A 144,179-nucleotide genomic window follows, 5' to 3' on the forward strand; every position below is an offset into this window, starting at 1 on the left:
GGCGTCCCCAGTGAACATGGTTATCGCACAACAAGCAACTTAATAAGAGATAAAGTGCATAATTACATATTCAATACCACAATAGTTTTTAAGCTATTTGTCCCATGAGCTATATATTGCAAAGGTGAATGATGGAATTTTAAAGGTAGCACTCAAGCAATTTACTTTGGAATGGCGGAAAATACCATGTAGTAGGTAGGTATGGTGGACACAAATGGCATAGTGGTTGGCTCAAGTATTTTGGATGCATGAGAAGTATTCCCTCTCGATACAAGGTTTAGGCTAGCAAGGCTTTTTTGAAACAAACACAAGGATGAACTGGTGCAGCAAAACTCACATAAAAGACATATTGTAAACATTATAAGACTCTACACCGTCTTCCTTGTTGTTCAAACTCAATACTAGAAATTATCTAGACCTTAGAGAAACCAAATATGCAAACCAAATTTTAGCATGCTCTATGTATTTCTTCATTAATGGGTGCAAAGCATATGATGCAAGAGCTTAATCATGAGCACAACAATTGCCAAGTATCACATTACCCAAGACATTTATAGCAATTACCACATGTATCATTTTCCAATTCCAACCATATAACAATTTAACGAAGGAGAAACTTCGCCATGAATACTATGAGTAGAAACCAAGGACATACTTGTCCATATGCTACAGCGGAGCGTGTCTCTCTCCCATAAAGTGAATGCTAGGATCCATTTTATTCAAACAAAACAAAAACAAAAACAAACCGACGCTCCAAGAAAAAGCACATAAGATGTGATGGAATAAAAATATAGTTTCAGGGGAGGAACCTGATAATGTTGTCGATGAAGAAGGGGATGCCTTGGGCATCCCCAAGCTTAGACGCTTGAGTCTTCTTGATATATGCAGGGGTGAACCACCGGGGCATCCCCAAGCTTAGAGCTTTCACTCTCCTTGATCATGTTGCATCATACTCCTCTCTTGATCCTTGAAAACTTCCTCCACACCAAACTCGAAACAACTCATTAGAGGGTTAGTGCACAATATAAATTGACATATTCAGAGGTGACACAATCATTCTTAACACTTCTGGACATTGCATAATGCTACTGGACATTAGTGGATCAAAGAAATTCATCCAACATAGCAAAAGAGGCAATGCGAAATAAAAGGCAGAATCTGTCAAAACAGAACAGTTCGTATTGACGAATTTTAAAATGGCACCAGACTTGCTCAAATGAAAATTCTCAAATTGAATGAAAGTTGCGTACATATCTGAGGATCACTCACGTAAATTGGCTTAATTTTCTGAGCTACCTACAGGGAGGTAGACCCAGATTCGTGACAGCAAAGAAATCTGGAACTGTGCAGTAATCCAAATCTAGTACTTACTTTTCTATCAACGGCTTAACTTGGCACAACAAAACACAAAACTAAGATAAGGAGAGGTTGCTACAGTAGTAAACAACTTCCAAGACATAAAATAAAAATAAAGTACTGTAGGTAAAAACATGGGTTGTCTCCCATAAGCGCTTTTCTTTAACGCCTTTCAGCTAGGCGCAGAAAGTGTGTATCAAGTATTATCAAGAGACGAAGTGTCAACATCATAATTTGTTCTCATAATAGAATCAAAAGGTACCTTCATTCTCTTTCTAGGGAAGTGTTCCATACCTTTCTTGAGAGGAAATTGATATTTTATATTACCTTCCTTCATATCAATGATAGCACCAACAGTTCGAAGAAAAGGTCTTCCCAATATAACGGGACAAGATGCATTGCATTCAATATCCAAGACAACAAAATCAACGGGGACAAGGTTATTGTTAACGGTAATGTGAACATTATCAACCTTACCCAAAGGTTTCTTTGTAGAATGATCAGCAAGATTAACATCCAAATAACAATTTTTCAGCGGTGGCAAGTCAAGCATATTATAAATTTTCTTAGGCATAACAAAAACACTTGCACCAAGATCACATAAAGCATTACAATCAAAATCTTTAACCTTCATCTTAATGATGGGCTCCCAACCATCCTCTAGCTTTTTAGGAATAGAGGCTTCGCGCTCTAATTTCTCTTCTCTAGCTTTTATGAGAGCATTTGTAATATGATGTGTAAAAGCCAAATTTATAGCACTAGCATTAGGACTTTTAGCAAGTTTTTGCAAGAACTTTATAACTTCAGAGATGTGGCAATCATCAAAATTCAAACCATTATAATCTAAAGAAATAGGATCATCATCCCCAATGTTGGAAAAAATTTCAGCAGCTTTATCACAGGCAGTTTCAGTAGTTTTAGCAGTTTCAGGCAGTTTTTCGCGCTTTGCATTAGAAGTGGAAACATTGCTAACACCAATTCTTTTATTAGTATTAGTAGGGGGTGCAGCAACATGTGTAGCATTAGCATTACTAGTGGTGGTAATAGTCCAAACTTTAGCTACATTCTTCTCTTTAGCTAGTTTTTCATTTTCTTCTCTATCCCACCTAGCACGCAGTTCAGCCATTAATCTTATATTCTCATTAATTCTAACTTGAATGGCATTTGCTGTAGTAGCAAGTGGAGCAATAGGTGTGCATAAGAAATCATTATTATTTGTGGTTGTGAAGTCACACAACTTAGTATTTTCAGCGGTGGCCATTTTAGCAACAGTAAATAAAGCAAACCAGATAAAGTAAATGCAAGTAAACTAATTTTTTTGTGTTTTTGATATAGCAAACAAGATAGCAAGTAAAGTAAAACTAGCAACTAATTTTTTTGTATTTTGATTTAGTGCAGCAAACAAAGTAGTAAATAAAACTAAGCAAGATAAAAACAAAGTAAAGAGATTGAGAAGTGGAGACTCCCCTTGCAGCGTGTCTTGATCTCCCCGGCAACGGCGCCAGAAAATATGCTTGATGGCGTGTAACTCACACGTTCGTTGGGAACCCCAAGAGGAAGGTATGATGCGCACAGCAGCAAGTTTTCCTCGTAAAGAAACCAAGGTTTATCGAACCAGGAGGAGCCAAGAAGCACGTTGAAGGTTGATGGCGGCGGGATGTAGTGCGGCGCAACACCAGGGATTCCGGCGCCAACGTGGAACCTGCACAACACAACCAAAGTACTTTGCCCCAACGAAACAGTGAGGTTGTCAATCTCACCGGCTTGCTGTAACAAAGGATTAACCGTATTGTGTGGAAGATGATTGTTTGCAGAAAACAGTAAAAACAAGATTGCGAGATTGTATTTCAAGAAAGAGAATTGGACCGGGGTCCACAGTTCACTAGAGGTGTCTCTCCCATAAGACAAGCAGCATGTTGGGTGAACAAATTACAGTTGGGCAATTGACAAATAAAGAGAGCATGACCATGCACATACATATCATGATGAGTATAGTGAGATTTAATTGGGCATTACGACAAAGTACATAGACCGCCATCCAACTGCATCTATGCCTAAAAAGTCCACCTTCGTGTTATCATCCGAACCCCTTCCAAAGATTAAGTTGCAAAGCAACAGACAATTGCATTAAGTATGGTGCGTAATGTAATCAACAACTACATCCTTAGACATAGCATCAATGTTTTATCCCTAGTGGCAACAAAGCACAACACAACCTTAGAACTTTCACATCGTCCCAGTGTCAATGCAGCATGAACCCACTATCGAGCATAAGTACTCCCTCTTGGAGTTACAAGCATCTACTTGGCCAGAGCATCTACTAATAACGGAGAGCATGCAAGATCATAAACAACACATAGATATAACTTTGATAATCAACATAACAAGTATTCTCTATTCATCGGATCCCAACAAACGCAACATATAGAATTACAGATAGATGATCTTGATCATGTTAGGCAGTTCACAAGATCCGACAATGAAGCACAATGGGGAGAAGACAACCATCTAGCTACTGCTATGGACCCATAGTCCAGGGGTAGACTACTCACACATCACACCGGAGGCGACCATGGCGGTGTAGAGTCCTCCGGGAGATGATTCCCCTCTCCGGCAGGGTGCCAGAGGCGATCTCCTGGATCCCCCGAGATGGGATCGGCGGCGGCGGCGTCTCTGGAAGGGTTTCCGTATCGTGGCTCTCGTGCATCGGGGGTTTCGTCACGGAGGCTATTTGTAGGCGGAAGGGCAGGTCAAGAGGCGGCACGGGGGCCCCACACCATAGGGCCGCGCGGCCAAGGGGGGGGCCGCGCCGCCCTAGGGTGTGGCCCCCTCGTCGCCCCTCTTCGTCTCTCCTTCGGACTTCTGGAAGCTTCGTGGAAAAATAGGCCCCTGGGCTTTGATTTCGTCCAATTCCGAGAATATTTCCTTACTAGGATTTCTGAAACCAAAAACAGCAGAAAACATCAACTGGCACTTCGGCATCTTGTTAATATGTTAGTTCCAGAAAATGCACGAATATGACATAAAGTGTGCATAAAACATGTAGATAACATCAATAATGTGGCATGGAACATAAGAAATTATCGATACGTCGGAGACGTATCAGCCTGCGCAAGAAGAGGATCTATCTCCACAAATGAAAGGTCTGCTGAAATGGTACAAGGGTTACATAGAAAATAAAAACGCCAAAGATTATATTTATGCGGAAGTTGGATATGAGCATCACTTCAAACATTACTCTGTACAAATTCATCTGAGTGAATTGTTCCAGCTTTTCAATCTGCGCGAGCTCGACAAATCTATCATCAGTTGCTACGTTCTGTAAGTGATTTATTTCTACCCCATCTCGTTCATATTGCCTGCACTATATATATATATATATATATATATATATATATATATATATATATATATATATATATATATATGTCCTAACTATATTGTTGTGTCCGCTATTATACATGCGTAATGAAGATTAAGGAATGCAGAGTAAGGAACATCCATGATGTTGGGTTCATTGACCCACACATCGTTAATGGATATACGTTACAGCATCACCCCGCCGACGTGGAGGAAGACCTGTGGCGGTTTCTTGATAAGCAGGAACTCAAAAGTGATATTCTATTTCCTTACCATTTTGGGTGAGTGTTTATGTGTTGAGCACATTCTCTTTTGTTTACTCCATGCATGGTATGTGGCCGGCTAATCGATGAGTTATGCATGACGATCATGCATGTATCGTGTCCGCAGGTTCCACCGGATTCTGCTAGTAATTAAAGTTGACAAATCAGAATGTCTCGTCCACGACTCTCTGAATATGGATAAGGCGTTTGGGCCGACATGAGACAAATGATTCAAAAGTAATTGTTTTCATTCATTTGCGCTCTATATCGATCGGCCTATTTCGTTCATTTCCTAATTAAGCTTCAAGTAATTAACTAATAACTCTCTTGTTCATTTAATTTTCTTTGCCTCGTAGGGTTTGGAGACGGTTCTCAGATACAAAGGTCGGTGAATTCAAAAAAGAGCTACATTTCATGCGGTCAAAGGCTAAGAATGGTGGCGATATTCAGCCACCGGGAACCAATCTGCGTGGATACTATGTCTGTGAGATGATCCGGAGATACACCTCTGAGCGCGTTCCGAGTGATCTCAATGCTCAGAGGAATAACCTCCGGATGATGCTTAGTCCAGAAGCTCGCTTCCGACCACTTCAAGAGGAACTAGCTGGATGGTTCAGGAGGGAAGTCCTCGATCCTAAAGGAGAACACCATTGCGAGGACGTAGAACTATACATGCATTAAATTATGTATGGAAACTTGTTCAAACTTGTATATGGTTATCCGATGATATTGAATATATATTGTATATTCCTCTTGAATTCTTTTTGGTTCTAATTTCAAATTTGTTTGGAATTGTACATTCATATGCATGTATATATGTAGTACCGTAGAATATGTGAAACTCCTTCAAAATTACAATAAAGCACAAAAGAAATAAAACAATACAAATTAAATAGAAAACAGGTTTAGGGGGGGCCTAAAACCCTAAACCTGCGGCGGCCTTTAGTCGCGGTTGGCCAGAAGAACCGCGACTAAAGGTCCTCCGCCCCGACGGTCGCCTGGCGCCCCCGTGGACGGGCCTTTAGTCGCGGTTCGTAAGCAACCGCGACTAAAGGGGGGGGGGGGGGGGGCTTTAGTCGCGCTTAATTGGTCGCGGTTGCGCAACCGCGACTAATGGCAGTTACGAACCGCGACCAAAGGCCCTTTTTCCACCAGTGTGATGTAGGTATATGAAAAATCCCACACCCATTCTCTCTTGCTTGATTCTTAACTTTGTGCATCTCGTATTCATACATAGTTGTAGAAGAGGGTCATGTCTTTGGGGTACACTACTTTTGGGAAACTTTTTTTTTACGAGAAATCCACCGATCTATTAATAATCGTCAACAGTAGTACAAATAACCCAAAAAGTAAAGGAAATTACAAATTGGTACTCGGACCACCTAGCGACGACTACAAACACTAGCACGAGCCGAAGGCGCGCTGCTGTCCTCGCCCCTCCATCGCCGGAGTCATGCAAAACTTGTCGTAGTAGAGCTTGTTGTAGTAGATTGTGTGATGGTAGTCTATCTGAACCATTGCTACATCGAGCAACGACATCTGTATTTACTTTTGATTCAATTGGAATCGTATGCGACATTTGTATTTACTTTTGATTCAACTAGCATGGTGGCCCTCGCAAATGCGAGGGGATCACATATAGTTGACTTTTAACTCATGGACTTCACATTATGCTATAAAAAATAATACATTATATAGCCACCATCTATATATGTGAAATATATATCACATGCATAGAAGACATCCTTAATCATATTTCATTCATGAATGAAATATTTTTAGTGTATTTTCAAAACACTTCATTAATGAACATTAAAATGGTCTATGCAATCAAAGTTTAGACCATGATCTAGCTAGCTAGATGGTAATTTTAATGTGATATTACATAGGTATTCTATAGGATTTCCTCGAGCAATGATCATACTATGTTTATACCACTCTGATGGAACCAAATTTTCTTTGTTAATATAAGGTAAAGCAAAAGGCATATCTCATCATTAGTATATAGGTCGGACTAATTAAAGAGTACGAGTCTGTCATTGTACTTTTATATTTTATTTCTACCTCTTGTCCCCTTCATTTGTTGAAAAAATATGGGTGGCACTATCATTTTGTCGTGCCATAGATAACTTCTTAGACATGGATAACCAACAATATACAACATTGATCATTACTTTTTTTATTGAACAAATAAGGTGATACCTTTTTTCTTAAATTGATGGATCTTACTTCCTTTGTCATGTCTTAGTAATACATTTTACATACCAATAATAATAACATATTAGTTATTTTGAATGGATCCAATATTATGTTTAACAATTTTCTAAAACTCTTTCAGTGTTAACCCTACTCTTCAATCCATTCATTTTGAGCTCTCATTCGCTTCTATGTGTCATGCGATGTAACACAACTAAGATGTCATTAGTAACATACTTAAGACATTTTAATTGGTCGCCATTTTTTCTACATGATTATATATTCTAATGATGTGAGGCGAGGAGTGTGTTTCTTGCACCACGGTCCGACGACTTAGATTTTCTTCTCTAAAGTCAATGTCTCATATGCATTTTCGAAACATTTGAGGTTAATTTAAAAAATTATAAATTATGATTTTAAGTTTTACATGTATTTGGTTATTTTTATTTTAAGTGTATATACATATGTATAAACAGTCTGATATTAGATCCTCTCATATTTTTTCTAATCAGGCTACCTCCCCATATCGTACCTAATACTCCTATATATGTCGTGGCACACATGAGTGAGTAGCGGCCTACTTTGAAGTTTTCTTTTTTTTGCTCTCATCACCGATCAATTTTAAAGTTGGCTTCACGCATGCATGGATCTTTACTTTTCATAGCCTATCATCTTTAGAGTTAGCTTCTTTTACTTATGTACCTCACATATCGCATAGACATAAATTTTATCAATGTCAAAAAAAAGAACATGCAAAAGAAATCACATCGGTATTGTATGGCTCTAGATTTTTAGTTTAAATCTAGGCTACACGTTCTTCCCTGTTACACGTAAACGTATAGTACTTTGCAATATTTTTCTCCGCATGCAGGCCATTGATTTTCTTTCCTTTGAAATAAAGTTAGCGTGATTGGTTAGGACTCTTTGATCCCTTTCCTTGTATGTACGTGGTTAGTCCATTACGTCCCATATGCACATGTACGTGACAACCAATGTTTCTTTGTACATATTTAAGTGAACAAAAGTCGGTTAATCTCAGCCGCTATAATTAGGCCCCACTAAAATTGGACGAATTAGATAATTTTAGTGATGTGGATTAACCTCGTGTCTATATTTAAAACCTTTGTATTTTGCTTTTAGTATATAATAATAGATAGATAGATTAGAATGGTATGGGTCATGAGGCTATGGTCTTACAGGGTTCAGACCAAGGTCGCCAATGTAGGAGGTGGTTCAGGCATTGGTCAGTGCAGGCCAACATGACCAAGAGAATGCTTGACGGAAACACTTTGGCGAGGCGATGATCAGGACCAAGATTTCATATGCACAAGCGAAAACCCTCTATCACACGTGGATGATATTCATCTCGCTCTACTGTCACTTACACATGTCAATGTGATATCTCTTCGAGCCTTTGCAATTTGCAAACATATTGTAATGTCTGTTCATTGCGAGTTGGATGAACTCCTAAGACATCATTTGTTCTATTAATATGTTGTGGATTCCTAAAGTAAAATTATCTTGCCTACAATAGTGTTTTCTATGCGCACATTACAGAAATATGGAGATAGCATGTAAATTTCACTTGCCAGCCTAATGGTAATTCTAATTGTGTGTTTTCATAGGTTATTCATATATGATTGCCTGTCGCGCGCGGCAAGCCACGCCTTAGTACATCCATAGTTGGCGAAGAATAGCCAGATCCGTACCGGTTCATTATCAAACCAAAATTGCCCTTCACTTCCTCACTCTCGGTGTGAGATACACATAAAGCGGGTGGAGCTTGTAGCTTGTGAGCTGAACGGTGTCCACCTTGTCCTCGTCGCCCTCCTTTAGCCTCCATGCGAACTCCTGCACGAAGCGCGCGATGGCGGTGCACGAGATGGTTGTCGCCTGTAGGGCCCCGGCGCAGGCCCTCCTCCCCGCGCCGAAGGACATAGTTTTGTACATGTCTGCGTCCTCGAAACTCCCCTCCATGAACCTCTCCGGCCTCCATTCCTCGGGCTCCTTCCACTCCTCCTTATTCATGTTGCACCCGTACAGGTTGATAATGATCTGGCACAATTGAGCAATTACTTCAGAAATCCATACGCAGCAGGCAATACTTCATGTTCCATCATGATGTACACACTGTCCATGTAGATCGATGTCATTTCTGTGGACAATTACCTCTGTGTTGGCTGGGATGTCGTAGCCGGCAAGCTTGGTCTTCTCATGGACAAACCTCGGAGGTATCAGTGGGACAGGAGAATGGCGCCGCAGCGTCTCGTGGAACACGGCGTTCAGGTACGCCAGGTGAGGCAGATGATCCTCAGTGACGGTCTCATCACCGCATACATCTTGGATCTCCTGGTAGAGATGATCCTGACGTGTCACGAAAAATAATCTTGTTAACATTGCACCCGCCACCCGACGACTTCAGAATCGATAGAATAGTAAATCGGGGAATAAGTTGCAGAGACTTGCAGAAGCACTTGCCTGTTTTTCCTGGTTCTTGGCAAGCTCATACATAGCCCACTCGGTGGTGACCAAAGTGGTATCTGCAGACTCTATGATTTCCTCCCATGCCATCATCGTCAGTTGCTCGTCTGTCAGCGTGTTCTCTGCCAGCAACATATCTAGATAGCAGATCCTCCCCTGCATATCACAATCTTTTTCGCTAGAGCACATAGGCAAATCACTTCAAGACAATGCTGTTAGTGTGTTTTTTTTCACCTCTCCGCACGCAATTCTTTTCTTCTGTTGATGGATCAATGCCCGCATCACCGCGGTTCGCCTAGATTCCGTTCTCAGAACTCTTGTTTCGAAGCTCGTGTTTGGGATCCAACGGAGGTACGGGAAGAAGTCCCTCCAATCGACATCAATTGCACACATCATCATGTCAACCACTATGGTCTGGTAAATTTCCTCCTTTGATACCTCCCTCCCGAACTCCTTGACATAGACTGAGCTCACATCCTCACCTAAGCTCTGAAATTGCAGTGTGCATTAATTCTCAGTATTGTCGGTCGCCAAGTGCATTCGTTCTGACAGTACAATTTCAGGAATAACGTCACTATGTAAAATAAAATCATGCCATTTCTAGACTAACCTGGATCAGGGACAAGCGGAATAGCTCAGTCTTGAAAACTTCTCTGAAGTTCACAGGAGCACTTGGGTCATCAGTCACCAACTTATGGTAAGTTCTTAGCATGTTCTCAATCATTATATCCCTTGTATTCCGAAATTTTCTCTAGATCATTGTCAATAAGTACATTGTTAGATCTTAGTTTAAACAAATCATAGAGGGAGTAACTATTTTAAATAAGTTTTCGTGAAAAGAAAATTTTAAATGGGTACAAGAGCGTTAAGACTTGCACCTGAGCAGAAGAACCCAACACACCCGCCATGATATGCCGTTTTGCCATTATGTGGAAGTCCCCATAGTCACTTGTAGCAACCATAGTTTTATCACGAGTGAGCACTGACAATGCTTTAGATAGCTTTCGAGTAGATATAGATGAGAACTTTGCAACCATTGCCTGCAAATACAGGATACACGTATACTTTCTGTTACACTTTGGTCAGATGTGAGACACTTGTACCACCTGCAGCAATCATTGTTTAGTTATTGTATCACAGCCAGTGACTATCAAGAAGAAGCAATTTTTTTGTTGATTTCGCTATTATTAGCATCGTTTTCAGTTTTATACGCATTAGAATCCTTGATTCATCTCCAGCCTAAAGAAAAAGAGAAATGAGAGCAACAAAAAGTCATATTCTCAGAGTTACCGGAAGATAAATATTGTATAGTAATAACATAGAAATACATTTTCAAGCAAATTGAAGAACTGAAACCGGGAGTGTTATATTACCTCCTTGGCTACTTCTGCCGAGTTGAGCACAACTACTGAAGAAATTCCAGTCCTTATAGTATATATTGGCCCATAAACATCACACCATTTTGCAAAGGTCTTATGAGGCATCTTTTCTTTCAGTTGATGCAGATTTCCAATAATTGGTAAACCGGGAACAACTACATCACAAATTAATAAAACGCAAGCAGATTTAATTTTTTCCTTCACATAGAGTTGATATTGTTATTTTAAGAGTAGAATCGCTATTTTAAATGTAATGTCGATGCATAATCGCCATATATGGTTTCGATTTAGATTCCACTTAACCAAGAAATTCTTCTCTTGTCTTTCCTTAATTAGTTATTTTGAGCAAGTATCATAGGACGAGGCTATATCGTACCATACAATGATCGAACATGTATTAACCTCATCTTTCCTCTCTCTGTATATATATAGCAAACATGCTTAGATGTCTTTGGAGGATCATCTACAGATGGAACCATCATACACAATAATGCCAGAATGTCAAAAATAGGTGATGAACTGAACACCAGAATAATACGCATCCCAAATAGGTGGGCACATCTTTAGAATTAGTTATGCTACCGATGTATTTCCCAGTTAAATTTTAATTGTAAACTTCAGTGGAAGGAGATTATCTGAACTCAGTTAAATTATTAATTGACAACTTCATTGTTCATGTAATCATGTTTGCTACTCCATGCACATGCATAGCTGCTACCGATCCCGTTTTGCCTAAGATAAGAAGGGGAAACCCGAAACGATGGACAACACACACAACCGGCCCCAACTTTTGGAGCGTTGCGCGAGAGCCGGTGAAACAATCGTCACCTGGGGGGCCGTTGGTGCGGTCCTTGTGTCCCATTGCGGGGCCAGCCTTGGCGGCGAGAATGACGACCACGACCAGCCCGCCGACGGCAGCCACCACGCCCCAGTCGGCCGCGGCGAGCGCCGCCAGCAGTGCCTCCATCGGTAAGGATGTCCGGCCGCGGCCGTGCTGGCTGGTCTGGAAAGAGTGGCGGCTGAAAGAATCAAAATAAACAGTGGCTGAGACACTGCCAGTAGTAGCACCACTCCGTTCTTATTGGTGTTACGGAACGGCGACACTGGCCCGTAGTGGCAAAGCGACAAGCGTGAGGGGCGATGTATACGAGAGCAGAGGTGAGCGACTGGATCCCTATCTGTCTCTCCCCATCGCAAAAACGAAAACTACATTCTCATCGCCCGCTCGTCGTTCTTAGGGACGTGGCCAAAGGAAGAAGAAAACGAGCTGCGGTGGGCGAGTAGTAACAAGACATGTCTGCTAAAATTAAGATCCTAACCGCTGACAAGTATGCATGCACATGTGACGTGATCACCCTTTTGATTTATGCAGACAATGGACGACGTGGGTTTAGCTCAGTGGTTGGGGTCGCAGTGGCGGGGGTCGCAGTGGCGCACCCCAACGATCGGAGTTCGATTCCTGTCAGTAACAAATTTCAGAATTATCACGCCAAGTCCCGCTTCTACTATATCAATAAAGTGTCTAGGACACGGTTTATTTTATTTTATTTATGCAGACAATGCAGCAAGATACCGCTTTCTTTCATCGATATGTTCTATATAAGGTACTCTCCGGTTTTAAATACTAATTTTAGATCAGTTCTCTAAGTTTGACCGGATTTAAAGAAAAAAAAATTGTCAATATTTCTAATCTATATAGTATGGTAATTCGTTATATGGTGAGTCTGATAAAACAAAATTGGTGTTCTAGAGGCTGATACTTTTTCATATAAATTTGATCAAACTTAAACTAGTTCGACTTAGAACAGAAATAAAACTTTAATTATACTCTCTCTGCCGGAGAGGGGAATCATCACCCGGAGGACTCTACATCACCATGATCGCCTCCGGACTGATGTGTGAGTAGTTCATCCTTGGACTATGGGTCCATAGCAGTAGCTAGATGGTTGTCTTCTCCTCAGGTGCTATCATGTTTAGATCTTGTGAGCTGCCTATCATGATCAAGATCATCTATTTGTAATGCTACATGTTGTGTTTGTTGGGATCCGATGAATATGGAATACTATTTCAAGTTGATTATCAATCTATCATATATGTGTAGGGATTCGTTGCATAGAAAACAAAAATTTTCCTACCGCGAGAACGCAATCCAAGCCAAGATGCAATCTAGAAGACGGGAGCAAAGAGGGGATGATCAAGACTAACCCTGGAAGATTTCCAAAGCCTATAAGAGTAGGCTCTTATTGCTGCGGTAGACGATCACTTGCCGCTTGCAAAAGCGCGTAGAAGATCTTGATCACGGTGCCACAATCGGGCAGCACCTCCGTACTCGGTCACACGTTCGGTGTTGATGAAGATGACGTCCTTCTCCCCGTTCCAGTGGGCAGCGGAAGTAGTAGCTCCTCCTTGAATCCGGCAGCACGACGGCGTGGTGGCGGTGGCGGTGGAGATCTCCGGCGGAGCTTCGCTAAGCGTGCGGGAGAAGAGGAGGAGAGAGGGGGCGGCTAGGGTTTGGGAGAGGGGGTGGCCGGCCACCTAGGGGTGCGGCCAAGCTATGGGCTTGTGGTGGTCAGCCCCCTCTCCTATGCCCCTCATTATATAGGTGGAAGCCCCAAGTGTTGGACTACAAGTCTTCGAATAAGACCCGAACCAAAAAACCTTCCATGTGTAGGGAAACCTACCCAAGGTGGGAATCCCACTTGGGGTGGGATTCCCCCCTTCCATGAGGGGGGTTGGCCGGCCACCCTTGGGGAGTCCACCTTGGACTCCTCCCCTTTAGGGTTGGCTGGCCATGCAAGGTGGAGTCCCTCCGGGACTATACTTTCCATGGTGATTTCTTCCGGACTTTTCTAGAACCTTCTAGAACCTACCATAAATGCACCGGATCATTTCCAAACTTGGAATATGACTTCCTATATATGAATCTTATTCTCCGGACCATTCCGGAACTCCTCGTGATGTCCGGGATCTCATCCGGGACTCCGAACAAATATTCGAACTCCATTCCATATTCAAGTTCTACCATTTCAACATCAAACCTTAAGTGTGTCACCCTACGGTTCGCGAACTATGCGGACATGGTTGAGTACTCACTCCGACCAATAACCAATAGCGGGATCTGGAGATCCATAATGGCTCCCACATATTCAACGATGACTTCAGTGATCGAATGAACCATTCACATACGATACCAATTCCCTTTGTCACGCGATATTTTACTTGTCCGAGGTTTGATCATCGGTATCACTCTATACCTTGTTCAACCTCGTCTCCTGACAAGTACTATTTACTCGTACCGTGGTATGTGGTCTTTTATGAACTTATTCATATGCTTGCAAGACATTAGACGACATTCCACCGAGAGGGCCCAGAGTATATCTATCCGTCATCGGGATGGACAAATCCCACTGTTGATCCATATGCCTCAACTCATACTTTCCGGATACTTAATCCCACCTTTATAACCACCCATTTACGCAGTGGCGTTTGGTGTAATCAAAGTACCTTTCCGGTATAAGTGATTTACATGATCTCATGGTCATAAGGACTAGGTAACTATGTATCGAAAGCTTATAGCAAATAACTTAATGACGAGATCTTATGCTATGCTTAATTGGGTGTGTCCATTACATCATTCATACAATGATATAACCTTGTTATTAATAACATCCAATGTTCATGATTATGAAACTAATCATCCATTAATCAACAAGCTAGTTAAGAGACATACTAGGGACTCTTTGTTGTTTACATATCACACATGTATTAATGTTTCGGTTAATACAATTATAGCATGATATATAAACATTTATCATAAACATAAAGATATATAATAACCACTTTTATTATTGCCTCTTGGGCATATCTCCTTCAGTCTCCCACTTGCACTAGAGTCAATAATCTAGTTTACATTTGTAAAGATATAACACCTTGGCCTTCTGGTGTTTTATCATGTTTTGCTCACGGGAGAGGTTTTAGTCAACGGATCTGACATGCTCAGAAACGTATGTATTTTGTAATTCATTTGCGTCTCAACGCATCACTCATTTCCAAATGAGTCGGCATTAAATATGTTTGGTCTTCTGGTGGAACCTTAATTCCGCGGTCTGAAATATGTTACTAATATTGTCACACACAATATAGCTTCAAAGTTCGACTCATTGGAACTACACCAAGTTCTCAAAGAACCTCTTGACTTTAACATCCTTTGTCATTGTCAAAACAATGACATATTCTGCCTTCTTTTGTAGAATCCGTCATAATATTTAGAACTCTTCTAAATCTAGCATAGACAACTTCTAGCTCATCGTGCTACCTTTTAAACAACACTTAGTCTAATTTGAGATTGAAATTTTATTTTCATATGTGACAAAACAAATATCGGTGCAACATCTTACAGCGATTTGTTTGTCATTTCCCATACAAAACTATATATATATATATCCTTAGTTCTTCTAAAGTACTCAAGAATATTCTTACTGTCGTCCAATGATCATCATATGAATCATTCTGGTATATGCTCATAACACTTTATAGCACATGACATCTGATTGTGTACATATTATTCGTAATCTATAATCACTCATGTGTTTTTACTCATTGAGTGTCAGATACACTCAAGTCTTGTTAAAACTTAACATGACAAGAATATTTTCTTAATATTTTTATATTGAACTATTTCAATATCCATTCTATGTACTTTGACTTGAACATATTATGTGTTTCAATCTATCTTCATAGATCTTGATACAAAATTTGTTTCAGTCCATATCACTTTCATTGAAGTTAATTTTTCAATGAAACCTTTTAATCAAGTATGTAATTACATTATTTATAACCAACTATATGTCTTCTACATAAGTATTATAAATATGTCTCAGCGCTCCCACTTAATTTCTTGCAAATGCAAGCCTCTTCATCGTCTCTGATGAAATCAAAAACTCTTTGACTATTTCATCCAGTGAAGATTCAAACTCCGCTATACTTACTTCATCAAATTGAAGTTTGTATACCTATCTAGTATTCCACGGACCAGCAAAACTCTTGGTTGTATCTTGTATACACCTTTTAATACATACTTCTGATAAGTAATGTATTTTGCCATCCTACTAGCATATCTCATAAAAGAAATATGTAGTGATTACTAGAATAATCCACATAGACTATAAGCATTGCTATGGAAGATCTAATCTTATCGTAGTCAACTCTTTGAACTTTGTCGTAAACAATTTTTCGACAAGCCGAGCTTCTTTAAGGATATTCCATCCAAGTCCATCAATTTTATAGATCCATTTACTTTCAATAAGTATTTATCTATCTTGGATTTCATGGCATATAGCCATTTTAATGGAGTCAGGGCCCATCATAACTTCTTTGTTTGTAGTTGGTTTATCATTGTTCAAAATCAATCCTTTGTTCACAAATCATTTATTTGATCACAAAGTAAACCATACCTACAAGGTTCAATATGTACTTCGATCTCCATGGCTAAAACACTTTGTAGTCATGGGAGCCATGTTCGTCATGGTCGCTTCCGGAACCAATTTCCGATGCTGCGCTACTCTGATCATTATGCTCAGGTTCATAAACCTTATCAAGTTCTATTGTCCTCCCACTTAAATACTTCGCTGGAAAACAATTTCTTGGAAATAAGCAAGTAACATTAACAAACACTTTTGTCGTTTACTTCATAGTGGAAAGAATTCCCAATCAATTCTTTGGGATAACCTACAAAGACATTTATCCGATTTTGGTTGTAAACTTTTAGACCAAAATTTAAAGAAAGGACTATCAGGGTTTATACCCATGCCATAACTCGTATGGTGTCATTTCTACGGATCATGATAATGCTCTATTTAGTGTAAAAGCGGTAGTCACTAAAGCATAATCCACAAAAATATAATGGCGTCATAATATTTTATCTCATCATTAATCCAACAAGTTTTGGATACATCTCTCAGATCCTACATCATCATTATGATACTCCAAGAAATGTGAGTTGTAGAACAATTTCATGACTCTCTTAGATGTTTGCTAAAACTCGTAATTCAAATATTTTCACCATGATCCAATCATAGATATTTGACTTTTCTATTACAATGATTTCCACTTTATGCTGAAATTTATTTGAATCCATTCAAATATTTCAAACTTCTTCCTTATTGAATATATCCACATATATACTCAATTCATTGTTGAAAGTTTTCATGAAGTAGAAGAATCTCCCGCACACAACTATGTCTAGTGAACCACATACATCATCATGTATTTTTCCACTAAGTTAGTTGCCCGTTCAACTCTTGGCCTATGAACGGTATTTTAATCATTCTCTTTAGAAAAGATTTGTAAGCGCCAAATGATTCAAAAATCAAATGACTCCAAAAATCCATTTACATGGAGTTCCTTCATGTGTTCCTTTCTAACATGACCTAAATAGCGGTTCCACAAATAAGTGGAATTCAAATCATTTGCCTTATGGCATTTTAGCGTCAATGTTATGTATGTGTGTTTCACCATTAAGATTTGTAATAACTTATCCATCATACATGGAGTAATGTCATAATTTGAACAACTCATTGTTTTCATTTGACCAGAGCAAAATAACAATTATTAAGTTCTTTATTATAAATTCTAAGGGCTAGATAGAATGCTAACGACGAACATAATAACACTTTATTTTGTTCCAGACATGCATTCCTATCATATTCCTTGTCAGTCACTTAGGCCATTGTATTCTTGTATTGCGTTGTTTTGTATGACACTTCATACCAACCAATATAGTACTAATACCCAAGAATTTTATAGTGTGACTTTAACTAGGAATACAACCATAACATGTATATCATTTATATACACCTGAGCTAGACTTTCTAGTCTTTTCTTTTCTTTTTGCCAAAATATCTTTTGCAGTTTCTCTTTTAGTTTTCCTCATTATTCAGAGAAACACTTTAACATTATTAACTTCTAGGTTTGATGGTCAAATACCAATAACCTTGAGGTTCTTACTTTAAGTTTGATCATCATATGACAAGTGTTTCAGATTTCACTATTAGTAACTTTGTAATATGATGAACAATTTCACTCATAATTTTATCCATCATATCATGATGACTTTCCGAGACCATGTCTGTACATGCTAGGCTCGTAAAGTTTTAACCTTGGTATTCGCATGTGCAAATCTGGCTTGCACCCGTTGTAAGCACACGTAGAATCTATCCACCCGATCATCACGTGATGCTTCGAAACGACGAGTCTTAGCAACGGTGCATACTAAGGATGATAACTTCATGGATATGCGAATATTATTAGTGCCCCAATAGTTGGAGGATTGTGACGCCTGGCGTCTTCAACCTTCATACATTCCCATAAAACTTATGAGTTCATGTAATCTCACCAAATTATATTCTATCATCTTGCAATAAGGTCTTAGATATCACATATATCTCATACCTTGATTATTTCTGAAAACTAAATTTTCAGCTCCTTACTTTTCAAACAAATTTGAACTTCAAGTTTCACGGAGACAAGATAACTTTAGGTACTAATTGAAACCATAGCTCTTTGAATCAACAATGTGAGGTTTACTAAAAGTTTGCAATAGGACTTAATCAATACTTGATTCTTTAACAATACGGTACCAATCCGTAAAGTTTCTTGTCAGATTTTAACAGTATTTCTATCTCAATAACAAGACTAGCGCATGGTAGAAAGTGGATGCCAATACTACAAAATTAATACAAAATACTACTCAGACTATGTTTATGATAATTAGTTCATGTTTTAATCTAATTACTGATGAACTCCCACTTAATACAACATCCCTCATAGTTGTTAAGTGGTACACGATCCAAATCCACTACACCAAAACCGATCATCACGTCAGATGATGTAGCTTCAATGGTGAACATCAATCATGTTGATCATATCATCCATATGACTCGTGTTCAACCTTTCGGTTTCCGTTGTCCCGAGGCCATGTCTGTACATGCTAGGCTCGTCAAGCAAACCCAAGTATTCCGCGTGTGCAACATGGCTTACACCCGTTGTATGTAATCGTTGAATCTATCACATCCGATCATCACGAGATGCTTCGAAATGACGAACTGTACAACGGTGCATACGAGGGGAGAACACTTTATTATCTTGATATTAATGTGAGGGATCATCTTATAATGCTACCGTCGCGATCTAAGCAAAATAAGATGCATAAAGGATTAACATCACATGCAATTCATATGTGATATGATATGGCCCTTTAGTCTTTGCGCCTTCGATCTTCATCTCCAAAGCACGGACATGATCTCCATCATCAATGGGCATGATCTCCATCATCGTCGGCGTAGCGTCAAGGTTCATGGCGCCGTCTTCATGGTTGTTCACCTCATGTAGCAACTATTACAACTACTTTGAAATACTACTCAACATGAAATTTAAAGACAACCATAAGGCTCCTGCCGGTTGCCACAATACAATAATGATCATCTCATACATATTCATCATCACATTATGGCCATATCACATCACCAAACCCTGCAAAAACAAGTTAGACGTCTCTAATTTGGTTTGCATATTTTACGTGGTTTAGGGTTTTCGAGAGAGATCTAATCTACCTACGAACATGAACCACAACGGTGATACTAGTGTTGTCAATAGAAGAGTAAATTGAATATTCACTATAGTAGGAGAGACAGACACCCGCAAAGCCTCTTATGCAATACAAGTTGCATGTCGAACGAGGAACAAGTCTCATGAACGCGGTCATGTAAAGTTAGTCCGAGCCGCTTCATCCCACTATGCCACAAAGATGCAAAGTACTCAAACTAAAGATAACAAGAGCATCAACGCCCACAAAACCATTGTGTTCTACTCGTGCAACCATCTATGGATAGACACGGCTCTGATACCACTGTAGGGATTCGTTGCATAGAAAACAAAAATTTTCCTACCGCGAGAACGCAATCCAAGCCAAGATGCAATCTAGAAGACGGGAGCAACGAGGGGATGATCAAGACTAACCCTTGAAGATTTCCAAAGCCTATAAGAGTAGGCTCTTATTGCTGCGGTAGACGATCACTTGCCGCTTGCAAAAGCGCGTAGAAGATCTTGATCACGGTGCCACAATCGGGCAGCACCTCCGTACTCGGTCACACGTTCGGTGTTGATGAAGACGACGTCCTTCTCCCCGTTCCAGCGGGCAGCGGAAGTAGTAGCTCCTCCTTGAATCCGGCAGCACGACGGCGTGGTGGCGGTGGCGGTGGAGATCTCCGGCGGAGCTTCGCTAAGCGTGCGGGAGAAGAGGAGGAGAGAGGGGGCGGCTAGGGTTTGGGAGAGGGGGTGGCCGGCCACCTAGGGGTGCGGCCAAGCTATGGGCTTGTGGTGGTCAGCCCCCTCTCCTATGCCCCTCATTATATAGGTGGAAGCCCCAAGTGTTGGACTACAAGTCTTCGAATAAGACCCGAACCAAAAAACCTTCCATGTGTAGGGAAACCTACCCAAGGTGGGAATCCCACTTGGGGTGGGATTCCCCCCTTCCATGAGGGGGGTTGGCCGGCCACCCTTGGGGAGTCCACCTTGGACTCCTCCCCTTTAGGGTTGGCTGGCCATGCAAGGTGGAGTCCCTCCGGGACTCTACTTTCCATGGTGATTTCTTCCGGACTTTTCTAGAACCTTCTAGAACCTACCATAAATGCACCGGATCATTTCCAAACTTGGAATATGACTTCCTATATATGAATCTTATTCTCCGGACCATTCCGGAACTCCTCGTGATGTCCGGGATCTCATACGGGACTCCGAACAAATATTCGAACTCCATTCCATATTCAAGTTCTACCATTTCAACATCAAACCTTAAGTGTGTCACCCTACGGTTCGCGAACTATGCGGACATGGTTGAGTACTCACTCCGACCAATAACCAATAGCGGGATCTGGAGATCCATAATGGCTCCCACATATTCAACGATGACTTCAGTGATCGAATGAACCATTCACATACGATACCAATTCCCTTTGTCACGCGATATTTTACTTGTCCGAGGTTTGATCATCGGTATCACTCTATACCTTGTTCAACCTCGTCTCCTGACAAGTACTCTTTACTCGTACCGTGGTATGTGGTCTCTTATGAACTTATTCATATGCTTGCAAGACATTAGACGACATTCCACCGAGAGGGCCCAGAGTATATCTATCCGTCATCGGGATGGACAAATCCCACTGTTGATCCATATGCCTCAACTCATACTTTCCGGATACTTAATCCCACCTTTATAACCACCCATTTACGCAGTGGAGTTTGGTGTAATCAAAGTACCTTTCCGGTATAAGTGATTTACATGATCTCATGGTCATAAGGACTAGGTAACTATGTATCGAAAGCTTATAGCAAATAACTTAATGACGAGATCTTATGCTATGCTTAATTGGGTGTGTCCATTACATCATTCATACAATGATATAACCTTGTTATTAATAACATCCAATGTTCATGATTATGAAACTAATCATCCATTAATCAACAAGCTAGTTAAGAGACATACTAGGGACTCTTTGTTGTTTACATATCACACATGTATTAATGTTTCGGTTAATACAATTATAGCATGATATATAAACATTTATCATAAACATAAAGATATATAATAACCACTTTTATTATTGCCTCTTGGGCATATCTCCTTCAATATGTGTTGTTTATGATCTTGCATGCTCTCCGTTGCTAGTAGAGGCTCTGGCCAAGTTGATACTTGTGACTCCAAGAGGGAGTATTTATGCTCGATAGTGGGTTCATGCCTCCATTGAATCAGGACAAGTGATGTAAAGTTCTAAGGTTGTGGATGTGTTGTTGCCACTAGGGATAAAACATCGATGCTTTGTCTAAAGATATTTGTGTTGATTACATTACGCACCATACTTAATGCAATTATCTGTTGTTTGCAACTTAATACTGGAAGGGGTGCGGATGCTAGCCCGAAGGTGGACTTTTAGGCATAGAGGCATGCTGGATAGCGGTCTATGTTATTTCTCGTAATGCCCTAAGTAAATCTCATATTAGTCATCATGATATGTATGTGCATTGTTATGCCCTCTCTATTTGTCATTTGCCCAACTGTAATTTGTTCACCCAACATGCTATTTCTTATTGGAGAGACACCACTAGTGAACTGTGGACCCCGGTCCATTCATTTACATCTGAAATACAATCTACTGCAATCATTATTCTCTACTGTTCTTTGCAAACAAACATCATTCTCCACACCATACGTTTAATCCTTTGTTTACAGCAAGCCGGTGAGATTGACAACCTCACTATTAAGTTGGGGCAAAGTATTTTGATTGTGTTGTGCAGGTTTCACGTTGGCGCCGGAATCCCTGGTGTTGCGCTGCACTACACTCCTCCACCAACAACCTTCACGTGGCCTTCATCTCCTACTGATTCGATAACCTTGGTTTCTTACTGAGGGAAAACTTGCTGTTGTACGCATCACACCTTCCTCTTGGGGTTCCCAACGGACGTGTGCTTCACGCGTTATCAGAGGTTCCGCCCGCTCAGCTTCTTCGGTAACGGCGCCGATGTTGTTGGCGCCGGTGTCTTCAACGTTAGGAGGGGAAGTGAATTCCTCCTCCGCGCGGGGGTTTGAAGGTTCAGGGGCCGCGCGCCCCAAACTTGTGTTGCCTCCCCGAGGGGAGGCTGGAGATTTGCCGGCACCCGAAGGTACAGGGCTTGCGTGAGGAGGAGAGGTCCTGGCAGCGTCCTCGGGAGCTTCCGGCCTCATGCCCGGTGCGCTCCTAGTGAGGCTCAGGGGAGCCCTAAAGGAGAAAAAGAAAAAGAAAGTTAGAAAGAACAATGGAGCAAGGAAAATCTCAAGCAAAAGATAAAAAGTATGAGAAACCGGAAGCTTACCCAGCGGTGACTGGCATCCCGTGCCGGCGCTTCCTGCCATAGGGCTTGTCCCTGCTCTTCTTCTTGAGGCGCTTAGCGGGGGGAGCTTCGCTGGGGCCGGCCTCAGGGGCCGGAGCCTTGTTCTTCCGCCCCGGGAGATCAGGTTGTCCAGGAACTCCTGGCCAACCTCGGCTACCAAGGGAACCGCGCGCTCCACAACCTGGGCGAAGATCTACAAAGAGACAGTTTATAAGGACAAAGAGGTGAACAAAATACCTCAAGAACAACGACCTCATCGTCAGAACCGGAATCGTTTGCCGGATGAGGAGTTGAAAAGTTACCCGAGTTCCTGACGTGCGTTAGGCCCATCTTGTGTTTTCCCTTCACGTAAGGGTCAGGGTCGCAGTCGTCCTGGAAATGCCGGTTGGGGGCATAGGAGGCTGGCTCCTCCCTGCGGATCCGGGAGAAGTTCTGCAACACAAAAGAAACAAGTCAGAATGAAAAATTCACATGTACTCCGGTACAAAGTCTTCCGGAGATCCCGAGATCTTACTCGGGGCGGAGGAGAGTTGCTGCGGCTATAAGGGAGCAGCCCATATTCCCCGCTGGGCTTCAGCGTGTTCTGGCATATCTGCTTGGCCTTAAGGACCAAGTCAGGGGCGCTCAACGAGTGAGTGGTAATCCGGATCGGATCCATCCGGCCTGACATCTGGCAAATCTTATGGGCGCGCCGCTGAAGGGGCAGCACCCGGCGCGAGAGAAAGAGCATGAACAGGTCATCCGCGCAGAGGTTGGTCTCCTCCTTGTTCTTCTCGACGAAAAGGGAGATCCGGTTGGACTCCTTATTGTCCTTAGGATTGTGGAGCCAATTCTTCATGCTGGGAGGCCCGGGAACATATTCCGGAAGATTGATGAAGTCTTGGGGCCACCGTTCCGGACGTAGAAGAAGGACTTCTGCCAGGTCCGGACAGATTCCAGACTGGAGAGTTTATAGAAGGAGCTCCCTGGGCGGGGCGAGAGGATGCAGCCCCCGCACCGGACAAACGGTTTGGGGTGCGGAAGATTCCTATCTTGGATAGAATTCTTCCAGAGGTAATACAAGAAAGAGAAGTTATCTACAGAGGGAGTGATACCGGCGTATCCCTCCATGAAAGCAGTAAAGGAAGAGAGGTAGAAGATGGAGTTGCCCGGAAGATGATGGGGCTGAAGTTCATAAAAATCAAGAAAGCGCCGGAAGAAGTCCGACGCTGGAAGGCCAAATCCGCGCTCAAAATGGGCGGAAAAGACAACATATTCACCCGGCTGAGGCTCAGGCTGTCGCTCCTCGCCAGGAATGCGGCACCAAACCTCTTCCGGAATTCTCCGGGACCGGTAGAGCCAGTCAATCTCTGCCTGAGTCACGTCGGAGCCCATCCAGGCCCCACGCGTATAAGAATCGAGGTTGATGGCGGAAGATTGGGCGACGGCGCCCTGGCTCGAACTGCCAGCTTCCTTTCCTAGGTCACCGGTAGCTTGAACGGAGCTACCGGTAACTTCTTCAGTCTGGGCGAGGTCCTCCTCGAGCCCATCGGAAGCTTGTTCAGCCGGGATCTCCTCCCCGGAAGAAGTAGTGGGGATCTCGCTGAGGTGATTGCTAGCGGAGGATTCCGGAAGAGAATCCTCGGAAGACATACTTCGCTAAGTTCGGAAGCTACCTACGAACTATTTTCCCCAAATCTATCCCTTCGCCAAGATCTATGAGTAAGAGAAAAAGCAAAATAAAAGAAGGAATAAATACACTACCGACCCAAGAACAATGTGGTAAAGAGGGAAAGAGAACAGCGTCCGCGAAACTAACCTGAGGGCGGCGGTGGACGACAGAGTCGACGGTCCGCCGGAGCTCGGCGAGCAGGCGGTTGAGGGCGGTGAACAGAGAGGAAGAAGAAGAAGCCGTGGCGGCGCTCTGAGCGAAGGAAGAAGAGAAGCTTTGGTGAATCTCGACGGGGCAGGCGAACGAGCTCTGCGGGACTCCTTCGGGAAGTTCGTCGGAGAGCGAGGGCTTGGCGGCGAACGACGGCGAGAGGAGCGCAAGCGGCAGAGGGTTCGAACTGCTCATGAAGTGGAGAATGCGAGGAAGGAGATGGCAAGGAACCGTCGCACTCTTTATATACAGAGAGGCTTAATGGGTCGTGCTGCGGCCTGGCCCGTTTCGTTTCGCCCGTGGGCCGCCACGTGGTGCGCGGCTACACGCGTAAAAAACAGAGTGCCACAGGGATCCGGAACGGTGGCAAGGATCCGGAATGGCACATTAAATGAGAGCGCGAGAGTCGAAGGGAAGTGACCCCTGACACTGGCGCGTCAGAAACAGTGCGCATGTCTCTCACAGGCACTGTTTTCGAGATATTCTCACTTCGTCGAGGAAGGTTTAATGGCAAAGCTATCGGAAAAGATCGGTATGATGGGGTGGATTCGGCAGAGACGCCGGAAGATTTTAAACTGGTACGTTAAAGGTGGGAACCTGGCATGGTCCGTCGGATAGAATCCGCCGGACTATACCAGCTTCGGGGACTAATGTTGGGGGGATGACCCCCGGTATGCCATAGGCATGGCAAACTAGCCTTGTTTAGGCTGTTGAGGTACTGGTTTAAAGGTTATTCCGGATAATGAAGTTAAGTTCGTGCTTAAGTGAAACTATACCGGTATCCCAGGAGGGGTATACCGGAATAGGCTAAGAAGGTACCGGAGTACCGGAATAAGCTACACTGTAGCACGTCGGCGGTCCGGTCAAAGATTCTCTCAAGGACTAAAGGACAAGGATGAGTGAAGCACTTTAGCTTTAATCGAAGCTCTGAAGCCAAAGCAGAAGATGACGTAAAAGCTACCGGAGGATGTCACCGTTCCTGTTTAAAGACATACCGGCGTCACCTGCTGCCAAAGAGGCTTTCTAAAGTAGTTTGTCTAGTCAAAGATGCCATTAGGGTTTCTTCCCCTGTAAGCCACCCTCTCTCCTATATAAGGAGAGGGAGCACACCCTAGCGCAAGGGGAGAGACCTGACCTGAGCACTTGTACTGTGCTTCTTCAACCTCTGGCCAAGGCCAAGTTCATCAATAAGATACCGGTACTCCACCCGAAATCCTTCCTTGTGTTACCAAAACCCTCCCCCAAATCCTCTAGTGCACATTCGGCCCCAACTCAAGCCATCCCATGGCATCTGTCTGTTCACCACGACGACACTCAGGGTTTTGCTTTTTGGATGATGTGTGTTGGTGTACCGTCAGGGAGTATGGCCTTGTTCATGGTCCCCCTTCATCGTAGGTATAGCGTGTGTCGCTAGGAAGGTGGCTCCGAGTTGATCTTTGTATTCCCCTTGTAAGGCATTGCGAATAATTTAATAAAGAAGAAAGTTGTGTGCTTCATTTGGATGCAGAGGCTGGGGCTATGCTCCTTAATCGAAAATAAATTGCAAGGGTGGTCTCGGCAGCCTTAGTTGGCAGCGGCACTATTCTTTTTATGGAGCATGATTTAGATAAAGCGCTAAACATGAAGCTAGTTTTATGCAATTTTTAGCAGTTGCTAGACTAAAAATAAATTTTCACAAGAGTGAGTTATTTTGTTTCAGAAAAGCAAAAGAGGTTGAAAATCAGTACACGATTCTTTTCGGCTGTGATGTAGGTACATTGTCTTTTAGATAATTGGGGACCCCAATTCATTTCCATAAACTGAAAAATGGAGAATAGAAACCTGTTGAGAATCGATTTGAGAAGAAGTTAAACAACTGGGTCAGTAAATGTTAACATGTGGCGATCGACTTGTGCTCATTAATTCAGTTTAAACTAGTATACCCATGTTTATGCTTTCTTTCCTCGAGATATCGAAAGGAGTTCGGAAGTGGTTAGATTTTTTTAGTTCAAGTTTCTTTTGGCAAAGTGATGGACATAAAAAATATTGGTTGACCAAGTGGGATAATATTTGTAGACCAAAAGATCAATGGTTTTAGGAGTGGAGGTTTTAGAGTTGAAAACAATAGTTTACTTAGCAAGTGATTATTTAAACTCATGAACGAAAATGGTATGTGGGAAGAGTTGCTGCATAAAACACATTTGCACTCTAAAACACTATCTTAGGTTAATTCACCTTTTTGGAAGTGCTTAATGAATGTAAAGAGGAGTTCTTTGTGAGAGGGTCTTTTGTTGTCACTAATGGACGTAGTACTAGGTTTTGGGAGGATATTTGGTTGGGATACAAGTCTTTTGCTGAAGAGTATCCATCCGACGCTTTATGTTATAGTGCATCATAAAAATGTTACGGTATCGAATGTTTTGGTTCAGCCCCTTTAAATATAGGTATTAGACGAACTTTGAATGGTAATAAGTGGGATAGATGGACTCATCATGCATAGTCTTATATTAGTTTAGCTAACTGATACAACCTCTAGGCCATGTTGTGCAGCTCGTTTGGTCCCCTACATTATATCATTGACAACATAGGTGAAACCTGTTTGGTTGCATGGACTTTTCGTTCTCAGGCTCGACAGATGCAAAAGCAGTATTGTTTGGTTGCCTGGAAGTTATAATCAGTGGCACACACAATCAGATCCGCTCTCCTATTTCTAAAGTGATGAGGTTACCATACCACCTATTTCGAAAGTGGCGAGGTTACCATGCCAGTGGCACACATACTCATCTCAACAACTAATAATTGAACTACATAATTAACACAACTAGTTTACAAACAAGCGCCAGGAGTAACAGTAAGTGTCTCATTATGGCTTCAGTTCCTTGCCATATACTAACACCAGTGAGCAGATCACACAATGCAAGTGATAATAGAAGAAATAGCACACAATGCAGGTGATGAGAGCACACAAATGCAGGTGGTCAAAGGACCTAATAGTAATTTTATTATATTTAAAATTGTTTGTGCTACTGTTAATGATTATCAATAGATGGGTGGACTTTTCACCAAAAAATAAAAAAATAACAACACTTCACTTCGTTGCTCTCGGCGAGACATGCACATGCAGCGGGTGGAGCTTGAAGCTTGTGAGGCTGATGGTCTCCACATTGTTCTCATCGCCCTCCTTCAGCCTCCAGGCAAATTCCTGCACCAAGCGCGCGATGGCGGTACACGAGATGTTGGTCGCCTGCATAGCCCCGGAGCAGACCCTCTTCCCGCCGCCGAACGCCATGGTCTTGAACAAGTCCACGTCACTGAAACTCCCGTCCAGGAACCTCTCCGGCCTCCACTGCTCGGGCTCCTCCCAGTCCTTCTTGTTCATGTTACACCCATACAGGTTGATGAACATCTAGCACCATAAATTAAGCAGCTCTTTTCAGAAATAAATTTTAAGCAGTCAAACTTCATGGTCCAATTCAAGTGTGTTCATCTATCACCATCTCATTAATTGCTTTGGTCAATTACCTGTGTTCCGGCAGGGACTTCGTAGCCACCCAGCTCGGTGGTCTCATGGACAAACCTTGGAGGCACCAGTGGGACGGGAGAATAATACCTCAGCGTCTCGTTGAACACGGCGTTGAGGAAGGGCAACCGACGAAGGTCATCCTCGGTGACCGTCTTGTCACCACACACCTGTTGGATCTCCTGATAGAGTCGATTCTGGCGTGACAAGGATACGTTTTGTTAAGAGTTTTGGTTCCGGCTAGACAACAGTATATATCACCATCGAAGAGTAGTAAACTTGCCTGTATTTCTGGGTTTTTGGAAAGCTCATACATAGCCCACTCTGTCGTCACCAATGTCGTATCTGTAGACTCGATGAGTGCCTCCCAAACGAGCATCGTCAATTGGTCGTCCGTGAGGTCGCCGTTCTCCGATAGCATCAAGTCCAAATAGGATATCTTTGCCTGCATATGACAATTGTATTACTTCAAGATGATCAATGAACACACAGAAGAGCTGATCAAAATAAAACAGATACACCTGATATGCAAATGTACTACCTCGCCATGCTCAATTCTTTTCTTCTGTTGACGGACCAAGGCTAACACCATCGCTGTTCGCCTAGATTCTGCGGTAAAAACTCTTTCTTCGAAGCTCTTGTTTGGAACCCAGCTGAAGTATGGGAAGAAATCCCTCCAATCAACCTCAATTGCGCACATCATCATGTCAACTACCGTTGCCTGGTATATTTCCTCCTTTGATACCTCCCTCCCAAACTCCTCGACGTAAACTGAACTCACATCCTCACCTATGCTCTGTAATTGCAGTGTGCACAATCAGTATGGCAAATACTAAACGAAGCATCTGAAGTTTGATTCAGATCAAGAAAGTGATATATGGATGAGCACACCATATCATGACAGTTTGTAGACTTGCCTCAATCAAGGACAGGCGGAACAACTCGTCCTTGAAAACTTCTCTGAAGTTCAGAGGAGAATGTGGGTCGTCATTCACCAGGGCACGGAGAGTGCTTAACAAATTATTCATCATCGTGTCTCTTGTCTCCCGAAATTTTCTCTATATTTTGTAAGCATTTTATTGTGGTCCATTAGTTAACGGAAAGCCTAAACATATCCAAGAGGTAGCAACTAAACTGTGTAACTTCGGAAGTGTTAAGACTTGTACCTGAGCAGAAACACCCAACATGCCCGCCATAATTAAACGTTTCACCATCTTGTGGAAGTCATTGTAGTCACTCACAGCAACCATCGACTTATCATGACTCAGCACTGAAATTGCTGTAGGTAGCTTTCGAGTGGATATGGATGAGAATTTCGTAACCATTGCCTGTACGTAAATACAGGGTAAGATATATGTTCTTGTAAATTTATAGTCAAGTTTGACATATTTTTTACAATGCTGCTATCATTTCTCTGTTCTGCATCGCAGCCAATACAAACAAGAACTATATGCTTCAATTATCTTTTTTATTTGTGAGAGATATTAATAGAATCCGTGATGAAAAAATATAGGTAAAAATAATAATCATGTTAAAATTCGACTTCTGCTGCGAAAAAAAGAACTACAGTACCTAGATTTGAATTATTAAATTATCATTTCAGCGAAACAATTAATAAGATAAGGTCAACAAAAGCATACTTACTTAACATGAAATAGGTATTATTACAAAAAAAAAAACCCAGAAGACTAAAAGACTTAATTTCCAGAATAATCCAAATGTGCAAAAAATATTTTTCATTACAACATAGAAATATATTATCAAGTTAATTTAACAGAAGTGAGATATAAAATTTCTATATTACCTCCTTGGCTACTTCTCTTGAGTTGAGCACAGCTACAGAGGAAGACCCGGTCTTTATAGTGTATATCGGCCCGTAAGTTTCAGACCAGTTTGAAAAAGTCTTATGGGGCTTCCTTTCTTTCAACTGGTGGAGATTTCCAATAATCGGTAAACCAGGGACAGCTGCATGACAATTAACCAAGTGGTGTCAGAAGAGGTAATGCTATTTTTCTCTCTTTATATATTATTAGGGGACTTAAATAGGCTCAGATTATGGAAAAATAGGCAACTGTGGAACACTAGAATAATCAGGATCACAATTCTCTCTTTATGTATGAGAACTGAGTTCCAGCTCAGTGGCAAGGCAAGCGAGTGCGCAGCCAGCCCACCCGGGTTCGAATCCCCATCTTGCGGTAATTTCGCAGGGAGGGGCGAATAAACCGGGTTATCATCCTAGCGTCCATCCGCGGGGAGAGTCTCATCCTACCTAACAACGTATAGCCAAGAGAGGGATCATTTCCCCGTTGGTCAACGTTTTATGATATGCAAATTATTAAAATTATCGTGTAGTGCAATATATGGCGGCAAAACATCTTCTGTTCAGGACATTCCTGTTTTCAGATCCACAGTAGCTGCAGCTTGCTAGTGTAAACCAAATAATCGGTTTGTGCTCCCATGCATAAAATTAAAGCCGTCCTGCGCGCAGCCAGAAAATAGTGAGCATAAGTTGCCAAATAGGTATTTTCCGAAGTGGGTTTGATCAGCAATGTATAGGGAAAAATGCCATTAAGAGCCCAAGTATGGGCTGAGATCACAGCATCCGAAAAAGGAAGCAGAGCAATAAAAGGGCACGTCGCACGACCGGCCGAGCGTAAGTCTGCGCGCGCGTGTGTTCTGACGAGATCCGGCGAGATGATGGTTCACCTGGGGCGCGCTGGAGCGGTTCTCGTGCCCCATCCCGGTGATGCCGGCCGGCGAGCGCGGCGCCCGCAGCCACCACGCCTCCGCCGCTCGGGGGGAGCGCGGTCAGCAGAAACTCCATGCGGCCGTGTCGGCTGGTGTCACGGGAGGAGGAAAGGCCGGAAAGGCTGGGGTAAGCGACCAAGGCCACGGGCCGAGGAATATGAGTCAGTGAGGAAAAGCCCATCCAGGACGACGACGACGACGACGGTGATGGTGAGTAGCACGGGAGAGTCAACAAGGAACTCTCACCACTTGGTCTCGGTCGTCGTTCAGGTCGCCGCCATATTATATGGATCAGATCAAATACTGTAGAGTGTGTGTCTCCTCTGACGAAACGTGCGCGGACTTATTACATCTCAAAACAGAACATTCTAAGGATGGCATACCCGTGTATGATTGCTACGTGTGTGCATTAATGCTTATACTTAAAAAGAAGTGATTCTTTATTTTCTTTATACTAGACATATTCACTAAGAAATCCGTTAGAAATGTTTTGATAGTGTATTGTCTTTGATCAGTACATCAGTATATGACAATGGGTGTAGTTTTAAAAAAGGGAACATAATGTTCAAACCGAAACTGCCATATGTTTAAAACCCAGAGAGAGGAACCCGCCAACGGTTACAAATATAAACAAAGAGCGCTGATCGAAACCATAGCGGCCAAGAAAGGCGCAGCGCAAACAAGAAGAAGAGAACATGATCGCCGGGAAGTCAGTTGAGCTGTTGGTCACCTGGTGGCGCGTTGGAGCGGCCCTTGTGTCCCATCTCGACGATGCCGGCCTTCTCGGCGAGCGCGGCGGCCGCTGCCACCGTGCCGACAGCCGCGGCCGCGGCGGCCACAGCGCCCCCGCCGCCGCCGGGGATCGCAGTCAGCAAGAACTCCATTGGTGTGCAGCTCGGGTGTGGAGCAGGGGGGGTGGGAGGAGGAAATGCAGGCAGTGGTGGTGCGGCCTGCGCTGCTCGCCTGCTCGGCTTATTAGTGCTGGCGATCAGGAGGAGGAGTTTCGATTTGTAGAACAACCAAAACACGTGAAATAGCAGCCGATGGACTTCCAAACCACGTGTGATGAAAAAAAAACTACAACTCTGCAAACTGCCAAAAGACAACTCTTCGCACCGGCAGCACACCAGGGCAGGAGCATCTTTTATTTTGCCAGAAAATGAAAAATGATGATTGTATTGAACACATGGACAGCTCTCGGTTGGCCAAGATTATATCGGTTCGATTGGTTGTACCTTTGTTTAGAGAACAACAACACTTTATTGATTACTTAACATCACTACAAAGTACTTTCTGTATGCAATCCGGGATAACATATAAAGATAAAGTACAACAAAGCTCCGCAGAGTGAGCTCAAAATCACTCTGTCGCACATCATGTTAAACTAGACACGATGATCTTGGCTGCTACATGCATGATGTATACAAATTTTCAGGAAAACTGTCAATAATAATATGTACCATAAATGTAATCTGGTGCACTTGATATTAGTTTGTGAAGTTATTTTAACTAAACTTCTAGAAAACAACAATAATTTGAGCTTTTTTCTTAAAAGTGCACCGTTGACAAAAGCTAATTCATGTGAGATAGCATCAAGCTGATAATTAAGCAACATTTGCATTGCTTGCAATGAAGGTCTTAATTCCTCTTAACTAAGTACGGATTTCCTATCGGTAACTTTGATAATGTTCAAATGCAAAATTTTACTACTTATGTGCTAATCTCTTGCTGATTTCAATACTATGTAAATTTTCATTTAGAGAGGTAAAAGAACAAGTCAATGGAGGCACATAGGTATGTTAGTTTCCTCATATAGCTACTAGAATTTCTGAATTCCAAATTGGGGTACTACGAGACATAGAACCTGAAATGCATTTATTTAAATTATGTAGCAACAAAGTGCATTATTTCCTTAACATGTAGTTGGATAGTTAATTTGAAAACAAAAAATGTAGTTGGATAGTTCGTTATTTTATTTACATGCCGGATCATTTTCTCCTAGCATCATATTATAAATTTGACTCCCGCCGTCCGAGATCAATCCTAGCATCGTGACGTGCCGCCCGACTACTGCTAGGTCCCATAGCCTGGCCGCAACGTAGGAGGATCATGCAGTGTCGACTCACTAAGGTCTTGGTCAATGGTGTCGGTAACATCGACATGGCAATCAGATAGACAACCATAATGCAATAGTGGCTTTACACATGAAATCTTATATTTGACGTATTTTTTCCCGTTGCAACGCATGGACATGTTTACTAGTAAAGATAAAGTACAACAAAACTCCGCAGAGTGAGCTCAAACATGAGCATCACCATTGGTAAGCGACAATAACTTATGAACCATTTATAAAATCAAGTTTTCGTTCTCAAAGAATTGCAAACTGAAGGATCACATAAAATGGCTACATGGATCAACCAACGAAATAAAAGATACATGATATATCTATGCATTTTGGATCATATTAGTACCCTGTCATCCATATCCATCCCGGCTGAAGATGGCCCATACGACCGCCATCAAGCGAGTGCATCAGACTCTATTATACCCACTGATTCTTTTTGAGATATACGTATCTGTATAGGTTTTTTTGGTATTTTCCTTATACATCAAGGCTTGTAATATGTTTGCGGAAATTCAATTCGGCTCCCGGGTGCGTATGCTTCCTCTACCAAGAAAACATATTTTGAAGTGTGGAAAAAAAATTAAAAAAATTCTACATGTACATCTCCATAATATATGTGTGTGCGTCAAGTTTCACGAAAAAATAATAATTTTTGTGGCCTATGTAAAAAAGAGAAAACTTATTTTTTGTTTGCTCCTATATATATACGTGACAGTCAGCCCTATTGGAGCTGTGCAATCTTCAATAATCTCTCTACATGGTATCAACCTAAAAAAAGATTCTACCCTAGCCCTAGCCGAGCCGTGATACGTCTCAAACGTATCTATAATTTCTTATGTTCCATGCTACTTTTATGATGATACTCACATGTTTTATACACACTTTATGTCATATTTATGCATTTTCCGGCACTAACCTATTGACAAGATGCCGAAAAGCCAGTTGCTGTTTTCTGCTATTTTTGGTTTCAGAAATCCTACAAAGGAAATATTCTCGGAATTGGACGAAATCAACGCCCAGGGTCTTATTTTTCCACGAACCTTCCAGAAGACCGAAAGGATCACGAAGTGGGGCGACGAGGCGCCGCCACAACAGGGTCGCGCGGCCAAGGGTGGGGCCGCGCCGCCCTGGCATGTGGGGCCCTCGTGACGCCCCCTGACCTACCCTTCCGCCTACTTAAAGCCTTCGTCGCGAATACCCCAGTACCGAGAGCCACGATACGGAAAACCTTCCAGAGACGCCGCCGCCGCCAATCCCATCTCGGGGGATTCAGGAGATCGCCTCCGGCACCCTGCCGGAGAGGGGAATCATCTCCCGGAGGACTCTTCATCGCCATGATCGCCTCCGGATTGATGTGTGAGTAGTTCACCCCTGGACTATGGGTCCATAGCAGTAGCTAGATGGTCGTCTTCTCCTCATGTGCTATCATTGTTGGATCTTGTGAGCTGCCTAACATGATCATTATCATCTATTTTTAATGCTACATGTTGCGTTTGTTGGGATCCGATGAATATGGAATACTATGTTATGTTGATTATCAATCTATCATATATGTGTTGTTTAAGATCTTGCATGCTCTCCGTTGCTAGTAGAGGCTCTGGCCAAGTTGATACTTGTAACTCCAAGAGGGAGTATTTATGCTCGATAGTGGGTTCATGCCTCCATTTAATCTGGGACAGTGACAGAAAGTTCTAAGGTTGTGGATGTGCTGTTGCCACTAGGGATAAAACATCAATGCTTTGTCTAAGGATATTTGTGTTGATTACATTTTTTTTTTCGAAATGGGGGTCTTCCCCGGCTTCTGCATCATGGTGATGCACACAGCCTTTTATTAAAAATATTCAAAATAATATTGTTTACAAATCACTCATCGACGAGGATTGATACAAGAATCAACCATCGAAAGAAACACATAGCAAGACTACAAATCAACATAGCCTTCTAGTATGACGCCAACCAGCCTGGCACAAGATATCCTGAGCGACCATCAGGAGCCGTGTGCATCCAGAAGCCATGGCATCCCGCTGCCCCTCCGGAGAGAGTAGGGCCCAGAGTTGGACCCAATGGGAGACCATATGAATAACCTGCAAGAAATGAAAGGAACGTTTCTTATTAAAAATTATATCATTCCTGCTCCTCCAAATAGACCAACATAGAGCAGAAACCCCAATCCGGATAAATGCTTTAGATTGTCTATCTACTCCATTCAACCAGTTACCAAACATATTAGTAATATTGGTGGGAGGTGGAAGAGCATAATATTGTGTTGATTACATTACGCACCATACTTAATGCAATTGTCTGTTGTTTGCAACTTAATACTGGAAGGGGTGCGGATGCTAACCTGAAGGTGGACTTTTAAGGCATAGATGCATGCTGGATAGCGGTCTATGTACTTTGTCGTAATGCCCAATTGAATTTCACACTACTCATCATGATATGTATGTGCATTGTCATGCCCTCTTTATTTGTCAATTGCCCAACTGTAATTTGTTCACCCAACATGCTATATCTTATTGGAGAGACACCACTAGTGAACTGTGGACCCCGGTCCATTCTTTTACATCGAATAAAATCTACTGCAATACTTGTTCTACTGTTCTTTGCATCATCTTCCACACCATACACTTAATCCTTTGTTACAGCAAGCCGGTGAGATTGACAACCTCACTGTTAAGTTGGGGCAAAGTATTTGGATTGTGTTGTGCAGGTTCCACGTTGGCGCCGGAATCCCTGGTGTTGCGCCGCACTACACTCCGCCACCAACAACCTTCACGTGCTTCTTGACTCCTACTGGTTCGATAAACCTTGGTTTCTTACTGAGGGAAACTTGCTGCTGTACGCATCACACCTTTCACTTGGGGTTTCCAACGGGCGTGTGCTTTACGCGTCAACAAGCTAAATTTTTGGCGCCGTTGCCGGGGAGATCAGGACACGCTGCAAGGGGAGTCTCCCACTTCCAATCTCTTTACTTTGTTTTTGTCTTGCTTTACTTTATTTTATTTACTGCTTTGTTTGCTTTCTTATATCAAAATACAAAAAATTAGTTACTTGCATTTACTTTATTTACTATATTGTTTGCGTTCTCCATATTAAAAACATAAAAAATTAGTTATTTGCATTTACCTTACTTATTTCATCATGTTTCCTCCTAAGTTCACTCTTAAAGATGTACCGGTAGGACGAGGGTCTATCATTGGAAAAGATAATATAGAATATTTTTTCACTCATATTAGTACGGTTGAAGATTTTGAAGATAGACACTTAGTAGAACTTGCTCCTACTTATGAAATTGCTGCCGCTTCTTTAGTACACATGTTAGAAGCTAGATTTGTTAATCTCAACCCCGTAATGCAACACATGTTTCTTACACTTTGTGATATGGAAGAAGGAGAAAAGAACCATTTTGTCTTAGAAACCCTTCTTAAAGAATTTGGTGATGTAGCAAGAGAAGCTAGAAAAGTCTTTACTAAATATAAGATGCTTGGCTCTTATACCAACTTTGCTAGTACCCTTGAAAAGATGGAAAAAGATAGACAAAAGTACACTAATAAAGTTAATTATGAGGAGGATATTAAAACTTCAATACCTTGCAAGCTCTTAGGAATGTGCGAGGCGCAAGAAAAGAATTTTGATTGGATTTTTCCTGAAAATTTATTTAATGAGAATAGCAAGCCTAAGAGTAATGAAAAATGAGCCTCTGAAACTTACATAGATAAGATACAATGCATAGTTGAGAAAACTCCGAACCCCTCTGTTGATGCATCATCTCTTGATAATACTTAATTCACACTTTCTGCGCCTAGCTGAAAGGCGTTAAAGAAAAGCGCTTATGGGAGACAACTCATTATTTTATTTCTGCACTTTTATTTTATATTTGAGTCTTGGAAGTTGTTACTACTGTAGCAACCTCTCCTTATCTTTATTTTATTGCATTGTTGTGTGAAGTAAAGTCTTTGATAGTAAGGTTCATACTAGATTTGGATTACTGCGCAGAAACAGATTTCTTGCTGTCACGAATTTGAGTATTATTCTATGTAGGTAACTCAGAAAAATCTACCAATTTACGTGAGTGATCCTCAGATATGTACGCAACTTTCATTCAATTTGAGCATTTTCATCTGAGCAAGTTTAGTGCCCCAGAAAAATTCGTCTTTACAGACTGTTCTGTTTTGACAGATTCTGCCTTTTATTTCACATTGCCTGTTTTGCTATGTTTGATAGATTTCTTTGTTCCATTAACTTTCAGTAGCTTTGTGCAATGTCCAGAAGTGTTAAGAATGATTATGTCACCTCTGAACATGTGAATTTTTGAATATGCACTAACCCTCTAATGAGTTTGTTTTGAGTTTGGTGTGGAGGAAGTTTTTAAGGATCAAGAGAGGAGGATGATACAATATGATCAAGGAGAGTGAAAGCTCTAAGCTTGGGGATACCCCCGTGGTTCATCCCTGCATATTTCAAGAAGACTCAAGCATCTAAAATTGGGGATGCCCAAGACATCCCCTTCTTCATCGACAAATTATCAGGACACCTCTAGTGAAACTATATTTTTATTCCGTCACATCTTATGTGCTTTACTTGGAGCGTCATTATGTTCTTGTTTTCGTTTTGTTTGAATAAAATTGGATCCTAGCATTCATTGTGTGGGAGAGAGACACGCTCCGCTGTTGCATATGAACACATATGTTCTTAGCTTTATTCTTAATGTTCATGGAGAAGGTTGAAACTGCTTCGTTAATTGTTATATGGTTGGAAACAGAAAATGCTACATGTGGTAATTGGTATAATGTCTTGAATAATTTGATACTTGGCAATTGTTGTGCTCATTTAGATCATGTTTAAGCTCTTGCATCATATACTTTGCACCTATTAGTGAAGAAATACTGTAGAGCTTGTTGAAATTTGGTTTGCATGATAGGTCTCTCTAAAGTCTAGATATTTTCTGGTAAGGGTTTGAACGACAAGGAAGACAGTGTAGAGTTTTATAATGCTTGCAATATGTTCTTATGTAAGTTTTGCTGTACCGGTTCATACTTGTGTTTGTTTCAAACAACCTTGCTAGCCTAAGCCTTGTATTGAGAGGGAATACTTCTCGTGCATCCAAATCCTTGAGCCAAAAACTATGCCATTTATGTCTACCATACCTACCTACTACATGGTATTTCTCTGCCATTCCAAAGTAAATTTCTTGAGTGCTACCTTTAAAATTCCATTCTTTGTCTTTGCAATATATAGCTCATGGAAAAAATAGCTTAAAAAACTATTATGGTATTGAATATGTACTTATGTATCTTATTTCTTAATAAGTTGCTTGTTGAGCGGTAACCATGTTCCTGGGGACGCCATCCACTATTACCCTTGTTGAATATCATGTGAGTTGCTATGCATGTTCATGTTGTCTGAAGTAAGGGCGATTTATCATGAGTTGAATGGTTTGAGCATGCATATTGTTAGAGAAGAACATTGGGCCGCTAACTAAAGCCATGATCCATGGTGGAAGTTTCAGTTTGGACAACAATCCTCAATCTCTTATGAGAATATTATCTGTTGTTGAATGCTTATGCATTAAAGAGGAGTCCATTATCTGTTGTCTATGTTGTCCCGGTATGGATGTCTAAGTTGAGAATAATGAAAAGCGAGAAATCCAATGCGAGCGTTCTCCTTAGACCTTTGTACAGGCGGCATAGAGGTACCCCTTTGTGATACTTGGTTAAAACATATGTTATGCAATGATAATCCATGTAATCCAAGCTAATTAGGACAAGGTGCGGGCACTATTGGTATACTATGCATGAGGATTGCAACTTATAAGATATCTTATACATAACACATATGCTTTATTACTACCGTTGACAAAATTGTTTCTATGTTTTCAAAATAAAAGCTCTAGCACAAATATAGCAATCCATGCTTCCCTCTGCCAAGGGACATTCTTTTACTTTTATGTTGAGTCAGTTTACCTATTTGCTTCCATCTTAGAAGCAAACACTTGTGTTAACTGTGCATTGATTCTTACATACTTGCTTATTTGCATTCATCATATTACTTTGTGTTGACAATTATCCATGAGATAAACATCTTGAAGTTGAAAGCAACCGCTGAAACTTATATCTTCCTTTGTGTTGCTTTAAAACTTTATACTAAGAATCTATTGCTTTATGAGTTAACTCTTATGCAAGTCTTATTGATACTTGTCTTGAAAGTACTATTCATGAAAAGTCTTTGCTATATGATTCAGTTGTTTAATCATTGTCTTTACCATTGCTTCGAATCACTTCATTCATTACATATGCTTACAATAGTATTGATCAAGATTATGATAGCATGTCACTTCAGAAATTATCTTTGTTATCGTTTACCTACTCGAGGACGAGTAGGAACTAAGCTTGGTATGCTTGATACATCTCAAACGTATCTATAATTTCTTATGTTCCATGCTACTTTTATGATGATACTCACATGTTTTATACACACTTTATGTCATATTTATGCATTTTCCGGCACTAACCTATTGACAAGATGCCGAAGAGCCAGTTGTTGTTTTCTACTGTTTTTGGTTTCAGAAATCCTACAAAGGAAATATTCTCGGAATTGGACGAAATCAATGCCCAGGGTCTTATTTTCCCACGAAGCTTCCAGAAGACCGAAAGGATCACGAAGTGGGGCGACGAGGCGCCGCCACAACAGGGCCGCGCGGCAAAGGGTGGGGCCGCACCGCCCTGGCGTGTGGTGCCCTCGTGACGCCCCCTGACCTACCCTTCCGCCTATTTAAAGCCTTCGTCGCGAATACCCCAGTACCGAGAGCCACGATACGGAAAACCTTCCAGAGACGTCGCCGCCGCCAATCCCATCTCGGGGGATTCAGGAGATCGCCTCCGGCACCCTGCCGGAGAGGGGAATCATCTCCCGGAGGACTCTTCATCGCCATGATCGCCTCCGGATTGATGTGTGAGTAGTTCACCCCTGGACTATGGGTCCATAGCAGTAGCTAGATGGTCGTCTTCTCCTCATGTGCTATCATTGTTGGATCTTGTGAGCTGCCTAACATGATCAAGATCATCTATTTGTAATGCTACATGTTGCGTTTGTTGGGATCCGATGAATATGGAATACTATGTTATGTTGATTATCAGTCTATCATATATGTGTTGTTTAAGATCTTGCATGCTCTCCGTTGCTAGTAGAGGCTCTGGCCAAGTTGATACTTGTAACTCCAAGAGGGAGTATTTATGCTCGATAGTGGGTTCATGCCTCCATTTAATGCAGGACGATGTGAGAAAGTTCTAAGGTTGTGGATGTGCTGTTGCCACTAGGGATAAAACATCAATGCTTTGTCTAAGGATATTTGTGTTGATTACATTACGCACCATACTTAATGCAATTGTCTGTTGTTTGCAACTTAATATTGGAAGGGGTGCGGATGCTAACCTGAAGGTGGACTTTTTAGGCATAGATGCATGCTGGATAGCGGTCTATGTACTTTGTCGTAATGCCCAATTGAATTTCACACTACTCATCATGATATGTATGTGCATTGTCATGCCCTCTTTATTTGTCAATTGCCCAACTGTAATTTGTTCACCCAACATGCTATATCTTATTGGAGAGACACCACTAGTGACTTGTGGACCCCGGTCCATTCTTTTACATCGAATAAAATCTACTGCAATACTTGTTCTACTGTTCTTTGCATCATCTTCCACACCATACATTTAATCCTTTATTACAGCAAGCCGGTGAGATTGACAACCTCACTGTTAAGTTGGGGCAAAGTATTTGGATTGTGTTGTGCAGGTTCCACGTTGGCGCCGGAATCCCTAGTGTTGCGCTGCACTACACTCCGCCACCAACAACCTTCACGTGCTTCTTGACTCCTACTGGTTCGATAAACCTTGGTTTCTTACTGAGGGAAAGTTGCTGTTGTACGCATCACACCTTCCACTTGGGGTTCCCAACGGGCGTGTGCTTTACGCGTCAACAAGCCGCCGTCGCTCCTCCTTGGCACCGCCGCCGCGCCGGCTTCCCATACCCTAGCCGCGCGGCCTCCCCTTGGTGCCGCCGCGGCCCCGCTTCCGCCACCATGGCCGACCTCTCCAGCTCCGGCCTCTCCAACCCCTTCAACTCCTCGCGGTCTGGGAGCTCCAACCCCTTCGCTGGCCCCTCCGTTGTCATCATCCGCGACATTCCCGTCCTCGAGCGCATGCCGATCAAGCTCTCCCACACCGCGGCCAACTTCTTCGTGTGGAAGACATACTTTGGCCTCCTCTTCCATGAGTACGATCTCCTCGACCACATCAACGGCACCATTAACCTTCTCGCCCTGCCGAATGACCCTGACTGGAGCACCATCGACGCCACCATCATCCGCTGGTTCTTTCAGACAGTCTCCGCCAACATCTTTCACACCGCTGTCCGCGATGGCGACTGACAAGGTATCAACTTGTCAATGCCTATGGATTGTAGGCTAGGGTTTAGTTGGAAGTAGAGGGCAAGTAGATCTCGAAGGTTTCAGCCGAAAAGTACTCGACGATTATGAAAACTAGGGTTTGTAAACAATAATTCGATGATTTCCGCGTCCCTCGACTCCCCCTTATATAGGAGGCGGAGCCGAGGGATTCGTGTTGTACAAGTTACAAAGTCCGGGAAGGTTTCTAACTCATCCCGTAAAATTACAAATAAGACTTTCTATTACAACTCTACCTTTCCTTAATAATATCTTGGGCTTCCGAATCTTCTTATTCTTCGGGTAGTGGGCCTTCAGTAAACCCCGGGTACTATCTTCGGCAGGCCCATTTGGGATGCCTATGTCAGTAGCCCCCGAGATTTTGCTTGAATCGTAGGGTCAAGGAAAATCTCGACCGTTTATTTTTATTCGACAGCTTCGATTTTTCTATATTTCTTCTCATAAACATCTATATTGTACAGGGATAATGGTAGTTGGGGCTAGTTCATCTGACGGATCAGGTACTAGTTAACTGCTCTAGTGACAATCCGCAAAAACCTACTTCAAGATCACGTCCCTGGACATGACCTCGGGATACCGGTGTAAACTTCGACAGGTGCCGCTTAAGGTCTTACCATTCTGTCGAGTCCCAGTAAAATTTATCGAGTACCTAACGCGTCCGTTAGGATTTTTCTTCGTATCTGTTGATACGGATAAAAGTAGCAGAGCGCAGTCTTCGGCGATGCCACGCCCAGCAGAACGGATCTGGGGTCTTACCTTCGCAAATTTGCGGCATTCAGAAATTGATCGCAACTTTGGCGTTCTGAGAATATATTGTCGAGTGCTTTTTCGGCTGTTGGAATGGCACATTTTATTGAGTCAAAGATGACTTATATTGCCCTCCCGATGGGAGTATATGTAGAGTTGATTATAACTCGAAATATACTCTTTTGCTCTTCTATCTTTCTTTTTCTCTTTCTTTCTTTCTTTTTTATAATTTCATTGGGCACGCGAGCAGCGTTCCCGATGGGAGTAGCCCCCGAGGCTACAGCCAAGGACTTGTACTTGGGTGTAGGCTCCACGCGTTATGCCACTATATTTTCTTTTATCTCCCGAAGTTTTATAATTTCTCGGGTGCGCGAACAGGGCTCCCGATGGGAGTAGCCCCCGAGGCTATGAACAAATATTTGTATTTGGTCATAGGCTCACGCCATTTCTATCTTGTCCTTCTGGATCTTTTCCTTTTTTCCAAAGTAGCCCCCGAGCATTTGATCAAAAACTTGTATTTGATCAAAGGCTCAGCATTATTTTTCCGTGTCGCCTTTTATGAAGCTGTTGAGTCGAATTTTTTCTTCTGCCAAGGTGACATTGTTGCTGACGATAGCCACGATTGCTAGTCAGAAATTTGCGACAAGTCTTTTCGCGCTGCCATGCGGGCCCAATTGATCCACTATCTTGACACGTCGTGCAAGTGGGGGACACATGTCCTCCGCTTTTTCTGGCGCACGCACCGTAACTTCCCCAATGTTGAATTACTTTTTTACCCTTGTTGTTACGTGGCTATCATCTGTCACACATTTTCCTTATCCAACGGTCCGCCGCTTCAGCGCACCTCTATATAAGGTCTTCTTCTTCCTCCTCGAACACCTCCGCTCGCGCCGTCCTCCTGCTCCCATCTGCAAATTTCCTCCTGCGATCCACAGCCACCTAAGCTCCTCGCCTCCAAGCTGCAAACCCTGCGCCATTGTTGATGCCACCTCGTCGATTGACAAGGCACAGTACGCCGGAGTCCTCCATGGCCGCCGTGGATCTTGGGGCGGCGGAGTGGAAAAGATCGAAGATTTCCACTCAAGACATCAACATGCTCAAGAAGCTGGGGATCAGCAAGAAACCCAAGGCACTGTGCTTCCCCAGTGAGGAAAGCTACCCAACCCCTCCAATGGGGTACCGGGTAAGTTTTGTCGACCACCTCATCCGCGGTCTTTCCGCCCCCATTCATCCTTTTCTCCGTGGACTTCTTTTTATCTACGGTCTGCAACTCCACCACCTCACGCCAAATTCAATCCTCCATATCTCCATTTTCATCACTTTGTGCGAGGCCTTCCTTGGCGTCCGGCCCTAATCGGGCGCTATGGAAGCGCATTTTCTTCTGCCGCCGTAATGGCTCGCCCAATGTCGCCTATAATATAGGCGGCGTTGTAATTTCTGTTCGGCCCACTGTCGACTACTTCGACGTCAAGCTTCCTGACTCAGTTCAAGGATGGCGCAAGAAGTGGTTGTACATTCAGGAGGAGAACCATGGATGTGCGGAGGACAACATCCCTCCTTTTGATGGCGCCGAGAAAATCTTTCGCCGCCGCTCCTGGGACGCGGAGGCCACCGAAGAAGAAAGGGCATCGACAGAAACCTTGATGGCTCGTATCCACGAGTTGCAAAATACTCGCGGCAAAGAGTTATCGGGTGTCCAAATCACTGCATACTTTCTTAGGACTAGAGTGCAGCCGCTTCAGGCTCGCAAATATCCTCTCTGGAAATATGCCGGCGACAAGGACGTAGATCGGCTGTCGGTGAATTTCGAGGTCAAGGATTTAGAAAAACTTGTCCGAAAAATTTCATCTCTCAGCAAAAAAGATGCTATCCCTTCTTCTTGCCGTGTGACACCATTCAGCGCCGCCAATCCACTTCCCAAGGTAATCTTTGTCTATTGTCTTGTTGTTGCTTTGCTATCTTTTTTGTAACTTCTTTTCTGACATCTCTCCCTGTTTTATTTTGCACAGAATCATCCAGACCTTGTCTCGCTTCCTCCTCTTCCTGAAGGTGGAGAAGTCGAAGAAAGGGCCATTGTCACTGATGACAATCAAGAAGCTCCGTCTTTTGTGAATGAACCCGTGGATTCTCAAAAATCTGCGGGATCTTCCGAAGGCACTGCGTCGGCACTATCTCCTCCTCCCGCTGTTTCTCCAAAAGGCAAAAGGAAGAGGAATGACGTCGAAGATTCCGGCACTTCCAAAGCCGAAGAAGTTGATCCTTCACATCAGAAGGCAACTTATGATCCTTATCTTGAATCCCTCGTCAGCTCGTAAGTCATTTTTATTTCTCCTTATTTCTGTACTCGAAATTTTTGTCTTATCTTGCTTTTTATGCTGTCGATTTTTAATCACAGCGATGATGAGGAAGAAGTACCAACTTTTGACGTGGCTCCTCGGATGAGCACGTCACATACTTTACTTGTCTCGGATACGCCAGTTGAAAAAGAAGAATCCTCGCCTCCTCAACAAAACGTCGTCACCACTACTCCGCCTTCAAGCCCCCTTGCTCCTTCACCAAAAAGGACAAGGATTGAAACGATCATTGAGCCTGCCCCTCAATTGGGTAGCTCTTCTACTCCGCTCTTGGATGATGTAAGTTTTTTAATTTTCTTGCCAGTATCTATATTTCCTCTATTTGCTTTTTTACGCCTTCATTCTTTTTTCCATACCGATGTTTCTCTTTCTTTGTTCTTCTTTGACAGCCCATGATCAAAGAGCTTATTCGCATCGGATCCCAATTCATTGGGTACCGTGAGTATGCCAGCAGAACTGAAGGTAATAACTTTTTTGTTGTCGTTGTTTCTGACTTCTTGCTCCTGTTTTTTGTCGCAATTTTGACCTTTCTTTTCTATTTCGACAGAGAAACTTGCAGAGGCCAACAAGCTTGCCGACACTCTTGCTCAAAAACTGGAGCAAAGTGAAGCGGCCCGCAAGAAAGCCGAACTTGTTGCTAGCGAAGCCAAAGCAGAGGCTAATGAAGCCAAGGCAAAAGCTGCTAGTGTCGAGGAACTGCAGAAGAGACTTGAGGATACTGAAACTGCTTTAAACGAGCACAAAGCCGCACAGGCTACTCGTGAAAAGGGGATCCTCAAGCGCCTGAATTCGCAAAATCGGCGCTTCCAAGGTAATTTTATCGGTCCTTTCTATTTTTTATAGGACCTGCTTTTTCTTGCTTTTGACCAACGTTTATTTCCTGTGGCAGGCCAAACAAACCAAGAGTTTGATCTGGAGAATCCCGACAATGATCCTCTCCTTGACGCACTTTCTTATTTGGAGTTTCATGGATCCGAAATTCGTGAAGGCGTGGTGAATGCTGACGCAGGATTGTCGAAGCTATTCCCCTACTTCTTCCCGAAGAAAGAGGAGCCCAAGACTTTCCTTGCCCTTGCCCAGAGCTTCAATCCATCAGAGGACCTTGGGCTGAAAATGCGCCAGGAGAACATGAAGATTGCTGTCGAGAGCACTATTGCCTTGGTCGCTGACAGCCAACAAACTGTTGACTGGATGAAGGTTGGCGACACCGAGCAGATAGAGCAAACAAAATGGCGGTCTTTGATCAAGGCAGCCAAGCCCAATACGAAGAAAATTCTGGCCTATCTCGGGATCAAGCCATCTTCAACTCCTAGCTCATCGAGGCCGGAGGTCTAGTTGCATGCCTCTTTGTTTTTTGCTTTCTCTGTCTCTTTTGCCCTTGTCGCCAATTTAGCTGTGGCGACAATTATCCTGGTAGTCCTTTTGGAGAAACTTCTTTTGTAATGTCTATGTAAATTTTTCTAGAAATTAATGAAATTCTTTCTGGCACTATCATTGATCCTGGCGCTTTCTTTTCCAGTTAATATTTGATAACTATTCGACCAATCCTTGCTCTGCCGATGCTTCACCTGCTTCTTCCTTCTCGAAGAAAATGCTAGTTGATGACGACCCCCTTGAAGGTTCTTCGAGCAAACATTTGTCGGAAGATTTGCAAGAACTTCGACAACAACTTCAATCCATGAAGAAACAAACTCTGGCAATGATGGAACAATCTCGGAAAGCATCCGAACAAGAAAAACTTGCTCTCCAACAAGCCAAAGAGGCTATGGCTGCCAAGGATACTGCTGTATTGGAAGCAAAGGAAGCCACTACCCGAGAAAATAGCATGCTCGAGCTAATGTTGGAAGCAAGCACAGATATGTTAGGTATGTTTTTCCAACCTCACAATGCCTCCTCTTTATTTTGCTGTGCCCCCCTTCAAATTTCTTGCCTTGTCGCTTAATAGGCTCGGTTCTTGATGCTGCCGCCGAAGATCGAAGAGTAAACGAGAGAACAAATCTTCTTGTCAATTTTTCCCTTAACCATGGCTGTTTATTCTGGGCCACCCCTGAACGAACCCAGCAAATTGTCAGGTTCCAAGATCGTGCTTGCCAAGTGCGCGAATTTCTCAATTTTTGCACGACAACATTAACCCTTGTTTACAAGACTTTGTTTCCTCGAAATGAAGTTCCCAAAACTCTTCCTGAATTGCTGGAGATATTCAGAGATGCTCCCCGCATTCATAATTTTGTGCGAGCTCAATTGACTGCTGGAGCAAGGTTCGCCATGATTATGATAAATATTTGCCATCCAAAATTAGACCTGACGAAGATTGTTGCTGATTGTCTGGCCAAGAAATCGCGGCGAAAAAATGGTATTGACACAATCAATGAGATGGTAACTCCTGTGGCCGAGTCGATGATAGATGAGCTTCTTCGGATGGACTCAGAATTCTTCATCAAGGGGTCCTATGCTGAACATAAAACAACCAGAAGCTTGTCCATAGATAGTATTTTAAGCTTTGACTGATTTGTACCATATTGCAAAACATTGTGTCTGTATCTTTTTTGATTTCTTTTTTATTTCCGAAAAAATTTGTTGTATATTGTAAAGTGCTCTATATTGTTGGAGCCCCCGAGCCTTCTGGCTAGAGTTTGTACTGTTTTTTCCATCTCGAAGTTTTTTCCTCTTGCCGTAAGAAGATATCTTTATTTTTTCATCAAATAGGTTGCAAGCCCCCGAGTATCTTAGTGTCGAAGTTCTATATTTTTGTTGCGAGGTTCTTAGACCAAAGCAATAAGATTTTTGACGTGTACACTATATTTATAATTGTTAGCTTCCGATTTTTATATTTGGCGAGGTATTAGTGTACCAAGGCGAAATATTTCGGTAAGTCTAGTTTGTCTATATTGTACGTATTTTGAGACTTGAAGGCGTTGAGCCCCCGAGCGTGTCGAAGAATAAGAAGTATATCTCTACTATCTTTATTATATTGCAGCACCGCGAGCCCGCCTCATTAAAAACCTTTCCGGCCCCACTCGGTGCCCCGAAAAGGAAAAGAGTGCGTCTGAAAACTAGCGGGCGTTTCAGTACATTGTATTTTTACAGAGAAGGACTATATTTCAACTCTAGGCGTAGAACCGCCTGAGCTGCGCTACGTTCCAGGGGTTTTTCTCGAGAGCCCCTGTCTTCTTGTCCTTGATCCTGTATGCGCCTCCGTCGATGACTTCCGTGACAACGTAAGGCCCCAACCATGGTGATTCGAGCTTCTCAGTACTTTTTTGATTTAACCGCAAGACCAAATCCCCAACTTGAAAAGATCTTGGTCTTAACCGTCGACTGTGGTAGTTTTTGAGGTCTTGCTGGTATTTGGTGACTCGTGAAAGTACTTCATCGCGAGCTTCGTCGAGTGCGTCCATATCATCCTCCCGAGCTTTTTGTGATGTTTCTTCGTCATACTCTGTTACTCTTGGAGAATCATGCTCTATTTCAATTGGTAGTACTGCTTCGGCTCCGTGGACGAGAAAAAACGGAGTTTCTTGTGTCTCCGTATTTGGTGTTGTTCGGATGCTCCACAAAACACTTGGCAATTCCTCTGGCCAAGTATGTCGAGCTTTTTCAAGCGGTCCTAGCAGGCGCTTTTTGAGGCCGTTGCAGATGATACCATTGGCTTTCTCGACTTGTCCGTTAGTTTGCGGGTGCCCAACTGACGCAAAGTGCAATTTAATGCCTACTTCTGCGCAGTATTCCTTGAATTCCTTGGATGTGAAGTTTGAACCATTATCTGTAACAATGCTATGAGGCACCCCAAACCGAAAAACGAGGCCTTTCACAAACTTTATTGCCGACGCTGCATCTGGTGAATTTATTGGCTTCGCTTCTACCCACTTGGTGAATTTGTCGACAGCGACCAGCAAGTACTCATATCCTCCTGGCGAAGCTTCGTGCAACTTTCCCACCATATCAAGTCCCCATTGGGCAAAGGGCCACGACAATGGTATTGGTGTTAATTCCGCCGCTGGAGAGTGAGGTTTTGCAGCAAATCTTTGACACGCGTCGCAAGTTCTTACTATTTCCTTGGCATCCTCGATTGCTGTCAACCAATAGAATCCTGCCCGAAAAACTTTGGCTGCAATAGCTCGACTACTTGCGTGGTGGCCACATATTCCTTCGTGTACATCCTTCAGAATTATTCTTCCTTCCTCGGGTGTGACACACCTTTGCAGAACGCCTGAAATACTTCGCTTGTATAACTCCCCCTTGATCACTGTGAAAGCTTTGGATCGTCGAATAATTCGCCTGGCCTCAACTGGATCGTCGGGTATTTCTTTCCTGAGGATATATGATATATACGCTTGCATCCAAGGAACTTCTACCATCATCACAAGTTCTTGGTCCTCTTCATCCTCCGTGGTTTCTTTGAGGGGCGCCGTAGTTTTTCCTTCCTTTGCTTTTTTCTGCACCTTTTTCGGTTTCGTGGATCTCTCCGCTATTTCTTCCCAAAATACTCCTGGCGGGATTGGGAGGCACTGCGATCCGATGTTTGCGAGAACGTCGGCTTCATCATTGCTCAATCTACTGATGTGATTTACCTCACACCCATCAAACAGCTTCTCAAGCTCATTGTACACCTCCTTGTATGCCATCATGCTATCATTGACTGCGTCACATTGGTTCATAACTTGCTGAGCCACCAATTGTGAGTCGCCAAAGATTTTTAGTCGAGTTGCACCGCAAGCTTTCGCCATCTTCATCCCGTGTATCAGGGCTTCATATTCTGCTTCATTGTTGGATGCGTTAGGGAACGTCATCCGAAGGACGTATTTCAACTTGTCGCCTTCAGGTGATATAAGTACTACTCCTGCGCCAGCTCCTTCTACTCTCTTGGACCCATCGAAGTTCATGGTCCAAGTTCTCGACAAATCTGGGGGTCCCGTGTTTTGTAGCTCCATCCACTCTGCAATGAAATCTGGCAGAACTTGCGACTTGATTGCCTTTCTTTTTTCATACGTGATGTCCCGAGGGGAAAGTTCTATTCCCCAAAGGGAGACACGCCCTGTAGCTTCTGGATTGTTCAGTATATTTGAAAGAGGTGCTTCATTGACTACTATTATCGGGTGTGCCGAAAAATAGTGGCGCAACTTCCTTGCCGTTGCAATTACTCCATATGCTAGTTTCTCGCATCGGGTACCGCTGTTTGGAAGGCGATAAAACTTCACTGATGAAATATACTGGCCTTTGCACTCCATGGAGTTTTCCTTCTTCTTCTCTTTCAACAACTAGCACCGTGCTAACCACTTGGGGCGTGGCTGCAATATACAGCAGGAGAGGTTCCTTTTCCTTTGGCGCCACCAAGATTGGTGGTGTCGAGATTGTGCGCTTCAAATCCTCGAAAGCTCTGTCGGCCTCTTCATTCCACTGGAATTTCTCTCCTTGCTTTATCAGAGCGTAAAATGGTAACGCTTTTACTCCCAGCCTGGCGACGAATCTGCTCAAAGCTGCGACTCGCCCAGTTAGCTGCTGTATTTCTTTCAACTTTGTTGGCTTCCTCATTGTTACGATAGCTTGTATTTTGTCGGGATTTGCTTCAATCCCTCTTGCTGAAACTAGAAACCTCAGAAGTTCTCCTGCTGGAACGCCAAAAGAACACTTCGTCGGGTTCAGCTTGAGGCAGAATTTGTCGAGGTTGTCAAAGGTTTCCTTGAGATCCTCGATCAGCGTTGCCCCTTTCTTGACGTTATGACGACATCGTCGATGTATACTTGCACGTTTTTCCCAATCTGTGTCGCCAAACACTTCAGCATCATCCTCTGATATGTTGCTCCCGCGTTTTTCAGACCAAAGGGCATTGTTCTGTAGCAAAACACGCCATAAGGTGTGATGAACGCTGTCTTTACTTCATCTTCTTCTTTCAATCTGATCTGGTTGTAACCAGAATATGCGTCCAGGAAGGAAAGACGTTCACATCCAGCCGTGGAGTCGATAATTTGATCGATCCTCGGGAGGGGAAAGTGATCCTTTGGACAATGTTTATTGAGACACGTAAAGTCGACGCACATGCGAAGGACCTTAGTGTTTTTCTTCGGCACCAACACAGGATTTGCTACCCATGTGGCTTCTGTGTGCAACTCCTTGATAAAACCAGCTTCTCGTAGTCGATCGATTTCTGACAGCATGGCCTTGCGGTTTGGTTCCGAAAAACGCAAGGGTTGTTTGATTGGTCTCGCTAGTGGATCCAAGTTTAGGTGGTGCTCGGCAAGTTCCCTGGGTACTCCTGGCATGTCAGCTGGACACCATGCGAAGATTTTCTAGTTCTTACGGAGGAACTCGACGAGCGCGCTTTCCTATGCGAGGTCCATGTCGTTTGCGATGGACGTCGTCTTTTTCGGGTCTGTCGGGTGAATCTGCACCTCCTTAGAATTTTTCTCGGTATTGAAAGTTGATTCTTTATTTGGCCTTCCAACGTCTGGCAGCACGTCGTAGTCAGTCATACTCCTTGACGCCAAATACTCACCGCATCCCGAAAGTTTCTGATATCCGATGAAAATCCTTATCGCACTTATCGGCTAAGGCGAAGCTTCCTTTGACTGTGATTGGTCCCTTCGGTCCAGGCATCCTCCACAACAGGTATGTATAGTGTGGTACCGCCATAAATCTAGCATATGCTGGTCGTCCCAACAGAGCGTGGTACTGCGACGGAAAATCCACAACTTCAAATTCCAGCTTCTCGATTCTATAATTCTCTCGGGTTCCAAACTGAACGTCGAGATTGATCTTCCCCAATGGATAACTTGGTTTCTCCGGTGTGATACCATGGAACCTCGTGTCTGTTGGCTTCAAGTTTGCTAGGGATATGTTCATCTTCCTCAATGTATCTCGCATACATAAGGTTTAAGCTGCTGCCGCCATCTATGAACACTCGAGAGACATCAAATCCCGCAATAATCGCTGGTAAGATAAGTGCTGATCGCCCTGGTCGAGGAACTTGCTGCGGATGATCTGCTATGGTGAAGCCAATATCTTGCCCGACCAATTAAGATACTCGATTGTTGGTGGAGGCATTTTTTCTGCCATGAACACCTGTCGTGAGATTACTTTCGAGCTCTATTGGATGGCCTTCCTTCGAATCATCGACACCGCTCCGTTGGAGTTAGGATCAACGTAAGGTGGTGGTGGAGGTGCTGCCGCTATTCTGAGCTGATGTCGATTATCTTCTGTAATCGCGGGAGGAGGTGGCAAGTGAATCTCGCTCCTGGGTTCTCGAGGATTTCTCTGTGCTGCCTGAGCGTTAGCGTGCTCTGCCCACCATAACATTGCCTGGAAATTGCGACAATCTTTCTGCAGATGTCTGTTGTCTTTTTCCGTTGCTGTCGAGGAAAAAGTGCATCTGACACGGCCCATTCATCATCTCTTCAGGAGACACGAAAGGCCTCGGGAACCTAGGCCCGCTATTTTGCCTGTTGTTTCGAGAATCGTCTCTATTATCGCCTCGCTGCTCATTGCTTCTCTGATAATCATCTCTGTTGTTTCCTCCTGTGTTTGCCCGAAAACCTGCCGAAATTTGTCCTGGAGCATCATAGTTCAGGTACTGCCGAGGAAATCGTCGCCTCGGTTGATAATTTCGACCACGGTCCTCCTCTGGCGACCTGTGCCGTTTGTTGTGGACAGCATCTTCTCCATCTGCCCATCTGTTTGCTATTTCCATTAACGTGGATACTGTCTTTGGGTTGGTCCTTCCCAAGTCCTCGACAAAATCTCCACGCCTGATTCCTGCGACAAACGCATCTATCGCTCTCTCGTCAGATATATTTTCTGCCGAGTTTTTGATGATGTTCCACCTTTGGATATATTTTCTCATTGGCTCGTCTGGCTTTTGTCGACATGCTCTCAACTCCTCTAACGACGCAGGTTTTTTGCACGTGGACCTGAAGTTCTTGACGAACACGTCCTCGAAGCTTTCCCAACTGTCGATAGATCCTGGAGGGAGTTTCTTTATCCAAGACCGTGCGGCTCCACTCAAATGCACCTGGATGCTTTGCATAGCTGTTGCTCTGGTTCCTCCTGTGAGTTTCACCGTCTCGAGATAATCAACTAGCCAATCTTCTGGATCTTGAAGGCCGTCGAATTTTTTGAAATTATCAGGCAATTTGAATCCCGAAGGTACTCGAGTTTTTCGCACTCTCCTCATGAAGCACGGCAAACCGCACATATCCTCGTCGTTTAACTCTGGGGACTGCCGATGTTCTCTTCTGCTTTGTCGCGCTCTGTCGACCCTTGCTTGTGCTGCCGTATCTCTTGCTCCACTTGGTCCTTCAGGAGCTGCTGCTGCTGCCGCAGGTCGTGGACTATTTTGCCTTGCTGTTCCTTCGGGAGGTGTTGATACAAACGCCGTCCCCATGGCTCCAACTCCTGCTATCACCATGTTGTAAAGTGTTTCCCTTGGATCCCCTGGAGGTGGTTTAGATGCGAGGATAAAAGCATGTGTCGCCATATACCCAGCCTCTGGTGTCTTAGGGATGATGTTTCCTCTTGTATCTATCGACATAAAGGACATGTCGAGGTTTTGGACTAGGTGCTCTCTTTCTGCTTCGGGTATGTGTTGTAACCTTGATCTTGCTCTGTTCCGAGCTTCCCTGTGGCTATCACCCGAAGTTCTAGATTGTCGACTCAACTCTGCCCTTCTCCTGCTGGATGCAGAAGCTGCCTCCTTTCTTCTGTTTAACTCAGCTGCCTGTTTTTCCAATTCTCTTGCAGCTCGTGCGAGCCTATATTGATATGCTTGTAATTCCTCTGGCGTGGCTGTGGTGGCCATTGGTTCTGATCCATCCATAGCTCTCGCGGCTCTATCCCACGCTGCTTGCGGGAGTCGAACTCTGTGTCGCGGCCGGCCCGACGTATTTATTGACCAGGACTAGTCTCATATCGGAGTGATCGACGTATGGATTTCCCAGATCGTCGAAAGCCTCAGATGTTTCCTCTTGGTCATTGCTTGGCTCTCCAATGACATAAATCTGATGATATTTTGTGTTCAGATCTATGTTGGGTTTGGTGACACCATCGTTGAGATTGGTGAAGACCTTGCCCACTGTAGTAGATTTGTCGATGAAGTCGTAACTGTGGACACTGCTTGAGCCATCGCTTATATATGAGTCCGCAGATGACTCAAACGACATGTCGCTGAAGATCTTGGCGAGTTTCTCTCTTGCCCTTATGCTGATGTAGCGTGACGACGAAGTTTCTTCTTCTCCTGATTCGGTTGACGATGTATAGCTTGAAAAATCAGAATCGACCGCCGACGATCCCGACGAAATCGGAATTTCGACACGATACGATCCTTCCTTCTCGACGCGAAAGCGAAACCTTCCGAACGTCATCTCCATAGGCTCCGCCAGATACGCATATGCATCCAAACGGGAGGGTGGGTGAGGAACAAAATCGACAGGACCAGCAGCGATCTGTTTACCTCGATCCATTGCGTTGCTTGCAGTTGATGATGTCGAAGATCTTGAACGTGCCATCGAGATCAGATCCTTACGCCTCTAGTTCCCACAGACGGCACCAATTGACAAGGTATCAACTTGTCAATGCCTATGGATTGTAGGCTAGGGTTTAGTTGGAAGTAGAGGGCAAGTAGATCTCGAAGGTTTCAGCCGAAAAGTACTCGACGATTATGAAAACTAGGGTTTGTAAACAATAATTCGATGATTTCCGCGTCCCTCGACTCCCCCTTATATAGGAGGCGGAGCCGAGGGATTCGTGCTGTACAAGTTACAAAGTCCGGAAAGGTTTCTAACTCATCCCGTAAAATTACAAATAAGACTTTCTATTACAACTCTAGCTTTCCTTAATAATATCTTGGGCTTCCGAATCTTCTTATTCTTCGGGTAGTGGGCCTTCAGTAAACCCCGGGTACTATCTTCGGCAGGTCCATTTGGGATGCCTATGTCAGCGACACCGCGCGTGATGTGTGGAAGAATATCACCGGCCTATTCACCGACAACAAGATCTAGTGCATCACCTTCCTCCAGAAGGTGTTCTTCGGCCTCCACCAGAACGATCTCTCCCTCGACGCCTTCTGCCTGCGCCTCAAGACCATCTTCGACGAGCTACGCGACTTGGAGTTTCCGATCACCGACTCCCTCCTCCTCTCTACGCTCGCGGCTGGTCTCGGCGAGGATCTCAGCCACGCCGCCTCCAACCTCATGCTTCTCACCACGCCGACCTACGAGCAGGTCATGGCCTACCTTCGTCACGGGGAGCGGTGGCTACAACATCTGCATGCTCGTGCGGTTCACACCGCCTTCGCTGCTGGCTTCCCCCGTGGTGTGCCCGCGCCCTCGCCAACAGCGCCCCCACCCCACACCCCGGCTCTGCCTCCCTCCTATCCGCCCCAGCCGCCGGCTTACCAGGCCCCTCCTACCACGGGCGGCAACGGCGGCCGCCAGCGTCGACGCGGTCGTGGCGGCAACAGAGGTCAGCGCACCGGCGCTCCTGCCAACCCGCGTCCTCCCCAGTAGTTTGCGCCATCGCTGCCCTGGACCACGTGCCACAATCCCTGGACCGGCGTCGTCCACGCCTACACCATGCCGGTGCCTCGGGCCCCGCACCCCGACATCCTGGGGCCCAGACCAGCAACCCACCAGGCGTTCTTCGCGGCACCTCAGTATGGCGCCCCTCCGATCTACACTGTTCCCTCCTTCAACGGTGCACCATCGACGCCGCAGGTCGACCCCGCGCTGTTGCACGCCCTCCACTGCGCCCCCAACACTGGCGCATACGGTGGCGGTGGTGATTGGTTTGTAATATCCCAGAATATAGGGCTAACGAAGGGTAGAACTAGAAAAGGGATGTGCATTTCATCGCAAAAAAGGAAAAAAAATGCGCTTTATTGTCTAAAACCTAAGAAGGATAGAGGTTTCTCTCTCATTGCTATTAGGGTTAGGGCGAAGAGAGTGTGATGAATTTTGACATGACTTCTTTTGAAACTTAGAGTTTGGGAGATGATTTGAATTGTATTTCAAATAGAATTCTTTGTTGGAGATATGCCCGAAAGGCAATAATAAAGTAGTTATTGTTATATCTTAGTGTTCATGATAAATGTTTACACCCCATGCTATAATTGTATTAACCAGAAACATTAATACATGTGTGTTGTGTAAACAACTAGAGTCCCTAGTAAGCGTCTTGTTAAACTAGCTTCTTGATTAATAGATGATCATGGTTTGCTGATCATGAATATTGGATGTTGTTAATAACAAGCTTATATCATTGGGTGAATGATATAGTGGACACACATCCATAATAAGTGTAGCATAAGATCAAGTCATTAAGTTCATCTTGCTATAAGCTTTCGATACATAGTTACCTAGTCCTTCGACCATGAGATCACGATAAATCACTTACACCGGATGAGTACTTTGATTACATCAAACGTCACTGCGTAAATGAGTGGTTATAAAGATGAGATTGAGTATTCGGAAAGTATGAATTGAGACATATGGATCAAGAGTGGGATTTGTCCATCCCGGTGACGGATAGATATAGTCTGGCGCCTCTCGGTGGAATGTCATCTAATTAGCTTGCAAGCATGTGACAAGGTCACAAGAGATGGCATACCACAGTACGAGTAAAGAGTACTTATCGGTAACGAGGTTGAACTAGGTATGGAGATACCGATGATCAAACCTCGGACAAGTAAAGTATCTCGCGCGACAAAGGAAATTGGTATCGTATGTTAATGGTTCAATCGTATTTGGATTTTTTTTCCTACGTTGGGTTCTCTAAAACTCATATCCAATTCATGTATACCCGTCCATATAAATACGGTATCTATACTTTTTATATGTGGTGCCTTTTCGGTAAACATTGCATCACGCAGGCACGTGACGGTATGAGTACGCCATACATACGGGATTTGCTCATGCAAGATAACGCGGGCCTTATGAGCCTCTAGAGAAGATCTATAGGGTCCTTGTTTTTTGATTCCTTGTTTTTTGATGCACCCACGGTTTTGTCAAGGAAGGAGCACCGGAGCAGAAGTGCATCTTCACATCGTGTAATCATTCATTATCAAACACTCGTGTTCATTGTCAAACACTCGTGTTTCTCCGCGCGCCTCCGTACCAAAGATAGTCAGCAACTCTTACTTTTGCTAAAACCTGCAAGGAAAGTACCGAAGGACAACGACCAGTAGCAAAGGAAATGAACAGCTCTCACACTATTTAGTATTTAGTACTCATTCAAACCCACGACTAGTATACTATTCTTTGATACTACTATTCTTCTCAAGAGTTCAACCAGTTCTTCACTTCTTCTCACTCACCACTCCATTACCAAACCACAACAAACAAACGCTTCACTTGGTTGCTGCTCTCGGCGAGATGTGCACGTGCAGCGGGTGGAGCTTGAAGCTGGTGAGCTGGATGGTGGTAACGTTGTCCTCGTCGCCCTCCTTGAGCCTCCACGCGAACTCCTGCACGAAGCGTGCGATGGCGGTGCACGAGATGGTCGAAGCCTGCAGGGCGCCAGCGCAGACCCTCCTCCCGCCGCCGAACGCCATGGTCTTGAACAAGTCCGCCTCGTCGAACCTCCCGTCCAGGAACCTCTCCGGCCTCCACGCCTCGGGATCCTCCCAGTCATTCTTGTTCATGTTGCACCCGTACAGGTTGATGATCATCTATCACAAATAAGTTAAGCAGCTATTTCAGAAATCCGTGTGCGCAGCGGCCAAAACTTCATTTTTATGTTGTCATTATGAGTGTTCATGTAGCGATGTCCATGCCATTGTAGGGTTCAGTTACCTCTGTTCCGGCTGGGACGTCGTAGCCAGCCAGCTTGGTGTCCTCATGGACGAACCTCGGAGGCACAAGCGGTACCGGGGAATGATTCCGCAGCGTCTCGTGGAACACAGCGTTAAGGTACGGCAGCTGACGCAGGTGATCCTCCGTGACCGTATTGTCGCCGCACACCTGCTGGATCTCCTGGTACAGTCGGTCCTGTTGTGCCAAAGCTATTTTCTGTTAACAGTTTGGTTCCGGCAAGAAATGCACACCGTAGAGAGAGAGAAGGGAACTTGCCTGTATTTCTGGGTTTTTGGCAAGCTCGTACATAGCCCACTCTGACGTCACCAAGGTAGTATCCGCAGCCTCGATGATTGCCTCCCACACCATCATCGTCAATTGCTCGTCTGTCAGCACGTTCTCTGCTACCAAAAAGTCCAAATAGGATACCTTTGCCTGCATATATACCAATTTTATCTCGTCAAGATGATAAATGAACACAGACAAGAACTGATCAAGATAAAACAGTTACAAACTATGTTTAGCTGACCACCTCGCCGCGCTCAATTCTTTTCTTCTGCTGGTTGACCAAGGCTCGCACCACCGCGGTTCGCCTGGATTCTGTGGTAACAACTGTTGTTTCGAAGCTCTTGTTTGGAACCCAACTGAGGTATGGGAAGAAATCCCTCCAATCAACCTCAATTGCGCACATCATCATGTCGACCACAGTGATCTGGTAGATTTCTTCCTTTGATATCTCCCTCCCAAACTCCTCAACATAGACTGAATTCACATCCTCGCCTAAGCTCTAAAATTGCAGTGTGCATTGTCAGTATTGCAAATAATAAACAAATGATCTGAAGATTGGTTCAAATCATGAAAATGATACTGGTGACAGTATGGACGAGCACACCGTATCATGATGTTTGTAGATTTACCTGAATCAAGGACAGGCGAAACAGCTCTTCCTTGAATACTTCTCTAAAGTTTAGAGGAGAATGTGGGTCGTCAGTCACCAGTGTACGGAAAGTGCTTAACATGTTATCCATCATCGTGTCTCTTGTGTCCCGAAATTGCTTCTAAATGTTTTGCAAGGATTTTGTTGTGGTACATTAGTAAATTGAAACTGTAAACTTATACAGGAGGCGGCAACTATTTGTGTAATTTTGGAAATGTTAAGACTTGTACCTGAGCAGCAGAACCCAACATGCCAGCCATAACTAAACGCTTCACCATTTTGTGGAAGTCATTGTAGTCACTCGTAGCAACCATCGCTTTATCACGAGTCAGCACTGACAATGCTTTAGGTAGCTTTCGAGTAGATATGGATGAGAATTTCGCAACCATTGCCTGCAAATATAGGACATAATGTATGTTCTTGTAAATTTATATTCAAACATGAAAGTTTCTGACAATGCTGATGTCATTACTCTGTTCTACATCGCAGCCAATATCAGGAAGAACTATATCCATAATTTGTGTATTAATCTGGTCTAGTTTTTAACTTAGTTGGGTAATTTTTGCGGAAAAGAGATGAGTTCGTAACATGTTTTAATTGGTTTTTATTTGTGAGAGAAATCATTAGAATCCATTATTTATCTCCAACATGAGAAAAAAATAGGTGAAATAACAATCAGGTTAAGCTTAAATTTCACGGTGAAAAAAGAACTCTTCTAGCTAGATTTGAATTATTAAACTGTAACTTAATAGATAAAATTGCTATGATAATGTCAACAAAAGCATACATAGTAAACAGGAACTAGGTAATATTAAAAAAAAATCAGTCAGAACACAAAGGCTAAATTTCCACAATAATCCAGATGTGCAAAAAAAGATATCTGGAGTACAATAGCAAAAATAGTGTCAAGTGAATTTAAGATAAATGAATATTTCGGCATTACCTCCTTGGCTACTTCTGCTGAGTTGAGCACAGCTACAGATGAAGCCCCAGTCTTTATTGTGTATATTGGCCCATAAATTTCGGACCATTTTGCAAAGGTCTTATGGGGCTTCTTTTCTTTCAACTGGTGTAGATTTCCAATAAGCGGTAAACCGGGAACAGCTACATGACAATTAAACATTTGGTGTCAGACGAGGTAATGCTTTTATTGTTCTTTCTTAGGAGACTTAAATAACCTCAGATTATCAAAAGGAGATAATTGGTGAACACTAGAATAACCCAGATCACATATAGGTCAGCGTGTATCAAGAAAATTCCAGCCATCATATTTGCGATATAAACTTATTTATACTGCGATATATGGGGGTAAAACATGTTATGTTCAGAATGTTCCTGTTTTCAAATCCACAGTAGCTGCCTGTAACTTAATATAAACTAAATAATTGAATTGTGCTCACATGCATAACATGCATTGTGCAGACATAAAGCAGGGAACATAAGTTGTCAAATTTCTATTTTCTGAATTGTTCTATCAACATGATTTGAAGATCTACTGTGACAGACAAAGGAACATCTGGACTCATTGTTTTTGCAGTTGCTATACGAGAATCAACACCCTTTAGGCCGATAGTAAGTAGTAGGAAGCTGTAGAAACTGTGACAGTCTTTTTTTAAGAGCAACCGCAGGAGCTGTGCCTTTCATTAAGAAGAGAGAAAACCAAACATGTTACAGAGGTAGCAAGGGATGCATTCCATTTCATTCTTTCCCCCCAGATAAACTTAGTAGTTTTTCTAACGTATATATTTGATCAAAAAAGACTCCACAGACATTTTTGGAGGTTGGAACACAAGAAACCCAAATGAATTTAGCTGAAATTCATGTTATTGCAATTTCCATAGGAAAGATGGAATTTCTGTCGTTCCACAAAGGGCATAAATTTATCCATCGGACTACGCGTGGAAACTCAAGACTGTCAAGTGCGTGCACAAATACATGTGGAAATGAAGAAACATGTTAATTTGTTTCTTCCGGTATACTTTTCTTGTGTTATTCTAAGAAAGCTACTGGCATGTCACAACTGTGAGCAGCTCAGGGGTGTAGCTATATTTCCTATACCTGTTCTACAAGAATGTAGAAAAATAAGTGAAGCAATCTTTTTATGACAGTAACATCTCAATGCTTTGCTTTCAGTCACTTGTTTAGGTTTCCTTTAGAGAGCTTATGAAGCACTTTTCCTTGTGAAAGTGCCAACCGGATTGCTCGGTGCCCATGTATGGGGACCAAACGGGATATAGACTTGGATTGCAACAGAAAAGGAGCTGCTTAGAATAGTGGGAAGTAAAAGTGGTCGCGTGATTCTTCATGTCGGCATGTTCTTATCCGCAGTACGTTATATGTCTAATGAACTATGGCTAAACTTGTAAAAATTATATATATAAGAAATAAACTAGGAGGTATTCAGAAATTTACCAAAACAAAAACTATTAAGTATTCGAAGGTTATTCCCGAATTAAAAAATAGCACGCACACACAATCTAAATATAGGTCATCATGGGAAAATATCAGCTCGAAACAAACTGATATCCATCTAAACCACGTGTAAAGATTTGAAAAGTTTTAATTCTAATGTACAATTACTTACTTGAAGGGGGTGATATTACGTACATAGGCCTCTATAATTTGTCAAGACCGCTATTCGGTAAAAGCATTCGAAATGTTACATCTGAGTTTTATCTTCAAACAATGTACAGGCTTGCAACGTATGGTATAGTTTTAGAAAGTTATAAAACTATATTACATAATTGCTTTCCAAATCGGATTAGGTTCGTTTTCCCCTAATAAATATACCTACGTACTGTATCTGAACAAATCGGAGACGATTACATGACAGCCTCTAAGACCGCAAGGAAAACGTGGTTTATCTGAGGCCGATGGCTGATCAGGATGATGCGATTTCATAAAAAAAAAAAAACATTTACACTCCGCCAGCTTAGGATGCTCTGGAATGAAACACGATTAATCTGAAGGAGGCTTCTCAATCCAAAGGAATAAAATCTGGAAAAGGGTGAGTTATTCGGTGTGATAGGTCCGAATCGATGGTGGGCTCCAAACAGAGGGGGGGGGGAAAGGAGAGAACCTGTGGTTTGAAAGGGGACTGAAACCGAAATACCACAGCATCCAAAAAGGAAGCAGAGCAATAACAAGAACATGGCAAGATCGATCGAACGAGTGCATTTCGAGGAGACTAGGTGAGACGGTCGTCACCTGGGGGCGCGTTGGAGCGCTCCTTGTGCCCAATCCCGACGATGCCGGCCTTGCCGGCGAGCGTGGCGGCCGCGGCCAGCCCGCCGACGGCCGCGGCGGCCGCAGCCACGGCGCCCCCGCCGCTCGCGGGGAGCATGGTCAGCAGGAAATCCATCGGTCTGCTCGCGTGAGGAACCTCCGGCCGTGCTGGGTGGTGCCGGCTGCGGAGCAAGGGGTGGGGTGGGAGGAGCCGAGGAGGGAAGGCGGGCAGTGGCGGTGCGGCCTGCGTGTTTCGGTTTCGGCTTTTTAGTGCTGGCGAGAGACGAGACACGGAAAAGCGACAAAGGTCCCGCCGCAAGGCATATCAATGCGTAGCATAAAGAATCGACTCCCGATTCGCCAAAAAATAAAAATAAAAATAAAAGTTGGCTCCTCCCAAAGAGTGAAAACGAGCTATTCACCGGGTGACCGTGTGCACGCTTAGAGCAACTCTAGCGCACATACCTTAACCGCAAACTGCTTCGCCGCCTTGCTCAAATCCAACCCAACCGGCGGCCGATTCCGACGAGCACCGTCCGATTTTACCAATCATTGGCCGGATTGTGCTAGAGTTTTATCGAAATTTGGTCAGACTCCGGCGAAATGTGGTGGCAGGAGGTGAAGTTTTTTCAATTACCAGCGGGTTCACCGTATAAAAGTTAGCCTGCAAACACGCCTTTGAAACTCTAAGTATGAAGATCGCGAGCTCGTATGCAGGTTGGCCTATAAAAAAATTTACGGGTTTGACCATTTTGAGGTGTCTGATCTGGCTAAAAAAATCGTCCAAACCCTCAAAACTGGCATGTAAATTTACGGGTTTGACCAATTTGCGATGTCTGCTAGAGTTGCTCTCACGCGCGCGGAGCTCAAAATTTTACACTTTTTACTAAGCTTTTTAAGCATATATTTACTCATATTGTCACTCGTTTCATGCTCCATCTAGATACAGCCATGCCTATTTTGCATACTTATGAGTTCTTATTCACTTTTTCATACAAGCTTTGCACATTTAATAGTTTTAGTATAATTTTATTATGTTTCCCTTTTCTTTGACATGCGTGTAGGTGTTATGGATAATCATGGAGAAATGGAGGCAAAAGGTACCAAGAGAATACAATATGATAGAATTATAAGGCTTAGCCAAAAGTGATCTTTTTTCAACACCTTATATTTAAGTTCTGGAGGCCATGGTGTTGTAGCCCTCGTCCATATGAGTTCAACTAGTCGAAGAACACCTAAATCGGAGTCCATATGGAAAAAATGGCGAGCAAAATACAAAAGCATCTGCAAGTTTAGCGACCATCGGGCACGCAGACCCCGTCCGTACCATCCATCCGTACTGGGCTCCGCTGGCTTCGTTTCGTCAAATAGGACAACAGTTGTGAAGGCCCGATGTGTATATTCGTCCCCGAGCTTCGTTGGTTCGCGAAACCGACCTCCATCGCGTATATAAAGAGCGGAGGAGCCTAGGAGGAGGCATCATTCATCCACGCCCTAGGGGCGGAGCCCTGCCGCTCCGCCGCCGCCTCTCCATAGCCGCCGCTCCATCAACATATCCACCAACACAGAAGAGGAGGAGGAGACTAGGTTCTTGAAGGGAAACGCATCGATCTCCATCATCATCATCAACAACATCTTCACCATCGATCCCCTTTGTATACTTGGTTGTAATTCAAACTCTATTAGGATTTGCACTTGTATATAATTATACCTTCATATTAAATTCATAGTATTGTCATGATGTTGATCCCTTTATGTATGAGTACTTCCTTTGTTCTTGGTGAGGTATGGAGAAACCCTAGTAATATTATGATGTGAAATAAGGATGAATTATAACTTTGATCTATGATTATAACCTTTTAAGAATTTGGTTGTTATCAAAATTATTTTCATATTCTGAGAATGTCATCGAAGTGATATTTTTCAGGGAATGTCATCAAACAAGTTTCATCCTTTTGGAAATGGTACATCTATCAATTGAATGTTAGCTTCATGACATAACTTTGTCAGATTATTAGTCAAGTAACAGAACTATGACCCCGAGAGAAAATCCAGAGGGGAACGATTGCCTCCATTGCGGTATCCCACAAGAAAGAATCTTGGGAGATGATCACCTTCCGGCTTGGAGTATGACCTTCCTCTGTGTCACCGACATCGATCGGACCGGGGGTACTCGCCTCCAGTGCTCGATCTCATCAGCTAAGACGGAAGACCCGTTGTCATAGAAGGACTAATACTTCACTTTAGAAATGAGACATATTTATTTCTATCTATATTTTTCAGAATTTTATATATATATATATGTGTATAATCTATGTTTGCTTGAAACATATTGCTATATATGTATTACATAGACATAATTATGCTTGCGAGACACATTTCTATGTATGGTTGCTAAAAACATCGAAAGAAATCACCACAATAGTTTTGGAATTTGAGAAAGAAAAAAATATTTGGAAGTGATTGTTTTCATGGTATCATCAAACAAGTGTGCTTGTTTGGGAAATTCCACATCTATCAATTAACTATACACTCGCAAAAATCGTATTGCACAATGACGCAGCAGCTAAATTCTTAAAAATGTTATGAAAATTATTTTCGTATCTCGAGAATATCATGCAAATGATCATTTTCCAGGAATGTCAGTAAACAAGTGTCATCCTTTTGGAAATAGTACATATGTCAATTGACTGTTATTTGGGGAAATAACCTTACCGATTTATTAGTCAAGTAACAAAACTACAGCCCCGAGAGAACCTTCGGAGGTGAACAAATGTCTCGTCTGCGGTATTTATATCTATCTATATTTTTTCAGAATTTTATCTATGAGTGCACATAATTTTATCTATCTTTTCTTGAGACATATTGCTATCTATGTATGACATAGACATAATTCTCTATACGAGAAACGTTTCCACCTATGATTTCTTGAGATATCAAAGTGAATCGACGTAACAATTTTGGAATTTGAGGAAAAAATATAAAAGCTACATTAGGAAGTGATATTTTTCATTGTTTAATAAAAGTAGTGTGGTTGTTTCGGAAATGCCACAACAGTCAATTGACCGTAAAGTCAAAAAAAAATTGTATTACAGAGTGCCACAACAGCTTAATTATTTAAACGTCACCAAATGGTTTTCGTATTCAGAGCATGTCATGGAATCGTTTTGAAAATGATACATCTGTCAATTGACCGTTAACTTGGTGAAATTACCTTGCCAGTTTATTAATCAAGTAACAGAACTATGAACCCCCATAGCAACTCAAGAGGCAAGGGGCCGGGATGCCTCGTTTTTGCGGTATCCCACAAGAACTGATCTTTCGTGAGGATTGCCTTCCGGTTAGGAGTACGTCCTATCTGCGTGTTATCGATATATGACAAAGCCATAATTCTGTGTACGAGACACATCTCTATCGAAGGTTGCTTGAGACATTGAAGTAAATCTCCGCAATAGTTTTGAAATTCGAGAAAAATTATAAAATATACATTACAAAGCGATCGTTTTCATATTGATCAAACAAGTGTGGTTGTTTCAGAAATGCCACATCTAGCTATCGATTGACCATAAAATCAAAAAAATGTATTTCATAGCAGCACAACAACTAAATTCTTAAAATGTTATCAAAATAATCTCCGTATTCCGAGAATGTCATGGAAGTGACCGTTTTCCAAGGAATGCCATCAAATAACTGTCATACTTTTGGAAATGTTACATCCGTGAACTGACCGTTAACTTCGTGAAATATCTTTTTCAGTTTATTAGTCAAGTAATAGAACTACGACCCCAAGAGCAACTCCAAAGGGGAACAAATGCCTCGTTTGTGTTATCCCGCAAGATCAAATCTTGGGGAAATGATCGCCTTCCGGTTAGGACTACGGCCTTCCTCTGTGTCACTAACGTCCCCTAGATCGGGGGTACTCTCTTAAGGTCTTCGACCTCATCAGCTGAGAGGGTTTGATACTTCACTCTATAAGTTACACATATTTATATCTATCTATATTTGTTTCAAAATTTTATCGATGAATGTGTATATTTTTATCTATGTTTGCTTGATACATATTTCTATCTATGTATGACATATTTCTATCAATGGTTCCTCGAGACAACGAAGTATATCGCTGTAATAGCTTTGGAATTTGAGAAAAATATAAAAAAAATACATGTAAGTGGTCGTTTTTATGGTGCCATCAAGATAGTATGGCTGTTTCGTAAATGCCAAATCTGTCATTGATCGTTAACTCAGGAAAATCGTATTTCATGGTGCCACAATAGCTAAATTCTTAAAGCCTTATCAAAATGATCTTCGTATTGTGAGAATGTCATGGAAGTGATCATTTTCAGGGAATGTCATCAAACAAGTTTCACCCTTTTGAAAATGGTACATCTGTCAATTGACGGTTAACTTGGTGAGACAGTGTGGTAGTTTATTAATCAAGCAACAAAATTACAACCCTGGGAGCAACTCCAGAGGGGAAAAAAATGCCTCGTTTGCGTTATCCCGCAAGAACGAATCTTGGGAGATGATCGCCTTGCGATTAGGAGTACGGCCTTCCTCAGTATTACCGGCGTCCACATGACACACGACCAGAGAATGATGACCAGGACTACGACGTTCCTCCGTTTAACCAACGTGCATTGGACCGGGGGTACTCGCCTTGCGGTCCTAGGCCTCTTCAACGGAGAGGGAGGACCCGACCTTATATAGAGGAGTGATACTTAACTTTGTGAATGAGACATATTTTATATCTATCTATGTTTGTTTCTGTGACTTTTATCTATGAACGAGATATATTTATATCTATCTATATTTTTCAGACTTTTATCCATATGAGTGAGACATATTTTAATCTATGTTTGCATGAGACATATTTCTATGTATGAGGCACATTTCTATCTATGGTTGCTCGAGACATGTTTCTATATATTACAATTACTACAAACTAAGATACATTTCAAACATAGTACAACAAGAAATTAAGATACATCTAACTCAACTTAAGATAGACTGCATAACATCATCGTCGCTATTCTTGCCAACTTTCGTCTAGTTCTCATATGTGAAACCCCTTGGACAGGCACCCTTGTATGATGCTAAAGTATCTCCAGGCTTGAGCGATACATTCCTTCCTCTGTGGCCCGAATGACAGATTGCTTGTCCATACGGGATCGTGTCGTGTAGCCACTTATCGATGTGGTTTAGAGGATTTCTTCCTATGGCTCGAGCATGGAGCGGTAGCATATTATTTTGGAAAAAAAAAAGTAAACCGCTATAGTATTATTGGAATTTGATAAAGAAAATGTATAAAAAATCTATTCCTAGCATCCTTGTATGATATTTTCATTCAAAGTTGTGAGAAATCGATTCTAGGAATTGGCCACGCCCCCTTGCTAGAATGAGAGAGCAACCAAAAGCGGAAAGGATCGGAGCCAGCAGCAGCATGGACAAAAGCTTGCACCCCACACGCGCGAGTATGACAGCAACGAAAAAGCTTTGGGATGGATACCGTGCACCGCAGAGCATCCATATCCACGGATCCACACGTACGTGTGCTACTCCTACCGATAGCACAGAGCGGCACAGGTCTCCGCCCGAGCTAGGTGCGTAGATCCATTAAGTTCTAAAATTCTTTTTGCCGTGTTCATAAATAGCAAAGGTGAGATTGACGTTTACTTATGTATTATTAGTTAGGAGAGAGTTAAAGTGTTTTATAAGATCATACTGTTGTGAAGTGTATATGTGGATTGCCTAGCCCTTTTCATAAGTTCGGACGTTTGGTTCAAGTGGCTAGTGCATGAAGCTTAACATGGTATCAGAGCCTCAGGTCTCAAGTTCAAATCATGGTTTTCGCAATTAAGCCTAAAAATTACTGTTGTCCCCCTCTTTAGCCACCGCTATTTCGGTGTGCTCTTCTTCTTTCACGTGTTGACTTTCTCTTCTCCCGTCACACGCGAGTGGGGGTGATGTGAAGTGTATATGTGGATTGCCTAGCTCTTTCCATCAGTTCGGACTTTTAGTTCAAGTGGCTAGTGCATGAAGCTTAACACATACTAAGGTGTGAGAAGAGAAGAGGTCCGCACACACTCTCCCGCCGTTCGCCTGTCCCGACTCGTCTCGCCATGGTTTGCACGAAAGAACCGAGCTCCTATCTATGCATTTCTTTTATAATTTTGCTATTTGAAAAATTAATCTGTATTAATTATGAGTTATTAATAAACGCGTTAACTCACCCGGATTTTTCTGGACCGCGGCTTACTCGGACGTTGGCCTACGTCACACGCCCTTTTGAACCTGCACCATACAGGTGTTGGCGTGAACCCTACCTTGTACGAGACACATGCGACTTCCTTCTTCCAGAACCTTGGGCTGCCATCATTATCTTCCTCATTCGGTCTTTCGAACAGTAAGCCTTCAAAACCCTATCTCTTGTAGTGTTATAATCTATCTCTAACAGTTTATTAATAAAAAAAATTAATAACATGATTACTGTAGTAGTATAATCTATCTCTAATCTCTAAGAGTTTTTTAATATATATGTCGTATACTTATCTCCATATCCACGTGGCACATGCTTAGCTACTTTGTTTCTCCCTATGAAGACAGCGTCGCTCGGATGCGCTCTCGCTACCGTGGTCGGGGCGTAGATGCCGCAGAGCGCGGTTCGGCGGAGCGGCGCCGATCCCATTTTGGCAGCGAGCGTATGCGTGATTGCGCATCATTCCTAGTCGTCTTTGTTAACCTGAGGCGTGACAGATGACACAACCACAAGGGCCGAGATCCGATTTATTATCTGGTTCTTGTGCCGGAGAGATTCCGAGCATCAAGTTTTTAATAACATGTCTGGGAAGGATATCCGTTGGCCGGCCCTTCAGTTTATGAGAGCATCCCAGCCCGTTGGCCTCCCTACGCTCAAATCCGGCGCTATTTAGCGACGAATAGATGTAAGTTTTAGCCTGAAGAGCCTATTTTTTCCAGCGGCGAGTCCAGGATAGATGAATTCTTTGATAAATAACGGCAAAATCGTACAAAACAAAGCGAAATTTGATCAAACAAAAACGAAATTTAAAGGTATTTAACATACGTAGGCGAGTTCGTACATATGTAGGCTGATTTCGTACATATATTTGATTTCGCCAGATGGAAATATAAAAAAAAATACTACATGTCCTCGTCGTCGCTCGAGGTCCCGGCGTTCGGCGCCGCCGGCGGCATCCCCAAGGGAGGGGTGTTGCCGGCCTCGATGTGCGCGAGTACACGGGCGAGCGTGCGGCCCGGAGCACCCCACCAGCGGCGGCGACCGGCGGCGTTGTTACGCGCTGGAGGAGGGGGAGGGCCGTCGAAGGCGGCGAGTTCCCGTTCGTGCCGGAGACGGAAGAACTCATTCCACGCGTCGTAGTTGTCGGCGCGGTACCGCTCCTCCGCGCGCTGCTCTTCGGTGAGGGTGACCAGCACAGCGTCGATAGCGGCATCGAGCTCGTCGCGTCTGTAAGGGTATTTTACCCTTATCCATTATTTTGGTAACAATGACACCGTGCTAGAGTATTTGACCTAATACGTTTACAAGGATTATCTCAGGTATTAGGCAAAGAGGCATAAATGGTGTATCAAAGGAACAAGAAGGCTAAAGGAGACCCCCCACTTCAACAACAATCGAAAAGGGGTCTACAGCAGAAATCCGGTCTGCAGCCCGGTTGGACCGGCCTCCAAACCGGCCAGTCCGGCGTGCGGTCCGGTCGACCGGGCGCCAACCGGGCGACAACCGGGCTTCAGATCAGCACATAATCGATCCGGTCATCGGCCCGGTCTGCCGGCCTCCTCACCGGCGGGTCCGGCGTATGGTCCGGTCGACCGGGCGCCAACCGGGCGCCAACCGGAGGAGCTCCTGGATGAAAAAAAGTGGGATCCGGTCCAGCATCCGGTCACAACCGGCAGGTCCGGTCACTGGTCCGGTCTGACCGGCCTCCAGACCGGACAGTCCGGTCAGGGGTCCGATTGACCGGGTTTGTCGAGAGAAAAGCTGAGGTGGCAAGTGACCAACGGCCATATTTCGAAGAACACTATAAATAGGCCTTCTCCTACCTCAGAACAGTTTAGGGCACTACACTACAAGCTGTTCTTGAGCTCTCTCTCTCTTACTCCATTACTAGAAACACCAAAAGCCTCCGATCTCCCTCCTCCTCCACCCAAACTCAAATCCCTCCGGGGATTCACTAGAGGAGGACCCGATCTACTGTTGTACCAAGCCAAATCTCATTCCCCCTTGTATTCATTGAGAAGCTTGCTTCCTAGGGTTCCTTGGAAACCCTAGGTGGGCAAGAGGAGTCCGGAAGCATCCGGGCTGTGGATTTGCTCCGGGCAAGATTGTGAAGGTTTGGAGGCTACCTCAAAGTCTACCACAAGTGAGTGAGCTATTCCTTCGTGGGATAGGCTCCGGAGAATAGGGTGAGCCTTCGTGGCGTGGGGAATCCTTCGTGGGACCTCCACCCCTCCAAACGTGACGTACCTTCTTGCAAAGGAAGGGAACACGGGAATACATCCTCGTCTCTGCGTGCTATCGGTTATATCTAACCGAACTCCTTACTTGTGATTTAACTGCCTGAGAGAGCCTTCGTGCTCGAGTTAGTTGTATCCTCATATAGGTTGCTTCACCTAGTTTGCATTAGGCTCACCTTTATATTCCGCAAAGCCTAATATTGCAAAGAGAGAATTAAAATCTGTAGAAACCTATTCACCCCCCCTCTAGGTTTACCATCTCTATACTTTCAATTGGTATCAGAGCCTGGACTCTTATTAAGGGCTTCACCACCTTAAGAGTGAGATGGATAAACTATTCGAGGGTCTAGATGAAAACTCTAACCTTTCGGTTAAAGAGATGAAATCTAGATTCTTGGCATATGATGCCGAGAAGAAGAAAAAGGAGGATGAACTACAAAGCCAAATGGCAGAGATGTCTGCCATGCTTAAGAACTTGACTAGTGGGCCTCCTAGTACGGCTTCGGCCTCACTAGGGAGCTATCGCGAAGTCAACCATGACTATCCCAACAACACTTCACTCATGCCTCATATAAACCATAGTGGGAATGTTCCCCATTTTGATGGAACTCACTTTCCTTTTTGGAAATCTTCTATGGAATCTTATATTCGCAGCTGCAGCGTGGAGTTTTGGGAGATCATTGTTCATGGATACCGGGAGCCACAAGATCCCATTCGGTTGTCCTCCACCGAATTCTACAACCGTCAACTCAACGCCTCCGCACGTGACAAGATTAGGAGTGGCATCACCCGCAAGCTCCTTGATCAAGTCAATGACATAGACTCCGCTAAAGAGTTGTGGGATCGAATCATAGTACTCCAAGAGGGAACCGATTTGATCCAATCAGCTCTTTATGAGACCGCAAAGCAAGAGGCCCATCAATTCATGATTCGAGAAGGAGAGTCCGTGGCCGATGCTTATGCAAGACTTGGTGCCCTTAGAGTAAGGGTCAAGGGACTTGGTGTTGAGAAGTACAATGACGGCTTCGAGATGAATGAAGCATTCATAAAGTCAAAGGTCATTGCTATGATTGCCGTCAATCAAGAAGACACCAACCTTGCACTCAACTTGCAAATCATGACCAAGAGTGTCGATCTCAACTCCGATGATCTAGTCTCCTATGTGGCCGCCAATGAAAACATGGCCAAAGCGGGAAAGAGGCTCATGGCAATGAACCGTGTTGATGAAGCCTCACATAACCATGAAGCACCACACAACCTTGCTCTCAAAGCTAGGGCCGATAATGGAAGCAAAGAAGACTATGAAATTGAAGAATATGAAGAGATGACTTCAACTAGTGACATTGCTACCGACTTTGCTTTCTTTGCCAAGAAGTACAAGGCAAAGTTCCCTATGCTCCTCAATGACAAGAAGAAGAAGAGGACTTGCTACAATTGTGATGAAGATAGCCACTTTGCAAATGAGTTCCCTTATGAGAAAAGGGTAGACAAGCCAAGATTCATCAAAGGGGTCAAGCCAAGATTGAAGCCAAACCCAATCAACGATCGATACAAGAAGAACAAGGGAAGAGCCTTTGTTGGGGCCGAGTACGTGTCCGATGATGAAGAGGAAGATGAGGAGAAGGAGGCCGGAGTGGCCGGTTTGGCTTTCTCTAAGCCCGGGTCACTCTTCACATATGACTACTCCAAGGACTACTCCACGGAGAATGATGTTGGATCTTCCTTCATGGCAAGAACAACTCAAGATGATGACTCCGATGACTCTCCCTCATCTACAATCGTTGGCTCTTGTCTTATGGCAAGGGAAACCAAGGTAATGGAACCTCCACCTTCCCTATCTAGTGTTCTTGATGATGAAAACGAAAATCAAGAAGAATTAATTGTGCTTAAGGAACTCTATGATGTTAGATGCACCCTTCGTGGTGAAGCTCTTGTCAAGTTTGATTTCTTGATGGACTCACTCAAAGAAAAGGATGAGTCCATTGAGGAATTAGAATATCATTTGAATGAGAAGGAACGGAGATTCAATCTCCTAAGACAAGAGCTAAAAACTGAAAGGTGCATATCTCAAGGCCTTAAGCAACAAATTGAAACTTATGAACTTGATAAAGTTAAGGACCTAGAAACTATTGATAGGGCTCAATCATTGACCCAAGAGCTCAATGCCTCAAAGGAGGAACTTGAAGTTGCTCATGCTTCTCTCACTAGGGATCTTGACCACCTTGAAAAGGCTAACAAGCTTGTCAAGGATGAGCTCAAGAAACTTGGAGAGAACCATGATCTACTCCAAGAATCCTACAAAAAGGCTCTTGGATCAATAAAGGATCCCATTGATGTTGAAAAGCTTGCTTGTCCCTCCACTTCCTTTACTAGTGAGCATGCTAAACTTGTTGAGGAACATGTTCGTTTACAAGAGGAACTTTCTTTGCATGTTGAGACCAATGCATATCTTGAATCCTTGGTGACCAAATATGGTCTTGACTATCATCCTAATGAATCTTCTTGTGAGCAAGCATCTATTCTTGAGGAAAATGTTAGGTTAACAAAGGAACTTGCAAAGTTCACCACCGCCAAGAACAAGATGGGATTGGATGACCTCTTGAGTAAGCAAAGGTCAAACAATCAAAAGTATGGACTTGGATATGTTCCCAAGTCCCACAAGAAGAACAACTACAAGAAGGAGAAACCCGCTCAAGATAAGAACAAGAAGGTCGCTAATAATGGCAAAACCTCAAAGGGCAAAGCCACTAGTGGTGACCGCACGGGGCCAAACGATCACTATGCATTATTTGTTGATTATTATGGTGATGTCTATGCTAACTATGTTGGCCCTCCTAATGGCTATGCTTATAGAGAGTACTCAATTTGGGTACCAAAAGATATTGTTGCCATTGCAAAGGAACCCATTAATCGATGGGTTCCTAAATTCTCTACTTGATTTTGTAGGGGTATTCCTCCGGTGGTCCAAAATGGGTGTTTGATAGTGGATGTGATAACCCACAAGTATAGGGGATCGCAATAGTCTTCGCGGGAAGTAAAACCCAATTTATTGATTCGACACAAGAGGAGACAAAGAATACTTGAAAGCCTTAACAACGGAGTTGTCAATTCAGCTGCACCTGGAAACAGACTTGCTCGCAAGAGTTTATCGAGGTAATGCTTTATAGCGATAGTGATGGTGAAATAACAGCAGCAGAGTAACAAAGACAGCAGTAGTGATTTTAGTAAACAGCAGGATTAAAATATTGTAGGCACAGGGATGGATGACGGGCGTTGCATGGATGAGAGAAACTCATGTAACAATCAAAGCAGGGTATTTGCAGATAATAATAAAACGGTGTCCAAGTACAAAGCAATCCATAGGCATGTGTTCCATATATAGTCGTACGTGCTCGCAATGAGAAACTTGCACAACATCTTTTGTCCTACCAGCCGGTGGCAGCCGGGCCTCTAGGGAATCTACTGGATATTAAGGTACTCCTTTTAATAGAGTACCGGAGCAAAGCATTAACACTCCGTGAACACGTGTGATCCTCACATCACTACCATCCCCTCCGGTTGTCCCGATTTCTGTCACTTCGGGGCCTTTGGTTGCGGACAGCGACATGTGTATACAACTTGCAGGTAAGATCATAAAACAATGCATATCATGATGAAATAATAACATGTTCAGATCTGAGATCATGGCACTCGGGCCCTAGTGACAAGCATTAAGCATAACAAGTTGCAACAATATCATCAAAGTACCAATTACGGACACTAGGCACTATGCCCTAACAATCTTATGCTATTACATGACCAATCTCATCCAATCCCTACCATCCCCTTCAGCCTACAGCGGGGGAATTACTCACACATGGATGGGGGAAGCATTGCTGGTCGATGGAGAGGCGTCGGTGGTGATGATGCCGATGATCTCCTCCAATTCCCCGTCCCGGCGGAGTGCCAGAACGGAGTTTCTGGTCCCCGAGACGGAGTTTCGCGATGTGGTGGCGTACTGGAGGGTTTCTGGCGACTTCGACTTCTTCCTCGCGATTTTTAGATCGAACCCTTTAAGTAGTCCAGAGGGGGGCGCGGAGGCCAGCCGAGGGGGCCACACACTAGGGCGGCGCCCCCCCTGGGCCGCGCCGGCCTGGTGTGTGGGGCCCTCGGGCCTCCACCTAGCTTGCCCTTCTGGCTCCCTGAGTCTTCTGGTAAAATAGGCCCATTGATATAAATTCCGAGGATTTTCCCGAAAGTTGAATTTCTGCACAAAAACAAGACACCAGGGCAATTCTGCTGAAAACAGCGTTAGTCCGTGTTAGTTGTATCCAAAATACACAAATTAGAGGCAAAACAATAGCAAAAGTGTTCGGGAAAGTAGATACGTTTTAGACGTATCAACTCCCCCCAAGCTTAGCTTATTGCTTGTCCTCAAGCAATTCAGTTAACAACTGAGTGCGATAAAAGAACTTTCACGAACACATTTGCTCATATGATGTAAATATTCTCATGATATGGCTAACACTTAGGCAGTTCATAATAAGGTACATGCAAATAAGATCATCTAATAGCTATGTCAATCATGGAAAGGTACCAACAATTAATAATAAGCATCATGAATCATGTCTATGAGCAGGAATGCAATGTTCATAAAAGAGTATGATAAAGTGGTATCTCGCTTGCCCGAATTTGAACAGCAAAACATAAATGCCCAGGCACCTCTGAGGTTCATAGAAAGACTAGAAATAGAAATTGTCAAAGATAAAAGCATCAAAGTTATACCACAGTCAATCATATTTTGGGACAAGCATATTATACTAAGAATGACAGTTGTGCTCTCAAGAAAGTGCTCAAAGAAAGGATGGAGACACAACGTAAAAATAAAAGATTGACCCTTCGCAGAGGGAAGTAGGGATTAACATGCGCTAGAGCTTTTCATTTTTAAAATAGGAGTAAAATTATTTTGAGAGGTGTTTGTTGTTGTCAACGAATGGTAATGGGTACACCAACTACCTCGCCAACCAGACTTTCAAGAGCGGCTCCCATGAAGGACGTTATTTCTACCAGCAAGGTAGATCATCTCTCTTCTCTTTTGTTTACACATGTACTTTAGTTTTATTATGGGCGACACTCCCCCCAACCTTTGCTTACACAAGCCATGGCTAACCGAATCATCGGGTGCCTTCCATCAATCTCATACCATGGAGGAGTGTCTATTTGCAAAATTAAGTTGCTTACTGATGAATCAAAGAAAAACATGTGAAGAGAACTATTAATGAAGTTATTAGCTGGGGCTGGGCACCTCGTTGCCAGCTCTTATTATGAAAGTCCGTCAAAAGCAAATGACAAGGTCGAAAGATAAACACCACATACTTCCTCATGAGCTATAAAACATTAACACAAATTGAGAAGCATTTTGAAGGTTTTAAAGGTAGCGCATGAGAATTTACTTGGAATGGTTTGAAATGCCATGCATAGGTATTTATGGTGGACACTTTGGAACAACTTGGTTTTCAGGTGTTTGGAAGCACGAGCAGCGTTCCCGCTCAGTACAAGTGAAGGCTAGCAATAGAATGGGGAGCGAAAAATCAAGAGAGCAGTCACTGTCATAATCATGCTTGCGGCAAAATAAATTAACGGAGGCATAAAAGTGATACAAGAACTCTGAAGCAATGTAAATCATAGAGGCTTAATTGACTTTTGTTCAGTCATATGCATGCGTGAGCATGTGCCAAGTTGATTCAAATGAATTATTCAGAGGAGGATACCACAATGTCATACCTATTTATGAATAAAACAATGCAAGCAAACATCCATGACATGCTACTCATATTAATAAATTGGAGCTAAACATGAGAGATCATGAACTACTAGACTTTCTTAAATGACATATACCTCACATGAACCAACTAAGCATGCTCACATGGATGAGTATATGTACAAAAATGAAAACAAATAGAGTTCATACCAGCCTCTCACCACAATCGAATTGTCGTAGATCGTCATTATTGCCTTTCACTTGTGTAGCTTGGATAATATGAAATGAAAACCACGCTCCAGCCACCGAGGACCATTGAACTCATAGTGAACTTTACAAACCAAAGAAGAACAGCAAATATTTTTGGTGTTTTTGAATTGGAAACAAGAACAAAGGGAAACAAGCAAACAAAGCAAAATCTTTTTGGATTTTCTTATAGCAAACCAACGATAGCAAATAAAGCAAAATAAATGTAAGAAACCCAAACAAGCAAATGGTGAAGAGAAACAACAGAATTTTTTTTGGTCTTTTTGTGTTTTAGGAAAGAAACAAAGCAAAAACAAGAAATGGCAAACTAGAAAAGTCACATAAACACAAAGCAGCAGGAATTCGTCAAACTTGACAGCAGTACAGTAATCGATTTTTAAGAAATTCTTCCACTGCTCAAATCGAAAAATGTTCAACTAATGAAAGTTAGATAACAACCTGGGGAACATGCACAAAAAATGGCTTCGTAAAATATCGTTCTGGATATTTTTGAGAATTTTTTTGGTAACAGTCCAGAATCTGTTTTCAGGCAGCACTTCCCCAAATATCATCTCCCTCTCATTAGAAAACCACTCAAAGAAACTAAATAATTATATACAAGTATCCAGCAACCATAATATGCAAAGAATGAGTGATGCCGGTATTCCTCCCCCCAAGCTTAGGCTTTTGGCCTAAGTGGAGTTCAATCCCATGGTGCCCATGAAGTGGCACCTCCGTAGTACGACGAAGATGGATCATATTCCGGGTATGTGCTAGAGGAAGCACCCGGATACGTGACGGTATAGTCGTAGGAGGGCTCGGGGTCCTCGGAGTCATGCTACTGGTGGAAGCCTTGTATCTTCATTTTCTCCTCCACCTCCTCCTTAGAGCGCGACCATGGTTTCCTGTCAATACTAAACAAGTCCGGCTGGGGCAAAGGGATTTCCCTCTCATCCCCGTCAGCAAACAACATTCTATAGACCAAATTATCTGAAGTAGAATCAGCGGTAACAAATTGATGGCTCTTCATAGCAGCAATATCAAGCCTTATAGGAGTTAATTGCACATCAGTAGGGTCAAGAGGAAGTTCTAGATATGCTAAAATGTGTGATGCAATAATTCCTCCAAAAATAGCCCCCCTGTTAGACAAGCGGCGAGCAATAAGAGAACCAAGATGATAAGGTGTCTCTCCAGTAAGTGCAAAAATTAAGAAAGCAAGATGGTAGCTAGAAATATTGCTAGTGTTCTCCCTACCAAGAATGCTAGTAGCAATGTAATAGGCAAAATTCTTAATGGCGGGGAGTTGGATGTTTCTTATCTTGCCACGCTGAATGGTGCGGCAATCATCATTGGTGATCCCTCGATAGAGCTCCAACAAGACCCTGGGGTTGTCCTCAATCTTCCTTGCTGTACCTACAGGGGCAATACCCAATGCAACACAAAATTCTTCCAATTTCATAGTAATAGGATCACCATAAATCTTGAATGTAACTGTCGGGCCATAGTGCTTGTTGTTGAACTTGAAGCTCTCAACAAAGATTTTGGTGAGCATGAAGTATTGCTCCCTTTCATCTCCCATATAGGCGGTTAAGCCCGCCTTGTTAACGAGGGTCAAGAAATCATCCAGCAACCCTGCATTACTCAAAAAGTCATAACATGGGAAAGATGAAGCGTTAGGAACTCCATTGTCTTCTTCGGGCTTGAAGCTTGACGCGATGACATCCTCATTGTAGGATCGCCTGAATCGGGTGGCGGTCCTAGAGGGCCTTCCGGTGCTCGTCGTCTCTCTCTCAAACACTTCTCCAAAGTTGAAATTATCCATCTTCCTTTTCTGAAATTTTTCAACAAACATTATAAAATTTGATTTGGTGACATATAATTGAGGGAAACTACTATAGGAACTTGCTAAAGTACTAATCATGCATCAAAACTAGTTTATACATCTTAGAACAAGCATGCAAGCTCACTAAACATGTTACCTACAGCAGCAAAATATTCAAGATATACTTAACCAAACAAAATTCTACTTGGATAATCGGAGGAGTCACATACCGGAGAGCAAATGTGCCAAATTTCAGACAGAAATCTGGGCTGAGCAAAGAGATCGAGAAATCTTGAGCTCTTGAGCAGAAACATGAGTGAGAGAAAGCTGGTGCTGATTTTTTCGGGAGAGAGAAGAGTGTGGGAGGAAGAGATGCTGAAGTGGGGCAAGGGGGAGCCCACACACCAGGGTGGCGCGCCCCCCTTGCTGGCCGCGCCGGCCTGTGGGGTGCCACCCTGGGGTGCCCCACTGGTCATCCCCAGGTGCTCCCAGGTGCATTTTCGAAAAATAGGACCAACGGTATAATTTTTGTGAATTTTTGAAAACTTTGAAACATGCACATTTCTGGGTATTAAGTTTATTATTACTGGACAGGAATTTTTTTGAAATCTCTAATTAACTAAGGAACTATGCAAATCAAAAGTGCTACAGCAAGTAAAACAAGTGGAGGAAGAAAGAGATGTCGTTTACCTCCTCTATACATATAAAAGGTATTTGTTAACAAGGTTGATCAAGTCTTGCCACCAAATAAATTTTACATAGCATAAGAAGAAATAAACCTCAAATCAATCATGTTACCTTGAATTGTATTGATATGGATCCAATCATAAGATTTTGGTATCCTTCTTTAGGCTCATATATAGGACAATCGATAGTTCCAACTTTGATAGTTCTCACATTAGAAATAGTATTAACTCCACACACTTTATCAATCCTCTTGGGGAAATAGACGGTATACTCCTTATCATCAACATTGAAAGTAACCTTTCCTTTATTGCAATCAATAACAGCCCCTGCGGTATTAAGAAAAGGTCTCCCAAGAATAATAGACATATTATCATCTTCAGGCATTTCCAATACAACAAAATCAGTTAATATCAAGCAGTTATTAGTAACTTGAACAGGAACATCCTCACATATACCAACAGGAATAGCAGTAGATTTATCAGCCATTTGCAAAGATATATCAGTAGGTATCAACTTATCTAAATAAAGTCTCTTATAAAGAGAAAAAGGCATAACACTAACACCGGCTCCCAGATCACATAGAGCAGTTCTAACATAATTATTCTTAATAGAACACGGAATAGTCGGTATACCTGGGTCGCCCAACTTCTTTGGAACTTTGCCATTGAAAGAGTAATTAGCAAGCATAGTGGAAATCTCCTCATTGGGGATTTTCCTTTTGTTAGTGACAATATCTTTCATATACTTTGAATACGGAGGCAATTTAATAGCATCAGTCAAAGGGATTTGCAAGAATAAAGGTTTCATCCAATCACAAAATTTATTATAATGTTCTTCTTCCTTTGATTTTAGTTTCTTAGCAGGAAAAGGCATTTGCTTTTGCACCCAAGGTTCTCTTTCATTACCATGTTTCTTAGCAATAAAATCTTATTTAGTATACTTTTTATTTTTAGCATGCTTTTCAGGTTCATCTTCAACTTCTTCTTTATCAGAAGCATCATTCTTATCATTATCATTATCATGTTCATTACCATTTTCAGTTTCAGCATCAGAAATAGAAATACTATTAGGATCATTAACAGGTTCAGAGGATTCTACAACATTTTTATGTTTCTTCTTCTTTTTCTTAGAAGGAGCACTAGGTTCAATTCGTTGAGAATCTTGTTCAATTCTTTTGGGATGCCCTTCAGGATATAGAGGATCCTGGGTAGAGACACCGCCTCTAGTTGTTACTTCATAAGCATGTTTCTCTTTAGAATTATTTTTTAACAAGTCATTTTGCACTTTAGTGAGTTGATCAATTTGAGTTTCAACCATTTGAAAATGTTTAACAAGTATCTTAACATCATTGGAGGTTCTCTCCACAATATCATGCAAATTGCTAATAGCTTGAGAATTTTCCATTAGATGATTCTCTACTCTCATATTAAAGTTTTCTTGCTTAACAATATAATTATCAAACTCATCTAAGCATTGAGCAGGAGGTTTCGAATACGGAATATCTTCCCTAGTAAAGCGTTGAAGGGAGTTTACCTCAATCATGGATGAAGGGGGAATTATCTCACATATATCTTCTATGGGAGGTAGATTCTTCACATCTGCGGATTTAATACCTTTCTCCTTAAGAGACTTCTTGGCTTCTCTCATATCTTCATCATTCAATTTAATTAAACCCCTCTTCTTCAATATTGGCGTTGGAGTTGGTTCAAGTGTAGTCCAATCATCATGATTCCGGCCTATTTTAGCCAATAATTCTTCAGCTTCGTCTGGAGTTCTTTTCCTGAAAACACAACCAGCACAACTACCAAATATGCCCTAGACTCAACGGTTAGTCCACTATAGAATATATCAAGTAAATCATGCTTTTCCAAATCATGTCTAGGTCGAGCCCTGATAAGAGAGCAAAATCTTGCCCATGCTTCAGGCAATTTCTCTCCATCTTCCTGGTCAAAGCTATAAATTTTCTGTAAAGCAGCATGTTGAGCACTAGCAGGAAAGTATTTCCGAAAGAAAACATCAAGCAAATCACCTGGAATTTTAATAGAACCAGGAGGCAAATTATTATACCAAGTTTTAGCATCATCCTTTAATGAGAAAGGAAAATTTTTAGCAACGAAATAAGTACGCATCTTGACATCATCAGAAAACAAGCTACTCATAGAAGAAAGTTCATTCATGTGTTCTACAGCACCTTCTTTTTCAGTACCACAAAAGGGTGTTTTCTCAACAATAGCTATATGAGATAGATCAAGAGAAAAATCATAATCTTTATCCTTAATGCATATAGGAGATGTGGCAAATTTAGGATCAGGAGATAGCTTATGTCTAACAGTATATTGTGCGAGAAACTTTTTAATTTTTCTTGCATCAGCAGTAGCATTGCATCTATTAATAAAATCATCATTAAGCTCCACATAATCCTCATCAGGATCATCACTAGAATAATCAAGTTCAGGTGAATTAACAGGTGTAGCAGCATTAGGAGTTTCAGTATTTTCAATTTGTCTAGACCTAGCAATTGTAGCATCTAGAAAGGATCCCAATGAACCACTATCATCAAGCACATCAGAAACATTATCAATATTATGAGAGTTTTCAGATTCAGCAGAAGTACCAGCAAGTGAAGCTTGCGGCGGTGAAACAAGTTGACTTATCACAGATGGTGAATCAAGAGTAGCAGCGGTACTCAGAGTTGTACCTTTTCTTGTAGTGGATGGTAATATGGCGACTTTAGGATCGCGAGTTTTACCCATGATGGAGAATTTGCAGCGAACAATATCAATCCAAGTGAACCTCCAAATAAAGCTATGCTCCCCGGCAACGGCGCCAGAAAACTGTCTTGATAACCCACAAGTATAGGGGATCGCAATAGTCTTCGCGGGAAGTAAAACCCAATTTATTGATTCGACACAAGGGGAGACAAAGAATACTTGAAAGACTTAACAGCGGAGTTGTCAATTCAGCTGCACCTGGAAACAGACTTGCTCGCAAGAGTTTATCAGTAGTAACAGTTTTATAGCAGTTGCAGTATTGAAATAACAGCAGCAGAGTAACAAAGACAGCAGTAGTGATTTTAGTAAATAGCAGGATTAAAATACTGTAGGCACATGGATGGATGACGGGCGTTGCATGGATGAGAGAAACTCATGTAACAATCAAAGCAGGGCATTTGCAGATAATAATAAAACGGTGTCCAAGTACAAAGCAATCCATAGGCATGTGTTTCATATATAGTCGTACGTGCTCGCAATGAGAAACTTGCACAACATCTTTTGTCCTACCAGCCGGTGGCAGCCGGGCCTCTAGGGAATCTACTGGATATTAAGGTACTCCTTTTAATAGAGTACCGGAGCAAAGCATTAACACTCCGTGAACACATGTGATCCTCACATCACTACCATCCCCTCCGGTTGTCCCAATTTCTGTCACTTCGGGGCCTTTGGTTCCGGACAGCGACATGTGTATACAACTTGCAGGTAAGATCATAAAACAATGCATATCATGATGAAATAATAACATGTTCAGATCTGAGATCATGGCACTCGGGCCCTAGTGACAAGCATTAAGCATAACAAGTTACAACAATATCATCAAAGTACCAATTACGGACACTAGGCACTATGCCCTAACAATCTTATGCTATTACATGACCAATCTCATCCAATCCCTACCATCCCCTTCAGCCTACAGCGGGGGAATTACTCAAACATGGATGGGGGAAGCATTGCTGGTCGATGGAGAGGCGTCGGTGGTGATGATGGCGATGATCTCCTCCAATTCCCCGTCCCGGCGGAGTGCCAGAACGGAGTTTCTGGTCCCCGAGATGGAGTTTCGCGATGTGGCGGCGTACTGGAGGGTTTCTGGCGACTTCGACTTCTTCCTCGCGATTTTTAGATCGAACCCTTTAAGTAGTCCAGAGGGGGGCGTCGGAGGCCAGCCGAGGGGGCCACACACTAGGGCGGTGCCCCCCCCGGGCCGCGCCGGCCTGGTGTGTGGGGCCCTCGGGCCTCCACCTGGCTTGCCCTTCTAGCTCCCTGAGTCTTCTGGTAAAATAGGCCCATTGATATAAATTCCGAGGATTTTCCCGAAAGTTGAATTTCTGCACAAAAACAAGACACCAGGGCAATTCTGCTGAAAACAACGTTAGTCCATGTTAGTTGTATCCAAAATACACAAATTAGAGGCAAAACAATAGCAAAAGTGTTCGGGAAAGTAGATACGTTTTGGACGTATCAGGATGCACCAATCATATGACCGGAGGAAGAGGTGTGCTTGATCAATTCATTGAAGATATCAACAAGAAGTCAAGCATCACCTTTGGTGACAACTCGAAGGGAAAGGTACTTGGGTATGGCAAGGTAGCAATCTCTAAGGACTTGTGCCTTGAGACGGTTATGATTGTTGAATCCCTTGGCTATAACTTACTTTCTATATATCATCTTGCCGATGCCGGTTACAATTCATATTTCATTAATTATTGTGTGAAAGTCTTTAGGAGTGACAATCTCAAATTGGTCCTTGTTGGATATGTGGAGAACAACCTTTACGTGGTTGACCTCTCGAAAGAGAGCCCCTCTCCCTCCACATGTCTAATGGCCGCCAAGCATGACGAAGGTTGGTTGTGGCATCGCTGCCTTGGTCATGTTAACATGAGAAATCTTAAACAACTCCTAAAGGGTGAGCACATTGTGGGACTAACCGACATTTCTTTTGAGAAAGATCGTGTTTGTAGTGCATGTGTAGCCAGAAAGCAACTCAAGAAGAAGCATCCTATCAAGAGTATTGTTACCACATCTAGGCCTTTGGAGCTCCTTCATTTGGATCTATTTGGGCCATCACATTATGATACTCTTGGTGGAAGCAAGTATGGACTTGTCATTGTTGATGATTACTCAAGATACTCTTGGGTCTTTCTCCTTAAGTCTAAGGACGAGACCCATAGAGAGTTCATCACCTTCGCCAAGAAAGCTCAACGTATGTATGAATCCGAGATCAAGGCAATTAGGACCGACAATGGCACCGAGTTCAAGAACTACACTATGCAAGAGTTTGTTGATGATGAGGGCATCAAGCATGAGTTTTCGGCGCCATACACCCCTCAACAAAATGGTGTTGTTGAAAGGAAGAACCGGACTATCATTAAGATGGCAAGAACCATGTTGAGTGAATTCAACTCACCCCACAACTTTTGGGGAGAAGCCATCTCTACGGCCGTCCACTACTCCAACCGGCTCTTCCTCCGTCCTCTCCACAACAAAACTCCATATGAGCTTCTTACCGGTAACAAGCCTAATGTCATGTACATTCGTGTTTTTGGATGCAAATGTCTTGTTAAGAACAACAAAGGAAAGCTCGGTAAATTTGAAACTAGAACCATAGAGGCTATATTTGTTGGATATGCGGAGAACTCTCATGCCTATAGATACTACAACCGGTCCACCGGGACTATTGAAGTATCTTGTGACGTGGTGTTCTTGGAGGATAATGGCTCCCAAGTGGAGCAAGTTGTTCCATGTGTTGCAGGTAATGATGATGATCCATCTAGTGCCATCAAGCATATGGGCATTGGACACATCCGGCCCATGGAAGTTCATAATGATGATCAAGATGATGGAGTAGATGTATCAAGCACGGCTCAAGTGGAGCCTAGCTCAACTCAAGCCGAACCATCAAGTGCAACTCAAGAACCATCCTCTACTCAAGATGAGTCACGTTCCGAAGAACAAGAAGAAGACCCTCATTCCACGGAGCAAGATCATGATGATGATCAAGAAACATCCTCAACTCATGATCAAGCTCAAGTGATCCCTCATGATCAAGCACTAGCAAGAGATGAATTCATTGATCATGAAGGAACCGTTCGGAAGATCAAGGCCGCTACAAGGGCAAGTGACATGAAAGTGGATCAAGTCCTTGGTAGCATCTCAAGAGGAGTGGTCACTCGTAGACATCATGCATTACTTATCACTTATTGTCAACATCATGCTTTTGTGTCTAGTTTTGAACCACTTAAGGTACATGAAGCCTTGGTCGATCCGGATTGGGTAATAGCCATGCAAGAAGAATTGGAGTGTTTCACTCGTAATGAAGTATGGTCTCTAGTTGAGAGACCCAAGGATCATCGCATCAATGTCATTGGGACCAAATGGGTATTCAAGAACAAGCAAGATGAGAATGGCATTGTCATACGAAACAAAGCAAGGTTAGTGGCGCAAGGGTTTGCCCAAATAGAAGGTATGGATTTTGAGGATACCATTGCGCCGGTAGCCCGTCTTGAAGCTATTCATCTTTTGCTTGCATTTGCATCTTTTCACAATTTCAAATTATATCAAATGGATGTGAAAAGTGCATTTTTGAATGGTCCCCTAAAAGAAACCGCATATGTGGCTCAACCCCCGGGTTTCGAAGACCCATGCCGACCCAACCATGTGTATTTACTCCATAAGGCACTCTACGGTCTCAAGCAAGCTCCACGTGCTTGGTATGAGTTCCTTAGGGATTTCTTGCTACATGATGGGTTTTGCATGGGTACGGTCGATTCCACCCTTTTCACCAAGCGGGTTAAAGGGGGTGGCCTATTTATATGTCAAATATATGTTGATGATATTATCTTTGGTGGAACTAACCCCAATCATAACAAAGCTTTTGAGCTATTGATGACTAGGAAATTTGAGATGTTCATGATGGGAGAGTTGAAGTTCTTCCTAGGCTTCCAAGTGAGGCAACTTGCAAAAGGCACCTGATACGTCTCCGACGTATCGATAATTTCTTATGTTCCATGCCACATTATTGATGATATCTACATGTTTTATGCATACTTTATGTCATATTTATGCATTTTCCGGCACTAACCTATTAACGAGATGCCGAAGAGCCAGTTGCTGTTTTCTGCTGTTTTTGGTTTCAGAAATCCTAGTAAGGAAATATTCTCGGAATTGGACGAAATCAACGCCCAGGGGCCTATTTTTGCACGAAGCTTCCAGAAGACCGAAGGAGTCACGAAGTGGGGCCACGGGGCGCCGACACGCTAAGGCGGCGCGGCCAAGGGGGGCCCGCGCCGCCCTAGTGTGTGGCCCCCCTATCAGGCCCCCTGACCTATCTCCTCCGCCTACTTAAAGCCTTCGTCGCGAAACCCCGATGCAGAGCCACGATACGGAAAACCTTCCAGAGACGCCGCCGCCGCCAATCCCATCTCGGGGGATTCAGGAGATCGCCTCCGGCACCCTGCCGGAGAGGGGAATCATCTCCCGGAGGACTCTTCACCGCCATGGTCGCCTCCGGAGTGATGAGTGAGTAGTTCACCCCTGGACTATGGGTCCATAGCAGTAGCTAGATGGTTGTCTTCTCCTAATTGTGCTTCATTGTCGGGTCTTGTGAGCTTCCTAACATGATCAAGATCATCTATCTGTAATGCTACATGTTGTGTTTGTTGGGATCCGATGGATAGAGAATACTATGTTATGTTGATTATCAATCTATTACCTATGTGTTGTTTATGATCTTGCATGCTCTCCGTTATTAGTAGAGGCTCTGGCCAAGTTTTTGCTAGTAACTCCAAGAGGGAGTATTTATGCTCGATAGTGGGTTCATGCCTCCATTAAATCTGGGACAGTGACAGAAAGTTCTAAGGTTGTGGATGTGCTGTTGCCACTAGGGCTAAAACATCGATGCTATGTCCAAGGATGTAGTTGTTGATTACATTACGCACCATACTTAATGCAATTGTATGTTGTTTGCAACTTAATACTGGAAGGGGTTCGGATGATAACCTGAAGGTGGACTTTTTAGGCATAGATGCATGCTGGATAGCGGTCTATGTACTTTGTCGTAATGCCCAATTAAATCTCACAATATTCATCATATCATGTATGTGCATTGTCATGCCCTCTCTATTTGTCAATTGCCCAACTGTAATTTGTTCACCCAACATGCTATTTATCTTATGGGAGAGACACCTCTAGTGAACTGTGGACCCCGGTCCATTCTTTTAATCGAATACAGTCTACTGCAATACTTGTTCTACTATTTTCTGCAAACAATCATCATCCACACTATACATCTAATCCTTTGTTACAGCAAGCCGGTGAGATTGACAACCTCACTGTTTCGTTGGGGCAAAGTACTTTGGTTGTGTTGTGCAGGTTCCACGTTGGCGCCGGAATCCCTGGTGTTGCGCCGCACTACATCTCGCCGCCATCAACCTTCAACGTGCTTCTTGGCTCCTACTGGTTCGATAAACCTTGGTTTCTTACTGAGGGAAAACTTGCCGCTGTACGCATCACACCTTCCTCTTGGGGTTCCCAACGGACGCGTGTTGTACGCGTATCAAGCTCTTTTTCTGGCGCCGTTGCCGGGGATCTGAAGAAAAGTTACACCACAAAGATCTCTAACTCCCACGTCAACTACACGCCAGCAAGCTCTTTTTCTGGCGCTGTTGCCGGGGAGATCAAGACACGCTGCAAGGGGAGTCTCCACATCCAATCTCTTTACTTTGTTTTTTGTCTTGCTTTATTTTATTTACTACTTTGTTTGCTGCATTATATCAAAATACAAAAAAATTAGTTGCTAGCTTTACTTTATTTACTATCTTGTTTGCATTCTCCATATTAAAAACACAAAAAAATTAGTTACTTGCATTTACTTTATCTAGTTTGTTTTATTTACTATTGCTAAAATGGGTACTCCTGAAAATACTAAGTTGTGTGACTTCACAACCACAAATAATAATGATTTCTTATGCACACCTATTGCTCCACCTGCTACCACAGCAGAATTCTTTGAAATTAAACCTGCTTTACTGAATCTTGTTATGCGAGAGCAATTTTCTTGTGTTAGTTCTGATGATGCTGCTGCCCATCTCAATAATTTTGTTGAACTATGTGAAATGCAAAAGTATAAGGATGTAGATGGTGACATTATAAAATTAAAATTGTTTCCTTTCTCATTAAGAGGAAGAGCTAAAGATTGGTTGCTATCTCTGCCTAAGAATAGTACTGATTCATGGACTAAATGCAAGGATGCTTTTATTGGTAGATATTATCCCCCTGCTAAAATTATATCTCTGAGAAGTAGCATAATGAATTTTAAACAATTGGATAATGAGCATGTTACACAAGCATGGAAAAGAATGAAATCTTTTGTTAAAAATTGCCCAACCCATGGACTGACTACTTGGATGATCATCCAAACCTTTTATGCAGGACTGAATTTTTCTTCGCGGAACCTATTGGATTCAGCTGCTGGAGGTACCTTTATGTCCATCACTCTAGGCGAAGCAACAAAGCTTCTTGATAATATGATGATTAATTACTCTGAATGGCACATGGAAAGAGCTCCACAAGGTAAGAAGGTAAATTCTGTCGAAGAAACCTCTTCCTTGAGTGATAAGATTGATGCTATTATGTCTATGCTTGTGAATGGTAGGACAAATGTTGATCCTAATAATGTTCTGTTAGCTTCATTGGTTGCTCAAGAAGAACATGTTGATGTAAACTTCATTAAAAATAATAATTTCAACAACAATGCTTACCGGAACAATTCTAGTAACAACTATAGGCCATATCCTTATAATAATGGCAACGGCTATGGTAATTCTTATGGGAATTCTTACAACAATAATATGAACACACCCCCTGGACTTGAAGCCATGCTTAAAGAATTTATTAGTACACAAACTGCTTTTAACAAATCTGTTGAAGAAAAGCTTGGAAAAATTGATATACTTGCTTCTAAAGTCGATAGTCTTGCTGCTGATGTTGATCTTTTGAAATCGAAAGTTATGCCTAATCAAAATCATAATAATAAAATTGTTACTACAGCAAATGCCATCCAAGTTAGAATTAATGAGAATATAATATTGATGGCCGAATTGCGTGCTAGGTGGGAGAAAGAAGAAAATGCTAAAGAAGATAATATAGCTAAAGTTTGGACTATTACCACCACTAGCAATGCTAATGCTTCACATGTTGCTGCACCTCCTACTATTAATGGTAAAATAATTGGTGTTGGCAATGTTTCCACTTCTAATGCAAAGCGCGAAAAACTGCCTGAAACTGCTAAAAGCTATTTGAAAGCGCATGTGATAAAACTGCTGAAATTTTTTCCAACATTGGGAACAATGATCCCATTGCTTTAGATTATAATGGTTTGGATTTTGATGATTGCCACATCTCTGAAGTTATAAAGTTCTTACAAAAAACTTGCTAAGATTCCTAATGCTAGTGCTATAAATTTGGCTTTCACGAAACATATTACAAATGCTCTCATAAAAGCTAGAGAAGAGAAACTAGAACGCGAAGCTTCTATTCCTAGGAAGCTAGAGGATGGTTGGGAGCCCATCATTAAGATGAAGGTCAATGATTTTGATTGTAATGCTTTATGTGATCTTGGTGCAAGTATTTCCGTTATGCCTAAGAAAATCTATAATATGCTTGACTTGCCACCATTGAAAAATTGTTATTTGGATGTTAATCTTGCTGATAATTCTACAAAGAAACCTTTGGGGAGAGTTTATAATGTTCGCATTACCGTTAACAATAACCTTGTCCCCGTTGATTTTGTTTTGTTGGATATTGAATGCAATGCATCTTGTCCCATTATATTGGGAAGACCTTTTCTTCGAACTGTTGGTGCTATCATTGATATGAAGGAAGGTAATATTAAATATCAATTTCCTCTCAAGAAAGGTATGGAACACTTCCCTAGAAAGAGAATGAAGTTACCTTTTGATTCTATCATTAGAACAAATTATGATGTTGATGCTTCGTCTCTTGATAATACTTGATACACACTTTCTGCGCCTAGCTAAAAGGCGTTAAAGAAAAGCGCTTATGGGAGACAACCCATGATTTTACTACTGCACTTTTATTTTATATTTGAGTCTTGGAAGTTGTTACTACTGTAGCAACCTCTCCTTATCTTATTTTGTTGCATTGTTGTGCCAAGTAAAGTCTTTGATAGTAAGGTTCATACTAGATTTGGATTACTGCGCAGAAACAGATTTCTTTGCTGTCACGAATCTTGGCCTAATTCTCTGTAGGTAACTCAGAAAATTATGCCAATTTACGTGAGTGATCCTCAGATATGTACACAACTTTCATTAAATTTGAGCATTTTCATTTGAGCAAGTCTGGTGCCTCTTAGAAATTCGTCTTTACGAACTGTTCTGTTTTGACAGATTCTGCCTTTTATTTCGCATTGCCTGTTTTGCTATGCTTGATGGATTTTTCTATTCCATTAACTTTCAGTAGCTTTGTGCAATGTCCAGAAGTGTTAAGAATGATTATATCACCTCTGAACATGTGAATTTTGATTATGCACTAACCCTCTAATGAGTTGTTTTGAGTTTGGTGTGGAGGAAGTTTTCAAGGATCAAGAGAGGAGGATGATACAATATGATCAAGGAGAGTGAAAGCTCTAAGCTTGGGGATGCCCCGGTGGTTCACCCCTGCATATTTCAAGAAGACTTAAGCATCTAAGCTTGGGGATGCCCAAGGCATCCCCTTCTTCATCGACAACATTATCAGGTTCCTCTAGTGAAACTATATTTTTATTCCATCACATCTTATGCACTTTCCTTGGAGCGTCTGTTTGTTTTTGTTTTTGTTTTGTTTGAATAAAATGGATCCTAGAATTCTTTGTGTGGGAGAGAGACACGCTCCGCTGTTGCATATGGACAAATATGTCCTTAGGCTTTACTCATAATATTCATGGCGAAGGTTGAATCTTCTTCGTTAAATTGTTATATGGTTGGAAACGGGAAATGCTACATGTAGTAATTGGTAAAATGTCTTGGATAATGTGATACTTGGCAATTATTGTGCTCATGTTTAAGCTCTTGCATCATATACTTTGCACCTATTAATGAAGAAATACATAGAGCTTGCTAAAATTTGGTTTGCATAATTGGTCTCTCTAAGGTCTAGATAATTTCTAGTAAGAGTTTGAACAACAAGGAAGACGGTATAGAGTCATATAATGTTTACAATATGTCTTTTATGTGAGTTTTGCTGCACCGGTTCATCCTTGTGTTTGTTTCAAATAACCTTGCTAGCCTAAACCTTGTATCGAGAGGGAATACTTCTCATGCATCCAAAATCCTTGAGCCAACCACTATGCCATTTGTGTCCACCATACCTACCTACTACATGGTATTTCTCCGCCATTCCAAAGTAAATTGCTTGAGTGCTACCTTTAAAATTTCTATCCTCTACCTTTGCAATATATAGCTAATGGGACAAATAGCCTAAAAACTATTATGGTATTGAATATGTACTTATGCATTTTATCTCTTATTAAGTTGCTTGTTGTGCGATAACCATGTTCCTGGGGACGCCATCAACTACTCTTTGTTGAATATCATGTGAGTTGCTATGCATGTCTGTCTTGTCTGAAGTAAGGGAGATTTACCATGAGTTGAATGGTTTGAGCATGCATACTGTTAGAGAAGAACATTGGGCCGCTAACTAAAGCCATGATCCATGGTGGAAGTTTCAGTTTTGGACAAATATCCTCAATCTCATATGAGAAAATTAATAATTGTTGAATGCTTATGCATAAAAGAGGAGTCCATTATCTGTTGTCTATGTTGTCCCGGTATGGATGGCTAAGTTGAGAATAATCAAAAGCGAGAAATCCAATGCGAGCTTTCTCCTTAGACCTTTGTACAAGCGGCATAGAGGTACCCCTTTGTGACACTTGGTTAAAACATATGTATTGCGGTGATAATCTAGGTAATCCGAGCTAATTAGGACAAGGTGCGGGCACTATTAGTATACTATGCATGAGGTTTGCAACTTGTAGGATATAATTTACATGATGCATATGCTATATTACTACCGTTGACAAAATTGTTTCTTGTTTTCAAAATCAAAGCTCTAGCACAAATGTAGCAATCAATGCTTCCCTCTGCGAAGGACCTTTCTTTTACCTTTAATGTTGAGTCAGTTCACCTATTTCTCTCCACCTCAAGAAGCAAACACTTGTGTGAACTGTGCATTGATTCCTACATACTTGCATATTGCACTTGTTATATTACTTTACATTGACAACTATCCATGAGATATACATGTTACAAGTTGAAAGCAACCGCTGAAACTTCATCTTCCTTTGTGTTGCTTCAATACCTTTACTTTGAATTATTGCTTTATGAGTTAACTCTTATGCAAGACTTATTGATGCTTGTCTTGAAAGTACTATTCATGAAAAGTCTTTGCTTTATGATTCATTTGTTTACTCATGTCATCTACCATTGTTTTGATCGCTGCATTCATTACATGTGCTTACAATAGTATGATCAAGGTTATGATGGCATGTCACTCCAGAAATTATCTTTGTTATCGTTTACCTACTCGGGACGAGCAGGAACTAAGCTTGGGGATGCTGATACGTCTCCGACGTATCGATAATTTCTTATGTTCCATGCCACATTATTGATGATATCTACATGTTTTATGCATACTTTATGTCATATTTATGCATTTTCCGGCACTAACCTATTAACGAGATGCCGAAGAGCCAGTTGCTGTTTTCTGCTGTTTTTGGTTTCAGAAATCCTAGTAAGGAAATATTCTCGGAATTAGACGAAATCAACGCCCAGGGGCCTATTTTTGCACGAAGCTTCCAGAAGACCGAAGGAGTCACGAAGTGGGGCCACGGGGCGCCGACACGCTAAGGCGGCGCGGCCAAGGGGGGCCCACGCCGCCCTAGTGTGTGGCCCCCCTGTCAGGCCCCCTGACCTATCTCCTCCGCCTACTTAAAGCCTTCATCGCGAAACCCCCAGTACCAAGAGCCACGATACGGAAAACCTTCCAGAGACGCCGCCGTCGCCAATCCCATCTCGGGGGATTCAGGAGATCGCCTCCGGCACCCTGCCGGAGAGGGGAATCATCTCCCGGAGGACTCTTCACCGCCATGGTCGCCTCCGGAGTGATGAGTGAGTAGTTCACCCCTGGACTATGGGTCCATAGCAGTAGCTAGATGGTCGTCTTCTCCTAATTGTGCTTCATTGTCGGGTCTTGTGAGCTGCCTAACATGATCAAGATCATCTATCTGTAATGCTACATGTTGTGTTTGTTGGGATCCGATGGATAGAGAATACTATGTTATGTTGATTATCAATCTATTACCTATGTGTTGTTTATGATCTTGCATGCTCTCCGTTATTAGTAGAGGCTCTGGCCAAGTTTTTGCTAGTAACTCCAAGAGGGAGTATTTATGCTCGATAGTGGGTTCATGCCTCCATTAAATCTGGGACAGTGACAGAAAGTTCTAAGGTTGTGGATGTGCTGTTGCCACTAGGGATAAAACATCGATGCTATGTCCAAGGATGTAGTTGTTGATTACATTACGCACCATACTTAATGCAATTGTCTGTTGTTTGCAACTTAATACTGGAAGGGGTTCGGATGATAACCTGAAGGTGGACTTTTTAGGCATAGATGCATGCTGGATAGCGGTCTATGTACTTTGTCGTAATGCCCAATTAAATCTCACTATACTCATCATATCATGTATGTGCATGGTCATGCCCTCTTTATTTGTCAATTGCCCAACTGTAATTTGTTCACCCAACATGCTTATTCTTATCGGAGAGACGCCTCTAGTGAACTGTGGACCCCGGTCCATTCTTTTAATCGAATACAATCTACTGCAATACTTGTTCTACTGTTTTCTGCAAACAATCATCATCCAAACTATACATCTAATCCTTTGTTACAGCAAGCCGGTGAGATTGACAACCTCACTGTTTCGTTGGGGCAAAGTACTTTGGTTGTGTTGTGCAGGTTCCACGTTGGCGCCGGAATCCCTGGTGTTGCGCCGCACTACATCTCGCCGCCATCAACCTTCAACGTGCTTCTTGGCTCCTACTGGTTCGATAAACCTTGCTTTCTTACTGAGGGAAAACTTGCCGCTGTACGCATCACACCTTCCTCTTGGGGTTCCCAACGGACGCGTGTTGTACGCGTATCAGCACCTTCATCTCTCAAGAAAAGTATGTGAGGGACATGCTCAAGAAATTCAACATGACCAATGCAATCCCAATGAAGACACTGATGTCTACGGGTGCTTCTATTCTTGTAGACAGTGTTGGGCCTCCAAGAGCAGAGGTATGTAAAACAGCAGCAAGTTTCCCTTAAGTGGATCACCCAAGGTTTATCGAACTCAGGGAGGAAGAGGTCAAAGATATCCCTCTCATGCAACCCTGCAACCACAAAGCAAGAAGTCTCTTGTGTCCCCAACACACCTAATAGGTGCACTAGTTCGGCGAAGAGATAGTGAAATACAGGTGGTATGAATATATATGAGCAGTAGTAACGGCACCAGAAAATAGCTTGATGCTACAACTGGCGTGCAGTCAGCGGTGGTAATATTGCAGGCAGTATAGATGCAGTAAAACACTAAACAAGCAGTGATAGCAGTATTTGGAAACAAGGCCTAGGGATAATACTTTCACTAGTGGACTCTCTCAACATTGATCACATAACAGAATAAATAAATGTTATACTCTACACTCTCTTGTTGGATGATGAACACCACTAATTGTGTAGGGCTACAAGAGCACCTCAATGCCGGAGTTAACAAGCTCCACAATATTCGATATTCATATTTAAATAACCTTAGAGTGCATGATAGATCATTGCAATTACACCAAGTACTAACATAGCATGCACACTGTCACCATCACACTATGAAGGAGGCGTAGATCACATCAATACTATCATAGCAATAATTAACTTCATAATCTACAAGAGATTACAATCATAACCTACGCCAAGTACTACACGATGCACACACTGTCACCATTATACTGTGGAGGAGGAATAGACTACTTTAATAACATCACTAGAGTAACACATAGATGAATAGTGATACAAAACTCATATGAATCTCAATCATGTAAGGCAGCTCATGAGATCATTGTATTGAAGTACATAGGAGAGAGATTAACCACATAGCTACCGGTACAGCCCTTTAGCCTCGATGGAGAACTACTCCCTCCTCATGGGAGACAGCAGCGGTGATGAAGATGGCGGTGGTGTCGATGGAGGAGCCTTCCGGGGGCACTTCCCCGTCCCGGCGGCGTGCCGGAACAGAGACTCCTGTCCCCCAGATCTTGGCTTCGCGATGGCGGCGGCTCTGGAAGGTTTCTCGTACCGTGGCTTTTTCGTATCGAAGACTTAGGTCAGGGGCTTCTTATAGGCGAAGAGGTGGCGTCAGAAGGGGTCTGGGGCCACCAGACACTAGGGCGGCGCGCCCCCCCTGGGCCGCGCCGCCACCATGTGTGGGCCCCCTGTGGCCCCTCTCTGGCGGCTCTTGGGTGTTCTGGAAGCTTCATGCAATCCTAAGATGCTGGGCGTTGATTTCGTCCGATTCCGAGAATATTTCCTTACTAGGATTTCTGAAACCAAAAACAGCAGAAAACAGCAACTGGCCCTTCGGCATCTCGTCAATAGGTTAGTTCCGGAAAACACATAAATATGACATAAAGTATGCATAAAACATGTAGATATCATCAATAATGTGGCATGGAACATAAGAAATTATCGATACGTCGGAGATGTATCAGACACCCATGCCCGTAAAGGGACAACTTGGCTCATGTGACGGTGAGAAGGATGTGGACATAAAGGTATACCGCTCCATGATAGGATCCTTGCTCTACCTTTGTGCCTCTAGGACGGATATCATGCTAAGTATAGGATGTGTGCTCGTTTTCAATCCGCTCCCAAGGAGAGCCATTTAATGGCGGTCAAACGGATTCTAAGATACCTTGTTCTCACTCCTACTCTCGGGCTATGGTATCCAAAGGGGTCAACCTTTGAACTCATTGGCTATTCGGATTCCGATTGGGCCGGTGATAAGGTTGACCGGAAGTCTACCTCTGGGGCTTGCCAATTTATTGGCCGGTCATTGGTGAGTTGGTCATCCAAGAAACAAAACTCCACCGCCCTATCCACCGCCGAAGCCGAATACATATCCGCGGCATCTTGTTGCACTCAATTGTTATGGATGAAGCAAATCTTGAAAGACTATGGTGTGTCTCTTGGTACGGTGCCTCTTCTTTGTGACAATGAAAGTGCAATAAAGATCGCCAACAACCCGGTTCAACATTGTCGCCCCAAACATATTGACATTCGCCATCACTTCCTACGTGATCATGTTTCCAATAAGGATATTGATCTCACTCATGTGGGAACAACCTACCAATTGGCGGATATTTTCACTAAGCCTTTGTATGAAGCCCGCTTTGTTAACTTGAGAGGAGAACTTGGTATTCTTGATCCTAAAAACTTGGATTGATTAACTTCTTGCACTATATTCTTGCATTTATCTTGCTATCTAGCTTAGAGGCATAGCACATATGGGGATAGTCATCCTACCATGTCTTGGTACGATGCATACCTATGTGTGCAACATAAATAGACCCAATGTAATTATATGGACCCAAGCATGTCTCTTCGAGGTCTCATGACATTTGCGCTTTCACATAGGGGGAGTAATCCCCCGCCCCTCATTGAGCCTTCATTACAACTTGATTTGACTATATAAGGCCAAATGATCTTATTGCAAAAATCATTTCCAAATGACTTATGATTCTTGATATATATTTTGAATCATGCCCATTGTTGTTATTTACATCTTGTTTGGATTTTCTCTCCAATGGGTATGCCTAGAGAACTTTGTGTTTCCAACCCCATGTCTATGCTCATCTCATCATCATCTATCTATCTATATGTACATGTCATCATCTGAGCATTCACACACATTTACACAAAGCATAGGGGCAAAACGAGGCAAAACGGACAAAACTGGGCTGGCCGGTCCCTGGCCCGGTTGGACCGGGCTCTGGGCCGGATCAGCCGGCGCCAGGTCCGGTCGACCGGGCGCCCGACCGGCCGTGCGGCTGATATGAGTTGGGAGGGGATACCCCTTGGGGTCATCTTCCTCATTATCCCCCAACTCCCAAACCTCCATGGCCGCCGCCCTCATCACCTCCACCACGATCTAGGACCTTCCCACCACAAGAATCACCTCAAACTCCACCAAACCATAGATCGGGCCCCTTGGAACATCTCCACCGAAGGATTTGGTCCCTCTCAAGCTAGTTTGGGAAATTTTGGAATTCTTGGTTTTTTCAAGCCCTACCTCGTGTTCTTCTTGCTCTCTTGATCAAGAAGGATCATGTCTTCGGGTAATGTATCCTCCCTTCCTCCCTAATTTCTAGTCCTCATCACACATTGCAAGTTTTTGACAAAATTTGAGGAAATCTTAGGGTTAGGGTTTGAAAGTCCTCATGCCTTTAGAAAGTCTCACAACACAAAGCACATACTCCACACTATTGCTATAGTCTATATTCAAGTTTTTGAGTTTTTGCATGAATTTGTGGTAGAAAATCTGGGCAACTCTTCACAAGTCGACATATCCGGTCTGCCGCCCGGTCAACCGGCCTCTCAACCGGCCGGCCCGGCGTGCCGCCCGGTCTGACCGGATTGGCAACCGGCTCGTCCGGTCTGCCGCCCGGTTGGACCGGCCTGTGCGCCGGATCGTTGATAACCCACAAGAATAGGGGATCGCGGCAGTCTTCGAGGGAAGTAAAACCCAAATTTATTGATTCGACACAAGGGGAGGTAAAGAATACTTATAAGCCTTAACAACTGAGTTGTCAATTCAGCTGCACCTGGAAAAGCACTAGTAACAGGGGTGATGTGAAAGCAGCAGTAATATGAGAGCAATAGTAACAGTAACACAGCAGCGGTAACAGTAACACAGAGGCAATGGCACCAGAAAATAGTTGATACTACTTCCAATGACATATAGAACGAGTATATGATGATGAGAGATGGACCGGGGTTCCCAGCGATCTACACTAGTGGTAACTCTCCAATAACAAGTGACAAGTGTTGGGTGAACAAATTACAGTTGGGCAATTGATAGGATTGATAAAGCATTAAGATAGAACATCAATTCATTAATCATGTAGGCATGTTTTCCATATATAGTCATACGTGCTCGCAATGAGAAACTTGTACAACATCTTTTGTCCTACCAGCCGGTGGCAGCCGGGCCTCTAGGGAATCTACTGCATATTAAGGTACTCCTTTTAATAGAGCACCGGAGCAAAGCATTAACACTTGGTGAAAACATGTGATCCTCATACCTACGCCTTCCCCTCCAGTTGTCCCAATTTCTGTCACTTTGGGGCCTTTGGTTCCGGACATAGACATGTGCATACAACTTGTAGATACAATCTAAGCAATAAGTATAGAGCTTAAATCTAAGATCATGCCACTCGGGCCCTAGTGACAAGCATTAAGTATAACAAGATTGCAGCAACAATAACTTCACAAACTTTATAGATAGACTAATCATAATGTATCATCCATCGGATCCCAACAAACACAACACCGATTACATCAGATGGATCTCAATCATGTAAGGCAGCTCATGAGATCATTGTATTGAAGTACATGGGATAGAGAGTACCAACTAGCTACTGCTAGAACCCGTAGTCCATGGTGGAACTACTCACGGAGCATGATGGAGGCGGTGGCGTCGATGGAGATGGCTTCCGGGGGCACTTCCCCGTCCCGGCAGGGTGCCGGAACAGAGACTTCGGTCCCCCGAATTGGAGTTTCGCGATGGCGGCGGCGCCCCTGGAGTCTTTCTGGAGTTTCGTCAATTGGTCTCGAGTTTTTAGGTCGAAAGGGCTTATATAGGCGAAGAGGCGGCGCAGGAGGGGCAACAGGGTGCCCTCCCCATAGGCCGGCGCGGCCAGGGGCTGGCCCGCGCGGCCCTATGGTGTGGGGGCCCCAGGCCTCCCCTCTGACTCCCCTTCGGTGTCCTGGTCCGTCTCGGTGAATTATGATGTTTGGTCTTCGTTTCGTCGAATTCCGAGAATATTGCCCGAACAGCCTTTCTGGAACAAAAAACAGCAGAAAACAGGAACTGGCACTGTGGCATCTTGTTAATAGGTTAGTTCCGGAAAATGCATGAAATCATCATAAAGTGCAAGCAAAACATGAAGTATTGTCATAAAACAAGCATGGAACATCAGAAATTATGGATACGTTGGAGACGTATCAGCATCCCCAAGCTTAGTTCCTACTCGTCCTCGAGTAGGTAAACGATAAAAAGAATAATTTCTGTAGTGACATGCTACTTACATGACCTTGATCATACTATTACAAAGCATACGAAATGAATGAAGTGACTCAAGGCAATGATCTATAGTTGCTAACAAATAGATAACATATAGCAAAACTTTTCATGAATATTACTTTCAAGACAAGCATCAAAAGCCTTGCATAAGAGTTAACTCATAAAGCAATAGATTCAAAGTAAAAGCATCGAAGCAACACAAAGGAAGATATAAGTTTCAGCAGTTGCTTTCAACTTTCAACATGCATATCTCATGGATAATTGTCAACATAAAGTAATATGATGAATGCAAATAAGCAAGTATGTAAGAATCAATGCACAGTTAACACAAGTGTTTGCTTCTAAGATGGAAGGAAGTAGGTAAACTAACTCAACATGAAGTAAAAGAATGGCCCTTCGCAGAGGGAAGCAGGGATTGCTATATTTGTGCTAGAGCTTTGGTTTTGAAAACATAAAGAGAGCATAAAAAGTAAAATTTTGAGAGGTGTTTGTTGTTGTCAACGAATGGTAGTGGGCACTCTAACCCCCTCGCCAGACAAACCTTCAAAGAGCGGCTCCCATGAATTATTTTTATTTTTGCGTGGCACTCCTTCCAACCTTTATTTCACAAACCATGGCTAACCGAATCCTCGGGTGCCTGCCAACAATCTCATACCATGAAGGAGTGCCTTTTTATTTTAGTTTTATTATGTTGACACTCCTCCCCACCTTTGCTTTCTCAAACCATGGCTAACCGAACCCTTCGGGTGCCGTCCAACAATCACATACCATGGAGGAGTGTCTATTTAGGTTAATTAATTTGGGACTGGGAATTCCATTGCCAGCTCTTTTTGCAAAATTATTGGATAAGCGGATGAAGCCACTAGTCCATTGGTGAAAGTTGCCCAACAAGATTGAAAGATAAACACCACATACTTCCTCATGAGCTATAAAACATTGACACAAATCAGAGGTGATAAATTTTGAATTGTTTAAAGGTAGCACTCAAGCAATTTACTTTGGAATGGCGGAGAAATACCATGTAATAGGTAGGTATGGTGGACACAAATGGCATAGTTTTTGGCTCAAGGTTTTGGATGCACGAGAAGCATTTCCTCTCAGTACAAGGCTTTGGGCTAGCAAAGTTGTTTGAAGCAAACACAAGTATGAACCGGTACAGCAAAACTTACATAAAAACATATTGCAAGCATTATAATACTCTACACTGTCTTCCTTGTTGCTCAAACACTTTTACCAGAAAATATCTAGACCTCAAGAGAGACCAATCATGCAAACCAATTTCAACAAGCTCTACAGTAGTTCTCCACTAATAGGTTTAAACTACATGAAAAAACTTAATCATGATCTACTTGAGAGCTCAAAACAATTGCCAAGTGTCAAATTATTCAAAACATTATGAGGTATTTTCTGTTTCCAACCAAATAACAATAAGTATTGTAGCTTCCAACTTTTATCATTGAACATTAAAAGTAAAACGAAGAACAAGTGTTCATATGAAAAAGCGGAGTGTGTCTATCTCCCAAACAAGGATTGCTAGGATCCGAATTTATTCAAACAAAAGCAAAAATAAAAACACACAGACGCTCCAAGTAAAGCACATAAGATGTGACCGAATAAAAAATATAGTTTCAATAGAAGAAACCTGATAAGTTGATGAAGAAGGGGATGCCTTGGGCATCCCCAAGCTTAGACGCTTGAGTCTTCTTGAAATATGCAGGGATGAACCACGGGGGCATCCCCAAGCTTAGACTTTTCACTCTTCTTGATCATATATCATCCTCCTCTCTTGACCCTTGAAAACTTCCTTCACACCAAACTTCTCATAAACTTCATTAGAGGGGTTAGTACTCAAAAAAAAAACTTGAATCCACCTTGGTCCTGTAGTGACACATTGAAAGAACTCAATAAAACATTAGCTACAGCTCTCCACGTCTAGAAAGCCTCACTTAAAGTCCACAAGAGACAATGCAAAAAACAGAGACAGAATCTGCCAAAACAGAACAGCCAGTAAAGACGAATTTTAAAGAGGTACTTCCGTTGCTCAAATTAGAAAACTCAAAACTAATGAAAGTTGCGTACATATCTGAGGATCACTCACAAAAATTGGCAGAATTTTCTGAGTTACCTACAGAAAATTAGGCCCAAATTCGTGACAGCAAAGAAATCTGTTTCTGCGCAGTATTCCAAATCTAGTATCAACCTTCTATTAGAGACTTCACTTGGCACAACAATGCAATAAAATAAAGATAAGAAGAGGTTGCTACAGTATTAACAACTTCCAAAACACAACAAAACAGTAGCAAAATAAAAACATGGGTTATCTCCCAAGAAGTTCTTTCTTTATAGCCATTAAGATGGGCTCAGCAATTTTAATGATGCACTCGCAAGAAATAAGAGTTGAAGCAAAAGAGAGCATCAAGAAGCAAATTCAAAACACATTTAAGTCTAACCCACTTCCTATGTACAGGAATCTTGTACACAAATAAATTCATGAAGAACAAAGTGACAAGCATAAGAAGATAAAACAAGAGTGACTTCAAAATTTTCAGCATATAGAGAGGTGTTTTAGTACCATGCAAATTTCTACAACCATATTTTCCTCTCTCATAATAATTTTCAGTAGCTTCATGAACAAACTCAACAATATAACTATCACATAAAGCATGCTTTTCATGATCCATAAACACATAATTTTTATCAAGTTCAAAAATAGTGGGATTAAAACTTTCAAACCCACTTTTATCAATAATATAACATGATGATTGATCAATCTCAAGAGATATGGGACTCATAGATAAAGTCAAGAATTCTCCAATCCCATTTTCATTAGTAGTACAATTAATATTATCAAGTAACATAGGACCATCATCTAGAGCTTTATCATAAACATTTGCTACGCAAAACTCTTTAGTACCATGCATTTCGACATCAGGCACAAACAAAGCATTATCATAAGATTTACCAAAGTAGCATGGATTATCATAAATAACAGTAGCATAATTATTCTCACAAGTTTTACTCATAGGTACTATTTCAAGAGAATCCACAGGAACATAACATTCAACCTCTTTCGGTAAGCATGGAGGACAATCAAATAGTGTAAGAGATAAAGAGTTACTCTTATTAGAAGGTTGGCATGGGTAGCTAATCCATTATTCCTCCTTTTGTTCATCACTCTCCTCTTCTTTTTCATCCAATGAGCTTTCAGGTTCATCAATTTCCTCCTCTTTTTCATCCAATGAGCTTTCAGGTTCATCAATTTCTTCTTCCACAGGTTCCTGCAAATTGTGAGTGCATTCTTGTGCATTAATGAGTCTCTCTTTATAATCAATGATATAAGGATTATCACTGTAACTTTCATTGCAAAAATTAAGGATAGAAGAGACATAATCTTTAAGGTCCTTACAAACAACACAAGTTTCATAATTTTTAACCATGAAGGATTCTATCTCAGAGGCTCCCATAAATATGACAAATTGTTCTACCTCTTCGAACCCAAAATGAATATAGTTATTCCAATTATAGTTCTTAATTAAAACTTCTTCACTAAAGCCACATTGAAATTTCAGATGTTTAGTATCCTCTTTAGAGCAACAATTTATATCATGGCGTTTAAGTAAGATTTTAGCAATTGTATTCAATTTTTCTATCACAGCACTCATCACTTCACCCGCTCTTGATTTTCTATAATTATTATAATATTCTATAAGCTCCAAGTAGGTTATAGGTTCTCCCATAATAGCAGTTTTTAATTTTTCGATTTTTCAAATTTTTATGGATTTTCAGGTATATGAGGAAAATAAAACAAGACAAAAAGAAACTAAGCAAAATAATACTAGACAGAAATAAACTAAGCGCAAATAAACTAGACAAAATTAAACTAAGCAAAACAAAATAAAATAAAACAGAGAGAGAGGTAGAGTGTACTCCCCAGGTGAACTTATGAGTAGAGCTATGCCTCCCCGGCAACGGCGCCAGAAAACGGTCTTGATAACCCACAAGTATAGGGGATCGCGGCAGTCTTCGAGGGAAGTAAAACCCAAATTTATTGATTCGACATAAGGGGAGGTAAAGAATACTTATAAGCCTTAACAACTGAGTTGTCAATTCAGCTGCACCTGGAAAAGCACTAGTAACAGGGGTGATGTGAAAGCAGCAGTAATATGAGAGCAATAGTAACAGTAACACAACAGCGGTAACAGTAACACAGAGGCAATGGCACCAGAAAATAGTTGATACTACTTCCAATGACATATAGAACGAGTATATGATGATGAGAGATGGACCGAGGTTCCCAGCGATCTACACTAGTGGTAACTCTCCAATAACAAGTGACAAGTGTTGGGTGAACAAATTACAATTGGGCAATTGATAGGATTGATAAAGCATTAAGATAGAACATCAATTCATTAATCATGTAGGCATGTTTTCCATATATAGTCATACGTGCTCGCAATGAGAAACTTGTACAACATCTTTTGTCCTACCGGGTGGCAGGAGCCTCTAGGGAATCTACTGCATATTAAGGTACTCCTTTTAATAGAGCACCGGAGCAAAGCATTAACACTTGGTGAAAACATGTGATCCTCATACCTACGCCTTCCCCTCCAGTTGTCCCAATTTCTGTCACTTTGGGGCCTTTGGTTCCGGACATAGACATGTGCATACAACTTGTAGATACAATCTAAGCAATAAGTATAGAGCTTAAATCTAAGATCATGCCACTCGGGCCCTAGTGACAAGCATTAAGTATAACAAGATTGCAGCAACAATAACTTCACAAACTTTATAGATAGACTAATCATAATGTATCATCCATCGGATCCCAACAAACACAACACCGATTACATCAGATGGATCTCAATCATGTAAGGCAGCTCATGAGATCATTGTATTGAAGTACATGGGATAGAGAGTACCAACTAGCTACTGCTAGAACCCGTAGTCCATGGAGGAACTACTCACGGAGCATGATGGAGGCGGTGGCGTCGATGGAGATGGCTTCCGGGGGCACTTCCCCGTCCCGGCAGGGTGCCGGAACAGAGACTTCTGTCCCCCGAATTGGAGTTTCGCGATGGCGGCGGCGCCCCTGGAGTCTTTCTAGAGTTTCGTCAATTAGTCTCGAGTTTTTAGGTCGAAAGGGCTTATATAGGCGAAGAGGCGGCGCAGGAGGGGCAACAGGGTGCCCTCCCCATAGGCCGGCGCGGCCAGGGGCTGGCCCGCGCGGCCCTATGGTGTGGGGGCCCCAGGCCTCCCCTCTGACTCCCCTTCGGTGTCCTGGTCCGTCTCGGTGAATTATGATGTTTGGTCTTCGTTTCGTCGAATTCTGAGAATATTGCCCGAACAGCCTTTCTGGAACCAAAATGCAAAAACGAGAACTGGCACTGTGGCATCTTGTTAATAGGTTAGTTCCGGAAAATGCATGAAATCATCATAAAGTGCAAGCAAAACATGTAAGTATTGTCATAAAACAAGCATGGAACATCAGAAATTATGGATACGTTGGAGACGTATCAATCGTCCAGTTTTCGCACAATCTCATCAATACACTTGGATATATGCTATGCTTTTTGGTTTCCCTCTTATTGATGACATGTACACTTACCCCACTGCTATCCTCGCTCTATTCTCTCATTCACAGGAAGTTGGAGTGGTGAACCACGGGGCACTGTTGCCAAGAGAGGACGGACTGCTGAGAATCCACCCCGCCGTGCTAGTGGTCGCGTACCCCCTGCAGCTCATCAAACTACTGACACTGGCAGCTCGGAGAGGAGAAGAACCAAGTCAGTTGGTGGTAAGAAAAAGGATAAGCATGCCGCCCAAGAAGATGATGAAATGGTGCTAGAATTCAATCTTGCGGATGCACACCGTGGTGATTGGCGGGAAATAAGGAACGTGAATCCATATCGCTATGAGCACTGAACTTACACCAGTGGGGACAAGTTCTTCTGGACCAAGACACAAGCAACCCTATGGCATGGTTTCTATGATACTCAAGAGTGTATGAAGAATGGGGCTGTTGTGATGCCCAAGGCCATCAATCCTGAAGAGCTTGCCTTGCATGAAGCCACCAAGTACCGCTTTGTGGTTGAAACCTTGAAGGGTCTGGGACTATATGACCTTGTGTGCCTCAAGCCTGATGATACACAAGAAGATCCCACCTATTGTCCTCTCCTAGTCCGTCAGTTCCATTGCACCATCTTCTTCCATGATGATGCGGACTGCACCATGACTTGGATGACTGGCAGGGAGAAGTACTCCTGCACCTACACACAGTTCTGTGCGGCCATGGGGTTTGGTGGTGACCGTGCCCAAGGGTACAGAATTCACATTCGATCTAAGATGACCAGAGGTGACATCTCATTTTTCTATCCCACTAACCCCACAGCTGGGCCTCCCACCATCTCCGGGATGTACTACTCATACCTTGTCCTTGCCAAGCTGTTCCGTGAAAGCCTCATCAGCAAGTCAAGAGATACTAGTGAAGTCAGGAACTATCACCTGAATCTGATGTACTACTGCTACCGTGCCAGGATAAGGAAGATAGATGGGTGTGATCTTATTTACTGTGAGCTGAAGCGTGCAATTATGGACCGCATGACTCCAAACTATGCTCAGTATGTTCAGCGGCTCATCAACTACATTGTTCCTGCTCCTCTCAACATTCTTGATGAAAAGGTCGTCATGGAACCATTCAGATTCCCTACTCTGGACGGTCGCCCGGAAGTCCCTTCCATGATGCCCACCACTGAGCGTCGTTCCAAGGAACAACATGATCCTGCAACAAGCTCTAGTTACACTCGGCGCCCTTAGCGTGGTGCCGATCGTTTCTTCTCCAGTATGTGGCAGATGTGCAAGAACACCAATGATGTTGCACATCAGAGTCTTGCTGTGAACCAGGAGACACGGAGGAGACAGAGTGAGTTTTTGGCTGCACGGAATGCTCATGTTCCTCCTTCTGGCCCTGAGATGGAGCCTGTGGTTGCACCTGCCTGGGAGATGCCTCCCATTACCGATGAGATGCTCCAAAACTTCGATCTGTCCATGTATGCTCATGGTGGCCCTCCTCCTCGGACTGCTCGTGCTCCCTCTCCTCCTGCTGATGATGATGATGATGAGGATGACGGTGGTGCGGCTGCGCGCGATGATGGCGAGAGCTCCTACTCCGTCGGGCATGATTTCTATTGATGGGTGCGATAGCATCTCTCCTCTTTTCTTCACCTTTTTGGTGCCCCGATGCCAAAGGGGGAGAAGAGAGTAGAGTCTAGGACCACGGGGTTCCTTATTGTCACAAGCCATGGGAGTTGCTTTATTTGGATCTTATATGGCTTGTGCTTATTTGTTTCGATTTCTCGAGAATCATTTGCTACTTTGAATAATTTGTGTATGGACGTGTATGGACGACTATGTGTATGCTTATTTACTCTATTAAGATAATCATGCTTTATGCTTATATATCTTGATATACTTGTCCATACCATGCTTGTTTCCTAAAGATATTGGGGGAGCTTCTCATATTACACAAATGGTGCACTTTGCATTCAAACGCAAATTCTCCAAGTGCACACATTATGGGGGGGCTGTCGTAATATCTTATATGGAATCAAGGTTTAGAGCTTATCATAATATCTATATGTGACTCTAGCTCGGTTTGTCATCGTATACCAAAAAGGGGGAGATTGTAAGGGTATTTTACCTTTATCCATTATTTTGGTAACAATGACACCGTGCTAGAGTATTTGACCTAATACGTTTACAAGGATTATCTCAGGTATTAGGCAAAGAGGCATAAATGGTGTATCAAAAAAACAAGAAGGCTAAAGGAGACCCCCCACTTCAACAACAATCGAAAAGGGGTCTACAGCAGAAATCCGGTCTGCAGCCCGGTTGGACCGGCCTCCAGACCGGCCAGTCCGGCATGCGGTCCGGTCGACCGGGCGCCAACCGGGCGCCAACCGGGCTTCAGATCAGCACATAATCGATCCGGTCATCGGCCCGGTCTGCCGGCCTCCTGACCGGCGGGTCCGGCGTATGGTCCGGTCGACCGGGCGCCAACCGGGCGCCAACCGGAGGAGCTCCTAGACGAAGAAAAGTGGGATCCAGTCCAGCATCCGGTCACAACCGGCGAGTCGATCCTTTGGTCCCCGGTCGGCCAGCCTCAGCCGGACAGTCCGGTCAGGGGTCCGGTTGACCGGGTTTGTCGAGAGAAAAGCTGAGGTGGCAAGTGACCAACGGCCATATTTCGAAGAACACTATAAATAGGACTTCTCCTACCTCAGAACAGTTTAGGGCACTACACTACAAGCTGTTCTTGAGCTCTCTCTCTCTTACTCCATTACTAGAAACACCAAAAGCCTCCGATCTCCCTCCTCCTCCACCCAAACTCAAACCCCTCCGGGGATTCACTAGAGGAGGACCCGATCTACTGTTCTACCCAGCCAAATCTCATTCCCCCTTGTATTCATCGAGAAGGTTGCTTCCTAGGGTTTCTTGAAAACCCTAGGTGGGCAAGAGGAGTCCGGAAGCATCCAGGCTGTGGATTTGCTCCGGGCAAGATTGTGAAGGTTTGGAGGCTACCTCAAAGTCTACCACAAATGAGTGAGCTATTCCTTCGTGGGATAGGCTCCGGAGAATAGGGTGAGCCTTCGTGGCGTGGGGAATCCTTCGTGGGACCTCCACCCCTACAAACGTGACGTACCTTCTTGCAAAGGAAGGAAACACGAGAATACATCCTCGTCTCCGCGTGCTACCGGTTATCTCTAACCGAACTCCTTACTTGTGATTTAACTGCCTGAGAGAGCCTTCGTGCTCGAGTTAGTTGTATCCTCATATAGGTTGCTTCACCTAGTTTGCATTAGGCTCACCTTTATATTCCGCAAAGCCTAATATTGCAAAGAGAGAATTAAAATCTGTAGAAACCTATTCACCCCCTCTAGGTTTACCATCTCTATACTTTCAGCGTCCCACCGGAAGCGGCAGGATCGGGGACCCCCCCCCCCCCCCCGCGCGCGCGCTCAGGTGCTGGGTAGCATTGAGTAAGAATTAATTATTTTATTAGAAAATTAATTTGCTAAGCCAAGACATCTGGTACACCGCATGAAATCAGTGACGGACCCAGCCCAATGTTCTAGTGGGGGCCTTATTGAGTGGGGACCTTATTCCTTGACTAAGTGGGGCTCAAGTAGTAAAATAGTAAGCTTCAACACTGTAAAACCAAAAATTGACTGGGGGCCTAGGTCCCCATTGGGCCCAACTTGGATCCGCCCCTCAATGAAATAGTCTTCTCTTATTTTCTAAGAAGTCACCTCCTAGCTAAGAAAAACAACCTTCTCTATTATTTCTATTTTCACTAAACAAAAACATTGTGTAGAAATTCTAAGGTAAGGCTGACAACACCATGTCCTAGGAAGTGCAAACAATAGCGCGCGAGCGTCTGTGTGATTGTGCATCGTTCATAGTCGTCTTTGTTAACCTGAGGCGTGACAGATGACACAACCACGAGGGCCGAGGTCCGATTTGTTATCTGGTGCTTGTGCCGGAGAGATTCCGAGCATCAAGTTTTTAACATGTCTGGGAAGGATATCCGTTGGCCGGCCCTTCAGTTTCAGTATTTTGTTCTGTTTCCACTTTCCAGCAAGGTACTCCTGCTCAGGAAGAAGGTGAGCTTCAGATAGGACACTGTCGAATGTCGATAGGGAGAGCTTGCCATTCTCGCAAGATGACCGACAGAAAGAATGTTCGAACGACATACATAGTACTAGACACTGTGTTGGTAGGTTAAGTTCAGTATAATATTATCGTGATTCGTTAGAATCACATCACGATCGCAGTACACTATGTGCATGTCGTAAAAAGAAGAGAAAATAAAAAAAATATAAAGATTAAATACCTACTTGTGGGTGTAGTTGTGCTCTTATATACTACTCCATCCACTTCAATGTATAAGTGTTTTCTCTTTAACCGTGAATTACGTCAAAGGTATAATGACAGTTGGTACAAAATTAGCATCATTAGCAAACGTTTTTCAATACGAATCCAATCCAATGCTACTAATTATATACTCCCTCTGTTCCATTCTATAGTGCCTACTGTTTTTTGGCACGGAAATTAGCGCAAGAGTATTTTTTACACAAGACCCCTAGCTGAACGATTTGAGATCAACATAAAATTTAGGAAATTCATATCTTACTAACTTACCATAACAAATTTGGGACCTGAACGGTTTGGAAGCTGAACGGGGAGGGGGTAATTGAAAAAAAAAGCTAAGCTACAACCTTATACTCTGAAACAAATGCCAAAAATCTATAGACACTATAGAAAGGAACGGAGGGAGTATAATATAATCAAGATTTTGCTCAATTTTTTGGGCCAAAGTTCGTCTTGGAATATGTGTGCGACTTACTCATTGAAACGGAGGTAGTTACAAAAGTATATATACGATACTTTATTGGTTTGAGTTTGTTCCTACTTCCTTCTAAGATGTTTCAACCCAAATTTGTTGAAAACAATGTATGTCAACCTGTAATTTGCACTATGTATCGCATACACAGCCTGCTTCACAAATCGCAGTCAACAAATTCTTGGTCTTCCTCGCCTCCTGCCGGCGGCGCCGCCGGTCTGCCCGCCTATGTGGCCTTCAGGCCATGGGGGTGCGGTGGATCGCGACCCTCATCGGCGGGAGGACTCCACCCCCTGTTTTGTGGGTTTCGTTCTCCGTTTGTAGGGTCAAAGTTTGTAGGGGCGGCATCAGGTGGTGGCGGCGCCGCCTCGTATAATAAGGTCTCTCCGGCTTCAACCCCATCTCGGCGGCAACGTTGAGAGGCTTGTGGGAGTGGTGGCGTCTTCGAGGTTTTCGTCTGGCTGTGGGGATCTTCGGATCGTCAAGGAGCTTCAACGGCAGTCCATCCTTCTTCTTCGTCTTGGGAACGGATGTGGTCTTCTTGACCTGTTCGGTGACTTCCCGTCCGCAACCAACAACGTCAAGCCGACTCAGGGAGGAGCGGCAGCGGAGGTGCGCCGTCGACACGGTCTGAAGGTTGAAGATAAAGGGTCCCTCAAGGATCGCGCTGTAATTTTCATTTTTCTTGGGGTGCTTTGTATTATTCGCTGTTTCTTTTAATGCTAGTGTCCTCTTGGCAAAAAAATTTGCACTATGTATCCGAAATACTCCCTCTGCCCATCAAAATTGTCTTAGATTTACAAAAAGTTGCATTTATCTACACACTATTTATTGTCTAGATCTATCTATATTTAAACAAATCAAAGACAAGTTTTATGAGATAGGGATATAGTACATGCATATTCATATGTAAAAAGAATAAAAATAAAAATATGCATACTACATACAAAGTAGCATATATAGTTAAAAAGTAGTCTTATATAATTTATAATATATATATTAATATATATATACTCTTTGATATGATAGATACTTTCTAAATTATGAGAAACACACGTGGGTGTAACTACAGCTCGGCGTAGCATGAAAGAAAACAGGGAAAAAAACATAAGGACATGTACAATGGTATAGACGACGTGTCTTCCCTTAGCCCTCTATATCATCTAGAGAAATCAACAAATGTATGTTGTAAAATTAAAGTTAATTAATTATTTTAGTAAATTAATTTGCTAAGGAAAGCCATATGGTGGAAACATGAAATAGCCTTTTGTTATTTTCTAAGAGATTATCCTTCAGCTAAGAAAAAGCAACCTCCTCTTTCTTATTTCTCTTTCTCCAACTAAATAAAAATATTACGTGCCAATTTTAAAAGAAGACCGACATCACTGTATTATACACATCCTATAATGAAAAAAAACAATAAAAAAGATAGAACATCTAGCTGGGCCAGCCAAATCGCTGCACACTACGTAAAGAGCATATATCTATCGCTCGGCCTTTTGAGAGAGGATAAATTATCCGGTTGCTGTTAGCATCATAGCATGTAACAGGCCCACAGTCGTCAGAGTGTAGCTGAGGGAGACATGCGATTAACATTCGAGCATGAATAATATTTCAGGTTAAAATAGGCTCATTCACCAAATGCTCATGTATGTTAAAAATATGTTTTAAGTATTTGAAAAAAAAGTGTTCTTGCTTTTTCAAAATGCTCATACATCTCAAAAAACTATTTGGCAATTCAAAAAATTGTTCATGTCAGAAACAAGTATTCATATACTTATGTGAAAATAGAGAATGTAAATTTTAACATTTAAATAACATTATGAAAAATAAAATATTAATGGATAGACAAATATATAATAAAAGTGAGAAGAAATAGAAAAAACAAAAAAAGGAAAAAAGGAAAGATATGATAGAAACAACAAAATAAGCATAAAAAAATTAAAAATAAACAAAAATTAAAAAAAAGACATACTTGTTAGTGGGTGCGACAAAAGTTGGCCTAGTAGAGGATCGATGCAGGCGACTCCATGTTCGAACTCAAGTCATATATAGGGGAACCCCTCGAGACAGGCTATTCTCAAGAAGAAAATTTATTCCTATAAATTCTTGAACATGTGAATATAATCCCTATAAATTCAAAAGAACTATGGAATGAACAAAGTTTCAATTACTCTAATGTTGCAGATGTTAGAAGTTTTTTATCCATGTATAGTGGATGGAAAATAATGTATTACAGTTAGGAAAGATTGCTACGCCTCATGTGGATTCTTAGTCAACTAGGAATTTAGTTAAAACTTTTTCCAGTTGCAGTGGTTTGCATCCGAGAAAAAAATATTTCTCGTGGTACAAAATCTAGAGATGATGTTCAGTCGACTGTGGATTAAGGAGCATCCATAAAAAAATATCTATCGTAGTGTGGATTGCGTATCTTTGGATGTTATTTCTACGAAGCAATGCACTTGCCTATTACTTACTTACTTGGTGACTAAAATTAAATTAGAAGACACTTATAAGTGAGTAGAAAATCAGGCTTTAATTAAATATATGTATACGTTATTTCATTTCTCTCTGTTCTAATGTTGCGATTATTATCATGTGGCTGCACTAAAACTATAAAAAAAATGTAGTCACCCTTGTTCTACTTGCGCTGACAAATTAGAAGGCACCTGATTAATATATTGTAATCGACTAGAGAATTAGGATTTAATTAAAACAAGATGTACCCCCTCCATCTATAAATAAGTGACTCGATTTTGCCTGCATACAATTGTATTTAGACATTTTTATGTGTAAATATATATAAAAAATTGAGTCTCTTATGTCGTACATGTTAGTATTTCATTTGTCTAATGTTGCGATTCTTATCAAATGGTTCACTAAAACAGAACAAAAAAAAATATTAGTCGCCCTTGTTGTACTTGCGCTGACAAATTTAGTGTAGGTTTTTAATTATAGAGTGAAAATTACAGGTGAAGCAACGCCGTGCGAGGGTTAGTCGCCGCTAGATGACAAGAGCGAAGGGTTCAATGCCCTCGATGGAATCATTTTTCTTGATTCAAAATGGCAGTATTAGTATGCACACGTGTTGGCAGCGGGCTCCCCTAGCTAGCGAACGATTGCTAGGGAGAGAATGAGCGATCGGTTTCTAACCAATTTTTTCTTTCCATTTTTGGCAAATTTTGGACTGTAGTGGAGGCTATTGAGGGAAAGTTCTGCATGCATGTAGAAACAGACGAATCTGCTGATGTCAGCGGAATATTTTCCAAATTTCCAAATTCAAAACGTTTTAACTTTCAAACGACAACTCCAAATTAAGATCCGCTTTCACCAATAAATCCGTCTCGACGAGATCTTCAAAACTAGCACCCATGTTGATATGTTTCGAGAAACTTTTTTTCTGGCTAAAAGTTATCAACCCTCTTCTATTCGAATAATCAACCCCTCCGTACTTGAGTGATCAACGGTAAATGTATAAAATTATCAACCTGGTGCAGGGTATTGAGGGAAAGTTCTGCATGCATGCACAAATAGACGAATCTGCTGATGTTAGCGGAATCTTTTCCAAATTTCAAAATTCAAAACGTTTTAACTTTCAAACAACAACTCCAAATTAAGATCCGCTTTCACCAATAAATCCGTCTCGACGAGATCTTCAAAACTAGCACCCATGTTGATATGTTTCGAGAAACTTTTTTTCTGGCTAAAAAGTTATCAACCCTCTCCTATTCGAATAATCAACCCCTCCGTACTTGAGTGATCAATGGTAAATATATAAAATTATCAACCTGGTGCAGGGTATTGAGGGAAAGTTCTGCATGCATGCACAAATAGGCGAATCTGCTGATGTCAGCGGAATCTTTTCCAAATTTCAAAATTCAAAACGTTTTAACTTTCAAACGACAACTCCAAATTAAGATCCGCTTTCACCAATAAATCCGTCTCGACGAGATCTTCAAAACTAGCACCCATGTTGATATGTTTCGAGAAACTTTTTTTCTGGCTAAAAGTTATCAACCCTCTCCTATTCGAATAATCAACCCCCCCGTACTTGAGTGATCAACGGTAAATGTATAAAATTATCAACCTAGTGCAGGGTATTGAGGGAAAGTTCTGCATGCATGCACAAATAGACGAATCTGCTGATGTCGGCGGAATCTTTTCCAAATTTCAAAATTCAAAACGTTTTAACTTTCAAGCGACAACTTCAAATTAAGATCCGCTTTCACCAATAAATCCGTCTCGACGAGATCTTCAAAACTAGCACCCATGTTGATATGTTTCGAGAAACTTTTTTTCTGGCTAAAAGTTATCAACCCTCTCCTATTCGAATAATCAACCCGTCCGTACTTGAGTGATCAACGGTAAATGTATAAAATTATCAACCCCAAAAGTTAATTTTATTTTAAACATTTTACCGAATATTTTTTTGTTTAGAAGCTATCAACCCGGTGTCCTGTTATTTATCAACGGTAAATATAAATAACTACCAACCCTAAAATCTAACTTCATTTCGAATATTTTGGCGACTCTTTTTAGTTTACAAGTTATCAACCCGGTGCTCCGTTATTTATCAATGGTAATTATAAAAAAACTACCAACCCTAAAAAGTATTTCATTTAGAATATTTTAGCGAACATTTTTTATTTTACAAGCTATCAACCTGGTGCCTCGTTATTTATCAACTGTAAATATAAATAAATAATAAACCTAAAAAGTATTTCATTTAGAATATTTTAGCCACTCTCTTTTAGTTTAGAAGCTATCAACTCGGTGACCCGCTATTTATCAATGGTAAATATAAATAAATATCAACCCTAAAAATTTAATTTAATTTAAAAAAATGTAGCGACTCTTTTTTTGTTTACAAGTTATCAACCCGGTGCCCCGTTATTTATCAACGGTAAATATAAATAACTAGCAACCCTAAAAAGTAATTTTCATTAAGAATTTTTTTAGCAACTTTTGTTAGATTACAACTTAAAACAGTACTTAATTTGAGTAGCAAGTGGTAGTTCATTTGAGTTGCAAGTGGATCTTCCCACCCGTTATTTTCCCCCTTAAATACCACTGGCCCGAAAAAGGGAATTGCAAAAGGACCCCATTAAATCTGAATTACCATACGAAAAAAAAACCAAAAGGGAATTGTAAAAAGTGAATTGAGAGTCTGCCTCGTGCTGAAGAAAAAGAGTGAGATGCTATGTGTATGCATGCAGCAACTTATGAAAGAGTGCTGAAAAGTTGGCTCATTAAATGCAAATCCATGAGATACTCTATGCATGTGCATGCATGCAGTGTGAACGCTAATGCAACTTGCAAAGTAGTAATACAAGCTGTTAGTGTGAACACATGTGAACGCAATTAAAGCACTACGTGATACAAAGGGAATTGAGTCACGCTTTCGCGTGAGCGCTCCGCGCCACAAAAACCGATCGCTCGAGCGAGCGATTGCCAGGGAGGGAATTCCGTTGGCAGCTACTCCAGGTACGTACAGTAGACCCTGCGTCGGGAGTAGTAAACCAGTGCATAGAATTGCTGCCGGCGCCGCCCAAATCTACGGCCGGCCCGGCGGCCACGGTTCATTCCCCTCCCCCTCGCCGCGTTTCCATGCTCGCTACCAGTACTCGCACGTGACGATTCCCAACCCTTCTATAGCCTAGCTAGCTAGGCAGGTAAGCCATTCATCCACCGGCAATCACACTGACGGAACACGCAGAGGAAGAGGCAGAGCGTGTAGTGTAGGTGTTGTGTTGATCTGATTCTCCTCCATTTGGTTGACTGACTGATCGATTCTAGTCCGCCGTCCGTCCGTCCGAGAGCAGGCACGACGGTAAACATGTCGGCGGCGGTGGTGTGCCTGCAGGCGCAGCGCGTCACCAGCCTGCCGGCCTCCGTGCACCAGGTCGACCTGGGATGCCACCTTCACCATCCTCATCTCCACGTTGATGATGCCGGGGATGAGCCGGAGGGGCGCGCCTCGGCCCGTGTCTCCGGCGGGGGCGTGGCCGACTTCCAGAACCAGGTGCTCCTCCTCCACTGCGCCCTCGCCTCCTCCGTCGTCGTCACCGTCTCCCTAACCCTCCTCTCCGACGACTCCCTGCGGCACCCGCGGCGGCAGTACCTCGAGCTCGACCTCGGCGCCGACCAGAGCCCGGGCGTCCTCAGCTTCCAGCTCGCAGCCGGCGCTATGCTCACTCTCGCGCTACACCGCAAGCTACTCCCGCTCCCTCCCACCACTGCTCCCTGCCTGCCGCTGCCTGCCTGTTGCCGCCGCCACAGGAGACACCGGCGGCAGGGCTACGACTCCGCCGACGAGTCGTCCAGCGGCTTCATCGTCATTGAGAAGCAGTACAGGCGCCCGCCCTCCGACAACCTCCTCACCACCGACGACGACGACGACCAAGATGCCATGAAGCTGGAGATAGACAGAGTGGAGGACGAGTTCCTGGCAATGCTGGAGCTGGCCGAAACAGCCGACGCCCGTCTCGACCTGGACATGCTCGTCAGGGACGCCGAGGCCGAGCTTTTGGCCAGCAAGGCTCATCTTCTCGATGCTGATGCTGATGCTGCGGCCGCAGCTTCCTTGTGAATTAGCTGTGCCACCACACTGTAAATTCAGAACGAAAAAAGACGGTTTTCTGAATGTCATGTGCATTTTGCCTCTTGTTTGGAGTGCGGCGAATTGCCGACCACTTTCCCTTGACAGTCAATTCACTCTACTAGCTCAGCACATTCATCCTAGCCACCTGCGGCTCATACTAATACTGTCTGAAGTATTGCATACTCCAAGTTCTAAAACCAAAGGAACCGCGAAATTCACATCATACCGGCACAGAGTAATGTTGCTGACTGAGTTCGAGCACCATTTTTAGAAGATCACTAACTGCTTGTGCATACGGAATATGGTATACCATCTCATCTTTTTTTTCTGAAGAAGGTAAGACCCAACAGATTTATTATATATAGCCATAGAAATTCAATTATACTGATCTAAAATCAGAACCATCCGTCCATCCATCAGGAGACTGTATTATCAGAAATCATTTTTTGAAACGACGTAGGGGGACTGCGCTTTTCATTGATAGAAGAAGAGAGCTACAAGGGGCTCGGGTTACAGGTTACGGATTACACAAAACACCAGTCGGGACGAACCCAACCGAACACACATGGGACTACTCGCGGCATCGGATGTGCCGACACCCCGCAAGGGCCCAAGAGGCCGCCTCATCAAAAAACTCCCGCGCGGCGGCGTCCGGTGATCGGCACAGACCTCGGAAGATGCGCGCATTGCGCTCACGCCAAATTGCCCAGATCACTAGCAGGGCGAGGGACTTGGCGGTTTTATCCGGAACACCCACCAAGGCGGAGAGCGAAGCGAGCCAAGTCGGAAGCGACGCCACTAGGAGGCTCCAAGCATCCGGCCGCATGGAAGCAATGCCGTACTTGCTGCCACCCTGAACCACAGCGCCGCGGACCAAGGGCACTCCACCAACAAGTGCTCCGCAGTTTCCAAGTTGCGCATACACAAGGGGCAGAAGTAGGAGTTTGGCCAGCGCCTAGCCATGAGACGGTCCGCCGTGAGGACCCTGTTCTGGATAAACAACCATGCCAGCAACCTACACTTGGCCGGGGCCAGGCCTGCCAAATAGTGGACAGCAGCGGCGAGCGCGTAGAGCCCAGAAACTGCATCCTATAAGCGGAGGAAGCCGAGTAGGAGCCTGATTCAGTGCAACGCCACAGGAAGGTGTCCGCGGTACCTAGGAGAGGGTGCAGCTCAGCAACAGCGAGCCAAAGGCTCACAAACGCTGGCAGCAGCTGAGAGGTAACGCGACCCCTCAAGTCAGCGACCCACCGCTGCTCATGCAGAGCCTCCGAGACCGAGCGATGCTTACGGCGGGAGGCAACGAAGAGCTCGGGAAAAACCACGAAAGGTGCCCGGCCGTCCATCCAGCTATCGAGCCAGAACCGCGCTGTGGTGCCATCTCCAACCGTGACCGAAGACGCTGCTGCAAAAAGCTGGCGGTCGGCGGGGGAGCAGGGCACATGCATACCAGTCCAGGGCTTATCCAAAGCCGTACGCTCCAACCATAGCCATTTGAGGCGAAGCGCAGTGCCGAAGCGGTCGAGGTCAATGATGCCAAGGCCTCCAAGCTCCCGGGGACGGCAGATCCGGCTCCAGGCAACCTTGCAGTGCCCACCATGGCAGGTTTCCTCCCCACGCCAAAGCCAGGCGCGCCTGATACGATCAATCTCTTTCCGGACCCAGACTGGCATGGCATGCACCGAGATCCAATACACCGACAGGGCAGACAGGACGGCATTCAGCAGGACAAGCCTACCTGCCGCCCAGAGCAGCTTGGCCTTCCAGCAGGCGAGCCTGCTCGCAATGCGGTCCAGGAGAGGTTGAAAGTCAACCTTCCGCAACTTCCGTAGACTCAGGGGTAGACCCAGGAACTTGCACGGCAAGGACGCGATCCGTGCCCCAAGCGGCGAGACAATGTCCGGGATGTCCAAGGCCTCACATTGGATGGGGATGACGCTAGTCTTGGCGAAGTTAACACGGAGCCCGGTCACGTCGCCAAAGCGATGCAGGATCTGGTGGATATCCTCAAGTTCTGCTTTAACCGACCGGATGAAGAAGACCGCATCATCGGCATACAGCGAGGTTCGCACCCCATTCGCTTGGTGATACGTCTCAAAGGTATCTATAATTTCTTATGTTCCATGCTAGTTTTATGACAATACTCACATGTTTTATATACTGTTTACATCATTGTTATGCATTTTCCGGCACTAACCTATTAACGAGATGCTGAAGCGTCAGTTCCTGTTTCGTGATGTTTTTGGTTTCAGAAATCCTACAAAAGAAATATTCTCGGAATTGGACGAAATCAACGCCCAGGGTCTTATTTTTCCACGGAGCTTCCAGAAGACCGAATGGGATACGAAGTGGGGCCACGAGGTGGCCAAACCACAGGGCGGCGCGACCAAGGAGGGGCCCGCGCCGGCCTGTGGTGTGGGCCCCTCGTCAGCCCTCCGACTCTGCCCTTCCGCCTACTTAAACTCTCCGTCGCGAAAACCCTATTACCGAGAGCCACAATACGGAAAAAGTTCCAGAGACGCCGCCGCCGCCAATCCCATCTCGGGGGATTCAGGAGATCGCCTCTGGCACCCTGGCGGAGAGGGGAATCATCACCCGGAGGACTCTACATCACCATGATCGCCTCCGGACTGATGTGTGAGTAGTTCATCCTTGGACTATGGGTCCATAGCAGTAGCTAGATGGTTGTCTTCTCCTCATTGTGCTATCATGTTAGATCTTGTGAGTTGCCTATCATGATCAAGATCGTCTATTTGTAATGCTACATGTTGTGTTTGTTGGGATCCGATGAATATGGAATACTATGTCAAGTTGATTATCAATCTATCATATATGTGTTGTTTATGGTCTTGCATGCTCTCCGTTGCTAGTAGAGGCTCTGGCCAAGTTGATACTTGTGACTCCAAGAGAGAGTATTTATGCTCGATAGTGGGTTCATGCCTCCATTGAATCTGGAACAGTGACAGAAAGTTCTAAGGTTGTGGATGTTCTGTTGCCACTAGGGATAAAACATCATCGATGCTTTGTCCAAGGATATTTGTGTTGATTACATTACACACCATACTTAATGCAATTGTCTGTTGTTTGCAACTTAATACTGGAAGGGGTGCGGATGCTAACCCGAATGTGGACTTTTTAGGCATAGATGCATGCTGGATAGCGTTCTATGTACTTTGTCGTAATGCCCTAAGTAAATCTCATATTACTCATCATGACATGTATGTGCATTGTTATGCCCTCTCTATTTGTCAATTGCCCAACTGTAATTTGTTCACCCAACATGCTATTTCTTATTGGAGAGACACCACTAGTGAACTGTGGACCCCGGTCCATTCTTTTACATCTGAATACAATCTACTGCAATCATTGTTCTCTACTGTTCTTCGCAAACAAACATCATCTTCCACACCATACATTTAATCCTTTGTTTACAGCAAGCCGGTGAGATTGACAACCTCACTGTCACGTTGGGGCAAAGTATTTTGATTGTGTTGTGCAGGTTCCACGTTGGCGCCGGAATCCCTGGTGTTGCGCCGCACTACACTCCTCCGCCAACAACCTTCACGTGGCCCTTGACTCCTACTTGTTCGATAAACCTTGGTTTCTTACTGAGTGAAAATTGTTGCTGTACGCATCACACCTTCCACTTGGGGTTCCCAACTGGCGTGTGCTCTACGCGTCATCAAGCTAAATTTCTGGCGCCGTTGCCGGGGAGATCAAGACACGCTGCAAGGGGAGTCTCCCACATCCAATCTCTTTACTTTGTTTTTGTCTTGCTTTACTTTACTTTATTTTTCTGCTTTGTTTGTTTCTCTATGTCAAAAATACAAAAAAATTAGTTACTTGCTTTACTTTATTTACTGTCATGTTTGCGTTCTCTATATTAAAAACACAAAAAAAATTAGTTACTTGCATTTACTTTATTTAGTTTGCTTTATTTACTACTGCTAAAATGGGTACTCCTGAGAATACTAAGTTGTGTGACTTCACAAGCACAAATAATAATGATTTCCTATGCACACCTATTGCTCCACCTGCTACTACAGCAGAATTTTATGAAATTAAACTTGCTTTACTAAATCTTGTTATGAGAGATCAATTTTCTGGTGTCATTTCTGATGATGCTGCTGCCCATCTTAATAATTTTGTTGAACTTTGTGAAATGCAAAAGTATAAGTGTGTAGATGGTGACATTATAAAATTGAAATTGTTTCCTTTCTCCTTAAGAGGAAGAGCAAAAGATTGGTTGCTATCTTTGCCTAAAAATAGTATTGATTCATGGACTATATGTAAAGATGCTTTCATTGGTAGATATTATCCTCCTGATAAAATTATATCTTTGAGAAGTAGCATAATGAATTTTAAGCAGTTGGATAATGAACATGTTGCCCAAGCATGGGAAAGAATGAAATATTTGGTAAAGAATTGCCCTACCCATGGACTGACTACTTGGATGACCATCCAAACCTTTTATGCAGGATTGAATTTTTCTTCGCGGAACCAATTGGATTCAGCTGCTGGAGGTACTTTTATGGCCATCACCTTAGGCGCCGCAACAAAGCTTCTTGATAATATGATGATCAGCTACTCTGAATGGCACACGGAAAGGGTCCACAAGGTAAGAAGGTAAATTCTGTTGAAGAAACCTTCTCCTTGAGTGATAAGATTGATGTTATTATGTCTATGCTTGTGAATGGTAGATCTAATGTTGATCCTAATAATGTTCCTTTAGCTTCATTGGTTTCTCAAGAAGAGCATGTTGATGTGAACTTCATTAAAAATAATAATTTCAACAACAATGCTTATAGGAATAATTCTGGTAACAACTATAGGCCATATCCTTCTAATAATGGCAACGGTTATGGTAATTCTTACAACAATAATAGGAGTGTACCCTCTGGTCTTGAAGCCATGCTTAAAGAATTTATTAGTACACAAATAGCTTTTAACAAATCTGTTGAAGAAAAGCTTGGTAAAATTGATGTTCTTGCTTCTAAGGTTGATAGTCTTGATGCTGATTGATAACCCACAAGTATAGGGGATCGCGGCAGTCTTCGAGGGAAGTAAAACCCAAATTTATTGATTCGACACAAGGGGAGGTAAAGAATACTTATAAGCCTTAACAACTGAGTTGTCAATTCAGCTGCACCTAGAAAAGCACTAGTAACAGGGGTGATGTGAAAGTAGCAGTAATATGAGAGCAATAGTAACAGTAACACAGTAGCAGTAGCACAGGAGCAATGGCACCAGAAAATAGTTGATACTACTTCCAATGACATATAGAACGAGTATATGATGATGAGAGATGGACCGGGGTTCCCAGCGATCTACACTAGTGGTAACTCTCCAAGTGACAAGTGTTGGGTGAACAAATTACAGTTGGGCAATTGATAGGATTCAAAGCATTAAGAAAGAACATCAATTCATTAATCATGTAGGCATGTTTTCCATATATAGTCGTACGTGCTCGCAATGAGAAACTTGCACAACATCTTTTGTCCTACCAGCCGGTGGCAGCCGGGCCTCAAGGGAATCTACTGGATATTAAGGTACTCCTTTTAATAGAGCACCGGAGCAAAGCATTAACACTTGGTGAAAACATGTGATCCTCATACCTACGCCTTCCCCTCCAGTTGTCCCAATTTCTGTCACTTTGGGGCCTTTGGTTCCGGACATAGGCATGTGCATACAACTTGTAGATACAATCTAAGCAATAATTATAGAGCTTAAATCTAAGATCATGCCACTCGGGCCCTAGTGACAAGCATTAGGCATAACAAGATTGCAGCAACAATAACTTCACAAACTTTATAGATTGACTAATCATAATGTATCATCCATCGGATCCCAACAAACACAACACCGATTACATCAGATGAATCTCAATCATGTAAGGCAGCTCATGAGATCATTGTATTGAAGTACATGGAGGAGAGAATACAAACTAGCTACTGCTAGAACCCGTAGTCCATGGGGGAACTACTCACGGAGCATGATGGAGGCGGTGGCGTCGATGGAGATGGCTTCCGGGGGCACTTCCCCGTCCCGGCAGGGTGCCGGAACAGAGACTTCTGTCCCCCGAATTGGAGTTTCGTGATGGCGGCGGCGCCCCTGGAGTCTTTCTGGAGTTTCGTCAATTGGTATCGCGTTTTTAGGTCGAAAGGGCTTATATAGGCGAAGAGGCGACGCAGTAGGGCGCCTGGGGCCTCCTCCCCATAGGCCGGCGCGGCCAGGGTGGAGCCCGCGCGGCCCTGGCGTGTGGTGGCCACCTGGCCCGCCTCCGACTCTCCTTCGGTGTTCTGGGGTCTTCCGGGAAAAATAAGATACTAGGTCTTTGTTTCGTCGAATTCCGAGAATATTTCCCGAACAGCCTTTCTGGAACCAAAAACAACAGAAAACATGAACTGGCACTTCGGCATCTTGTTAATAGGTTAGTTCCGGAAAACGCATAAAAACATTATAAAGTGTGAGCAAAACATGTAGGTATTGTCATAAAACAAGCATGGAACATCAGAAATTATAGATACGTTGGAGACGTATCAGCATCCCCAAGCTTAGTTCCTACTCACCCTCGAGTAGTTAAACGATAAAAAGAATAATTTCTGTAGTGACATGCTACTTACATAACCTTGATCATACTATTATAAAGCATATGAGATGAATGAAGTGACCCAAGGCAATGATCTATAGTTGCTAACAAATAGATAACATATAGCAAAACTTTTCATGAATAGTACTTTCAAGACAAGCATCAAAAGTCTTGCATAAGAGTTAACTCATAAAGCAATAAATTCAAAGTAAAGGTATTGAAGCAACACAAAGGAAGATTTAAGTTTCAGCAGTTGCTTTCAACTTTCAACATGCATATCTCATGGATAATTGTCAACACAAAGTAATATGATGAATGCAAATAAGCAAGTATGTAAGAATCAATGCACAGTTGACACAAGTGTTTGCTTCTAAGATGGAAGGAAGTAGGTAAACTGACTCAACATAAAAGTAGAAGAAAGGCCCTTCACAGAGGGAAGCGGGGATTAAATCATGTGCTAGAGCTTTTTAAGTTTTGAAATCATATAGAGAGCATAAAAGTAAAGTTTTGAGAGGTGTTTGTTGTTGTCAACGAATGGTAGTGGGTACTCTAACCCCCTTGCCAGATAGACCTTCAAAGAGCGGCTCCCATGTTGTTTTCATTTTTGGATGACACTCCTTCCAACCTTTGCTTTCACAAACCATGGCTAACCGAATCCTCGGGTGCCTTCCAACAATCACATACCATGAAGGAGTGTCTATTTTATTTTAGTTTTATTTAGTGATGACACTCATCCCCACCTTTGCTTTCTCAAGCCATGGCTAACCGAATCCTCGGGTGCCTACCAATCATTCTCATACCATGGAGGAGTGTCTATTTGTGATTAATTGGGGCTGGGAACCCCGTTGCCGGCTCTTTTTGCAAAATTATTGGATAAGCGGATGAAGCCACTAGTCCATTGGTGAAAGCTGCCCAACAAGATTGAAAGATAAAACACCACATACTTCCTCATGAGCTATAAAACATTGACACAAATTGAGAAGCATTTTGAATTGTTTAAAGGTAGCACATGAAGTATTTACTTGGAATGGCAAGAAATACCACATAGTAGGTAGGTATGGTGGACACACATGGCGTAGGTTTTGGCTCAAGGTTTTGGATGCACGAGAAGCATTCCCTCTCAGTACAAGGCTTAGGCTAGCAAGGTTGTTTGAAGCAAACACAAGTATGAACCGGTACAGCAAAACTTACATAAGAACATATTGCAAGCATTATAATACTCTACACTGTCTTCCTTGTTGCTCAAACACTTTTACCAGAAAATATCTAGACCTTAAGAGAGACCAATCATGCAAACCAATTTCAACAAGCTCTACGGTAGTTATCCACTAATAGGTTTAAACTACATGATGCAAGAACTTAATCATGATCTACTTGAGAGCTCAAAACAATTGCCAAGTGTCAAATTATCCAAGACAATATGAGGCATTTTCTGTTTCCAACCAAGTAACAATAAATGTTGTAGCTTCCTACTTTTGTCATTGAACATTAAAAGTAAAACGAAGAACAAGTGTTCATATGAAAAAGCGGAGCGTGTCTCTCTCCCACACAAGGATTGCTAGGATCCGATCTTATTCAAACAAAAACAAAAATAAAAGCACACAGACGCTCCAAGTAAAGCACATATGATGTGACCGAATAAAAATATAGTTTCAATAGAAGTGACCTGATAAGTCGATGAAGAAGGGGATGCCTTGGGCATCCCCAAGCTTAGACGCTTGAGTCTTCTTGAAATATGCAGGGATGAACCACGGGGGCATCCTCAAGCTTAGACTTTTCACTCTTCTTGATCATATATCATCCTCCTCTCTTGACCTTTGAAAACTTCCTTCACACCAAACTTCTCATAAACTTCATTAGAGGGGTTAGTACTCAAAAAACTTGAATCCACTTTTAGTCCTGTAGTGACACATTTCAAGAACTCAATAAAACATTAGCTACAGCTCTCCACGTCTAGAAAGCCTTGCTTAAAGTCCATAAGAGACAATGCAAAAAACAGAGACAGAATCTACCAAAACAGAATAGTCAGTAAAGACGAATTTTAATGAGGTACTTCCGTTGCTCAAATCAGAAAACTCAAAACTAATGAAAGTTGCGTACATATCTGAGGAACACGCACGTAAATTGGCAGATTTTTCTGAGTTACCTACAGAGAAAACAGCCCAGATTCGTGACAGATAGAAATCTGTTTCTGCGCAGAAATCCAAATCTAGTATCAACCTTCGATTAGAGGCTTCACTTGGCACAACAATGCAATAAAATAAAGATAAGGAGAGGTTGCTACAGTAGTAACAATTTCCAAAACACAAATATAAAACAAAATTGCTGTAGTAAAATAAACACATGGGTTATCTCCCAGGAAGTTCTTTCTTTATAGCCATTAAGATGGGCTCAGCAGTTTTAATGATGCACTCGCAAGAAATAAGAGTTGAAGCAAAAGAGAGCATCAAAAAGGAAAATTCAAAACACATTTAAGTCTAACCCACTTCCTATGCATAGGAATCTTGTACACAAATAAATTCATGAAGAACAAAGTGACAAGCATAGGAAGATAAAACAAGAGTAACCTCAAAATTTTCAGCATGTAGAGAGGTGTTTTAGTACCATGCAAATTTCTACAACCATATTTTCCTCTCTTATAATAATTTTCAGTAGCTTCATGAATAAACTCAACAATATAACTATCACATAAAGCATGTTTTTCATGATCCATAAGCACATAGTTTTTATCAAGCTCAAAAATAGTGGGATTAAAACTTTCGAACCCACTTTTATCAATAATATAACAAGGTGATTGATCATTCTCAAGAGATATGGGACTCCTAGATAAAGTCAAGAACTCTCCAATCCCATTTTCATTAGTAGTACAATTAATATTATCAAGTAACATAGGACCATCATCAAGAGCTTTATCATAAACATTTGCTGCGCAAAATTCTTTAGTACCATGCATTTCGACACCAGGCACAAACAAAGCATTATCATAAGATTTATCAAAGTAGCATGGATTATCATAAATAACAGTAGCATAATTATTCTCACAAGTATTACTCATAGGTACTATTTCAAGAGAATCCACAGGAACATAACATTCAACCTCTTTCGGTAAGCATGGAGGACAATCAAATAATGTAAGAGATAAAGAGTTACACTCATTAGAAGGTTGGCATGGGTAGCTAATCCATTCTTCCTCCTTTTGTTCATCACTCTCCTCTTCTTTTTCATCCAATGAGCTTTCAGGTTCATCAATTTCCTCCTCTTTTTCATCCAATGAGCTTTCAGGTTCATCAATTTCTTCTTCCACAGGTTCCTGCAAATTGTGAGTGCATTCTTGTGCATTAATGAGTCTCTCTTTATAATCAATGATATAAGGATTATCACTGTAACTTTCATTGCAAAAATTAAGGATAGAAGAGACATAATCTTTAAGGTCCTTACAAACAACACAAGTTTCATAATTTTTAACCATGGAGGATTCTATCTCAGAGGCTCCCATAAATATGACAAATTGTTCTACCTCTTCGAACCCAAGATGAATATAGTTATTCCAATTATAGTTCTTAATTAAAACTTCTTCACTAAAGCCACATTGAAATTTCAGATGTTTAGTATCCTGTTGAGAGCAACAGTTTATATCATGGCGTTTAAGCAAGATTTTAGCAATTGTATTCAATTTTTCTATCACAGCACTCATTACTTTACCAGTTCTTGATTCTCTATAATTATTATAATATTCTATAAGCTCCAAGTAAGTTGTAGGTTCTCCCATAACAACAGTTTTTAATTTTTAGGTTTTTCAAATTTTTATGGATTTTTGGGTATATGGGAAAAATAAAACAAGACAAAAAGAAACTAAGCAAAGTAATACTAGACAGAAATAAACTAAGCACAAATAAACTAGACAAAAGTAAACTAAGCAAAACAAAACAAAATAAAATAAAAACGGAGAGAGAGGTAGAGTGTACTCCCCAGGTGAACTTATGAGTAGAGCTATGCCTCCCCGGCAATGGCGCCAGAAAACAGTCTTGATAACCCACAAGTATAGGGGATCGCGGCAGTCTTCGAGGGAAGTAAAACCCAAATTTATTGATTCGACACAAGGGGAGGTAAAGAATACTTATAAGCCTTAACAACTGAGTTGTCAATTCAGCTGCACCTGGAAAAGCACTAGTAACAGGGGTGATGTGAAAGTAGCAGTAATATGAGAGCAGTAGTAACATTAACACAGTAGCAGTAGCACAGGAGCAATGGCACCAGAAAATAGTTGATACTACTTCCAATGACATATAGAACGAGTATATGATGATGAGAGATGGACCGGGGTTCCCAGCGATCTACACTAGTGGTAACTCTCCAAGTGACAAGTGTTGGGTGAACAAATTACAGTTGGGCAATTGATAGGATTCAAAGCATTAATAAAGAACATAAATTCATTAATCATGTAGGCATGTTTTCCATATATAGTCGTACGTGCTCGCAATGAGAAACTTGCACAACATCTTTTGTCCTACCAGCTGGTGGCAGCCGGGCCTCAAGGGAATCTACTGGATATTAAGGTACTCCTTTTAATAGAGCACCGGAGCAAAGCATTAACACTTGGTGAAAACATGTGATCCTCATACCTACGCCTTCCCCTCCAGTTGTCCCAATTTCTGTCACTTTGGGGCCTTTGGTTCCGGACATAGACATGTGCATACAACTTGTAGATACAATCTAAGCAATAATTATAGAGCTTAAATCTAAGATCATGCCACTCGGGCCCTAGTGACAAGCATTAGGCATAACAAGATTGCAGCAACAATAACTTCACAAACTTTATAGATAGACTAATCATAATGTATCATCCATCGGATCCCAACAAACACAACACCGATTACATCAGATGAATCTCAATCATGTAAGGCAGCTCATGAGATCATTGTATTGAAGTACATGGAGGAGAGAATACAAACTAGCTACTGCTAGAACCCGTAGTCCATGGGGGAACTACTCACGGAGCATGATGGAGGCGGTGGCGTCGATGGAGATGGCTTCCGGGGGCACTTCCCCGTCCCAGCAGGGTGCCGGAATAGAGACTTCTGTCCCCCCGAATTGGAGTTTCGCGATGGCGGCGGCGCCCCTGGAGTCTTTCTAGAGTTTCGTCAATTGGTATCGCGTTTTTAGGTCGAAAGGGCTTATATAGGCGAAGAGGCGGCGCAAGAGGGCGCCTGGGGCCTCCTCCCCATAGGCCGGCGCGGCCAGGGTGGAGCCTGCGCGGCCCTGGCGTGTGGTGGCCACCTGGCCCGCCTCCGACTCTCCTTCGGTGTTCTAGGGTCTTCCGGGAAAAATAAGATACTGGGTCTTTGTTTCGTCGAATTCCGAGAATATTGCCCGAACAGCCTTTCTGGAACCAAAAACAGCAGAAAACAGGAACTGGCACTTCGGCATCTTGTTAATAGGTTAGTTCTGGAAAACGCATAAAAACATTATAAAGTGTGAGCAAAACATGTAGGTATTGTCATAAAACAAGCATGGAACATCAGAAATTATAGATACGTTGGAGACGTGTCACTGATGTTGATCTTTTAAAATTGAAAGCTATGTCTAATGAAACTAAAGATATTAAGTCATTTGCTACAGCAAACGCTATCCAAGTTTGAATTAATGAAAATATTAGATTGATGGCTGAATTGCATGCTAGGTGGGAAAGAGAAGAAAAATTTGCTAAAGAGAATAATGTAGCTAAAGTTCGGACTATTACCACCACTAGTAATGTTGATGCTTCACATGTTGCTAAACCTCCTACTATCAATGGTAAAATAATTGGTGTTAGCAATGTTTCTACTCCTAATGCAAAGCGTGCAAAACTGCCTGAAACTGCTGAAACTGCTTGTGATAAAACTGCTGAAATTTTTCAAAATATTGGGGACAATGATCCCATTGCTGTAGATCATAATTGTTTAGATTTTTATGATTGTCATATCTCTGAAGTTATAAAGTTCTTACAAAAACTTGCTAGAAGTCCTAATGCTAGTGCTATAAATTTGGCCTTTATAAAACATATTACAAATGCTCTCATAAAAGCTAGAGAAGAGAAACTAAAACTAAAACTTGAAACTTCTATTCCTAGGAAGTTAGAAGATGGTTGGGAGCCCATCATTAAGATGAAGGTCAATGATTTTGATTGTACTGCTTTATGTGATCTTGGTGCAAGTATTTCTGTTATGCCTAAGAAAATCTATGATATGCTTGACTTGCCACCATCGAAAAATTGTTATTTGGATGTTAATCTTGCTGATAATTCTACAAAGAAACCTTTGGGGAGGATTGATAATGTTCGCATTATGGTTAACAATAACCTTGTCCCCGTTGATTTTTTTGTCTTGGATATTGAATGCAATGCATCTTGTCCCATTATTTTGGGAAGACCTTTTCTTCGAACTGTTGGTACTATTACTGATATGAAGGAAGGGAATATTAAGTATCAATTTCCTCTCAAGAAAGGTATGGAACACTTCCCTAGGAAGAGAATGAAGTTACCTTTTGATTCTATTGTTAGAACAAATTATGATGTTGATGCTTCATCTCTTGATAATACTTGATTCACACTTTCTGCGCCTAGCTAAAAGGCGTTAAAGAAAAACGCTTATGGGAGACAACCCATTATTTTACTTCTGCACTTTTGTTTTATATTTGAGTCTTGGAAGTTGTTACTACTGTAGCAACCTCTCCTTATCTTTATTTTATTGCATTGTTGTGCCAAGTAAAGTCTTTGATAGTAGGGTTGATACTAGATTTGAATTACTGCGCAGAAACAGATTTCTTGCTGTCACGAAATTGAGTAGCCCCTGATACGTCTCAAACGTATCTATAATTTCTTATGTTCCATGCTACTTTTATGATGATACTCACATGTTTTATACACACTTTATGTCATATTTATGCATTTTTCGGCACTAACCTATTAACGAGATGCCGAAGAGCCAGTTGTTGTTTTCTGCTGTTTTTGGTTTCAGAAATCCTACAAAGGAAATATTCTCGGAATTGGACGAAATCAACGCCCAGGGTCTTATTTTTCCACGAAGCTTCCAGAAGACCGAGGGAGATACGAAGTGAGGCGACGCCACGCAAGGGCCGCGCGGCCAGGGCTAGGGCCGCGCCGCCCTATTGTATGGGCCCCTCGTGATGCCCCCTGACCTACCCTTCCGCCTACTTAAAGCCTTCATCGAGAATACCCCAGTACCGAGAACCACGATACAGAAAACCTTCCATAGACGCCGCCGCCGCCAATCCCATCTCGGGGGATTCAGGAGATCGCCTCCGGCACCCTGCCGGAGAGGGGAATCATCTCCCGGAGGACTCTTCATCGCCATAATCGCCTCCGGAGTGATGTGTGAGTAGTTCACCCCTGGACTATGGGTCCATAGCAGTAGCTAGATGGTTGTCTTCTCCTCATTGTGCTATCATTGTTCGATCTTGTGAGCTGCCTAACATGATCAAGATCATCTATTTGTAATGCTACATGTTGCGTTTGTTGGGATCCGATGAATATGGAATACTATGTTATGTTGATTATCAATCTATATATGTGTTGTTTATGATCTTGCATGCTCTCTGTTGCTAGTAGAGGCTCTGGCCAAGTTGATACTTGTAACTCCAAGAGGGAGTATTTATGCTCGATAGTGGGTTCATGTCTCCATTAAGTCTGGGGGAGTGACAGCAACCCCTAAGGTTGTGGATGTGCTGTTGCCACTAGGGATAAAACATCAATGCTTTGTCTAAGGATATTTGTGTTGATTACATTACGCACCATACTTAATGCAATTGTCTGTTGTTTGCAACTTAATACTGGAAGGGGTGCGGATGCTAACCTGAAGGTGGACTTTTTAGGCATAGATGCAAGCTGGATAGCGGTCTATGTACTTTGTTGTAATGCCCAATTGAATTTCACACTACTCATCATAATATGTATGTGCATTGTTATGCCCTCTTTATTTGTCAATTGCCCAACTGTAATTTATTCACCCAACATGCTATTTCTTATTGGAGAGATACCACTAGTGAACTGTGGACCCCGGTCCATTCTTTTACATCGAATACAATCTACTGCAATACTTGTTCTTACTGTTCTTTGCAAACATCATCATCCACACTATACATCTAATCCTTTTTTACAGCAAGCCGGTGGGATTGACAACCTCACTGTTACGTTGGGGCAAAGTATTTTGGTTGTGTTGTGCAGGTTCCACGTTGGCGCCGGAATCCCTGGTGTTGTGCCGCACTACACTCCGCTACCATCAACCTTCAACGTGCTTCTTGGCTCCTACTGGTTTGATAAATCTTGGTTTCTTATTGAGGGAAAACTTGCTGCTGTACGCATCACACCTTCCTCTTGGGGTTCCCAACGGACGCGTGTTGTACGCGTATCAAGCTCTTTTTCCTGCGCCGTTGTGTAGGGATTCGTAGCATAGAAAACAAAAAATTTCCTACCGCGAGAACGCAATCCAAGACAAGATGCAATCTAGAAGACGGTAGCAACGAGGGGATGAACAAGACTAACCCTTGAAGATTTCCAAAGCCTACAAGAGGAGGCTCTTGTTGCTGCGGTAGACGATCACTTGCCGCTTTCAAAAGCGCGTAGAAGATCTTGACGGTGCCACAATCAGGCAGCACCTCCGTATTCGGTCACACGTTCGGTGTTGATGACGACGTCCTTCTCCCCGTTCCAGCGGGCAGCGGAAGTAGTAGATCCTCCTCGGAATCCTGGCAGCATGACGGCGTGGTGGCGGTGTCGATGGAGATCTCCGGCGGAGCTTCGCTAAGCGTATGAGGGAGATGTGGTGGAGGAGGAGCGCTAGGGTTTGGGAGAGGGGGTCTAGGGCGCCGGCCACTTGGGGGCTGCGGCCTAGGAGGGCTTGGTGTGGCCGGCCCCTCCCCTATGCCCCTCATTATATAGGTGGAAGCCCCAAGAGTTGTATCCCAAGTCTTCGAATAAGACCCCAACACCAAAACCTACCTTTGGTGGGAAACCTACTCAAGATGTGGGAGTCCCACTCTAGGTGGGATTCCCACCTTTCCTTGAGTGAGGGTGGCCGGCCACCTCAGGTGGAGCCCACCTGGGACTCCTCCCTTAGGGTTTGGCCGGCCAAGCTTGTGGAGTCCCTCCGGGACTCCACCTTCCATAGTGCCTTTCTTCCGGACTTTTCTAGAACCTTCTAGAACCTGCCATAAATGCACCAGATCATTTCCAAACTTGGAATATGACTTCCTATATATGAATCTTATTCTCCGGACCATTCCGGAACTCCTCGTGATGTCCTGGATCCCATCCGAGACTCCGAACAAAACTTCGAACTCCATTCCATATTTCCATATCTACTTAAACGACATCAAACCTTAAGTGTGTCACCCTACGGTTCGCGAACTATGTAGACATGGTTGAGACTTCTCTCCGACCAATAACCAATAGCGGTATCTGGAGATCCATAATGGCTCCCACATATTATTTACATACGATACCGATTCCCTTTATCACGCGATATTTTACTTGTCCGAGGTTTGATCATCGGTATCTCTATACCTCGTTCAACCTCGTCTCATGACAAGTACTCTTTACTCGTACCGTGGTATGTGGTCTCTTATGAACCATTCATATGCTTGCAAGCTATTAGACGACATTCCACCGAGAGGGCCCAGAGTATATATATCCGTCATCGGGATGGACAAATCCCACTGTTGATCCATATGCCTCAACTCATACTTTCCGGATACTTAATCCCACCTTTATAACCACCCATTTATGCAGTGGCGTTTGATGTAATCAAAGTACCTCTCCGGTATAAGTGATTTACATGATCTCATGGTTGAAAGGACTAGGTAACTATGTATCGAAAGCTTATCGCAAATAACTTAATGACGTGATCTTATGCTACGCTTAATTGGGTGTGTCCATTACATCATTCATATAATGACATAACCTTGTTATTAATAACATCCAATGTTCATGATCATGAAACCATGATCATCTATTAATCAACAAGCTAGTTATACAAGAGGCTTACTAGGGACTCCTTGTTGTTCACATAACACACATGTATCAATGTTTCGGTTAATACAATTATAGCATGGTATGTAAACATTATCATAAACACAAAGATATATTATAATAACTATTTTATTATTGCCTCTTGGGCATATCTCCAACAGTCTCCCACTTGCACTAGAGTCAATAATCTAGTTTACATATGTAAAGATATAACACCTTGGGCTTCCGGTGCTTTATAATGTTTTGCTCACGGGACAAGTTTTAGTCAACGGATCTGACATGCTCAGAAACGTATGTATTTTGCAATTCATTTGCGTCTCAACGCATCACTCATTTTCTAAATGAGTCGGCATTAAATATGTTTGGTCTTTCGGTGGAACCTTAATTCCGCGGTCTGAAATATGTCACTAATATTGTCACACACAATATAGCTTCAAAGTTCTGACACTATCGGAACTACACCAAGTTCTCAAACAACCTCTTGACTTAACATCCTCAGTCATTGTCAAAACAATGACATACTCTGCCTTCATTTGTAGAATCCGTCACAATATTTAGAACTCTTCTAAATCTAGCATAGGACAACTTCTAGCTCATTGTGCTACCTTTTAAACAACACTTAGTCTAATTTGAGATTGAAATTTATTTTTATATGTGACAAAACAAATATCGGTGCAACACCTTACAGCGATTTGTTTGTCATTTCTCCATACAAAACTATATATATATATCCTTGGTTCTTCTTAAGTACTCAAGAATATTCTTACTGTTTTTCAATGATCATCTCATGAATCATTCTGGTACATGCTCATAACACATTTAGAGCACAAGACATCTGATTGTGTACATATTATTCGTGATCTGTAATCACTCATGTGTTTTTACTCATTGAGTGTCAGATACACTCAAGTCTTGTTAAACCTTCACATGACAAGAACATTTTCTTAATATTTCTATATTGAACTATTTCAATATCCATTCTATGTACTTTGACTTAAACTTATTATGTGTTTCAATCTATCTTCATAGATCTTGACACTAAATTTGTTTCAGTCCATATCCTTTCATTGAAGTTAATTTCTCAATGAAATCTTTTAATCAAGTATATAATTACATCATTTATAACCAACTATATGTCATCTACATAAAGTATTATAAATATGTCTCAGCGCTCCCACTTAATTTCTTGCAAATGCAAGCCTCTTCATCGTCTCTGATGAAATCAAAAAAAAATCTTTGATTATTTCATCTGGTGAAGATTCCAACTCCGCGATACTTACTTCATCCAATTGAAGTTCGTATACCTATCTAGTATTCCATGGACTAGCAAAACTCTTGCTTGTATCTTGTATACACCTTTAATACACACTTCTGTTAAGTAATGTATTTTGCCATCCTATTAGCATATCTCATAAAAGAAATATGTAGCGATTACTAGAATAATCCACATAGACTATAAGCATTGTTACAGAAGATCTAATCTTATCGTAGTCAACCTTTTGAACTTTGTCGTAAACAACTTTTCGACAAGTCGATCCAAGTCCATCAATTTTATAGATCCATTTACTTTCAAAAAGTATTCATCTATCTTGGATTTCATGGCATATAGCCATTTTAACGGAGTCAGGGCCCATCATAACTTCTTTGTTTGTAGTTGGTTTATCATTGTTCAAAATCAATCCTTTGTCCACAAATCATTTATTTGATCACAAAGTAAACCATACCTACAAGGTTCAATATGTACTTCGATCTCCATGGCTAAAACACTTTGTAGTCATGGGAGCCATGATCGTCGTGGCCGCTTCCGGAACCATTTCCGATGCTGCGCTACTCTGATCATTATGCTCAGGTTCATAAATCTTATCAAGTTCTATTGTCCTCCCACTCAAATACTTCGCTAGAAACAATTTCTCGGAAATAAGAAACATTGACAAACACTTTTGTCTTTGTCTCGTGGGAAGAATTCCCAATCAAATTTCTGGGATAACCAACAAAGACATTTATCCGATTTTGGTTGTAAACTTATTTACTTATGCTATGCTTACCAAAATTTAAGAAAAGACTATCAGGGTTCATACCCATGCCATAACTTGTATGGTGTCATTTCAACGGATCATGATGATGCTCTATTCAGTGTAAAAGCGGTAGTCACTAAAGCATAATCCACAAAAATATAATAGCGCATAACATTTTATCTCATCATTAATCCAACAAGGTTTGGATACATCTCTCGGATACTATATCATCATTATGATACTCCAAGAAATGTGAGTTGTAGAACAATTTCATGACTCTCTTAGATGTTCGCTAAAAACTCGTAATTCAAATATTTCCACCATGATCCAATCATAGATATTTGACTTTTCTATTACGATGATTTCCACTTCATGCTAAAATTTATTTGAACCCATTCAAATGTTTCAAACTTCTTCCTTATTGAATATATCCACATATATATACTCAATTCATTGTTGAAAGTTTTCATGAAGTAGAAGAATCTCCCGCACACAACTATGCCCAGTGAAACACATACATCATCATGTATTTTTCCACTAAGTTAGTTTCCCATTCAACTCTTGGCCTATGAACGGTATTTCAGTCATTACTTTTAGAAAAGATTTTGCAAGCGCCAAACGATCCAAAAATCAAATGACTCTAAAAATCCATTTGCATGGAGTTCCTTCATGCGTTCCTTTCCAACATGACCTAAATGGCTATTCCACAAATAAGTGGAATTAAAATCATTTGCCTTATGGCATTTTAGCGTCAGTGTTATGTATGTATGTATGTATGTTTCACCATTAAGATTTATAACAACTTATCCATCGTACATGGAGTAATGTCATAATTTGAACAACTCATTGTTTTCATTTGACCAGAGCAAAATAACAATTATTAAGTTCTTTATTATAAATTCTAAGGGCTAGATAGAATGCCAACGACGAACATAATAACACTTTATTTTTTTTGTTCCAGACGTGCATTCCTATCATATTCCTTGTCAGTCACTTAGGCCATTGTATTCTTGTATTGCGTTGTTTTTGTATGACACTTCATACCAACCAATATGGTACTAATACCCAAGAATTTCATTGTGTGACCTAACTAGGAATACAACCATAACATGTATATCATTTATATACACCTGAGCTAGACTTTCTAGTCTTTTCTTTTCTTTCTGCCAAAATATCTTTTGTAGTTTCTCTTTTAGCTTTCCTCATTATTCAGAAAAACACTTCAACATCATTAACTTCTAGGTTTGTTGGTCAAATACCAATAACCTTGAGGTTCTTACTTTGAAGTTGATCATCACATGACAAGTGTTGCAGATTTCACTATTAGTAACCTTTTAATATGATGAACAATTTCACTCATAATTTTATCCATCATATCATGACGATTTTTCGAGATCATGTCTGTACATGCTAGGCTCGTAAAGTTTAACCTCAGTATTCGTATGTGCAAATCTGGCTTGCACCCGTTGTATGCACACGTAGAATCTATAACACCCGATCATCACGTGATGCTTCGAAACGACGAGTCTTAGCAACGGTGCATACTAAGGACGATCACTTCATGGATATGCGAATATCGTTAGTGCCCCAATAGTTGGAGGATTGGGACGCCTTGCGTCTTCAACCTTTGTATATTTCCATAAAACTTATGAGTTTATGTAGTCTCACCAAATTATATTCTATCATCTTGCAATAAGGTCTTAGATATCAAATATATCTCATACCTTGATTATTTCTGAAAACTAAATTTTCAGCTCCTTACTTTTCAAACAGATTTGAACTTCAAGTTTCACGGAGACAAGATAACTTTAGGTACTAATTGAAACCATAGCTCTTTGAATCAACAATGTGAGGTTTACTAAAAGTTTGCAATAGGACTTAATCATTTCTTGATTCATTAACAATGTGAGGTTTACTAAAATTTTGCAATAGGACTGTGCAACAGTGCATACGAGGGGAGAACACTTAATGTGAGGGATTATCTTATAATGCCACCGTCGCGATCTAAGCAAAAAAAGATGCATAAAGGATTAACATCACATGCAATTCATATGTGATTGATATGGCCCTTTAGTCTTTGCGCCTTCGATCTTCATCTCCAAAGCACGGACATGATCTCCATCATCAACGGGCATGATCTCCATCATCGTCGGCGTAGCATCAAGGTTCATGGCGCCATCTTCATGGTTGTTCACCTCATGTAGCAACTATGACAACTACTTTGAAATACTACTCAACATGAAATTTAAAGACAACCATAAGGCTCCTGCCGGTTGCCACAATACAATAATGATCATCTCATACATATTCATCATCACATCATGGCCATATCACATCACAAAACCCTGCAAAAACAAGTTAGATGTCTCTAATTTGGTTTGCATATTTTACGTGGTTTAGGGTTTTCGAGTAAGATCTAATCTACCTACGAACATGAACCACAACGGTGATACTAGTGTTGTCAATAGAAGAGTAAATTGAATCTTCACTATAGTAGGAGAGACAGATACCCGCAAAGCCTCTTATGCAATACAAGTTGCATGTCGAACGAGGAGCAAGTCTCATGAACGCGGTCATGTAAAGTTAGCCCGAGCCGCTTCATCCCACTATGCCACAAAGATGCAAAGTACTCAAACTAAAGACAACATAAGCATCAACGCCCACAGACCATTGTGTTCTACTCGTGCAACCATCAATGCATAGACACGGCTCTGATACCACTGTAGGGATTCGTAGCATAGAAAACAAAAAAATTTCCTACCGCGAGAACGCAATCCAAGCCAAGATGCAATCTAGAAGACGGTAGCAACGAGGGGATGAACAAGACTAACCCTTGAAGATTTCCAAAGCCTACAAGAGGAGGCTCTTGTTGCTGCGGTAGACGATCACTTGCCGCTTTCAAAAGCGCGTAGAAGATCTTGACGGTGCCACAATCGGGCAGCACCTCCGTACTCGGTCACACGTTCGGTGTTGATGACGACGTCCTTCTCCCTGTTCCAGCGGGCAGCGGAAGTAGTAGATCCTCCTCGGAATCCCGGCAGCACGACGGCGTGGTGGCGGTGTCGATGGAGATCTCCGGCGGAGCTTCGCTAAGCGTGTGCGGGAGATGTGGTGGAGGAGGAGCGCTAGGGTTTGGGAGAGGGGGTCTAGGGCGCCGGCTGACAAGGGATTGACTTGTCAATGCCTACGGGTTGTAGACTAGGGTTTAGTTAGAAGTAGAGGTCAAGTAGATCTCGAAGGTTTCAGCCGAAAAGTATTCGACGATATGAAAACTAGGGTTTGTGAGACAATGATTCGATGCTTTCTTTGTCCCTCAACTCCCCCTTATATAGGAGGTGGAGCCGAGGGATTCGTGATGTACAAGTTACAGAGTCCGGGAGGGTTTCCAACTCATCCCGCAAGATTACAAATATCATCTTCTAATACAACTCTAGCTTTCCTTAATAACAATTTGGGCTTCCGATTCTTCTTATTCTTTGAGTCGTGGGCCTTCAGTAAACCCCGGGTACTATCTTCGGCAGGCCTATTGGGGATGCCTATGTCAGTAGCCCCCGAGATTTTTCTTGAATCGTAGAGTCAGGGAAAATCTCCACCGTTATATTTACTCGATAGTTTTGAGCTTCTCCATATTTCTTTGCATATGAATTTCTATATTGTACAGGGATAATGGTAGTTGGGGCTAGTTCATCTGACGGATCAGGTACTAGTTAACTGCTCTATTGGCAATCCGCAAAAACCTACTTCAAGATCACGTCCCTGGACATGATCTCGGGATACTGGTGTAACCTTCGACAGGTGCCGCCTAAGGTCTTACCATTCTATCGAGTCCCAGTCATATTTATCGGGTACCTAACGCGTCCGTTAGGATTTTTCTTCGTATCCGTTGATACGGATAAAAGTAGCAAACCGACTTCAGAGACGGCGCCACGCCACACAGAACGGATCTGGGGTCTTACCTTCGCAAAGTTTTGCAGCATTCAGAAATTGTTCGCAACTTTGGCGTTCTGAGAATATATTGTCGAGTGCTTATTCGGCTGTTGGAATAGCACATTTTATCGAGTCAACAGATGACTTATATTGCTCTCCTGATGGGAGTATTTGTAGAGTTACTTATAACTCGAAATATACTCTCTTGTCCTTCTATCTTTCTTTTTTATAATTTCATCGGGTACGCGAATAGCGTTCCCGATGGGAGTAGCCCCCGAGGCTACAGCCAAGGATTTATGCTTGGGTGTAGGCTCCACGCCTTATGTCGCTATATTTTCTCTCTCGAAAAATTTCTCGGGTGCGCGAACAGCGCTCCCGATGGGAGTAGCCCCTGAGGCTATGAGCAAATATTTGTATTTGATCATAGGTTCACGCCATTTCTATTTTGTATTTTCTCGAATTTTTTCATTTTTCCATAGTAGCCCCCGAGCATTTGATCAAAAACTTTGTATTTGATCAAAAGCTCTCAAAATAGTCCATCATCCTCTGCTGTCGCATTTTTTACGAAGTTGCTTAGTCGAAACTTCCTCTTGTTAATGTGACATCAGTGCTGATGATAGCCACGACCGTTGTTCCTGGAAAACGCGAGAAGTTCTCTCTCACTGCCTTGCGGGCCCAAATTACGCATTGTATTGACACGTCGCGCAAGTGGGGGACACACGTTCTCCGCTTTTCCTGGCGCACGCACTGTAACGCTTGCAGGGCGAAATTACTTTTTTACCCTTGCCCCACGTGTACACCATCTGCCTCACACTTTTTCCATCTAACGGTGCGCCGATTCGCCGCACCTCTATTTAAGGTCTTCATCTTCTTCCTTCCGCACTTTCGCTTGCGCCGCTCCTCTGGTCTCCTCTGCAAAAATCTCCTCTTGCGCCCCATAGCTCCTTGATCTCAACTACTCTCACGCTGTACTCCTGCGCCATTGTTGATGCCACCGCGCAAATTGACCAGGCACAGCACTCCTGAATCGAAGATGGCTTCCGCAGATCTGGGGAGCGCTGAGTGGGAGAGATCCAAAATCTCTGCCCAAGACATTAACCTGCTGAAGAAACTGGGGATCAGCAAGAAGCCAAAGGCGCTATGCTTCCCCAGCGAAGAGAGCTACCCAACCCCTCCAATGGAGTATCGGGTTAGTTTCGTTGATCATCTCATCCGTGGCCTTTCTGCCCCCATTCACAATTTTCTTCGTGGGTTGCTTTTCGTTTACGGATTGCAACTTCATCATCTCACACCCAACTCTATCCTCCATATTTCCATCTTCATCACTCTTTGTGAGTCCTTCCTCGGCGTCCAGCCTAACTGGGCGTTATGGAAACGCATCTTTTTATGTCGCCGTAATGGCTCTGCCAATGTCGCCTATAACATAGGCGGTGTTTGTATCTGCGTTCGCCCTGATGTCGAGTACTTCGATGTCAAATTCCCTGACTCAGTTCAAGGGTGGCGCAAAAAATGGCTGTATATCCACGAGGAGAATCATGGGTCTGTTGAAGACAACATTCCTCCTTTTGATGGTGCCGAGAAAACCTATCGCCGTCGGTCCTGGGATGCAGAAGCTATCGACGAAGAAAAAACGGCGACGGAGGCACTGATGACTCGCATCCACGAGCTTCAAAGTACCCGCGGTAAAGAACTGTCGGGTATCCAAATCACGACATATTTCCTTATAATCAGAGTGCAGCCTTTGCAAGCTCGCAAAAATCCCCTCTGGAAGTATGCTGGCGACAATGATGTGGATCGCCTGTCGGTGGATTTGTCGGTCAAGGACTTAGAAAAACTTGTCCGGAAAATCTCTTCCCTCAGCAAGAAAGATGATGTCCCCTCTTCTTGTCGCGTAAAACCATATAGCGCCACCAATGCGCTCCCCAAGGTAACTTTTATCGATTTGCTCATTTTTGTTTGATATCTTTTGCATAACTCTTTTATTGACATCCCCCGTTGTTTTTTTATAGAATCATCCAGATCTTGTTTCTCTTCCTCCCCTTCCTGAAGGTGGAGAAGTCGAAGAACGAGCCATTTTCACTGATGATAACCAGGGTGCTCCTTGCCCTGAGAGTGAACCCGCAGGTTCTCAAAAATCTGCGGGATCCTCTGAAAAGGAGGTTGATTCCGAGGCTACCGCATCGGCACACTCTCCTCCTCCCGCTGTTTCCCCAAGGAACAAGAGGAAAAGGGATGAGGTTGTCGACTCTGGTCCCTCCAAGACCAGCACTCCTGCTGCCGAAGAAGTTGTTCCTACTGAAAAGAGGACAACTTTCGATCCTTACGCCGATGCTCTCATCAGCTCGTAAGTTCCTATCGCTGTTTTATTGCTCACCACTGATTACTTTGACGATATTGATTATTGTCCTGCCATCTTTTTTGTAGTGATGACCAGGAGGAAATTCAACCTGTTGACGCGACTGCTCGAACGAGTACGTCTCGTACTTTAGTTATTTCTGAAGCTCATCATGATGGGGATGAATCTTCGCCTCCTCCTCAAGATGCAAAGCATCCGACACCAGTCGCAAGCCCCCGAGCCTCTTCACCGAAGAGGGCTAGGACAGAACTATCCACGGACCCTGTCCTGGTGGCCAATACGTCCGCGACTCCTTCGCTGGATGACGTAAGTATTTCTCTTCTTCCTTTTCGTCTCGACGTTTGATACGTCCAATTCGCATCACTATTTTATATCATAATTTGCTGTTATTCATTGATATATTTCATATTGGGACACAATACTTATGTTATTTCATCTATTTTGCATGTTTCATCATTATTGGAAGATCAAGCACCGGAGCCAGGATTCTGCTGGAAAAAGCACCGTCAGAACGCAATATTTCGGAAGATCAACTCTGGAAGGAAATTATACCAAAAATCCTATTTTTCAAGATGACGGAGGAAGCCAGAAGGAGGAGCCAGGAGGAGCCAGGGTGGGCCCACACCCTAGGGCGGCGTGGCCCAGGCCCTGGCCGCGCCGCCATGTGGTGTGGAGGGCCCACGGCCCCTTTCGCCTCCTTTTCTTCGCCAAACCCTTCGTCCCGAAGACCTAAGCCACAGAGGGTACCTCGCGAAGAGTTACAGCCGCCTCTGCGGGGCGGAGAACACCAGAGAGAAAAGAGCTCTCCGGCGGGCAGGAATCCGCCGGGGAAATTCCCTCCGGGAGGGGGAAATCGACGCCATCGTCACCGTCATTGAGCTGGACATCATCGCCATCACCATCATCATCATCTCCACCATCATCACCGCTGTCATCACCGCTGGACACCGTCACCGCCGTAGCAATTTGGGTTTGATCTTGATTGTTTGATAGGGGAAACTCTCCCGGTATCGATTTCTACTTGTTGTTGATGCTATTGAGTGAAACCATTGAACCAAGTTTATGTTCAGATTGTTATTCATCATCATATCACCTCTGATCATGTTCCGTATGATGTCTTGTGAGTAGTTCGTTTAGTTCTTGAGGACATGGGTGAAGTCTAAATGTTAGTAGTGAACTATGGTTGAGTAATATTCAATGGTGTGATATTTAAGTTGTGGTGTTATTCTTCTAGTGGTGTCATGTGAACGTCGACTACATGACACTTCACCATTTATGGGCCTAGGGGAATGCATCTTGTACTCGTTTGCCAATTGCGGGGTTGCCGGAGTGACAGAAACCTAAACCCCCGTTGGTATATCGATGCAGGAGGGATCGCAGGATCTCAGAGTTTAAGGCTGTGGTTAGATTTATTCTTAATTACTTTCTTGTAGTTGCGGATGCTTGCAAGGGGTATAATCACAAGTATGTATTAGTCCTAGGAAGGGCGGTACATTAGCATAGGTTCACCCACACAACACTTATCACAACAATGAAGATTATTTAGCCGTATGTAGCGAAAGCACTAGACTAAAATCCCGTGTGTCCTCGAGAACGTTTGGTCATTATAAGTAAACAAACCGGCTTGTCCTTTGTGCTAAAAAGGATTGGGCCACTCGCTGCAATTGTTACTCTCGCACTTTACATACTCGTACTTTATTCAACCTGTTACATCAAAACCCCCGAATACTTGTCTGTGAGCATTTACGGTGAATCCTTCATCGAAACTGCTTGTCAACACCTTCTGCTCCTCGTTGGGATCGACATTCTTACTTATCGAAGATACTACGATACACCCCCTATACTTGTGGGTCATCAAGACTATTTTCTGGCGCCGTTGCCGGGGAGCTAAGCGCTATTGGTAAGTGGAATTGGTAAGGAAAACCTTCTTGTTGTGCTGATTTTATTTCTGCACGCTGCTATAAGTCATTATGGAGAGATCTTCTCTTCAATTTTTATTTGGGAAATCTACTACTACTGCAACGGTAGTGGATGAGGCGCCAGGTGAGGAAGTGATACCATATAAAATACCTATGAAAATTATTGAACGTGTTATGGATAACCGCTATGAAGGGGATGGAACTGTCCACCCCGGTGATCATTTACTGTTTTTGCATGAATTATGCGGGTTATTCAAATGTGCAGGTATTGCTATGGATGAAGTGAGGAAGAAATTATTCTCTTTATCGCTGTCTGGTAAGGCGGCGCATTGGTATAAATTATCGGATAATGGGGATTCTCTTGAATGGAATGATATTGTGCCCCGGTTTTATTCTAAGTTCTATCCTCCAAGTGAAATCCATAAGGATCGGAATCGCATATATAATTTTTGGCCTCATGATGGAGAGAGTATTGCCCAAGCTTGGGGGAGATTGAAGTCTTTAATGCTCAAATGCCCCATTCATGAGCTTCCTGGTAATGTTATTATTGATAATTTCTATGCAAGACTTTCTTTTCAAGACAAGACCTTGCTGGATACTTCTTGTTCTGGATCATTTACACGCAACAAAGAGGAGTTTAAAAGGGACCTTCTTGATCGGATCCAAGAAAATACTGAAGGATGGGAGAACGACAAGGATAGAGAATCAGGTATAATTTATGATTATAAATGCATTGAAGCTTTTATGGATACTGATAAATTTCGTAATATGAGTGCTATATATGGTCTTGATTCTCAAGTTGCTGTAAATCTTTATAAAGCTTTTGCCTCTCATTATGAATTGCCAAAGAAGAATTTTGATAAGTATCATGAACCGTATAAGGATAAAATTGATTCATCTATTAATAAATGCGTTGTAGTTGAAACTGCTGATCATGTTATTCCTGAAGCTTATATTGAAAAAACTCCTTTCCCTGCTAAAATGAAGGAGTACTCTGTTATAAATAGTGCGGTTCATAAAAGTGAAAAGAAACCTGTAGAACCTGAAGAACAAATAAAAGTTGAACCTGCTGTTGCAATAATTAAAGATCTTGTGACTGAAAATGTGGAGGATGGTCATATTATTTTCTGTGAAGATGCTTCTAATATTGTTTCACATCCTAATAAACCCAAACAAGCTAGTGTTCCTATGCTATCTGTTAAAATTGGTGATCATTGCTATTATGGATTATGTGATATTGGTGCAAGTGTTAGTGCTATTCCGTATGAGCTTTACACGGAGATTATGCATGAAATTGATTCTTGTGAACTTGAAGATATTGATGTGGTTATTCAGCTGGCTAATAGAGAAACTATCTCTCCAATTGGTATTGTTCGAGATGTGGAAGTTTTATGCGGTAAGATTAAATATCCTGCTGACTTTTTGGTACTTGGTTCTCATTGCTAGCGATTATTGTCCTATTATCTTTGGTAGACCTTTTCTAAATACTTGTGGAGCTATTA

The 144,179-nt window shown here is 42.7% G+C and overlaps 3 protein-coding genes across 5 annotated transcripts; 1 reads left to right on the top strand and 2 right to left on the bottom strand.

The window, feature by feature from the left end:
• Nucleotides 1-8,912: 8,912 nt before the first annotated feature.
• On the bottom strand, nt 8,913-61,952 carry LOC127313239 (ent-kaurene oxidase 2). 2 transcript variants are annotated; one of them, XM_051343793.1, is made up of 8 exons: nt 11,864-12,002; nt 11,030-11,190; nt 10,535-10,696; nt 10,267-10,407; nt 9,891-10,145; nt 9,654-9,812; nt 9,345-9,539; nt 8,913-9,230 (listed from the first exon to the last, which is right to left on the bottom strand). In XM_051343793.1, exons 1-8 carry the CDS (start codon nt 12,000-12,002, stop codon nt 8,913-8,915), a joined length of 1,530 nt encoding a protein of 509 aa, XP_051199753.1. The 2 variants fall into 2 exon arrangements, with proteins under 2 accessions (XP_051199753.1, XP_051199752.1); XM_051343792.2 differs by lacking the exons at nt 8,913-9,230; nt 9,345-9,539; nt 9,654-9,812; ... (3 more) ...; nt 11,030-11,190; nt 11,864-12,002 and adding exons at nt 56,783-57,413; nt 57,538-57,732; nt 57,814-57,972; ... (3 more) ...; nt 59,418-59,578; nt 61,682-61,952.
• Nucleotides 27,767-32,045, bottom strand: LOC127313238 (ent-kaurene oxidase 2). Of its 2 annotated transcripts, none has more exons than XM_051343791.2 (8): nt 31,796-32,045; nt 30,122-30,282; nt 29,484-29,645; nt 29,235-29,375; nt 28,859-29,113; nt 28,601-28,762; nt 28,320-28,514; nt 27,767-28,203 (listed from the first exon to the last, which is right to left on the bottom strand). In XM_051343791.2, exons 1-8 carry the CDS (start codon nt 31,947-31,949, stop codon nt 27,886-27,888), a joined length of 1,548 nt encoding a protein of 515 aa, XP_051199751.1. In that variant the 5' UTR covers nt 31,950-32,045; the 3' UTR covers nt 27,767-27,885. The 2 variants fall into 2 exon arrangements, with proteins under 2 accessions (XP_051199751.1, XP_051199750.1); XM_051343790.2 differs by lacking the exon at nt 31,796-32,045 and adding an exon at nt 31,024-31,174.
• On the top strand, nt 44,897-46,199 carry LOC139833280 (uncharacterized). The gene is made up of 4 exons (XM_071823497.1): nt 44,897-45,037; nt 45,148-45,220; nt 45,306-45,569; nt 45,648-46,199. Exons 2-4 carry the CDS (start codon nt 45,151-45,153, stop codon nt 46,091-46,093), a joined length of 780 nt encoding a protein of 259 aa, XP_071679598.1. The 5' UTR covers nt 44,897-45,037; nt 45,148-45,150; the 3' UTR covers nt 46,094-46,199.
• Nucleotides 61,953-144,179: the final 82,227 nt, after the last annotated feature.

This window comes from Lolium perenne, chromosome 7 (assembly GCF_019359855.2).
Source record: "Lolium perenne isolate Kyuss_39 chromosome 7, Kyuss_2.0, whole genome shotgun sequence".
Taxonomy (NCBI): domain Eukaryota; kingdom Viridiplantae; phylum Streptophyta; class Magnoliopsida; order Poales; family Poaceae; genus Lolium; species Lolium perenne.

What these genes read in the sequence shown, in the direction of transcription:
- LOC127313239 (XM_051343792.2), bottom strand. Translation starts at nt 61,835, where the DNA reads ATGGATTTCCTGCTGACCATGCTCCCCGCGAGCGGCGGGGGCGCCGTG. An exon ending in GCGCTCCAACGCGCCCCCAG is followed by an intron (nt 59,579 to 61,681) that starts GTGACGACCGTC and finishes ATTGTCATGTAG; the next exon opens with CTGTTCCCGGTTTACCGCTT. An exon ending in TTCGCCTGTCCTTGATTCAG is followed by an intron (nt 58,325 to 58,454) that starts GTAAATCTACAA and finishes CTGCAATTTTAG; the next exon opens with AGCTTAGGCGAGGATGTGAA.
- LOC139833280 (XM_071823497.1), top strand. Translation starts at nt 45,151, where the DNA reads ATGATCAAAGAGCTTATTCGCATCGGATCCCAATTCATTGGGTACCGT. An exon ending in GTATGCCAGCAGAACTGAAG is followed by an intron (nt 45,221 to 45,305) that starts GTAATAACTTTT and finishes CTATTTCGACAG; the next exon opens with AGAAACTTGCAGAGGCCAAC. An exon ending in GCAAAATCGGCGCTTCCAAG is followed by an intron (nt 45,570 to 45,647) that starts GTAATTTTATCG and finishes TTCCTGTGGCAG; the next exon opens with GCCAAACAAACCAAGAGTTT.
- LOC127313238 (XM_051343791.2), bottom strand. Translation starts at nt 31,949, where the DNA reads ATGGAGTTCTTGCTGACTGCGATCCCCGGCGGCGGCGGGGGCGCTGTG. An exon ending in CAAGAGAAGTAGCCAAGGAG is followed by an intron (nt 29,646 to 30,121) that starts GTAATATAGAAA and finishes ATTTACGTACAG; the next exon opens with GCAATGGTTACGAAATTCTC. An exon ending in TCCGCCTGTCCTTGATTGAG is followed by an intron (nt 29,114 to 29,234) that starts GCAAGTCTACAA and finishes CTGCAATTACAG; the next exon opens with AGCATAGGTGAGGATGTGAG.